This window comes from Lithobates pipiens, unplaced genomic scaffold (genome assembly GCF_037356315.1).
Source record: "Lithobates pipiens isolate NorthernLeopardFrog02 unplaced genomic scaffold, aLitPip1_a1.2 Scaffold_13, whole genome shotgun sequence".
Lineage (NCBI taxonomy): Eukaryota > Metazoa > Chordata > Amphibia > Anura > Ranidae > Lithobates > Lithobates pipiens.
Genome location: NW_027507718.1, coordinates 439,322,545 through 439,466,723, shown reverse-complemented (window position 1 = coordinate 439,466,723; position 144,179 = coordinate 439,322,545). Strand labels below are relative to the sequence as shown.

Here is a 144,179-nt window from a genome sequence, read left to right as displayed (position 1 = left end):
CGCGGCGAATTTCCGACATTCGCGGTCCGCACGTTCGAACGCCTTTTTTCCGTCGTTCGCCGCGGCGGACTTACGTGTTTAATGTATACAAGAACTTTAACCTTTGGTGACACGTTTATCATGTGATACAGGACAGCCAATTGAGACATGACAGCACATGGACACTTGGACATTCCCCCTAACCTATAAATACACCCGATCCGGTGGCCATTTTACATTCTTTCTTCTGTTACGATAGGGACAGGTTCCTGTGTGGAGTAGGGAGAGATAAACCACTAGCTATTTGGTACACAAAAGTTCTTTTCAGGACTGGTATAGGTGTTAGGTGTTGATAGGTTTGCTGTGCTGCTGATTCTTGCAGCAGCCTGAGTGTCTTTTGTTAGTTTAGAGAAAGGGAAAGGACGGTGTATGCTACAGGGACAGCCAGATTAGTCTTTCATCATCATCATCATCATCATCATCATTAGCTGTTACTATCAAGGTCCACAAAAGAGCTGTTCCAGTAACCACTAATCGTTCTCTTTTTTTGCCAATTTGTATAGGGACAGGAAGGAAGCAGTGTTGTCAGGCAGTGAGGGTAATTTTAAAGACTTGCTGTTATTATTAGTTCCACAAAGGTTCTTTTCAGGACTGGTATCAGTGGTACAGTAATAGGCTTGTACATGTATAATATTCTTTCTTCCAAATATAGAAAGGATATTATACTTGACTGCTGCCCTTCTGCTGCAGTCTGCTAAACATTCACAACTCACTTGTTCCACAAAAGTTCTTATAAGGACTGGTAACTTGGTATAGGGTGCTACGGTACATAGGCTTGAGTGCGGTACAGTCTGCTGTTCTGTAAGGACCGCTATCGGTCCACAATAGATAGGGTTGACGTGCACCACTGCTGACCGCTGCCCTATACTGCAGCAGTCCTTCAGCGGTATAGGGACTGACGTACAGTCTGCTAATCACTAACACACAACCTGCTTGTTCCACAAAAGTTCTTATAAGGACTGGTAACTTGGTATAGGGTGCTACGGTACATAGGCTTGAGTGCGGTACAGTCTGCTGTTCTGTAAGGACCGCTATCGGTCCACAATAGATAGGGTTGACGTGCACCACTGCTGACCGCTGCCCTATACTGCAGCAGTCCTTCAGCGGTATAGGGACTGACGTACAGTCTGCTAATCACTAACACACAACCTGCTTGTTCCACAAAAGTTCTTATAAGGACTGGTAACTTGGTATAGGGTGCTACGGTACATAGGCTTGAGTGCGGTACAGTCTGCTGTTCTGTAAGGACCGCTATCGGTCCACAATAGATAGGGTTGACGTGCACCACTGCTGACCGCTGCCCTATACTGCAGCAGTCCTTCAGCGGTATAGGGACTGACGTACAGTCTGCTAATCACTAACACACAACCTGCTTGTTCCACAAAAGTTCTTATAAGGACTGGTAACTTGGTATAGGGTGCTACGGTACATAGGCTTGAGTGCGGTACAGTCTGCTGTTCTGTAAGGACCGCTATCGGTCCACAATAGATAGGGTTGACGTGCACCACTGCTGACCGCTGCCCTATACTGCAGCAGTCCTTCAGCGGTATAGGGACTGACGTACAGTCTGCTAAACACTAATACACAACCTGCTTGGTCCACAAAAGTTCTTATAAGGACTGGTAACTTGGTATAGGGTGCTACGGTACATAGGCTTGAGTGCGGTACAGTCTGCTGTTCTGTAAGGACCGCTATCGGTCCACAATAGATAGGGTTGACGTGCACCACTGCTGACTGCTGCCCTATACTGCAGCAGTCCTTCATCGGTATAGGGACTAAGAGTTTTGTCACAGGGTCATTTAAAAAATGACAGGCAGAGGAAGAGGCAGGCCCTTCCGCAGGGGTGGTAGGGGTAGGGCAGGAGCAACAGGCTTGAGCCAAAGTGGGAAGTTGCAGAAGGTGCGTTCAATTACTTTAAAGGATGCACCAGACTTGGTTGAGTGGCTCGCTCAGCCTTACTCTTCTGCACCCTCCTCATCCTCTCGATCTGCACCCTCTTCTTCACTCTCTGCTATGTGCACCCCCAAAGACACTACCACCAACAACACGACCACCACCACCACCACCACATACCTTCCGCTTGAGTCACTGGAATTATTTTCCGATCCATATCAAGAGGACATTTCTGATTTGCAGCCACTCTTGGTATTGGATCAGGAAGAGGAGGTAGCAACAAGCGCTACTCAGCAGTCTGACGACAGTACCCAGATCAGCCCAAGGAGGAGGTTGGTCCCCGGTGTTGCTGCCTACTCCGAGATCTCTACTTATAGCGGTGGGGAAGGTGACGTTGATGATGACGTGTCTAGTGATGTCACGTGGGTGCCCACAAGAGAGGAAGAGGAGGGGAGTTCAGAGGGAGATATGGACCAGCAGATAGGGAGGAGAAGCAGGAATAACTTACATTGCACAGGAGGGACAAAGCAGACTGCAAATGTATCAGGAGCGAGTCATCGACCATGTACGGTCACATCTGGCGCTCCCAGGACACCGGCACATGGCTCCGCAGTGTGGGCTTTTTTTAACGTGTCCGCTGCTGACAATAGCGTTGCCATCTGCAATCTTTGCAGTCAACGCGTTAGTCGCGGTAAGCCCAATACTCACCTAGGGACGACCGCCTTAAGAAGGCACATGAGCAGCCATCACCGAGCCCAGTGGGAGCAACGGAACACACAAAGCCACACTGCAGGCTCTCACCGTCCAGCCTCGTCTTCTACTTCTCCTTCTCCTCTCTCCTCACAATTGTCCTCCACTCCACCTTCCATCACGCCAAGCTCACATTTTTCTGCAAAAAGGCAGGCTTCCGTGGGCCTAATGTTTGAGCGTAAAAAAATGATGACGCCGGATAACCCTCTTGCCCAACGGTTGGCGGCTGGCTTGTCAGAACTCATAGCCCGCCAACTACTGCCATATAAACTGGTGGACTCGGAGGCCTTTCGCAAATTTGTGGCCATTGGAACACCACAATGGAAGGTCCCAGGAAGGAAGTATTTCTCAGAGAAGGGCATCCCAGAGCTATATGGCCATGTTCAGCGGCAAGTGAATGTATCTCTGGCACACAGTGTCGGTGCCAAGATACATCTGACCACAGACACGTGGTCTAGCAAACACGGGCAGGGAAGGTATATCAGTTTTACTGCCCACTGGGTGAACCTTCTGACGGCCGTCAAGCATGTAACCCGTGGCACCCGTGTAGATTTGGTTTTACCGCCACGGATTGCATGCAGGCCTGACTCTTCTTCTCCTCCTCCTACTCCATCCTCCTCCCTCTCCTCCTCAGCTGCCTCCTCCTTTTCCGCTGCTAGCGTCTCTTCCGCTGCACCGCCCAAGCTCCCCAGAACCTATTCCACATGCCAGGTGAGACGTTGCCATGCCGTGCTGCGTCTGTTGTGCCTGGAAGCAAAGAGCCACACTGGCCCGGCACTCCTTTCAGCTTTGCGTTCACAGGCAGATGAGTGGCTAACACCGCTCAATTTGACAGTTGGTAAAGTGGTGTGTGACAACGGTGCCAATCTGCTTAGCGCATTGAAACAGGGCAAAATCACGCACGTGCCGTGCATGGCACACGTCTTAAACTTGGTCGTGCAGCGATTCCTTGTCAAATACCCTGGGGTCCAGGACATCTTGCGGCAGGCAAGGAAAATCTCGGCCCATTTCAGAAGATCTTACACGGCCATGGCTCGCCTTGCTGACATTCAGCGGCGACACCATCTGCCGGTCAGACGTCTTATTTGCGATTGCCCGACGCGATGGAACTCAACCTTCTATATGCTTGATAGGCTGCTCCAGCAGAAACGTGCAGTTAACGTCTACCTGTATGAACTCTGCGAAAGAAACGGTTCTGGGGAGCTGGGTTTTTTTTCACCGCGCCAGTGGCTGCTCATGCGCGACACATGCAGACTTCTGCGGCCATTTGAGGAGATCACCAAACTGGTCAGTCGCAGCCATGGCGCCATCAGTGACATGGTACCTTATGCCTTCTTTCTGGAGCGTGCATTGCGTCGTGTCATTGATCAGGCTGTGGAGGAGCAGGAGCGGGAAGATGAGGAAGTCGCAATGCTGGATGAATTCCCAGGGGGGGCTACTCTATCTGAGACAAGTCAACAACAGGAGTCTGATGAGGAGTCAGAGGAGGATGGTGCCGGGGCGGATGAGCAGGAGCAAGAAGAGCATGCTTTAAACCTTTCTGGGATCCCTGTTGTGCGAGGATGGGGAGAGGAGAATGAAGAGGACGACATTATCCTGGATGATGAGCAGGAGCCAGGCCACCACACCGCTTCCACTTTAGTGCAAATGGGGGCCTTCATGCTCCAGTGTTTTAATAGGGACCCCCGTATAAAAAGCATGAGGGTCAAGGACCAGTACTGGGTGGCAACGTACTTAGACCCCCGGTACAAACACAAAATGGCGGAAATGTTACCGCCGTCGCAGAGGGCTGTCAGAATGCAGCACTTCCAGGCCTTGCTTCGAGAAATGCTGCATTCTGCTTTTGCGTGCGCTGGCAGAGGAGCAATTCCCACTCCCAGAGAAGGATTTGCGGGTACCAATCCAACAGCGCCTGCAAGAAGAGGCCGGTTTGAAGATGTGTTGGTGACTTCGGATATGAGGTCATTCTTTCAGCCGACCCATCGACAGGTGTCATCCGGATCCAGCATCAGGGAACGCCTAGACCGTCAGGTGTCCGACTACATTGGGTTAACGGCCGATGTGGACGCTCTGAGGAGTGATGAACCCCTAGACTACTGGGTGGGCAGGCTTGACCTCTGGCCAGAGCTTGCCCAATTTGCAATCGAACTGTTGGCTTGCCCCTCATCCAGTGTCCTGTCCGAAAGGACGTTCAGCGCAGCAGGGGGGATTGTGACCGATAAGCGTACTCGCCTAGCTCACGACAGTGTTAACTACCTCACATTTCTAAAAATGAATGAGGCATGGATCTCGGAGGAATTCAACACATGTGACCAGTAGACCATGTATATGTCTATAAACTATTTTTTTAATCAAGCACACAGACCTTCTTAATTCATTTGGCTCACTTCCTTGACCCAAAAAAGCACACCGTACTATATGCCCCTACCCTCCTCTTTGAAGAGGTTGAGCGGTGTCATATTTCTACTGGGGCTGCTTATGATATCCCTGTGCTGTGCTGACTTCCTCCTGGGGGTTCTTATTATGAAGGGATCACACTATCCCTGTGCTGTGCTGACTTCCTCCTGGGGGTTCTTATTATGAGGGGATCACACCATCCCTGTGCTGTGCTGACTTCCTCCTGGGGCTGCTTACGGTGCTGCTGTCAGTGCTGTATGTCACGGTGCTGCTGTCAGCGCTGTATGTCACGGTGCTGCTGTCAGCGCTGTATGTCACGGTGCTGCTGTCAGCGCTGTATGTCACGGTGCTGCTGTCAGCGCTGTATGTCACGGTGCTGCTGTCAGCGCTGTATGTCACGGTGCTGCTGTCAGCGCTGTATGTCACGGTGCTGCTGTCAGCGCTGTATGTCACGGTGCTGCTGTCAGCGCTGTATGTCACGGTGCTGCTGTCAGTGCTCTGTATTACGGTGCTGCTGTCAGATGCCTCTATCACGGTGCATGTGTCATTCCGGTATGTCACGCTGCTGGTGATCATCTCCTGCACCCTCTTCTTTGCCTACCCTGGTCCCTGACCTTCCCTCTCCTCCATTGCCTTCATTAGCTCCATAGTCCTGAATTGTTAGAACAATTTCCCAAATAAAATAAAAATGCTTGTAGTTATCGATCCCAAATTCACCTCATACATGTATTATGTCATTGTCCAGATGGTGGGACTACGTTTTACCCCCTAATAATTACCACGTGGCCGCAAATTCGACATGAAGGTTTGCAAAGTTCGCCTCCCATTGAAGTCAATGGGGCCCGCGGCGAACGTTCGGTTTCGCGAACGTTTGGGTCCGTTCGCATTTCGCTTTCGCGAAACGTCCCGTCGGAAGTTCGTCCATCACTAGAGAAGAACCCATGAGACCTAGATAGGCTCTTATAGTTAGTCAGTAATATCACTTTTAGGTAATTGTTGAACATTATTTTGGTATTGTGCAACTGACAGTTTTGTTCACCACTCTCTCAGTGCATTTCAGGCAAGGCCTCTCACTGGCGGTTAAAGTGAATGAACACCAATCCTGTTTTAATTTACTGAGCAGTTGTATTATATCATTGCATTTAATATTGGTATTCTGTTAATCAATGTATCTCTTTTCAGGGCTTATTGCTAGTTCTAAAAAAGCCCAGCTAAAAGTTTAAATGATGTATTGGTGTTACCTGGATCCAGGTGAGGGTGAGCCATCACTGGTGTGGGACAGAAGACCTGTATATTACAGTGGCCCTTGCAGGGGTAGCGCTACACACATATATATATATATATATATATATATATATATATAGGCAGTCCCCGAGTTACGAACGACTCCTACTTATGAATGGACCTCAGTGCAAGCTGCTTGTGCTCCACGCTGGTCCTGGATACCTTTGAGAAGCTATCTTGCAGCACTGGACACATTCCACACTGCAGTACTACATTTACTGCATGGCCAGAAGAACCTCACATAACATAACTGCATGCCCAGTAGCGCTCGGAAAGACATAGAAGACATAGATACAAGTCACTGTATTGCTGGGGATTTACCAGTCATCATCTGTTAAGTCAAAACGTGTCATGAGACCATACTGAGACTGCTGTTACCTTTTATCTAAGCGCTTGTTTTTACCATTGAAAACGTGAGTGTATTTTCTCTGTTTTTACATTAAACCTTTTTCAAACAGAATTATATATGCCTTCCTTCTCCTTATGGTGGGGCTGATTGCCCAAATTAACTGACCCTACCCATATTCCATATTCGATTGGAAGTCACACCCGGATCGTGTATCTGATATGCCCTGGGTATATTATACCACAAAGTCTGATTGACTCACTAGGTGTACACCTACCTGAGTTCAATCTTTCCCGGAAGCATTTTGGTGTTTCTGGTGGTGGATCTACTATCAAATTTTATATTATTACACCTTATGCATATATATATGAAATTGAAGATTGTCATCATATTTTATACATACATATGAAGTTGAATATTATCATCACTTTTATATGTACACCAAGCTGAAGATTGTTTTGAACCTTCTTGGACGCTGCACTTTTTTGTCTTTTTTTGTTTTTTGTCTCCTTTTTTAGACATTCAGTATTATATTAGAGGTTTCTCCTGATTCACCATGTGCATTATGAAGTTTATACTTATCGTTTGTTTTAGCCTCATGATCACTTAGCGCTGCACATTCCATCTTTTTGTCTTTTGTGTACATAGAACAAGTCATAGATCTTTGAGTTCAACTCATGATATATATGTTGTAGTGTTGGCTGTTGGTTCCTTTAAAGTCACACTGTTTTCAAACCTTAGGCTACTCTATATATTAGATTATTTTTACCTCCACCTAGTCATATATGTAGACTAAGGAAATACAGTATATGTGTAGAAAGAGTCATATATGTGGATACATTAAAGTGTCCTCAGCAGACTCCACTAAACTGATTAATGTCAAGGGAAAAAATAATCCATTTGGTATGGATTTCCCCAAACAACAATTTATGAATTATCAAGCCAAGGCCTGAGAACAGAAAAACTTCAGCCCAGATCAGTTGTGCATTTTAATGAAAAAATGTCATAAGAGAGACGTTTCTGTGACCAGATATTCTGACTGCCATCATGAGGTCTATGTCTGGTTAGCACTGTCACATTAAACTATCTTGAACATCTGACAAATAAAACAAGACAATTGCTTAAAAAAACGTGTTAGGAAAGAAGACATTGATACATATTACATGAACAAGAAATTCCAGACTTTACAGCATATATTATGAAGAAGAATTCAGTGTTAAAGTTTAATGGGGCTGAAATGTTCCCCAGCAAGTTATTAGAAATGAATCAAAAGCATAGTTAACAATTAATACAATCAAGAATAATAAAGGCATGATCTAACAGACAAGTGATTTTATATGAATGAGAAATGTGTAACCTTTTTATCTGAAGGTTTCTATAATTCAGCAGATCTTAAAGAGAAACTATACATTTTATTATCAAAATTCATTTTAAAAATGTTCAATAAAATTACAGAGTTAAAGGTTTTGATTCGTAGCATACTTTGTTACTATATTTTACCAGTAGAATTTGTGCTGTGAGTACCCGGGTGCTGTGAGTACCTGTGTGCTATGAGTGCACATGTGCTGTGAGTACTTGAGTGCTCTGAGAGCACGTGTGCAGTGAGTACCCGAGTGCTGTGAGTGCACATATATTGGGGGTTATTTACGAAAGGCAAATCCACTTTGCACTACAAGTGCAAAGTGCACTTGAAATGCACTGAAAGTGCACTTGGAAGTGCAGTTGTTGTAGAGCCGAGGGGGGACATGCAAGGAAAATAAAAAAACAGCATTTTAGCTTGCACATGATTGGATGATAAAATCAGCAGAGCTTCCTCTTATTTCAGATCTACCCCCTTGATTTACAGCGACTGCACTTCCAAGTGCACTTTCAGTGCAATTTCAAGTGCACTTTGCACTTGTAGTTTGCACTTGTAGTGCAAAGTGGATTAGCCTTTCGTAAATAACCCCCATTGTATTGTTGTGTATCTGTGTATTGTTGAGTATTAGTGTCAGGAAGTTAGTTAGTTAATTTGGACAGAGTATAATTCCCAATCCCCATTAAATTAGTGGGTACGATGTCCAGCGGGTATGGAGATGCAACGCCGTGTACATCTTGCGGCATGTATGCGTTCCTTGATCATCCAATCAGGGGCGAATACTGCTGTGCAAAATGTAAGCACATTGATTTCCTGGAAGCCCAGGTTCTGAATCTATTGTCAACACTGAAAAGACTCTCCATATTTAAGGAGAGTTGGGATCGTACCCAGCAGGTGTCGGCAGGGGCCAACACAGAGGCGGGTGGAGACAAAGAGGGGCAGGCACCAGAGCTGAGTAGTTGGGTGACAGTCAGGAAGGGTAGAGGGGAAAGAGTCAGGGAGGCTGTTCCTGGGCTCGAGCATCCCAATAAGTACGTCCTGTTGCGAGACATTAGTGAGACCAGTCAGGGACCAGCATTGCTGGAGCAGAGTGATGCCCCTAGCTGCCAGTGGAATAACTCCTCCAGTGAGGGCAGGGGTAACTCCAAGGGAAAGGAAAGACAGATTCTGGTGTTAGGGGACTCAGTTCATAGAAGAACAGAGAAGGCAATCTGTCACAAAGACATGAAGCACTGAACTATATGTTGTCTACTGGGTGCTCAGGTTCTGCAAATCACGGATCTGGTGGAAAGACTACTGGGAGGAGCTGGGATAGACCCGGCTGTCATGGTGCACGTTGGCACCAATGACAAAGTCAGAGGAAGAGGGAGTATCCTAAAAATTATTTTAGGGACTTAGGAGGTAAATTGAGGAATAGGACCTTCAAAGTAGTATTCTCAGAAATACTACCAGTACCTTGAGCCACACCAGAGAGGCAGTGGGAGATTAGGGAAGTAAACAAGTGGCAGAGGAGCTAGTGTAGAAATTAGGTGTTTGGGTTCTTGTAAAACTGGTCCGACTTCTCAGTTGGTTACCAGTTCTTTAGCAGGGACAGACTGCACCTAAATGGGGAGGGTGCAGATCGGCTGGGAGAGAAGATAGCTGAAAAGTTAGATGGGCTTTTAAACTAGGTGACAGGGGGAGGGGCCAGAGGAAGAGATAGCCAGTGTGGAATATATTCCAGAGGTTAGTATTGGGGGCTTTAGTGGTAGGTCGACTAAAGCACCTAAACCCATGGTAAGTACAGTAACAAGTCCTATTTGCAACCACAGAACACAAAATAAGGAGATAGAATGTGTCCAGACTAAACTACGTGGCATGTTCACTAATGCCAGGAGTCAGGCGGACAAGATTTTGTGGGAATTTCAAAGACTTGGTTCAACAGCTCTCATGATTGGCTGGCAACCATTCAAAGGTATTCCCTATATTGCAGAGATAGGAAGGGTAAAAAGGGGGAGAGGTATGCCTGTATATCAAAAACTATGTACAAGTGAATGTGAGGGACGACATCACTAATGGAGCAAGGGAGGAGGTGAAATCCTTATGGGTAGAGCTACAAAGGAAGTAAAGCAAAGGGGAAAGTAATACTGGGAGTATGAAATAGGACCCCAACCAGAGGGAGGAGGGGAAGGTGGACCTCCTATAACTGTTTGGAATGGCAGCAGTGATGGGAGGTGTCATTATAGTGGGGGATTTTGATTATCCAGCGATAGACTGGGTGGAAGGAACCACCCATTCGTCTAAAGCTCGCCATTTCCTAAATGTCTTGCAGGACAATTTCTTGGGTCAGATGGTAAATGCACCAACAAGAAACAAAGCGTTACTAGACCTACTGATTAGCAACAATACAGACTTGATCACAGATGTGGAAATACGGGGCCATTTAGGAAGCAGTGACCATAGGTCAATTAGTTTCAGTATAAATCACACAAATAGGAAACATAAGGGGAATCCAAAGACACTGAATTTCAAAAGAGCCAACTTCCATAAACTACGTTCCTTGCTAGAAGATATGGAATGGGATAAAATCCTAGGCACAAAGAACACGGAGGAAAAATGGGTGTGCTTTAAGAGCATATTAAATAAGAGTATTAGCCAGTTGCATCCCAATGGGAAATACATTTAAAATAGCAAAAAAAAAGTCCTGGGTGGCTTAACTCCAACATAAAAATGCATATAAAAGCAAAGGAGAAGGCTTTAAAAAAATGTAAGGCTGAGGGTTCATCATCAGCATTCCCAGTTCACAAAGTATGCAATAGCAAATGTAAGAGTGCAATCAGGGCTAGATAGAACACAAAAGGCACATAGCGGAGAAGAGTAAAAAAAATAAATAAAAAAAAAAATTCTTTAAAGTAATTGTAAAGGATGTTTTTTTTTAATTTAACCACTTCCTGACAATGTACATATACGGCCGGGTGGGAGCTCTCTACTTCTGAGTGGACGTTCCTGAACGTCCTTCAGAAGGAGGGGGATCGTGCGCGCGCGTGCCCGTGCAGCGGCGCGATCCCGATGTGCTCGTGTCACCCGGACACGGCGCATCTCGGATCGGCAGGAGGGCCTTGTGATTGGCCCTCCTGATCACATGGCGGCCGTGTCCAATCACGGCCGTCATGTGATGTAAACAAACAGCCAGTTGCTAGGCAATCGGCTCCTCCTCTCCTCACACAGAAGTCATCGCTGAGGAGAGGAGAGCAGATCGCTGCAGCCGGCTGATGATCAGTGAGTATCAGTTGTTTTATACAGCTTTTTACTCACTGATCACCAGCCTAGTGTAAACACACAACACACCACACAGTATAAACAAAAAGTCCCCAAAACATACATGTCCCCAAATAATAAAAACACATGTCCCTAATAATAAAAACATGTCCCCCACATATGTCCCACTAAAATCACATGTCCCAATGATTATCTGTACACATATGTCCGTGATCACCTGCACACATATGTACATGATCATTTGCGTACATATGTGCGTGATCACACAAACCAATTATTATACACTTAACCAATTTTTTTTTACCAAAGACATGTAGCAAAATACATTTTGGCTTAAATTTATGACAAAATTAGATTTTATTGGATTTCTTTTAAAATAGAAAGAATAAAATATTGTTTTTTTTCCAAATTTCTGCTCTTTTTTCGCTTGTATCACAAAAAATAAAAAACTGAGTCGTTAATAAATAACACCAAAATAAAGCTCTATTTGTGCAAACAAAATGATAACAATTTTATTTGGGTACAGCGTAGCATGACCGCGCAATTGTCATTGAAATTGTGAGAACGATGAAAGCTAAAAATTGGGCTGGGAAGGAAGGGGGCAAAAGTGCCCAGTATTGTAGTGGTTAAATAAAAAACATGTCATACTTACCTCCAATGTGCAGCTTTTGCACAGAGTGGCCCCGAACATCCTCTTTTAGGGTCCCCGGCAACTCTCATGGCTCCTCCTCACATCAGATAACCCCCTAGGAGAAGCGCTCTCCCAAGGGGGTTACCTTGCGAGCACGCTCCCAAGGTCAGCATTTGCGTCAACAGATACAAATGCCAGGCTCGGCCCCGCCCCCTGGCACCCGCATCATTTGATTTGATTGACAGCTCGGAAGCCAATGGCTGCACTGCTATCAATCTATCCAATCAGGACACAAGTCGCCAGCTAGAGCTGGTGTGCTCGTCCCCAAGGAGAAAAAGACCGGAGTCAGGTAAATAAAACAGGGGCTCTGGGGGGCTGCTGCATGAGAGAAGGTGTTTCACCTTAATGCATAGAATGCATTAAGGTGAAAAACCATGAGGGTTTACAGCCCCTTTAAGTATATAAATAGTAAAAGAGGGAGGTCAGATCATATTGGCCTCATAAAGAATGATGAAGGGAATCTGGTTATAAAGGATGGAGAGATGGCAAAGGTATTGCATTTATTCTCCTCAGTCTTCACAATCGAAACGGAGGGCTTCAGTAACCAAAACTGCAAGGTTTATCCTCATGACAAACTTAACATTAATAAGTCACCGGGACCAGATGGCTTGCACCCAAGGGTCCTTAAGCAATTCAGTCAAGTAATTGCCAGACCACTGTTTCTATTATATTTTTTTTTGAACAGTCTACTGACTGGAATGGCACCAGCTGTTTGGAGAAAAGCTAATGTAGCACCAAGATTTAAAAAAGGACCAAGATATATCCCTGGGAACTACAGACCAGTTAGCCTAACGTCAATAGTATGCAAGCTCTTGGAAGGGATGATAAGGGACTATATACAAGATTTAATAATGAAAATAGTATCATTAGCAGTAATCAGCATGAATTCATGAAAAATTGTTCTTGCCAAACCAATCTGTTAACCTTTTATGAGGAGGTGAGTTGCCATCTAGATAAAGGAAGGCCTGTAGACGTGGTGTATCTGGATTTTGCAAAGGCATTTGATACAGTTCCCCATAAACAATTACTGTACAAACTAAGGTCTGTCGGCATGGACCAAAAGGTGAGTACATGGATTGAAAACTGGCTACAGGGGTGAGTTCAGAGGGTAGTGATAAATGGGGAGTACTCCAAATGGTCCGGTGTGGAAAGTAGGGTCCCCCAGGGTTCTGTCCTGGGACCAATCCTATTTAATTTATTCATAAACAACCTGGAGGATTGGATAAGCAGCTCAATCTCAGTATTTGCAGATGATACTAAGCTAAGCAGGGCAATCATTTCTCTGCAGGATGTGTAAACCTTGCAAGAAGATCTGAACAAATGAATGGGGTAGGCAAATAAATGGCAAATGGTTTAACCACTTGACAACTGGGCACTTAAACCCCCTTCCTAACCAGACCAATTTTCAGCTTTCAGTGCTCTCACACTTTGAATGACAATTACTCAGCCATGCAACACTGTACCCATATGAAATGTTTGTCCTTTTTTTCAGACAAATAGAGCTTTCTTTTGGTGGTATTTAATCACCACTGGGTTTTTTATTTTTTGCGCTATAAATCAACAACTGAAAATTTGTTTAAAAAAAAAAAAATATATATATATATATATATATATATATATATATATATATATATATTTCTTTCTGTTAAAATTTATTGCAGAGTATTGGCGAGTATTGGCAGAGTATTGGCAGGGTATTGGCAGAGTATTTCAGAGTATTGCTGCATTGCAGAGTATTGGCAGAGTATTGCACAGTGTTGCGGAGTATTGCACTGTATTGCACAGTGTTGCAGAGTATTGGCAGAGTATTGCAGAGTATGGGCAGAGTACTGTCACTGAGCAGCGCTGTGGGCACTACACATCCAGCCCACAGCGCTGCTGCCATCTCTCCCCCTCTCCCCTCTCACTGTACTGATCGGTACACAGAGGGGAGGGAGGAACTGGCATCATGACGTGATGCCGGTTTGTTTATAAGTGATCGCTCAGTCATTTGATGGAGCAATCACATGATAAACGCCCGCTACCAGCGGTCATATACCGCGATCCACCAGGTCTACCGGATGGATGTTTGTGGGAGCGCGCCCCAGTGGGTGCGCAAGAGAAAGATTCTGGGAGGACGTCCATGGACGTCGACCCAGAAAAACATGACCGCGCTGTAGCTGTCTTTCGGCTATGGCCTGGTCGGCAAGTGATTAATGTAGAAAAATGTAAAATAATGCATATGGGTGGAAAAAATATGAATGCAATCTACTCATTAGGGGAGAACCTCTGGGGGAATCTAGGATGGAAAAGGACCTGGGGGTCCTGGTATATGACAGGCTCAGCAATGGCATGCAATGCCAAGCTGTTGCAAGCAAAGCCAACAGAATATTGGCATGCATTAGAAAGGGGATTAACACCAGAGATAAAATGATAATTCTCCCACTCTACAAGACTCAGGAAGGATGTGCTGGTGTACAAATGGTACAAATACCATAAGTGGGGACCCCACAATAGGGATAAATCGTTTCCGCGAAAGGGAAATTAAAAAGACGCGGCCATTCACTAAAATTAAAAGAGAAGCGGTTTAAGCTTAGACTGCATAGAGGGTTCTTGACTGTAAGAGCGGTAAGAATGCCACAAGCAGTGGTTTCTGCAGGGAGCATAGATAATTTTACAAAACCTTTAGATAGGCACCTGAGCAACTATAACATACAGGAATATACAATGTAATACTGACATAAAAGCACACACATGGACTTGATGGTCTTTTTTCAACCTCACCAACTATGCAACTATATGTAACTTGGCTTGCATCCATCCAGAAATGAAGGAAAGAAAGGAGGGAGAAAGGAAAGAAGGAAAGTAGGAAGAGAGAGAAGGAGGGAGTGGCGGAGGGAGGGAGGAGGAAGAGAGTGAGGAAAGAAGGACAGCAGCAAGGAAGTTCAGAAGTAATAAGAGGGAGGAAGAAAGGAAGGGAGGGAAAGGAATGAAGAGTAGAAAAGAAAGGGAGCAAATCTAGGTTGCGGGTGGTGCGGCTCATGTTTGCATGGGCACAGCAGTCTATTCTTTCATATTCATCTGCTGTACCTGTGAAAAACACAGGGAAAAAGTCCCTGACCCCTTTTTGGAAATGCAGGCCACAGGCAATCACATGGAACCGCATAGTGCTTTGGCACCATGCAATTTCATGCAAGTGAAAAGACGCCACATTTTCCCATGTGTGGGGGTGCTATTATCAGAAAAAGAATCAGGATGAGAAATGTCTTCATAATGTGTGTAAGATTATCTAGCTACTCCATCTCCTGTTCAGGCATTTAGTTCTGGCATAACACATCTGAATTGTTAATATTTTGGTACAGGCTTGCATGAGAACTTTTTTTTTTTTATAATTGTAATTTTTATTAATTTTCAAAGCAAAAACAATACACTAGTGCATTGGAAAATTCAGTAAGTAGAGAAAAACATTAGTTACAACATACAGAGAAAAATGTCCACAAACGCAGGCACAAAGGTGAACTGCATAACCATATCTCGTACAATGAATAACAAACAGTTTATGTAAATCAGACAAACTTTTCCGTTCAACAAGAGGCCGGTGGGCAAAAGAAAAAGGCAAAACAACCGAACATTCACATGGTCAGCATAGTAAGTCCCCGGGAGGGGGGGGTCAAGTTACCCGGAGGATTGGGTAGGGAAAGGTGGGGATGGTAGCCATCAACAAAGTGCCCCGATCGGTAGCTGCAGTCAGATGGATGTACCGGTGGGGGGGCCCCATATGCCGACCGATCCCAGGGTTCCCACACTTTATCGAACTGGGGAACCAAATCATGTACCGAGGACGTCAGATACTCCATTCTCCTAATTTCAGACACCAGTTGGAGTAATCTAGGCCAGGGGGGAGTTGCTCCGGACAGCCAACACAGTGGGACAAGCCTCTTAGCAGCAAGTAAAATGTAGGAAACCAGTCGATTGGTGTTTTTAGGTATACCTGGTATAGGGAGACCCAGCAAACAATGTAGGGGATCGATCGGGAGGGACACCCCCATCACCTCCACCACCAACGACCCCACCGCTATCCAGAAAGGCCGTATCAAGGGGCATTTCCAGAAAATATGAAACAGTGACCCAACGTCAAGTCCACATCGCCAACAGCATGGCGAGACTGAGGAATCGTATTTGTGGATCACATCGGGGGTCTTATACCAAAACATAAGGATTTTTATTGCTGTTTCCCTTTGCGTGACACACTTAGAGGATTTAAAGGTAGAGGACCAAATCCTATCCCATGTCTGCAGGGAGATAGGTTTGTCCAACAACTGAGACCATCTACTCATATACAGATGTGTAAGTTCGTTTAAAGGAGTCGACTCATGGAGGATTCGGTGAATAGAGGAAATTAAATTAAGTTGATGGGGACCTTGAGCGCAGAGGTGCTCAAAAGCTGTGGGAGTGTCAAGGATTAAAGTCGGAGACTTAGAGCTAAAAAGTGTCTGACCTGTAGGTAGAAGTAAAACGAGTGTTTGGGGATGTCATATTTTTCTCGCAAGGTCTCAAAGGCATGAAGTCTTCCTGAAACAGGGTGTACCAGGTTTCTGAGTTGGAAAAGAGGGGGATCTAGCCACGGGGAAATCCTACCCATAGACAATCCATCAGGGATAGTAGGATTAAATAGGACATTCGTGAGGGGGGGGCAGGCCGAGGAGAGGGAGTACTTTTTGTTACACTTTTGCCACAAGTCCAAAGTGAAGGACATTGGGGCCGTACATTGACGTCTAAGGGTAGGGTGTAGTGGGGATGGGGCGCCCCAGATCACAGAGCATGGGTGAACCGGATACAGGACCCCCTTCTCAATAGCAGCCCACCGACTCGTGGCATTAAGAGAGGACCAGGTAGCAATAATTCGTAAATGGGTAGCATGATAATATTTCACAATATCCGGAGCTCCCAACCCCCCCCCCCCCCCCGCCCCCCGACCCGTAGGCGCAAACACCACTGAGCTGGCAAAGCGATGGGACCTGTCAGCCCATATAAATTTAAGGAAACGTCGTCGGAGAAGTTTAAGCTGTGGGGTTGGGATGGCAACTGGCAGTGTCTCAAAGTGGTAGAGCAGTCTTGGCAAGACTGACATTTTAAGGACGTTGATCCTGCCCAGCAGGGATAAAGGGTATTTAGACCAGGTCAGTAGTGAATTATTTATATCCTGAAACAGAGCTGGAAAATTCGCACGGAACAGGTGGGAGTAAGAAGGAGTCAGAAAAACCCCCAGGTATTTGAGTGAATCACTGCACCATCTATAGGGATAAGATTCTTTCAGTCTAGAGAGTTGTGTGGCAGGGATGTGTATGGGGAGGGCCTCAGTCTTGGAGGTGTTAACCTTGTACCCAGAAATACCCCCAAAGGATGTTAGTAGCTTGTGCAATGAGGGGAGGGAAATCTGTGGATTGGTAATAGTTAGCAAGATGTCGTCAGCAAAAAGTGATAATTTATACTCTCCCTGTCGCATCACCACCCCACGGATATCTGGATGAGAGCGTACGGCCTCGGCCAGGGGTTCCAGACATAAAATAAATATTAGCGGAGATAGAGGACACCCCTGCCGAGTACCATTCAATTGCATGAGAACTTTTAGGCTGCTTTCACACTGGGGCGGTATTCAGGCGTTACAGCGCTAAAAATAGCGCCTGTGTAGCGCCTGAAAAAAACCAGCCCCTCTCCCTCCAGTGTGAAAGCCGGAGGGCTTTCACACTGGAGCGATGCGCTGGCAGGACGGTGAAAAAAGTCCTGCTAGCCGCATCTTTGGAGCGGTGAAGGAGCGGTGTATTCACCGCTCCTATACCGCTCCTACCCATTGAAATCAATGGGACACCGCGGCAATACCGCCGGCAAAGCGCCGCTGCAGCGGCGCTTTGCGGGCGGGTTTAACCCTTTTTCGGCCACTAGCGGGGGTTAAAACCACCCCGCTAGCGCCCGCAGACCGCTGCTAAAACGACGGTAAAGCGCCGCTAAAAATAGCGGCACTTTACCGCCGACGCCGCTCCCGCCCCAGTGTGAAAGCAGCCTTAAAAATCTAGCTACTTGAAAGTGTGGTTGAACAGAAAAGTCTTCTGGTGTACCAACCCCAAACTAACACATTGGCTCTGCTTTGCAGTGCTACATAATGGTCATGTTTTAGGCTGCATTCACACCTCAGCGTAGCGTTTTTACCGGCGTTTTGTCACGCGTATTCGCGCGTTTGCATACAAGCTTTTCTGCTTCTGCTTTTCATCTGTCATTTCCTTATGTAAATTATGTAAATTATATTTTCTCCTGAGCAGATACAGCGACAAAACGCCCATAGAAACGCTCGTTGTCACTTGAATCGAGCGTTTCCATTAGTTTCTATGGGAATAAAAACGCCCAAATCAGCCCGATTCGCGCGTCCGCGGGTCCGGAACTTGTTTGAGCTTCAGGCGTAGGGCTTCAGGCGACTTGGAGTGGAGATGTGAACCATCTCCATTGAGAATAAAATGGATTTTTTCCCCTCCAGCGTTTTGTAGCTTCAGGCTTCAAGTGACAAAACGCTCAGGTGTGAATGGGGTCTTACTGCTCTCTCTCACTACACAAGTCCACGAGGTGGCTAGAATACAGTGCAATCCCTTATATCAATAGTTGTTAGGCAGTGAGGCTAAATGAGTCAAATACATATCTCCTAGTGGTTAAATTTAATAGCTTCCAAAACACATCAAAATGTATTTTAAACAGACCCTATCAAGTATTTTAAATGCCTACTTGCAGTGTTCTCTCTTTTCATAAATTATTTTTATTAACTTGTAATGTGCATTTGAACTTTTTATTCTAGGAAGAATCAATTCCCTAGTTGTGCACCCTCCCTCCTTGCATGTAATAGTCCTATGCTCTCTTGGGAGTGTCTATTTACTCTCTGTGCTTGCACAGCTCTTCTGCTTCTCCCTTAATTTCAGAACATTCATAACCTTTTATGAATCTGATGGGAGAGGAGCAATGGGGAATGCTATAGGGTGTCAATACAACGTTAAATACACATATATGGTTATAGGAACATTTTTATTGTATTAAATGATCTTAGGGTCTCTTTATGCTAATCAAAATTAAAAAATGTGTTTTTACTTTAAATACATTTATCTTTTCATTCAAGGTGTCCCATAATACGGGGACACAAAAAAGGTGGGTCCCCAATATAATCCAGTTTAAGTACATGAAAATGCTAGCTAGAAGAATCTGTAAAATGTAATTCTGGGCCTCAGTTTGCCACTCTATAGGGCACTCTATATACACCTATAGGGGCTGCTAACCTCTGCTCTAAAGTCTTTTGTTTTGTGTGGAATTCCTTTTTTTATAGCCATTAGTTATGTTTTCTAACAGATTTGCTATAAACTCTATTTTACAACAGTGGCTTTTAAAAAAGCCTTTTATATGATGGTAAAATAAAGTTTATGAACTCATGGGAGTTTTATGCATTCCTACAATAAATTGATCTAGATTTTCATTTAATTCCTAATAAAAGATACAGATGATCAGACAAACGATACAAGAAAAAAGACCTTTCATGCTGCTACTGAGCACATTTGCTAGAAAGAAACTATAAGTTCCTTTGTGAATGGCCCCACTATCTTTATTCATGCATGTCCATTAGAAACCAAAGGAATGTCACCAGTTAGTCTGTGGAAACGTCCCTAAAGCAGATCATATAGTGAACTTCATTCAACATAACGAGAGGAGGCAAAACAAACTAACTATATAATCGAACATAAAAGAAGCATTATTTGAAAATGTTAGATACTGATTGGAATATTAAACAACACACTATCCTGACCATTCTGTCTTTCACATCTATAAATGGCAAAATAATGTCACATTTTTTAGAGTTGCATTTCCTGAAAGACATATACAGTATCTCACAAAAGTGAGTACACCCCTCACATTTTTGTAAATATTTTATATCTTTTCATGTGACAACACTGAAGAAACGACACCTTGCTACAATGTAAAGTAGTAAGTGTGTACAGCTTGTATAACATTGTAAATTTGCTGTCCCCTCAAAATAATTCAATACACAGCCATTATAGTCTAAACCAGGGGCAACACAGGTGAGTACACCCCTAAGTGAAAATGTCCACATTGGGCCCAATTAACCATTTTTCCTCCCCGGTGTCATGTGACTCATTAGTGTTACAAGGTCTTAGATGTGAATGGGAAACAGGTGTGTTAGATTTGGTGTTATTGCTCTCACTCTTTCATACTGGTCACTGGAAGTTCCACATGGCACCTCATGGCAAAGAACTCTTTTAGGATCTGAAAAAAAAAAAGAATTGTTGCTCTACATAAAGATGGCTTAGCCTATAAGAAGATTGCCAAGTCCCTGAAACTGAGATTCAGCATGGTGGCCAAGACCATACAGCGGTTTAACAAGACGGGTTTTAATCAGAACAAGCCTCGCCATGGTCGACCAAAGAAGTTGAGTGGACATGCTCAGCGTCAAATCCAGAGGTTGTCTTTGGGAAAATAGACGTATGGGTGCTGCCAGCATTGCTGCAGAGGTTGAAGGGGTGGAGGGTCAGCCTGTCAGTGCTCAGGCTATACTCCGCACACTGCATCAAATTGGTCTGCATGGATGTCACCCAGAAGGAAGCCTCTTCTAAAGATGATGCACAAGAAAGCCCGCAAACAGTTTTCTGAAGACAAGCAGACTAAGGACATGGATTACTGGAACCATATCCTGTGGTTTGATGAGGCCAAGATAAACTTATTTGTTTCAGATGGTGTCAACCATGAAGAGTACAAAGACAAGTTTGTCTCGCCTACAATCAAACATGGTGGTGGGAGTGTCATGGTCTGGGGCTGCATGAGTGCTGCTGGCACTGGGGAGTTATAGTTCATTTAGGGAACCATGAATGCCAACATGTACTGTGACATACTGAAGCAGAGCATGATCCCCTCCCTTCGGAGACTGGGCCACAGGACAGTATTCCACCATGATAACAACCCCAAGCACATCTCCAAGATGAACACTGCCTTGCTAAAGAAGCTGAGGGTAAAGGTGATGAACTGGCCAAGCATGCTTCCAGACCTAAATCCTATTGAGCATCTGTGGGGCATTCTCAAATGGAAGTTCGAGGAGCGCAAGATCTCTAACATCTACCAACTCTGTGATGTCGTCATGGATGAGTGGAAGGGGACTCCAGTGGCAACCCGTGAAGCTCTGGTGCTGCTCCATGCCCAAGAGGGTTAAGGCAGTGCTGGAAAATAATTGTGACCCCCACAAAATATTGACACTTTGAGAGCATTTGTCAGAGAAGCAGCCAAGATGCCCATGGCAACTCTGGAGAAGCTGCAGAGATCAACAGCTCAGGTTGGAGAATCTGTCTACAGGACAACTAGTCGTGCACTGCACAAATCTGGCCTTTATGGAAGAGTGGCAAGAAGAAAGCCATTGTTGAGAGAAAGCCATAAGAAGTCAAGTTTGCAGTTTGCCAGAAGCCATGTGGGGGACACAGCAAACATGTGGAAGAAGGTGCTCTGCTCAGATGAGACCGAAATTGAACTTTTTGGCCTAACAGCAAAATGCTGGGTGTAGATCCTTTTAGTTATATTTTAACTTACCATTTACAAGTTAAATTCTAGACAACTGTTTATAATTGTCAAAAAATTACTTTCCGGGACGTGGTAATGCATGGAAGCGTGAACACACACGCTTACCACACATTTCTGTCTCTTCACGTAGCCTGGTAAGACAGGGAAGTGGTACCACAGAACTTTTGATACCACTGTCTTCATGGAACGGTTCCTGGTCCAAGTACAGCTGGCCCTATCCACTACAGACCAAGCCAAGATGACGCCAACATCTGCCACGAGGACAGAGCTCAGCCTGCCTGCAGCTAGAGGAGGGGGAGAGAGGTACGATTGTGGCAATGACATGCCTCCATTCTCACCATCCAGGAATCTTTCTCCAGCCCCGGGGAGGAGATCGGTGGCTCACCGCTTCATATAGTGGCTCCATTGTGCTCACAGACCTCCCAGTACCAGGTCTCCGCATCCGGCATGCCACTGAACTTAGCGAAGCACATGGGGGTTTCTGGGCTGGGGGACTCTATCAGAAACATTTCCTAGTTCTCCTTGGTTGGCCTCCTTAGGTCCCCTAGCTGTGGTCGACCTTTGGGGGGGGGGGGGGGTTCTGCAGTGTCTTGTGTACATGGTTGATTCACCAAGTAGGAGAGAGTGCAGTATTGACTTCCTTGTCCGCATTGAGGTTAACATCAAGTGGGCCTGAGCCTGGCTGGGACTTTCGAAAAAGGCCGGGACTGGAGCACCACCTAGGGTGTTACCTGGGGGGGGGGGCCTCTGCCCACTTGTGCATAGCAGGACATCCAGGTTTGACCTGCTAGGGGATAAGTAATAGAACACTTATGTTATGGCACTCTCACTGGACTTCATGACTACCTTGTGAGGTTGGGGGGGCTCCTTGGGAGTTGTCAGGAGCACATACCTTTGCTATTATATTTAGGCCATTATGAAGTGCTTCAGGTGCCCCTTGGCGCCAGTTCCCTGGGTCCCCCTTTCTCCGTTGTGTTTACGTACTTAAATGCTTATTTTGTTTTACAATATACTGTTTTGAGTGTCCATTCGGTGGTGTGTGTCCTGCTGCATCTGGTCTGATTTCATTCTTGGTCTGGGGTTTCCCGACCCAACCGTTGGGTGATCCCTTCCCCCTTCTTTTTTTTTTTCCCAAGGCACCATAGTAGTGAGCACAGTTGACTGGTGCAGCGGCGCACACACTCCCTGATTTGGTTCACCTGAGTTGCCGTGGATCATTTGGCAGTGGGGACATCATTCTCCAGGGGTGTCTCTTGTTGGGGTCTATGTGGTACTTAATTGCCTGGGTTTATACATGTAGCCGTATTAGGCAAGCATTCCTGTAGGGACAAGCAAGGGAGCCACAGCTCTGGGGAGCGAGCAGTCTTCCTATCTGACGATATCTGGCTCTGCTTAAAATGAGGATTTTGTATATTCCACCCTCTTTACCACTCCTTGCATTTTTTTAATTTTTTTATTTATTTTTTTCTCAAGATTAGTTTAATATTTTAGTGCTGCTATTATTTGGGCCACTTTTGGCCCAGGGCTGTCGGGAGATTTTCGCGGCCCGGGGGCTCAACCTCTGAAGTGCCTTACCTCTTCCCCCACAAGGCCTTGGCTGCCCTTTTTGGCAGTAGTCCTTCGTCTGGAGAAATAGTTCTTGCCCATTTCATCCACACTTTTCCTCCTGCCTTTTACTTCCTATAAATTTCCTTGCTCTCTTTTACAGTTCTTCTTTGTCCCCCTCTCTTCCTTTCCCATCCCTTAGCCTAACTTCTCCTCCCCCAGTCCCACTCTACCCATTGTTTTGGCGAAGGTCGACGGCCGCAACCCCCTTCCCCTACAATGACTTTGAAACTCCTGACCTGGAACGTAAAGGGCCTTAATACTCCTGAAAAGCTGAGCTATGGAGGAAACTACCTCAAGTTGTGTTCTCACAGGAGCTGATGAAATTCCAAAACTGTACAGTAAACATTTCCCAACAGCCTATCATAGCGTGTCACCCTCATCTAAATCAAAAGGGGCATGTATCGTGTAAGTACGTAGCTTTACAGTCTAGGACCAGTTGAGAGAACTTTCTTGCATCACTTTTAAGTTACATCCAACCTTTAAAGGGGTTGTAAACGCAGAAGCTTCTGTGTGCAGCAGCAGCAGCCGCCCCCCCCCCCCATGCTTACCTGGGGTCCATCAAGATCCAGCAATGTTGTAGGAGAGACTCAGCTGTCCGGGACTCCCCTCCTCATTGGCTGAGCCATTGGCTCCCCTGTTGTCAAAGTCAGTGAGCCAACGAGGAGATACATAGGGCAGGGCCAGGCTGTTGCTCTGTGTCTGAATGGACACAGGGAGCTGCGGCTCTGCTCAGGTACCCCCATAGCAAGCCACTTGCTGTGGGGGCACTTGGCGGGGGGGGGAGGAGCCAGAAGAGCCAAAGAGGGACACAAGAAGAGGAGGATCGGGGCTGCTCTGTGCAAAATCACTGCACAGGGAAGGTACGTCTACCATGTTTGTTATTTTTAACAAAAGAAAAAAAGACGACACTTTAGTATAACTTTAACCACTTGAAGACTGGCATGTTAAACCCCTGCCTGTCCAGGCCATTTTCCAGTTCTTAGCGTTGTAATACTTTGACAATTATTTAGTCATGCGACACTGTACCAACATGAATTTTGCATCATTTTTGAGACAGACAGAGCTTTCCTTTGGTGGTATTTAACCACTACTGTTCTTTACATTCAATACATAAAAGGAAAAACAACCAGTTTTGGAAAAAAAAAACTTTATTTTCTGCTATAAAACATTGAGGATAAATAATCATTCTTTATAAAAATGTTTTCACAAAAAAAATTCTTTATAAATGTAGGCCAAAATGTATTCTGCTACATTTAACTTTGGTAAAAAATAACCAAAATCAAGGCATATTATTTAGTATGTGTGAAAAGTGTACAAAATATGGTACATAATATGTATGTGAAATTCATTAACCCAGTTTTGACTGCCTATCTCATTTCTCAAGGTCCTAAAATGCTATCACAAACACCCTCAAAATGACCCTCCATTTTTTTGAAATTTGTAATTTTTTGCTACGATGTTTTGTAAACTAAAGAAAATAAATTTGATTTTGTACACAATGTTGTAATTTAACAAGTTTCTTCTCACACACAGCGTGGGCGTACTTACAATTGGACCCCAAAACACATTCTTCCACTGCTCCCTAATTTAGGGATACTACACTTTCGCTGCCTAGATGCATAGAGGGGCCCAAAATTCAAGGAGTAACTTCAGACTTTCAATGGACATAACAAACGCATCTGATTTCCTGACTACCTATCACATTTCTTGAGATCTTGAAAGTTCAGGCCAGGAAGAAACACCCACAAAATGACCAGATTATTTGCAAAGTAGGCCATTCAACAAATTTAATTAGAGGCGTTGTGAGTCTTTTGAATATCACATTTTCTGCCACAGGTTTTTGAAAAATCAAAAAAAAAAAAAAAATTAAATTGTATTTTTTATACAAACCTGTCAATTAATATGAAATTTCTCTCACACAGCATGGGCATACTTAGAATTACACCCCAAAACACATTCTGCTATTCCTCCTGAGTATGAGGATGCCACATATTTTGAGACTTTTTTCAGCCTAGCCACATAATGGGGACCAAAATCCAAGAAGCCCCTTAGAACTTTCAAGGGGCAGAAAGTAGACACACAAATTCCTGACTATCATGTTTGGAGGCCCTGGGGTGCCAGGACAGTAAAAAAAAAAGTTGAGGTAGATTGAACTAGTGGTGGACCAACATCTCAATAGTAGATGAAAAGAGCAAGGTTCCCCCTTGCAGGACTTTAAGCACCCTGGTAGTTGTATACCAACACCAAAGAATACAATTATATATATATATTATATATATATATGAAAAATATATATATACATGTAATTTATTCTGACAAATGGTTAAAAAAATTACATCAAACAAGCAAAAGAAGATCGTGGCTGTGCAAGTTACAAGTCAAAATCACAATAGTGACTGTACACTGCTGAAGGTCCTGGACCGCCGTGATGCAGAGACAGAGTCCTGGAACCACACCCAATGCATTTCAGGATCACTTCTTTCTTCGGGGGTGTATTAGTAGATAAAAGCATTCACACAACACAAACAAGTAAGATTTAGAAAATACAGTGTACATGATATAAACATATGAACACATTCAAACGTATTCTCTCTGGAGAAGACACGCTTGAGAGGGAATATTATTTCACTTTACAAATACCATACCGGTGACCCCATAATAGGGATAAAACTTTTCTGCGTAAGGGAGTTTAATAAGACACGTGGCCACCTCATTAAAATAAGCAGAAAAGAGGTTTAATCTTAAACTGCGTAGAATGTTCTTTACTGTATGAGCGGCAAGGATGTAGAATTCCCTTCCACGGGTTTCAACGGGGAGCATCGATAGTTTCAAAAAACTGTTAGATAAGCACCTGAACGACCACAACATACAGGGATATATTTATGTAATCCTGACATATAAATCACACACATAGGTTGGACTTGTGTCTTTTTTCAACCTCACCTACTATGTAACAGGAATCATTGCCTATTGTGGTAGTTATACCAAAACATGCAAGTCTGTTTTGTTACAACTACCACAATAGGCAATTGCTCCTGTTCATGTTTATATCATGTACACTGTATTTTCAAAATCTTACTTGTTTGTGTTGTAGTGTGAATGCTTTCATCTACGAATATAACCCTGAAGAAGGAAGCAATTCTGACAGATGTTGGGTGTGGTTCCAGGACTCCGTCTTTGCATCATGGTGGTCCAGGGCCTTCAGCAGTGTACAGTCACTATTGAGGTTGACTTGTAACTTGCACAGCCAAGTTCTTCTTTTGCTTGTTTGATGTCAATAGTTTTTTACTATTTGTTAGACTAAACAATATATATATATATAATATTATTGTACTCTGGTGTTGGTATACAACTACCAGGGCCCTTAAAGTTCCACAAGGGAGGACCTTGCTCTTTTCAGGACGGTAGAAACTCCCACAAAATACCCACATGTTGGAGAGCAATGTATTTTTAAAAGGCATAGTGAGTCTTTTGAATATTTTGTTATGCAACAAGATTTTGGAAAATGTGGAAAGTAAACGAAAATAAAAATTAACACAAAGTTGTAAATTGCTAAAATACTTCAACCACAGAGCATGGACTTTTTTCATTGTCTAGCTGACCAAAATCCAAGGAGTAGCTTAATGTTTGCAAGAGGCATAAATTATGCATCTCATTTTCTGGCCAGGACAGTAGAAACACGCACAAAATTATCACATTTTGGAAAGCAAGCACCCAAATGTATTTTTAAAAAGCATGGTAAATCTTTTGTCAATTTAATTTATTGCCACATTTTTGGAAAATTAGGAAAATATTTTTTTTTACACAAAGTTGTCAATTTATAAGATATTCTCAACATGGAGTATCGGCATACTTAGAATTAGAACTCAAAAAACATTCTGCTACTAATCCACAGTATGGAGATATCACATATATGAGACTTTTTTTGCAGTCTAGCCATAGCAGGGCCCAAAACTCAAAGAACACCTTCAGGCTTTCAAGGGCCATAAATTATGCATTTCCTGACTACCTATCAAATTTTTGGAGGCTCTGGAACACTACAACAGTAGAAACAACCACAAAATGATCACATTTTGGAGATAAAAACACCCAAAGGTATCTTAATTGGTATTGTGATTCTTTTGAAGATTTCATTTTTATTTGGCACAAGTTTTTGGAAAATGCGGAAAGAAAATTACTTTTTTTTTAGCACATAATTTTCAGCGTTTGGACTGTGTATCCAATATTGTATCTTGTGTTTCACAAAAATCAACCAATTCAATCAAAAACAGTGTAGCGTCACCTATAGTAGTCCTCATTCCTATAAGCAAGCCTAGCCTACTGGTACATGGCTGTCCCCAAAACTCTGAGAGGGAACACTGCACTGGCGTGGCATTGATCACGAACACTGTTTCTGGCTGTTCTGGTGACATTGCACTGATTTGGTGATCAGGGACACTATTGATGGCTGCACTGGCACTAATGTGGCTAGCAATCGGGAGCATTGCTGCCGGATACACTGGTCTTAAGACATTGTTATTGGTGTTGGTAATCACTAACACTGTTGATGGCTTACACTGGGGGTCTGGTGTGGCAGCGTTCAGGGACACTGTGACTGGTTGCTCTGGCATTGTGATATCAGAACAAGAGAAAAGGAAAAAAAGACTGCGCTATAACTAAAAAAAAAAAAAAAAAAAAAAAAGTACAGACCAAAAAGCTGCCTACAAACAAACTAACAAAGTCCTAAATCATATACAAACAAAAAATTGTGGCGCTAAAATCTTGTATAAGTTAAAGTAAAAGGATATGTGTCCCAAAGCACACAAGTGTATAAAAAGCAATAATAAACACTGCAACAGAAACATAATAAATGAATAGGAGGGGTAATTGCATCGGTGAGCAACTACTCCCAAGATAGAATAAAGTGTCCCATAAAGTGCCAAATGTTCAATGGATGTCTATAGGAGTCGCTATGTAGTCAAACGCTGACACTCGAACAGACTTGCAAGACGTAGACTTCACAGATGGTGTCACAGTAAGCAAATAATGAGGTACTCTTAACAAATCCGTTGGACACAGCCACCCTACAGTGGTGTGCCATACAGGCTTATATCGCTCAACCTCCTGCGCTAAGGTAAGGTGGACTCCAGAACTGAAACCAGACGTTAAAGGATGATGACAATCGGATCAACGGACATCAGGACTGGAGACTCCAAGTACCATCGGCAGAATTCAGTGTATGGGGAAAAGAGATGCAGAAAAAACCCGGAAGGACTCTGATAGTGCAGGTCAAACTTAAATTTTTTTTATTTATTCACATCAAAATGTGACAATAAAAAGAGATCTCAATGCATAAAAAGGCAATGTGAAAAGCAGAAGACAAGCTGGCCCAAAGCATTTCGACTCAATGGGTCTTCTACTGGGGCATATCCCTTTATTATATTTATTTTGTTTCTGTTGCAATGTTTATTATTGCTTTATATACACTTGTGCGTTTTGGCATGTATATGCCTTTACTTTAATTTATACAAGATTTTAGCGCCACAATTTTGTTTGTATATATCAGAGCAGCCAGGCCATTGTATCTGATCACTAGCAAAGATTAGCAGACGTGCTCCTTGCATTCTCAGCGGAAAAGGCAGGCAGAACTAGGTCACCAACCACACAGCAACTCTAAGTGGGAAACCTACCAAATTTAAAATGTGAACATTTATAAACATTACCTACCGCCCATAGTAGAGACTTGGTTATAATACAGGAGAACCTTGTATTACCTTATAGACGGCTGCAGGTTCCCCAGAAGGAACAAAACTTCATCCATCACAGTGGGCTTAGCCACAAAGGGTTCTTCATGGTTATTATAGATATGGAGCACAGCCCTGGTCCTGTATCTATACACTTGTTACACCAGTGTTTCTCAATTTTCAGGATTTCCCTCAAATTAAATGGCTGTGGTAATTACTAAGGCAGTGAAACTGATCAAATCACCTGTTCAAAATAATGGAAAACCTGAAAACATGCCCTGTTGGGGCGCCTTGAGGACTGGAGTTGAGAAACACTGCGTTACACCATGTGTCAAGGCGAGCCCAAACACAGGTTCCAGTACCCCGAGCAAACAGATTGGTCCCACTGCTGTGGGGTTCAGTTCTCAAGATGTACATTGGGGATAACCAAATATGGAAACTGCTAATGGGCACTTGATAAAAGTTTCATAGTGAAGAAAAATAAAGAAAAGCTTAGAAACCTCTGCATCCTTTCCATCTCCATCCAATCCTTTTTTTGAGTGGTTAACATTCACCAAAGAAAAAAAAAAGTATATAGTGCTCTCAATATATGTAATACTTTTATTTATAACTGATACTCAAACTGTGCACAACAGTATGAAGGCATATAAATATGTAAAACCTCCAACAAAATGGCTGACCATGCACAGATTTACTTCATGATGTCTCACACACACACCATAAATTCACAATTAAGACAGATACACTGGGAAGTCTGCATCTGCAGGAGACCTGCAATATGCTGGGCATGAGTGCAATGCTTTACAGGCTTCAAACATTTTTATCCACAATTTTTTTTTTTTTTTTAAAAGGTGAACTTTAACCACTTCAATACAAGGCAACCCCCTTCCTGCCCAGGCCAATTTTCAGCACTGTAACATTTTGAATAACAATTGAGTGGTCATGCAACATTGTACCCAAATGATTTTTTATTTTTTTTTCCCCCCACAAATAGAGCTTTCTTTTGGTGGTATTTGATCACCTCTGCAGATTAAATTTTTTGCGCTATAAACAAACAAAAAAAAAAAAGACAAGTTTAAAAAAAAAAAATATATATATATCACTTTTTGCTATAATCAATATCCCAAATTTAAATATTTTTTTTCCCTCAGTTTAGGCCGATATGTATTCTACATATTTTTGGTAAAAAAAAAAAAAACACAAAAAAAAAAAAACGCGATAAGCATATATTCATTGGTTTGCGTAAAAGTTATAGCACCTACAAAATAGGTCACTGATTTATGGCATTTTAATTTTTTTTTATTAGTAACGGTGGTGAGCTGCGATTTTTATCATAACTGACATTGCGGCGGACAGATCAGATACTTTTGACATGATTTTGGGACCAGCCATTTATACAGCAATCGGTGCTATAAATATGCACTGATTAATGTATGTCAGTCAGGGAAGGAGTTAACACTAGGGGCAATTAAGGGGTTAAATGTGTTACCTAGGGAGTGATTCTAACTGTAAGGGAAAGGACTGACTAGGGGAGGAGACCGATTGCTGTTCCTATATACTAGGAACACACAATTGGTCTCCTCTCCTCTGACAGAACATGGATCTGTGTGTTTACACAGATCCATGTTCCGGGGCGTGCATATCGGCTCCTCTGTGATGTAGCGGGTGTGCACACATGCCCCCTATACCACCAGGAAGCCGAGGACATCATACGATGCCCGGCCAGGATGGGAGATCCCATCCGTGGATGTCATATGACAATGGGCGGGTATTGAAGTGGTTAAGCACAATATTCTACAATAGTGATTGTGCTGAGGTTTATTTGATTCATGCTCCATAATGCAAACTTGTTCTAAAACATGAGGAAAGGCCCACCATTTCAGACTCGTCAAAAAGTATTCTACTTTGCTTGCAAGAATCTCTTAAAAAAATAAATATATAGCTCCCTGATGGGAGCACAGGGTGCAGCAAGGGGCCTACCACCTTGAATAAATTATTTTCAAAGAAATAGAGCCAAGAGCCCTTAAAAAATGATGGTTAAGGCTGATAGCACCCTAAAAGGGCAGCTAAGGGTTAGATTCTGAAGACTTGTTTGTAGGAAGGCCAGAATGCAAGGCACAGAGTAATCTCTGGTATTCACTTTGCTTGTACCTGGAAAAGTATAATTGCCAGCTACATTAGATCTTCCCGAGAGTGGTCTTTGTTACTTTACACCCCGCCATTAGGCCACGTTTTGCATTGAGTTACTTTTCTGACAATTACAGTCATGCAATGCTGTACCCAAATAAGGTTTGTCAATTTTTTTTTTACCCACAAATAGAGCTCTCCTTTGTGGTATTTTATCACCACTGCATTTATTTCTTGTACTATAAAACAAGAAAAGACCAATAATTTTTTACTTTCTGCTAAAAAAAATAAACATCAAATAAAAAGAACCTAAAAGGTCTTCATAATTTTAGGTCAATATGTATTCTGCTACATTTTTGGTTAAAAAAATCCCAATAAGGCCCGGTTCACACTTGTGCGATGCCAGGCATCGCATGTAATTCGCAGCACACTGCTGTTCACATTACATGTGATGTCTGTGCAGTGCGATATCAACCAGATAGGATGGATGATATCACACCGCATTCAGTCCAAACATGCACAGGACCCTTTTTTCTGTCCGGACCAGAATCGGATCGCATGTGTGTTCACACATATGCAATCCGATTCACGTCCGTACTGTCAGTTCGCAGTTTGATACGAAAGCTAAAATTGAGGGCGTCGTTGACATATGTGACACTCCTCAGCAGTTCGCATATGGCAGTGTAAACTGCCGTGCGTGTCGGATGTGATGCGGGAACCTGCAGTGGATTTGTAAGGTTCTCGCATCGCATATTTATGGTTTTATTTTTATACTAGCAATAGCAGAAAGCAGCGATTTATAGCAACGGTTAAACAATGACACTAATTTATAGCGATCAGCACTAAAATGATGCAGGGTTACATTACCGACAAAAAATAGCTGGGAAGGGGTTAAACTAGGGTGATCAAAGGGTTAACGGTTTGCCTAGCCAGCGTTTTTGTGTACCGTTTTAGGTGGTCACTAGGGGAAGTCAGTTTGTTATCCCTTCTTTGCAGAAACACAAAAACTATCCCCATTCCCCATCAGAACGGGGATCTGCCTTGTTTACATAGGCAGATCTCAGTTCTGTGCGTTTTACATGCGATCAACAGTAGCCAGTGGACATCTAGTTCCCAGCACCTGCAGGGGCCCCCCCAGTGCAGAATATAAATTACACACATATATATATATATATATATATTTTATACACACACACACATATACACATACACACACACACACACACACACACACACGATCCTGCACAGGAGAGCCACCCTGTAGCAGTAAATCTGCTATGGGGCAGGCGGTAAGTGGTAACGCAAGGTAGGAATCGCACTCTGAAATCCCCATATCCTTCAGGACTTGAGTTTCAATAGCCATGCCAGATGCAATGAAGCAGGGTGGAATAGAAGGCTTTGAGATAACAGACCTAACCTGCTGAGAAAAGTCCAGGGGTCATCTACTAGAAGCCTGAGTACGTCTGTGTACCAAGTCTGCCTATGCAAATAAAATCATAGTTTTCCCTCACACTGTTTTTTGAGAAGCAGGCAAGGCAGAATTCTCACAGTAGCAGAGGTGAGAGGGATTCATAGCCAATTAGAGCATCCAGGGTGAGAGCTAGAGGACCCCTAGTTCTGGCAACAAACAGGTAGGTAACGTGAGCTGAAGGCCAGAATGTCCGCATCCCATCTTTGGCATATCAGATTGAACAATTCTGGGATGAAGACCATTGCTCTTGGTCCTAGCAGCAGCCAACTTAAACCATCTACCAGTGTCTCTTAGGATGTGGACTGCAAAAAAAAGCCTAGGCTAGGTCTCAAAATTTCAAGTTCTAAGCCACTAGTCAGGCCTTAAGAGTTACTTGCCACCAGTTACCCCACCCTACCCCTAAACTCACCCTCATAAATTAGCTCACAAAATTATAGTTAATATTTATTATTGAAACCTAATTCTGCATAAAAATAACTTAATATTAACAAAGCATATCAGTGCAGCTTTAAGGTGCCCCATCAAATGCAGCCTCACTGTGCCCAGCCATCAATACACTCACCATTGCCTGGATGATGGATCACACACAGCGAGCATCTCCTGCTGTGTGTAAGGGAGCTGGGTTTGTGTTAAGGGGCACTTTAACAGGGTCCCACACCTCTAGATCAGCTTGTGTGATAGTAGATGGAACACTGATTGAATCAGTGTTCCACCTATCACACAAGACAGTTTAGGGGGGCGGGGCCTTGTTACAGCACCATGGAACAGAGTGGGAGATGCCCGCGTTGTGTGTGTGATACATAAGAGGAGGAAAGGGCTGCAGCCTCAGGCCAGTTCAGCCCTGGCGCTGTGTCCTCCAGTTGACAGTTTCCCGGCTGATCGCTTCTGACTTTTTTTTTTTTTTTACAGGACATCAGAACAGCCTGGGGGTTGGCAGGGAATACCCGCCCCCTTACGAGCCACTCTGATGGCTGCACCACTTCTGCCAGAAGCAATTAACAAGGAAACTGTTAGCCTGGTCTGCCCTCTGCGCCTCTCTGGCCCTGCACTAAATTCCACTCAAAAACACAAGTGGAAATTCTGAGGGCTGCCCTAGGCAATAAGGTGGATTTAATAAAGGCATATAGACTTATTACATTTTCCCCCAAAGCTGGTTAAATGTGGTAAAGATTAACTTTGTAAAAGAATAGTCAGCCAAGTGCAAGGGGGAAGAAAAAAAAAATTACTTACAGATGACGGAAATCAGCAGAGCTTCATCACATCTACTAAGCTCTGAGGAAAACGAGGGCAACTGCAATTGCTTTGGGCACTGGTCCAAATCATTTGGCGGAGGGGGGGGATATGGGGGGATATATGAGGGGGGGATATATCATTTGGCGTTAGGATATGGGGATTTTCAGAGGTTGCTTTTGGTCCTTTAGTTCCAGTAAAGGAGCCCTTAACAAGACATTTTGGACAATTTTAGGTTCCCAACTTTGCACAAAAAAGATCCATAAAAGACATGAACGAGTGAGTCTGGGGTGGAGGAACTTGACTGGCCTGCACCTCAACCCAACAGACCATCTTTGGGATTAGAGAAGACACTGCGAGCCAGGCACACTCATCCACATCAGTGCCTGATCTCACAAATGCGCTTTTGGAAGAATGGTCAAACATTTCTATAGATACACTCCTAAACCTCATGGGACAGCCTTCCCAGAAGAGTTGAATCTGGTAGAGCTGCAAAGGGTGGGCCAACTCACAATTGAACCCTACAATCTAAGGCGCTATTTAAGTTCATGTGCGTGTAAAAGCAGGTTACCCAATATGTTTGTTAACATAGTATATGTCCTTAAATGCTTGCCAGTGTGAAATCACCTGTAGGTACAAGCATATAACCCATGGTGTATGAATAAGTTGCCTGTGTTCTATACGATTCAGAGAACTGGTTTTACCACCTTTTTAGGCCAATTCTGTAATAACATATTGCTTTTTCTGTATTACAAATTCTACACCTTTACTTCCATCATATTGATACATTTTTAGCAAGTTTCCTTTTAACCAAGTCTAGGGTGATTGCAAAAGCATCCGGGGTATTTTTTGGCTATCATTTCCTTGACTAGCAACCTTCTGAACAAAAAGTAAAATCTTTATTTTGTAGGTTGCTATGAACAAAAACACAAGTATCCATAGCAAAATAACTGAACAAAGATTTATAATGAAGTGACTATTTGCAGTTCTTTAAGTCCAAAGGCCATTGTACATTGGAGTGGTAGTTATCCTCTGCATCACAGAATTGTACAGGGCCATCTGACATATGATTCAATTTGCTCACTGACCTGGAACTGACATTAGCCTAATTGGAATAGCCTCCTCTACTCAAAGAGGCATTGCCTAACATTACTGCGGTATTGTATGCCTAACACCTGAACTAAAAACCGCGATATGCAATGCACCTTCAGCCATAAGCACCTAAACTAATTCCATTCAGTCTTTCTGACCTCTCAATTCTGTAGAGGCTGAAAGGTCAACCCATCCATTGACCATATTGCCTGTTTATCAGCTGTACACAATTACATTGTACCAAATTCAATATGGTTGTATCTAGGGACATCATTAAGAAACTCATTTGCCATGCGCATTGTTGGAAAACCTAATACAGAGTCTTCATAAAGTCAGTGTCAGACACTTATTGCATTGGTCTTAAAGTGAACCTGTAATCCATTTTTATAATTTAGGCTCAAGAGGTCTACTATTAAGAAAGCAGCACATTATCCTGTGTGCCCCTGCCAGGCAAGATAGCTTGTCAGGAAGAGGCTTAACTGCTTGATATTAAATAAATCTGGCTAGCTATAAATTAAAATTGCCATTTAGTTTTGGCTTTAAAGAACTCTTTGAAGATGCAAATTTAGGAAAAAAGTTATGAGGAGTGAAACTGTTTTAAATGCGAGCCTACGTACCTGGAAAAATATAGTGAATCAACAGATAATATTCATGTTTGAATGCAAAATGTTTTCCATGAAAACCTGAACAGAAGGGATACTTGTACATAGCACTAGCTTGTGGAGACCCTTGAATTCTACACCCACCAACATGCCCCATGCCAGGGCCTCAAACTGTGACTCTATATGGAACTTTTTGTTTTAATGAATAGCACTTAGTATAAATAGACTTTATTGAAGCCAGTGCCTCCGCACTGAGGCCGATGGTTGGGTCTACAGATGCACAAGTTGTAACATTTCACAACTTCTAAAAAGGAATGTCAACAGTTACAATTCATGCAGAACAAGGTCCGATAACATTGGAGAAGCATTTTCAGACATGTCTAGAGAAATGCTTATAGCATTGGTATATATAGAACTACTTCCAATAAACTGCAAAACATTGATTAACGTTTCCAGTACGGGCTACAGTGTCAACACAAAAAGGAACCATAAATGTTTCATTTATGAAAGTGTGTCAGATTTATCATGAAAAAAAAAAAAAAAAAATTAAAAGCTTTCAAATAAAGGCCATCACTGAACCATCACATAAGATACAAATTTATCAGTCCATTGTCTCTCCAGAAGCTACGCTGGAGAATAGCTGATGTTCACTCATCCTCAGTATTGGGAGTACTCCTTGGTTTGAAGTTTGGCAATGATCCGTTCCAGCTGCCTCTTTGCTTCACACTGAGGGAAATTGCCCATATCATAGTACTGGACAGCAATTTTTACCAACCTGAAGAGTGGAAAAGAGAAAGTTAAAAGTGGGGTGGGGGGGGGGGGGGGATTCCTCTTTTAAAGTTATCTGCTTTGCATGGAAATGGCAGAGAATTACCTGAAACTTTATTCACTATGCCACAAATCTGAAAGAAGACCCTTTTATATGATATTTTTGACTGGGGACAACCTTGTCCCTAGATTAGACAAAGAATTACAAAGGCATACAAGCAGTAAAAATGCCACGATGCTTTGCTTCATGACTGTCTGGCAGATTTAAACTTGGCTTGCAGAGTGTGAAAGGCTGCTCCGCCTGTCAAACTCACTAGAGGTCAATGAGACTGCACTGCAATGGCGAGTCAAAACGCACACACACACCACACATTGTGGAGGTGCTATGATCGCATCCAGAATGCCTGTCACTGCTGTACTGTTCTCAAAAGGAGATTCACTATGGATGTTTAATCAAATGCCAACCCTCTAACTGGGAAAAATATGTAATTTGTTTGAGGTCAATTACTTTCTTTTCCCTCAGGCACCGGACTTGCTAATAAAAGTGATAACCCGCCTTTTGATCACTTATTGTCATCGCAAGGAATGTAAACATCCCTTTTGATAACAATACAGAATGTCAGGTCCTCTTTATGGAGAGATTGGGGGTCTAAAAGACCTAAAAGTGATCAGGGTGATCTAAAAGTGATCAGGGACAGCAATCTCTGTCAGGTCCCTAGCAGCCCCACTACTGTTAAAACACGCTGAGGGGACAAACTTAACCCCTTCCCTGCTGATCAATGTAATAATGTTACTGGTCCCCAAAAAGTAATTCGGGGGCAGATTTGTCCCCCGCAATGTTGTCCCGCCAAAAAAACAAAACAAAACCTGCTATATAGTGGCTAATTGTCGCCATTACCAGTATAAACAATACAAAAAAAATAAATAAAAAAAAAAGTACCTAAAAAGTATACCATAGTTTGTAGACACAGTGAGTGCGCAACTGTTAATTTAAGCGGTGCAGTGCCATATTGCAAAAAAAAATGGCATGGCCAGGAGGCGGGTAAATCCTTCCGGTCCTCAAATGGTTAAGAGAACGGATATAAAATTTCACTTGCAGCCTGTCCCCAAAAACCAGAATGATTTAATACAATTTTACACAAAGCTTAAAAGGGATTGTAAAGTGAATTTTTTTTTAAATAACAAACATGTTATACTTACCTCCACTGTGCAGCTCGTTTTGCACAGTGGCCCCGAACCTGGTCTTCTGGGGTCCCTCGGCAGCTGTCTCGGCTTCCTTCCGCAGGTGCTTCTCACATTCATGCGAGCTCCCTCACATGGCGAGAAGCATTTGCGGGCATGCTCCCGTGATACAGCCGGCGGCTATAGCCGCTCGCTGTATCACACAGCCCCGCCCCCGGCGCTCCGCGTCAGTGAATGTGATTGACAGCAGTGCGAGCCAATGGCTGCGCTGCTTTCCATCCATCCACTCCAGCCAATCAGCGGCCAGGCTGAATGGTGGAAAGGACATCGGGGGAAGAGCGCGGGACTTTCGAGGGGTGAGGTAAGTAAAACGGGGGGCTGGGTTGCGCAGACACTGTCAGATGTTTTTTTCAACTTAATGCATAGAATGCATTAAGGTGAAAAATCATTTACCTTTACAACCCCTTTAAGCATCCCTAGCACTCTGTAGGTTTGTTAAAGTGAACCTTCCCTCTCTAATGTTATGACATGACATGCAATGGTTTGGCACAACCACAGGGATGTCAACATGCTCCCTGTCCCCACTACACACTTACAGCAAAATAAAAGGTAATTAAATGTAGTATGGCTTAATTTCTATAGAACAGAGGCATTTAGGAGTTTGTACTTTAAGAGGAACTGCAGTCTTCTCACGTAATTTGTAATAAAAACATCTTTGCCATTTTGAAGCTTCTCTCCAACCACTCATATATCCATATTTTATGGATACTGATTCTGTACTTGCCAAATATGCTGCAGAAATCTCCCTCCACTGAGTCTGGCTGCATCCATTTTAACTGTGGGCAGCTGAAGCTGCTGCCTGTTCACTTCCTGGATTTACACAGAGGCACACCTCCAGCTCCACAGCTCTCATTGGCCGGCCCTTTTATGACTCATCCCCCCCTCCATCCCTGACAAACACTCAGGAGAGAGGGGGAGAGCGGCGACAGGGAGAGAACAGGGGGAGAGCGCGAGCGAGCAGAGCAGAGAGCGCGATGTGCATGTCATGAGCCTAGCCCTTTTTACAAGACAAGAAACAGGAAGTGGGCTGTATAAGGCATTTACTGGCAGAAAAAAAAAATATATGTTTTACTATCCAAAGTTAAAAAAAAGGGCAGAAGGTTTAATAGATGGGGAAAAAAAAAAAAAAAAAAGACTGAAGTTCCGCTTTAAGTTTGCCAAATTCTATGCAATGTTGACGTTATCTGAATGTGTCATCAAAAACCAAAAATTTTCTACAATACAAATCACATGTATAGCAGAGCTATAAGGCTTTAAACATACCATTCTGGCTTTATGTCTGTGCATGTGCGGATGTAGTTCTTTGTTGTAAGCACAAATTCGTTATACAAGACCCACTCAGGCTTGTGGTCCAGAACTGTTGAGGGATGTAACTGTACGACTTGGTTGTCTTTCACGGTCAGATAATGGCCAGTCCGTTCCAAATGCGCCACCTTATGAGAGAAGATAAACCCAACTGTTAGAATTAAAAGGATTATAATTCTTACAAAGCCGCTCAATAAAAAGGTACACACAGATAGTGAAGTTTATTTACACTTCATTGCTGAAGGGCACAGACAAATCTTTTCACAGTCAATCATAAGACTTGTACAGCTCACAGATGTCAACAGTATGTTGAAGCACAACACTGCCATCCCTGAAATGCAACTTAATAAAAAGGACACTGGTTTGTTTTTAAGATTACCAATATAAGCCAAATCCATGGACATATTTACTTGGGAGGTCTCTAAATAGGTTACTGGAAAGAGGCAATTACTGCTGAAATTAAACGCGTTGACACTAAGCCATTGCTCACAACAGTCATGGAACTGTACCCCAGGAGCTTTCATTATAGTGAGCACCACCAGACAGGGCCATCAGGGGGTACAGCCGTTACAACTGTAAGGAGCTCGCCTGGGCCAGAAGAAGGCAGGATGGGTGAAAGGGAGCTATGCATTACAGAATCAATCTTGGCTCATTCTGCTCTCTGTGGCATTGAGTTCAGTCATCAAGCTCTTTATTGCCACTGCTGGCTACTGTGTACATGTGCACCCCTCATGTACTGTGCTTCTCTGTGCCAGCAACATGTCAGCTTTGTGAAATGAGCTGGGACCAGGTAGGAACATCTTCTTTACAAGTAGGGGCTGTGAAGGAAATGGAGGGGGCCAGTGACTTGTGGGTTTACAGGTTTCTGTATATAATGTGAGGCTGACATATATAAAGCTGTGTAAGGGGCACAAAAATGTCGAATGGCTACCCTGCGCCACCAGCAGCGCTAAACAGCTTAAAGCGGAGCTCCACCCTAAAGTAATGTCCGCTCATTGGAACCCTCCCCCCTCCGGTGCCACAATTGGCACCTTTCAGGGGGGAGGGGGGTGCAGATACCTGTATAGTACAGGTATTTGCACCCACTTCCGGCATAGATATCCGCAGAATCTGCGGATATTTACGCCACTTCCTGCGGGTCCCCCGCTGTCTGCTGGGAAACACACGGATCCCAGAGACAGCGGGGGATCATCCTTATTGCGCAGCGCGACTCGCGCATGCGCAGTAGGGAACCGGGAAATGAAGCCGCAAGGCTCCGCTTCCTGATTCCCACACCCAAGATGGCGGCGGCAGCACCCGAGAGACGATCGAGAGATTGGCTTTGGGTGCCGACATCGCGGGCGCGCTGGGCAGGTAAGTGTCCTTATTTTAAAAGTCAGCAGCTGCAGTATTTGTAGCTGCTGACTTAAAAAAAAAAAAAAAAAAAAAAAACACAGCAGGAGAGTTATAAGCAATACAGGCAGTCCCCAAGTTACAAACATCCGAGTTGCAAATGACTACTTATGGTGACAGCGTGATGTCACTACCAGGCGGCTTGCGCTCCATTTTGGTCCCGGAAACTGTCGAGTAGCCATCTTGCAGAACGACTTACAAAGGACTTAAAAACAAACCTACAGTCCTCATCTTGATCGTAACCCAGGGACCGCCTGTAATTTAAACAAATTGTGATTGACAACTGGAAGGTGAAGTGTCAAGGTCCTCGCCCAAAGCTAGTGGTCACATAGTTCCAATGAAGGTGAGAAGGGTTCTCTCTCTCTACAGAGCGAACCTCTTTGCTCATATGATCCGAGAAGATTTTTTTGTAAATCAGCTAATCATTCCTCTTCGCAATAAAATGCCTTTGACAAAGCAAAAGGAGATGCCTCAAGTGCTGTCATTGTAAGGGGTAGGCTATGTAAATATCCCTGAAGGTAAAGTAATAATTCTTTAACCACTTCAGCACCAGAAGATTTTACTCCCTTTATGGCAAGGCTATTTTTTGCTATGTGGCACTGTGCTACTTTAACTGGCGATTGTGCTGTCACGCAACGTTGTACACAAATGAAATAGTATAAAAAAAATTCACACAAATAGAGCTTACTTTTGGTGTAATTTAATTACCACTGTGTTTTTATTATATAAATGAGGGAGGAAAAAAAAACATTTTTGAAAAGTAAAACTTTTTTTTACTTTCTGCCATAAAAAAAAAAAAAAAAAAAAAAAAAAAAAAAACTGTAAAAAAAAAAAATTAAAAAAGCAAAACAAAAAACACAAAACAAATCAAAACACGACATTTCTTCATAAAACTTGGCCAACGTGTATTGTGCTGCATGTCTGGTTAAAAAAAAAAAAAAATTCCAATAAATGTGTATTCATTGGTTTGTGTAAAAGTTATAGCTTCTACCGATGGGATATATTATTGGGTCACGTACATGATCCAGCGCAGCTGGGCGCTCTGCCACAATAAATCTGTGGTAAGCAACCAGCAAACGTTTAAACTCTTCCCAACCAGCCGCCCGTAGTTATACCGCGGCAGGATGGCTCCCCTACGTGAGCCGTCGTAGCTGTATGTTGGCTCTAACTTCTGTAGCAGGCACGCACCCGCAGTGTGTTCCCGGCGGGCTTATGACTGCAAATCCCGGTAAACACACAAATCCCGGTTCTGTCAGGGAAGAGAGAAAGAGGAACAATGATCTCTCTCCTCCTCTAGTCAGAAAAATTCCCCCCACAGTTGGAACACATCTAGGGAACACAATTAACCCCTTGATTGCCCCCTAGTGTTAACCCCTTCCCTGCTGGTGACATTAATACAGTAACGAGTAGCCATTTTTAGCTCTGATCACTGTATAAATGTCACTGATCCCAAAAAAGTGTCAAGAGTCCGTTGCAGTCCCCATAAAAATTGCAGATCACCATTACTAGTAAAAAAAAAAAAAAAAAAAAAAAAAAAATTAAATAAAAAAATAAATTTAAAAAGCTATAAATGTATCCCCTATTTTGTAGATGCTATAACTTTTGCACAAACCAATCAATATACGCTTATTGCAATTTTTTTTAACAAAAATATGTAGAATACATATCGGCCTAAACTCATGAAGACTTTTTATGGATATTTATTAAAGCAAAAAGTACAAAATAGTGTTTGTTTGGGGGGGGGGGGGGGGGGGAATAAAAAGAACAAATTTTGTTTGGGTACAAAGTGGCACGACCGCGCAATTGTTAAAGTGGCACAGTGCTGTATTGCAAGAAATGGCCTAGTCAGGGAAGGGGTAAATTCTTTCTTCCTGGGCTAAAGTGGTTACAGTTTAAAATGTAAACAAATATCAGCTGGAATGTCAAAAAAAACAAAAAAAACACTTGTATACCAGGTAGCTTTACCTGAATAACCATAAATGAGGGCACAAGTATTACAAATTATTCTGACCCTTTTATCTCGCCACATACAGCAAACACAGCTGTAAAGCAGAAAAGAATGATCTGCGGGGGGGGGGGGGGGGGGGGGTACAAATCCATTAGTGCATTGGGCTGCCATGTCTATCCCGTCTATTTGAAAATACTAGCTGCCCTGTCCAACACCTTGTCGGCAATAACAAACCGTCCTTTTACGCTATGTTTTGTAATTACAATTTTCAATAAAAATCTATTGAAAGTGAAAATACTAGCTGCCTGCCTGATTGCTGACCCCACATCCTTGGGTCAATAATCTAGAACAAATTTGCAAAACAGGAAATTCAAGAGCTCTACCTTCATTGACTTTAGATATCAACCATTTTCAATTACTCCTTTGCCACCGAATGTACACATCTGCAGCCTCAATGAAGTGGGAAGGGTTTAATAATGGTAAAAGCCACTGCAATGTAGATACACAGATGTTCCCAGCACTGTTGGTTTAGCTGCTTTAAAGTGACCACAATAATACCAGCTCAAATTATAGGCATTGGCCGAAAGGGTCTCTGAATATGTTTTTACAATTTCTTCTAGGAGGCTGGATTCACACCTATGCAGTTTTAGTGCTTTTTGCAGATTTGCACTACAGTCCATTTACCATGGTTTCCTATGGAACACGTTCTGTAGTGCAAACCTAAAAAATGCAAAAAGCACTAAAAATGCATAGGTGTGAAGCCTCAATGACCCTGGCGTAAGTAAAGATATGTGGGCTGAATATATAGGTTAGCAAGTTAATATTATTCGGACATGCTAATGTCAGTGATTCAGAAGAAAACGCATCTTGAGCAGGCTTTTATGAAAAATTCCCAGTGGACCATGGATACAATTCTGTGCATGAAGCACTCATCTAAATATGAGGTGACATACTTGACAGTGTGCCATATGCTAGGTAATTTCATCTAATTCAAGTGACTGAAAAAGAAAAACAAGAGCACGAGTCAACATGAACATCAGGAGTTAATTTCTTTATATCACACATCAGTAGGGAGGCCAAGATCCATTTATGTGGAGTTAATTGCTTGTACTCTCAAGTCCCTTCAGTTCTCACATACAAATTCCTAAAAGACCTTGTTATATGATTTTAGTCACTCTCATAATCGTTTATGCAATTTATTTCCCATCTGAGCTCAACCTCAAAGGCAGGAATTCAAAGTTCCTTCTACAGACGTTCAGACGTACCTGCATAAAATAGCCAGTAACCAAAGCTTTTCTAATATTAACGTAATAATCCCGGCTTGTGAAGTCTGTACTTCGGCGCGGCAAGTTAAATCTGTCCATGATTCGTGACAGCTGCTGCCGTACATTGTCTGCAGACATCAGGGACCTGTAGTTAATGAAGTTGTCATAACACCACTGAGACGACTCATGATCTGGGGAAAGAAGGTTTGGACACCTTGATCAGAAGGAGGGAAGAGAAAAATTCTGACATACTTGGCTAAATAAGACCTTTACAACTTTCATACTCTACAGGAAAATGTACTGACAGAAAAACAGCAAAGTATAACTTTAGATTAGGTTTAGACATCTGTACAATCAAAAATGGGCTTAAGTGACACACTAGGAGAAGTAGAGCCAAGTCATTTGGCTGTACGTCTGTGGATCACAGTTCATTCTGCATTCCTCTGACCCGTTTGCAACCAAACGGGCTGGGGAAAGATTGTGACCATATGGTCAGGATCCACCCAGAAGCCTAGGCGGGCACCTGGCTTGGTCTCTCAGCGACCCGCCAGGAGCCTGAGCCAGCCGCTCCGGCCTTGAGAGAGCACCAAGAACTGAGTGACCACTGATCAGTGGTCTTAGATTGCCCAGCGCACAGTATTTGAGCCAGCAGGGGACAGATGCATCCACCCAAGTATTTTTTATTTTTTTTTAACACAAACCCATACTTCTCTTAAAATCCTGCCTCTGCCCCTTCCCCCCCAAAAGCCTAACCTTGGAGTCTCACAGCTCCAGCTCTCAAGTTAAAATCCTTAAATCACACACTGGTAGAAAGAGCAGCATCGTGTGTGAATGCCTGGTGACTGCCCAGACCAGTTCATATCACTGGAGCTTGAAACAGAAATAGACGATTTTACCAGCTGGCATTTAACAAGAATTTAGTCTGTTGGTACACTGGCCAATCCTTTCCCTGCAAATATATAAAAATTAGTGTTGCCCATACAGGGCTAGAACTGTGTTCAAGGTTAAATTATATTATATTTCCAATAAACACAGAACCACAACAGGAAAAAACTATTAAAGGACACCCTATTAAATCTTTATTGTCATACTTTCCCTTTTCGGAAGTTCTCATGTACCTATTCACCCATAAAAAAAAACACACAGTTTTCTTTGTGTTCTTACACTGAGCATTTGCCAGTGTATGTTGCAATTGTATTCTGTATATATGTTTATACGACGTCTACCTTAATATAAAAAAATAAAATAAAAAAAATAAAAAACTTTGGTTTGCTCCATCATGGGCTCTGTTAATGTTGACACAAGTCCATCAGAAATTTGTTGAGCACTCTTGCCTCATGGCGCATTGGAGTCTCATGCAAAGCAACATTACTATACTCCACTTACACGAAGACTAGTACAAATGTATATCTTTGCTCAACTAACAGGGAAACTAGACTGTAAGCCATCTTAAGAACCGTGTGCCAAGTAACTTTTCAAATGCACAGCAAAAGGTAAATTCCATTTTGCCTAAAAGAAGACCACTTTCTAGACTTGTCTGTGAAAAATAAAAGTGGTCCTCAAGAAACTGCAATAAGATATTCTCCAAGTCTTGGCATGAAAGGACTAAGCCACCATTTCCCAGACTATATGACTTGGCTGGTTCACAAAATTATAAGCACTACCTCCTTGAGTGATGGCTGCAAGCACTAGGCACCAGAAGCAGCATGACTAAATGGTTTAGTTGAAGGCCTTGTATCTGTGGGCTTTAGTAGCATGGAGAAGACATCAATGGGACTGAATGTCTGATCTCAAAAGGATTTAGCACACATTTTCTTTAAAAAGGTTTTTTTATTCATACTTACCTAGATGGATGCAGCATCGGTCTGATGCTGCATCTGTACCCCGGCGCCTCCAACACAGAGTCGAGCGATCGAACATGGAAAATCGCTCAGTTCTCACAGCTCCCAACCAGTCACAGCGCTAGGCTGCGAAGGGGGCAGGGGAGCGGCCAGCTCAGGCTCTCAGTGGCTTGCTGAGAGGCTGAGCCGGGATGTCAGTCCAGGGATCTGGGCGGATCCCAACACCATGGTTGTGACGCCGTCGAGCCTGGACCTACTCTGATGTCAGTGCGGAATTCAGCCCACTTTCTGCTGAAAATGAACTGCACTGCTGTGAGCCATAGAAGTACAGCCAAACAAGCTTTGGCTGTACTTCTCCTTTAAGCTTTGAAAATAAATGGATATTTCCAGTAGCCACAAAGGAGGTAAGGGAAGAGAGTCTTGTGAGCTAGGCAACCGTATTTACAACCACAAAATTAGCAGTATTCGTAAGGTAGCATAAGTGGTAAAAATACAAGTTATATTCTGGGTTTTTATGATGGAACAAAACTTGAGAAATCCAGGTTTCCTGGCACTTTTAAAAAAAATTTGTTTGGACCAAATTCCCTGCATGCCAGAACAGACTGGCTGCTGCTGAGCTGTAATATACTGTAGTAGCTTGTGGTATGTACAGTAGGCAGTACTGTGTTCCAGCAGCAGTATGAGTGATCCCCTACACACCAGGATATAAAGATTCAGTTGGATCACAAGCAATTTAGGAGAAGCCTTGTATTTCTTCAATAGATGGCTTCCTCAGATTGGCTGAGATGGAGATCCTGACATCATCCAACCACCTCTCCAGCTTCTCCTAAATAGAGGAGATGCGATACACCCAACTGTATATTGAGTAGTAGCGAGGAAGATGCTTGTACTTATGCCGGAACATAGCAACACTTAATGTACGTACCACAAGCCATTAAACCCAGGATTATGTTTAATAAGGTCCAAAGAGCACAAAATGACAAGCAGCAACAGAACTTAAAAGTCATAAATAAATGAATATTGATTGGGAGTATGGGTACGAAACAAATTTGGCTGATAAAGTAAAAAAATGCAGACTTTCAACTTTCAGTCAAATTTTATCAATTTTACTGGGCCAGTTCACACAAACATATTTTAAAAAACATATCTTGTGGGTTATTGCAAAAATAAAAAGCAAACAAACGCCTATTAAGTGTACTTTCATGTGTTTTAGATGAACACATGATGAAAATGTCCATATGTGAACAGAACATTCAGCATTTTGCAATAAATAAAACAGGGAAATAAATTTAAGGAAAACTCACTTTGTTTGAAAGCGTGGTAGACATTCAGCAGTGTCAGATGATCACCATCTATGTGGGCAAACCTCATCTTGGCTTCATCTGCAGCTTTCTTGACTTCCGTGGGTCGAATAAAACACTGTGGGACTAAACAAGGTTGGTATGGGCCCAACACAAATGCCCATATCGATGAGTCACGCATTCACTGACAGAGGAACAAGGCCTAGCTAGGTCAGTTCACAGAGCATAGGGCAGGGCAGGATTGGCCTCCAACTGCATCTTGGGCTGCTTACTACATCAACAACTAACCACATCTGTAAGACAAGAGGGTTTCACAACTACAGAGAACCTGATTATAAGAGCTAATACTTATGTAGGTAACAACATGACAGCCATCATTGGAGCAATTGTATGCATTACAATCACAAGGTCTCAATGAAATGATCCAGAACGGCTGCCTCGTCAAAACTGACCCTATAAAAAACGGAGTTGCAGCATTGTGGCCACTAATGGCTATTCCTTAGACTTGGCTGAATAAAACCACAGCTGGTGCGGTGTGGAGGTGGTGGCACTAGTGGACTGTAGCAAAAACATTAAATGAGGTAAAACGTAAGTCAAATACCATTTCAGCGCACACCTTTTTCTTGCATGTGCTCACAAAGTACAATGTAAGCAATAGGGAAGAACAGAACAGTGTCCCTCTAAACCATTTTAAAGTATATACTATTTTATAAGGCAATGTTTATCGGATTATTGCTGGTGTGGGCTGCTTAATGGCAAGTAGCCCTTGTTATTACCCATACCTCCGATTGTTTACTAACCCATTAATGTTTTCCTTTAATAAACTACATGAAAAAAGACCAGTAGATTAGAAGACAAATTTTAGTCAAATTTCCTCCAGCTTTGAGGAAAAAAAGACCCAAGTACTACTTGAAAAGGTAAAGCTGAACAAAGAGTTAAAATAAAATTAACCACGCAGTTGGCATCCCCCCCTCCCCCCAGAATACAAGGGTTGAATGGTCATTCTGGCCTAGATGAAACAAATAGCTGTTTGGTGATTGTGTTATCCCTAGACCACGCCTCTAACAGCAAAGTAGGTCACTTACAATGCAGGATTACTGGACCTGCATTGTACATGATGACTTTAAAGTGCTTGCGAATTAAAGCGGTGAAGACGAGCAGATTCAGGGAATTGGACACATGGCTGATAAGACTTCAGGAGTGAGGAATAAAGAAAGTATAATAGCTCTTAATGTTCACATAACTGAGCATTTAAACTTTGGCAGTGTCAGGGTTTTATGCAGTTCAGCTTTGAATAAAACACTCACTGGCTTTGATTAATAAGTTAAAATATGCCATGGTCACCAGATATTTTCTATGGCCTCTCTGGAGCTTTCCATGTTTGCAAATCTCAAAAAACAAAAAAAACTCTGCTTGCATGACAGGATCAAAGTATTTCCCATTGACTGCCACACAAAGATGATGTACAGCGCAAAAGCACGGGGAGGAATAAGCATGCTGTGATTTCCAATTAAAATAAATTGCTGGTCTGAAAAGTTTGTGTGATCATCAGGCACACAAACAGATGAAAGCTAAGAACATTCTGAAGACAGACTTTACATTGATGAAATCCAAATAAAATGGTTTAAATGAAAATCTGTGCTGAAATGCAGGCTGCAACTCCAGAACCCTCCTTTGAAGAACAAGTATGCGTCACTCTGAGTTCACTGGGATGGGAACTAGAGACAGCCAGGCAGTTGGCACTTTCAAAAGAATCAGCAATTGCTACCTCCACAAGCTTCCGACATCCATCACTAAGTAATATGCTTGAGGACAAGGCTCAAGAAAACTGACCCGACTACAGGCCAGACTTGCACACCATAAATGCCTGTCCATCTGTTTTTTTTTTTTGATTAGAATCGAATCAACATATATAGTATCTACCTAGAATATTTTAAGAGCAAGAATATTTGCTCCACTTAGCATTTTAAGGGTGTCACTTAATGGTTTGACCAACACAAAGATCAAGTTTAAGGCTAGGTTCATACTGCTGCGATGCGGGAATGCTGCAAATCCACTGCGGGTTCCCGCATCGCATGTCTCCCGGCGGCAGTTCACACTGTCCTATGCGAACTGCTGGGAGTGTCAGTTAAAAGTTAATGACACCTCCAAATTAGTTCACATATCGCAGTGCGATCTGCAAACTCGGACATGAATCGGATCGCATGGTTTGGACACCCATGCGATCCGATTCTACTGCGGACCAAAAAAAGGGTCCTGTACGAATTTGGGCCGGATGCGATGCGAATTCAGCCACATTATCTGTATGGCTGAAATCGCATCGCACAGAGATCGCATGCGATGTGCATCACATCCGATCATGGACATCGCAGCAGTGTGAACCTAGCCTCAAGAGTAACTCCAGTTAGAAAAAACATTCCCTCTGGGTGATCTATGTACATTGTAGATATATTAACACACTTTGCAGCAGATTGCTACCTTTTGTTATTCTGAACAAATAGTTGTTTGTGTCCATGTGCTGAGTTTATCTGTATGGGGGCGATTTTATAATCAAACAGCAGCTGCAAGGTCTGCATCCCTTTAGATGTGATTTCCCTATGGGAACATCTCACCAAAAAAAATAAAAAAAAAATTTGTAAGCGATGCCAAAAATTTGACTTGCAACTTCGTGCAGACTTCTGGAAAAATCAGTAAGCCAATCACACAAGCAGGAAATTACATTTTCAGGGGGCACTGAAACCTGCCAGGGAGTGCAACATACACTATATTGTCAAAAGTATTGGGACACCTGCCTTTACACACACACAAACTTTAATGGCATCCCAGGCTTAGTCAGTAGGGTTCAATATTGAGTTGGCCCACCCTTTGCAGCTCTAACAGCTTTAACTCTTCTGGGGAGGCTGCCCACAAGGTTTAGGAGAGTGTCTATGGAAATGTTTGACCATTCTTCCAGAAGCGCATGTGAGGTCAGACACTGATGTTGGACAAGGCGGCCTGGCTCTGTCGCCGCTCTAATTCACCCCAGAGGTATGCTATCGGGTTGATGACAAGACTCTGTGCAGGTCAGTCAAGTTTCTCCACCCCAAACTCACTCATCCACAATATATTGCCAAGTACCAAGAAGATCAATCTACTCTTTTCCAGTTAAACAGGATTTTATTTTTAATTTTATTTTTTTTAACACTACACCCCTGAAGTGAGAATGGGATTGAGGGAATAAAAAATAAATAAAACAGACTGGTTAGGGATTAAAGCCAAACTGTAAAATAATGTAATTACAGTTAAATGCCCATGGCAATTTCAGGTCTGCTACAATGGACACAGACGGTATTAGAACTGTGTGAGGACACATTTTAAAAACCCTTTTGAGCAGTGTAAATCTTGCCTACACACACACTAGATTGCCACCACCTCCAGACAAACTTACCAAAATAACTCTGCCCTGCCCATCTGCTCTGAGTCTGAATAATCTGAAAACAGCTCTTAAAAAAAATGAAATAAAATAAAAATAAAAAAATTAAAAAAAGGAACGATAGGGATTTTGCAGCTAAAAATATTTACATACTGCGGCAAACAAAAAGAAAACATGTCATTTTTTTTTAAATAGTCTTTAGGCCAAATTTAGAAGAGTCATACTGTACTGATTGCCTGCTAAAACTTTCTCCGCCATCTGGCAAAAAGCTGTGCATTCTTTTTGATTCTGCAAGATACGGAGTAACTGCTATGACATTCACAATTACATATGAAAGGTTTACTGCAATAAGCCAAGGCTTTTAGAAGGAAGTGTCACTTAGTAACCATAAAAAAATTACTGAAACATGATTGATCCATTTCATTCACACATAAAATCTATAACGTATAGCTGTAGTATTTGATAAGGAGAATACTGTATACGTGTACTTTGCAAAGGGAAAAAAAAAAAAAAGTTCTTTACATGTAGTTGTGAATGTGTCAATTAGCACTTTTACTAGACACTACCTAACTTGTAATATTTTACTTGGTAAACCATTTAGGAAAGTCATAATGATGCTCTGCACAGTTGGACTCGGGCAGTTTGTGTGTCCCACAACAGCCAAACAGCTTTTTCTTCATACTCTGCAGTAATGATTGACTGATGTGGACAATACAAACAACAACGAGATAATTCTTCCCTCAGACACCAATATAAATTCGCAGGCCGCTAATAGTGCATATCTGCAGATCACCAGACTGAAAAACAGCTGTTACTCTGAAATGTAAACGTGCCACACCAATCCTGTCACTTGTGATTCTGTGACAAGAAAACATGTACTGTTAGTGGTCTGTGAGCTTGTTAGGAACAATAGGCAACCGATGAAGCACACCGCTGTTGCATTCCAACACATGAAAAAACTGAAGCTAGAGCCCCTACAGTGGGCCTATTTTCAGTCTCGAGACTAAGGTGTGTTGAGGAAAACAGGCATCACCTTTACAAGTACCCTGCTATTACCTGACAACATAGCAGTTATGGATAGGATCTCATTAGAACAGTTGTATTCACAACTGGCAATAACCATCTTGGCAAGCTGAGGGTCCAGGGGAAACTCTGCCATCATAGATCCCAGTTCAGTCAGGTCACCATCGTCGTTTAAGGCAGCCAGGTAATTCAGCAGCTCCAGAGCTCGCATTAAAGTTTCAGGGGCTAGGGCAGAAAAAAAAAAAAAAAAAAAAAAAATCATCATTAGTAACCAGAGAAATATTACACCAACCTTTAATTGCAATAGTAATCTTTGTTTCTGGAGAAGCTAAAAACTCATTCCTATTCTACATGACAGTTCAGCAAGGACTTTGTATCTTAAATCCTCAGTGATCCTTTTACTGGAACAGATGTTTGTGACTCAGCAGCCAATCCGTTCCTGATGATGGCTGGATTCAGAGCTTAAACAGAACTTTAATGGATGCATTGGGAAATCATGGTTAGCGCCAAACAATTTAATTGCAAACAAAAGGAACGATTTGCTGAAATCACAAGGCAGGTGAAAGAATTACCTATTTACTATTGTGTACGACAGTCACTTTATTACATAAATATGAATGTGATCATTTATAATGGACTTAATATGTTCAGTCATCAGCCCAACGTGGTTTTCTCCACTACTATGCAACAAACTTAGAGGATTCTTGCTAACTGTATCTTGACCTGTTCCCACCAACACATATGAGGTCTTATGGAAGCGGGCTTTTCCCATGGGGCCACATAAGCGTATTTTTGTGCTCCCCCAAAGTCTGAGGTCTTGTACTAATGATCAGGACCCAGGACTAGAGGTCGACCGATATGGGTTTTTCTCTGGCCGATGCCGATATTTAGAAATCATGGCGGCCGATAGCCGATTATATGATGCCGATTTTTTTGGGCCGATATGTTAGGCCGATTTTATTTTATTTATTTATTTTTAATCCCCCTTGATCTAACACACCTTTCCCACTGGGGCGTTTTTTAAGGCGCTTTTGGGCTAAAAATAGCGCCTGTAAAATGGCTCCCCTGCAGTCTGTGTGAAAGACAGAGTGCATTCACACTGAGGCGATGCACTGGCAGGATCTTTTTTTTAAAGTCCTGCAAGCAGCACGTTTGGAGTGGTGTATACCGCTCCTCCACCACTCCTGCCCATTGATATGAAGGGGCACACTGCCGAAGCGCATGCAATGCGATTTGGCAGCGGTGCTTCATGGGCGCATTTAACCTCTTCCTTGGCCGCTAGCTGGGTTATATGTGCCCCACTAGCAGCCAAAATGATGGTAAAGAGCCGCTAAAACTTGCGTTTTACCATCAACGTCTGCCCGCTCCAGTGTGAAAGCAGCCTTCATAAGTGATACAGAAAATTTCTTACACTTAAAGCGGAGGTCCACCCTAAAATGGACCTTCCGCTCATCGGATTCCTCCGGGGGGAGGGGGGTGCAGTTACCTGGATAATCCAGGTAACTGCACCCACTTCCGGGCTAGCTCTCTGCGGAAAGGGGCGTACATTACGCCCCTTTTCGCAAGTGCCCTCCCCCTTCCGCAAGTGCCCCGCTGCCTGCTGGGAAACGCACAGATCCCAGAGGCAGCGGGGACCGTCCTCATTGCGCAGCGCAGCTCGCGCATGCGCAGTAGGGAACCGGGAAATGAAGCCGAAAGGCTCCATTTCCTGATTCCCATACCCAAGATGGCGGCGGCAGCACTAGAGTGTCGATCTAGAGATCGGCTTCGGGTGCCGACATCGCGGGCGCGCTGGACAGGTAAGTGTCACTATTTTAAAAGTCAGCAGCTGCAGTATTTGTAGCTGCTGGCTTTAAAAAAAAAAAAAAAAAAAAAAAACGCGGAGTCCCGGCGGACTCCCGCTTTAAACATTTATTAAACAAAACAAACCTCCAATCAGTTTACTTGTATGTATGATCTAGATTAAAGCGGAGGTCCACCCTAAAGTGGACCTTCCGCTCATCGGAACCCTCCCCCCCTCCGGTGCCACAATCGGCACCTTTCAGGGGGGAGGGGGGTGCAGTTACCTGGATAATCCAGGTAACTGCACCCACTTCCGGGACAGCTCTCTGCGGAAAGGGGCGTAACTTACGCCCCTTTCCGCAAGTGCCCGCCCCTTCCCGCAAGTGCCCCGCTGCCTGCTGTGAAACACACAGCTCCCAGAGGCAGCGGGGAGCGTCCTTATTGTGCAGCGCAATTCGCGCATGCGCAGTAGGGAACCGGGAAATGAAGCCGAAAGGCTCCATTTCCTGATTCCCATACCCAAGATGGCGGCGGCAGGACCCGACAGACGACCTAGCGATCGGCTTCGGGTGCCGACATCGCGGGCGCGCTGGACAGGTAAGTGTCACTATTTTAAAAGTCAGCAGCTGCAGTATTTGTAGCTGCTGGCTTTAAAAAAATAAATAAATAAAATAAAAATAAAAACGCGGAGTCCCGGTGGACTCCCGCTTTAAAAAAAAAAAAAAAAAAATATTAAATAAAAACGGGTAGTCAAAACTTTTGGACAAAAAAAAAAAAAAAAAAAAAAAAAAATGGGCTAACTTTACTGTTTTTATTTTATTTTTTTAAATGGTGTATTTTTTTCCCAAAAAAATGCATTTGAAAGACCTCTGTGCAAATGCCGTGTGACATAAAATATTGCAACAACCGCTATTTTATTCCCTAGGATCTCTGCTAAAAAAATATATATAATTTTTGGGGGGTCTAAGTGATTTTCTGGCAGAAAATACAGGATTTTTACTTGTAAGCAACAAGTGCCAGAAAAGATTTAGTCTTTAAATGGTTAAACTGAGAACTTCTACACACCGAGATGACTTCATTCATTCAGTGTAAACATTGTATCATTTAGTTCTTTTCTTGGCAGTCTGCCCAGAGAGGAGGAAAGGGTTGCTATGACGACTCAGGCAACTCACACTGACTTCTTACAGAAGTCATTTCAAAGTCCCGCTGAATCGGCTTTTTATCAACACAATCGGCCGATGCCGATTATTTAAAAAACGGCAAATATCGGCCGATATATCGGCCAGCCGATATATCGGTCGACCTCTACCCAGGACGGTCGGTTCCTGATCACCTGTTCGCTTGCTCTTCTGAAGAGAAAGATAAGTTTCTCCCTGTTCTTGCAGGAGGGGAAATATAAATAAACCAGAGTGTAAAAAACAAAACAAACACACAGGAGCAGGGTTTGTCAGGGTTAGCGTTGGGGGTCAAAAGATCACGGTCAGCATAATGCAGAAGTCGCGGAACAAATGCAAACTCGCAGGCCAGCCCCAGTCCAGTGGGGTTGTTTTATTATACATTTAACACTTGTAAAATTATTGTTTACAACCCTAATCTCATACAGCAATTGTATTTAGAACTTGACCACTGGGCACTTAAACACCCTTAATAACCAGACCAATTTTCAGCTTTTGGTGCTCTCATATTTTGAATGACAATTACTCATACAACACTGTACCCATTTGAAATTTTTGTCCTTTGTTTCACACAAATAGAGCTTTCTTTTGGTGGTATTTAATCACTGCTTGGTTTTTTTATTTTTTGCGCTATAAAAGAAACGAGACCGAAAAATTCTGTAAAAAATAATTTTTTCTTCGTTTGTTATAAAATTTTGCAAATTATTAATTTTTCTTCATATATATTTTGGACAAAATTTATACCACTACATATCTTTGGTCAAAATAACCCAAATCGGTGTATATTATTTGGTTTTTGTGAAAGTTATAGTGTCCACGAACTATGGTGCCAATCTCTGAAAATTGATCGCATCTGAAGTACTGAAGCCAGGAAAGTACAAATACCCACTAAATTAGGAAAGAAGACATTCCAAGGTATTTAGTAAGAGGCATGGTGAGTTTTTTGAAGTTGTAATTTTTTCCCACAATTCTTTGCGAAATCAAAGTTTTTTTTTTTTTTTTACAAAATTGTTATATTAGCAGGTTATTTCTCACACACAGCATATGCATACCACAAATTACACCCCAAAACACATTCTACTGCTACTCCCGAGTATGGTGATACCACATGTGACACTTTTACATAGCGTGGCCACATACAGAGGCCCAACATGCAGGGAGCGCCACCAGGCGTTCTTGGAGCATAAATTAGACATAAAATTTCTTGACTACCTCTTACAATTTTGAAAGCCCTGGAGAACCAGGACAATGGAAAAGCCCCAAAAATGACCACATTTTGGAAAGAAAACAACCCAATGTATAATCTATGAGGCATATCGAGTCTTTTGAACATGTTTTTTTCTACAAGTTTTTGGAAAATGTGTAAAGAAAACGAAAACGCATTTTTTTTTTTTTTAAAAACACAATTTCTAACAAAGCATGTACATGGCAAAAATGACACCCCAAAATAGATTCTCCTACTTTTGAGTATGGCGATACCACGTGAGACTTTTCCACAGCGTGGTCACATACAGAGGACCAACATGCAGGGAGCACCATCAGTTTTCTAGGGACATAAGTTTCAAATCTAATTTGACTATCTATTACACTTTTGTGAGGCACTGTAGTGGCATGGCTGAGCGCAAATGGGGATTGCTGAGCATGGCTGTGTGGCTATGCCGAGTATGAATGGGTAAGCATGCATGGATGGATGGCTGGCTGGGTATGCCGAATATGAATGGGTAAGCATGCATGGATGGATGGCTGGCTGGGTATGCAGAGTATGGCTGGCTGGGTATCGATGGATCTGTCACTGACCAGCGCTGTGGGCACTACACATGCAGCCCACAGCGCTGCTGCCACTGATCTCTCCCCTCTCCGCTCACACTGGACTGAGAGGGGAGGGAGGAACCGGAAATCATGCCGGTTTTACATGTGATCGCTCCATCATTTGACGGAGCTATCACGTGGTAAACGTCCACAAACAGAGGACCCGGCGGTCACGGAAGTTCTCGGGTGCGTGCCCCAGGGAGCATGCGAGAGCAGAATTCTGGAAGGACATCATAGTACACCCTCCCAGAGTTAAGCAACCACCCTGTAGCCCGTCATTCGGCTATGGGCCGATTGCTAAGTGGTTAATAGCAAAGGATCGGCTTTATGCCAAGTAATGCAGCACAGGAATTATTCATTACCATTACTCTCTCAGTGCTGGGACAATGGAGGTCTCCCCAATGGCCAGACTTTTATAGATGTATTAGGCATGGCAGTCTTTCCTTATGACAAATGGCCACCAGGAGAGAGAAACTTTTGTATATGATGGTCTCTTATACAACAATAAGCAAATGAGAAAATCATATGAAAGATTACTTTAGGTTAACTTTACAGTAATACCTTAAACTGTCCACTCATTACAAAATATGTAAATCCTCTTTAAAAAAATCTGCTAAACTATCCATTAGTCATATTTTGCAGACCTGGGAAAATGTTAAGAGTGTGAACAAGTTTTGCATGAGATTTCTATAACACTATGCCACTTTAAGCTTACAAAAAATAGGATTTTTAAAACAGCTTACCTGTAAAATCCTTTTCTTGGAGTACATCATTAGGACACAGAGTCTCAAGTAATTACTTGGTGGGTTATAGGCCTACCTTCAGGTGTTGACACTGGTATAACCAATACAGGAAGTTGACTCCCCTATATAACCCCTCCTCCTTCCAGGAGAACTCAGTTGTTGTAGCCAAGCAATATAAGTAATATACTCTCACCCCATAAGACAGAGGGGTGGGAGCTCTTTGTCCTATGATGTACTCCAAGAAAAGGATTTTACAGTTAAGCAGTTTTAAAAATCCTATTTTCTTTATCGTACATTATAGGACACAGAGTCTCAAATAATTACTTGGTGGGATGTCCCATAGCGATGCTACTTGAGGGGAGGGAGACACCCCATAGGGTAACCTGCAGACCTGAGGACTTATACTGCTGCCTGCAGCACACTGCGCCCGAAGGCGATATCCTCATTCCATCTTATATGCACTTGATAAAATTTTGCAAATGTATGTACTGAAGTCGCAGCCTTGCAGATTTGAGACCTGGAGGCCCGGTGACGCACTGCCCAAAAAGCACAAACCGCTCTGGTAGAGTGCGCCTTAACTTGAAAAGGGGGAATCTTTCCCTTTAAATCATAAGTTTGAATTATAACTTGCCAAATGCACTTAGCGACAGTGGATATTGACGCTGCCTGTCCCTTCTTAGGACCCTCTGGCAGAAAAAAATAAGACAGTCTTACGAATCGGAGCAGTTTTTTTAAATACATTTTCACTGTTCTCACTACAGCAAGACAATGTAGTGACCTTTCTTCCCTGGAACAAGGTCTTGGGGAAAAAACCCTGGCAGGACAATATCTTCATTCAGATGAAAGCCTGAAACCACTTTTGGCAAAAAACCTGGACAAGGTTTTTGAGGTGTCCTCATGAATAATCAAATATGACTCCTTACAAGAAAGAGCAGCCAATTCTGAAATCCTCCTTGCTGAGGATATAGCAAACGAAAATATCAGCTTCCTAGTCAGAAGGACTAAGGGAACATACTGCAACGTTTCGAATAGCTGTTTTTGTAACACTGACAAAACTAAATTTAAGTCCCAAGGGCTTAAGAGTGATTTAACTGGCGGATTAATCCGCAGCACTCCTTGCATGAAATCCTGCACTAAAGAATGCATAGCAAGCAGTCTTTGAAATAAAAATTGATAAGCCTGAGATTGGCCCTTAATAGTACTCAGGGCCAACTTCATCTCTACGCTTAATTGTAGAAAGGTAAGAATTCTGCCTATGATATATCTGCGAGGGTACCAACCCTTGGACTCACACCAGGAAACATAAGCTTTCCAGGCTCTATAATATATAGCTCTAGAAGCTGGCTTCCTAGCATTAAAGTAGAGATAATTGACCTGGAATGCCCACGTTTATTCAGAATGTGGGTCTCAATAGCCAAGCCGTTAAATTTAGCGTTCGTAAAGTAGGATGAATGAGTGACTTGTATAGCGCTATGCTAACTGAATCGCTTCAGGGCGCTTTCTTGCCACCAGAGTCCATCTGCTGCTTTGCGTGGTCCTTTACCCCATAAGGTCCTGACACGCTTACAAACACATACACATACATTAAGGCCAATTTTTTTTAGATAAAGTCTAATTAACCTACCAGCATGTCTTTGGAGTGTGGGAGGAAACTCGAGTACCCAGAGGAAACCCACGCAGGCACAGGGAGAACATGCAAACTCCAAGCAGATGGTGTCGTGGTCAGGATTTGAACCAGCGACCCTATTGCTGCTAGGTGAAAGTGCTAACCACTACACCACTGTGCTGCCCAGGATGTAATATCGGCCCCTGAGATAGCAGGTCTGGCCTTAGTGGGAAGAGCCCTGGACCCTCCACTGCCATCCTTACGATCTCTGCGTACCATGACCTTATGGGCCATGCTGGTGCTACCAGTATTACTGATTTTCTTTCTAACTTAATCCTGCAGAGAACTTGAGCTAGCAACTGAATCGGGGAAAAGTGCATAGATCAGTAAAAACTGATCCCACGGGGTCACCAACGCATCTGTTCCGTATGCCAGTGGGTCCCCTATCCTGGATGCAACGTTGACTAGCTTAGTGTTGAATCTGGATGCTAGAAGGTCTACGTCCGGAGTCCCCCATCTTTGGCAAACAGCCTGAAACACCTTGGGTTGAAGAGACCATTCTCCTGGGAATAACTGCCGGCGACTTAGATAGTCCACCTGCCAATTCTCCACTCCCGGAATGAAAACTGCCGATAGGCATGGGACATTCTCTTCTGTCCAAGTTAGAATCTGGTTCACCTCTCTCTGAGCTGAGAGACTCTTGGTGACCCCTTGTGATTGATATATGCCACAGCCGTGGCATTGTCGGACTGGATCCTGGCAGGACAATTCTTTAACCTGAAGGTCCAGATTTCTAGAGCCAGATACACTGCCGGAATCTCTAGGATGTCGATGGGCAAGGCTCCTACTCCCCAGCCTGAAAAGGCTGGCATCTGTCGTTACTACCTTCCAGATAGTTGATCTGAAGGACTTTCCCTTCAGCAGGTTCCAAGATAGTAACCACCAACTGAGGCTTTGGTACACATGAGGACGGCCACATCGGCAAGTCCAAAGCTTGAATAGTTTTGCTTCTGTTCTACTTTGAACCGCAGAAACCTCTGGTGAGGATGAAATATATGGACAAGCAGCTATGCATCTCTGATGTCGATGGACGCCAGAAGTTTTTCTCCTTGCAGGATGGAAACGACTGACTTGATTGACTCCATGCAAATGGAGCGGATATTCAGGAGCCGATTTAGATTACGTAGATCTAGACTTGGTCTGATATCCCCATTTGGCTTTGGCACCGTAATTAGTTTTGAGTAAAACCTCAAACCTTGCTCTTGTTTGGGAATCTGTCTGATCACCCCTTGAGCCAATAATCGGTCTAATGCTTGCAACAGGGATTGCCTTTTCCCTGGATCCTTGGGAATGTTTGATCTCAGAAAACGAGATGGTGGAAACTCTCAAAGCTCTAGCTTGTATCCTAGAGACACTGTGGAGAGAGTCCATTTGTCCTGAATCTCCCTTTTCCAGACTTCCGAGTACATCAGAAGTCTCTGATGACAGAGGCCGAACAGTTTAAATGAAAGACGCTTAAATTTTCTTTTGACTGGCAAAAGAGTACTGGAAATTGTTTGAATGTATTTATCCAAACTATCGTCAAATAATCGTTCTGCCTTAAAGGGGAAACTAGTTAGAAGGTTCTTACAAGGCGTCTCAGCTGAGCAACCCTTTAACCAAAGGGTCCTTCGCATATGTACAAGTACAAACGCAAGGCGTGATGCCTGGTGAATAGAATCCTTCATAGTGTCTACAGCAAAGCATGATGCTTTAGGTAGCTCGGCCAGTTCCTGTGCTTGTTGTGCAGGGAGCTCATCTGAGAGCATCTGTGAACTGGTCCTTTAAGGACTGACAGATGCCTATAGCTGCAATTGCAGGCTGAGCAACAGCTAAGAAAAAAAGGATTTTAACAGACCTTCCAACTTCTTATCTGTTGAATCTTTAAGCATAAGCGCATTATCCACTGGGTAAAAAAAAAATAATAAAAAAAAAAAAAAAAAGCGTCAACTGCTGGAACTTTCCATCTTTTAGTGAATCTTTCTTCCATAGGATAGAGCTTTGCGAGTCTCTTTGGAAGGGAAAAAATGCTTATTCGGATGATCCCATTCGGTATAAATAAGCTTTTTTTAGTAATGCGTGGACAGGAAATGCATGCAAAGGCTGTAAAGGCTTCAAAGAACCCAAGGAAGAGACCGGCCCTTCAGATAACTCTGTTAGGGGTAGCATGCAAGTAGAGCGAACCATCTTTGCAAGCCTCTGTACTTCAGATTGTGAAGTAGGGATCCTTGGAAAGTATCGTTTCCTAGGCAGAGAAATAATCGCATGTCTATCCTCCCGATCATCTGAGGGCAATACCCCATCCTGTCCCCATAATTCTCTTGGACCTTCCACTGACTGTAAAGAGTCCAAGGTGGGGGAGGGGGATCTAGGACGCTTCCTATACACTGGATGGAGGATGCGATTAAAGCTGCTAATCTTCCTTCTAAGCCTTGCAAGGCAGAGGAAAATGCATCTTCTGTTACCTCTACAGGGGCTGAAGTGTGTGAAGCAGTTGCACCACTGCTAGCTTCCAATGACTCACCCTGGCTTGCCATGTCTGATCTTTCCGAAGAGGAAGACAGTATGGAGGCATAACTGGGATTCCCAGCGCCTGGGGGGAGTGACACCTTAGGTACCTTTACGGTAGGTCTGGAAGACATAGTGCAAAGCACAAGCAGAGGTACACACAAAATAACAGTTCTTTTGCTACTAAGTAACAATAGTTTTTCCTGTCTGGAAATGCCTGTTTACACCCTTACGTGCCCAGCGCTCTTTGTCTCTTAGTTTAACAGACTGCCTCTCTTCAGTAAAAAAAAAAAAAAAGTCTTTCTGAAATGAGTGTCAGTGATATAAAGCCTCAGGTAGAACCTGATTGGCATCCTCAGCGCTTCCCCTCAGCTATGCGGCGAGCGCTGTGTGTGAGGACGTTACATCCATACACAGCACCACGTAACCTTGCGAACATGCCCCTTTGCATTCTCAGGCCCTGCTAGGGACCTGAATGGCCAACACAAAGTAAGGTGAACGTACTATACACCTCTACAAGGGGGAAGGGGAAGAGGGATTCTGTCATCAGATTTATAGTTTTTTTTTTTAAAACCACAGAAACAGAGCATTTCCCAATGTTACTAGGTGGAAGTGCTGGGTTGTAATTAAACCATGCAGCTAAAGCAGCTGCGTCAACCAATCAGCCACCGCCCATATAGAAGTTTATACACATCTCTGTATTAGCAACTGCTGTATTTTTTACCAAATCCCACAAGATCTATAGTAAGAACCCCCTCTGCCGCTGGGACCACACATGTTCTGAGACAGAGCTGCACTAAGACACATCATAGGTAGTGCAAGTTACTCCTTATAGAGGAGACATTTATAAGGCATGTAAAAGGTATATTGAAGGAAAAAGCAAAGCTTCTTCCCTTACCTTGTCCTTGCTGCAGGATACTGCCGATTTAACAGACAGATCCAACTTTCACCCATCATGACGGGCTGTGTTTAAACACGCCCAAAGACTGGGCCCTTTTAAAAAAGGGGTTCCGCTCCTTTGGGCCTTGTATAGCACCCCTCAAGACAACTTTAGGAAATGTAGCAAGACCAAAAAGCGTCCTGGTTCCTAGGGTCCAGCACTCAAAGGGAAGCATTACAGGCAAAACCTCGTTCTTGCATCGAGGTCCAGGTACCATCCTATGGCCTCGGTGGCGAGGATGGATCCGATTGTGGCGGTTTCTTTAAATTCAGCATGGATCCCTTCTGGAGCTCCGCAGAGCACATTTTCACTCGTGACCAACACCTTAGACACTGGCGAAAAAACTGAGTGCTCCTGGGAGGAGGGGTTATATAGGGGAGTCAACTTCCTGTATTGGTTATACCAGTGTCAACACCTGAAGGTAGGCCTATAATGTACGATAAAGAAATCTAGTATTAACCACTTGCCGACCGCCAATGTACGTCCCTACTTTGGGGACGGATATCGTTATGGCAGCAGCTAGCGGGCAGTCACAATGTGACTGCCTGCCCCGCCTCTCATGCCTCCTGATGTCAGTGGGAATGCTCAGTCCCACCCACTGACTGTAGCTATCAGATCAGAACAGAGATGGGCCAGGCAGTCACATGAGTGGCGTGGACACTGAGAAATGATGTAGCTACATATTTTTTTTTAAAAGCACATACAGTGGGGCACTTAATGGATTAACACAAGATTTATTAAGTTATTTTAACAGCTATATGCTCTGAGCACTCTCCCAGAAGGAGCAGGGGAAGTCGGGATGAAATACGAATCGCGATGCATCGATGCTGCGATTTCAGCACTCCTATTTGGGTGTGTTTAAGGTCTTGCCCCCATCCCAGCACACCTTTACTCACCCTAATACAAATCCTCTTCCCCCCAATACCCCACTTGGACTAAACCCTCTTGGAATAAATCCTCTTCCACCATAGCCCTCCCATTCCAGTAGAACCACCCCCCCCCCCCCATAAAAAAAAAAAAAAAAACACAACTTAGTATAAACTCTCTCCCCTACTCCCACTCTCCCAGCGTCCCATGAATCCAGGCTGAGTCCTGGAGCCCAGTGCTGGAACAAGTTCTAACGCTTGGCTCCACTAAGTTGCCTAGCAAGAGTGGGCTAGAGTGGGCATCAAGGGCAAATGTCCTCCATCTCTTGGGGGTCCCAGATCATCCCCTCTGACAGCCTGGATCTTTGTTTTTGTTTTGTTTTTTGGGGGGGGGGGGGGGTTGTAAGATGATATGTACTAGGGCAGTGATGGCAAACCTTGGCACCCCAGATGTTTTGGAACTACATTTCCCATGATGCTTAGCTACACTGCAGAGTGCTTGAGCATCATGGGAAATGTAGTTCCAAAACATCTGGAGTGCCAAGGTTCACCGTCACTGTACTAGGGGGTTCTTTGGAAGAGCAGAGTAATTGTGCTAGCAAGGGAAGGGGGGGGGGTGTAAGAGGTTGGCTATGTGCTGGGGGTGCTTTGGGAGGGATGCAAGATGATATGTACTAGGGGGTTCTTTGGAAGAGCAGAGTAATTGTGCTAGCAGGGGGGGGGGGGTGTGTAAGAGGTTGGCTATGTGCTGGGGGCCCCTTTGGGAGGGAAAGGGCTACTGCTAGCAGATGTCACATTTCAGATTTCAAATTCACCCCACACTTTTGGCATATGTTCACTCTCATATCAAAGCGCACCCCCCCATTACGCTACCAATTGTACATCTTTAAGGTTTCCTCCTCCCCAGCCACTCTCCCCCTCCTGTCTGTCTATAAAGCATAGAAAACTTTCTACAGACCTGAGATCAGCATGTGTCCCTGCCCCCCTCCTCCTCCTGTGTGTGTAAACAAGAGCGCAGGAAAGGGAGGAGTAGCGCTGCCACATTTAAGAACATACTTTCTATCAGCCCAGCTCCAGCATTTGACTGGGGCTGGACTGGAAGAGGGTGGCTGTCCAAATCATAAATTGATGATTAATAAGGCATATCATAGAACTCTAGTTGAAGTTCTGGAGGCTAATTCATTCGCTTGTAAATGCCCCACCAATACCTTGGCGAGGAAAGTATGGCAGATAGCTAAGCAACTCTTGGCCTATGGGGGGGGTAACTGAGTATACCCCCCTATGGAACAACGGAGAACTGGCTGAACTAAACTGTATAGCCCGGTCCCAGGAGTGGGAGAGGAGGGGGATTAGAAGACTGCTGCATCTCTACCAGGGGAACACTATGAAATCTTTCGAAGACCTCCGCCAGGAATACGACATCTCCAATAAAACATTTTATATATATTTGCAAGTGAGGCATGGGATACATTCACAGTTTGGCACACTTACTATCGAGAGGACAAAGAACCCCTTGTTACAGAGATTTCTTGAGCAAGGACAAACAAAGGGCCAGATCTCTAGCTTGTATACAAAACTTAGGGATAAAGTTTTGAATGGAGAAGGACCGGACAAGAGCAGGAGGGGATGGGAGGAAGATCTGGGACCAATTGAGCAGGAACAATGGGACGAGATCCTAGCACAGGGGAATTTGGTGTCTATCTCCCCATCGCAGCGTATGTCCCATAAGCTTTTTTTATATAGGGCATACTATACCCCCAAAAAAATGCAGAGGATAAGCAATAGGTCCAACGGGGAGTGCCCTAGATGTAGAGCATCAGGAGACCTGCTCCATATGGTATGGAAGTGCCCAAAACTGTATCGGTACTGGATAGAAATTGTGCACAGAATAAATAGAATTTTTAATACCACCTTAGAACCTGAAGCTAGGACTTGTCTATTAGGGATTATGGAAAGGGGTGGCATCTCTGCTGCAACAAAAACATCTATATTAAGATGCCTGTACCAGGCCAGACGCTTAATCGCGATGAATTGGCAGGCAAAGAATCCTCCAGCACTCCAAGCATGGATAAATACCATCAATTCCATAATTTGGTGCGAACGGGCAATGTATATTAGACAAAATAACCTTAAAAAATTCAAGCTGCTATGGAATCCATGGTTGAGGGACATTGGCTTCCCCCTAGATGAGATAGTGGAGGATGGGACCTAGAGTGCACCTATCGGTCTCAGGCCCGGGGCGGCCTGGGAGTCTACTGGAAGCTCCTTATTTCGGTCCCTGAATGGATTCGCCACTTCGTTATCGGCTATCCAGATAAGCTTGTTTGGATTTAGCAGCGTGTGTTCGAAGAACAGGGGTATGGGGGGGGGGAGGAGGGGTTAGCCCTACAGGGGCGTTAGCGATAATTAGAGGGATAGATATGACTACGTCATTGGTGTTAAGTAGTTTCTTTGGAAGAAAAACTCGGTATTTTTGGCTGACATGTATACCCCCTCTATGTATGCAAAACCATGCTTTATTTATGCATGTATAAGTGAAATTTTTTTTTCAATAAAAAAACAATTAAATTAAAAACAAGAGCGCAGGAGGAGGAGGGGGAGGAGGCAGCCAGCTTTGTTCTGCTGTGTGAGTGAGACGGGCTGCCGGGACAGTGGGGAGGAGAGACAAACAGATGGACGAGCAGACATATCATTCCCCGTGCAGTCTGATCTGAATGATGTGTCTGGGTCGGAGGCAGATAGAAACTCGAACACATCATTCAACAACCAGACTGTCTGGGAGAAACCCATACAGGTGGCAACCCTACACACATGCCCTGTGGTTAGGCTTTTACATACATTGCACAGCAAAATAATCCCCTTACCTGGAGGATCCATAAAGTCAAAATGGACCAAGTCATCAATACCAAGCTTTTTCAACTGCAACACCACTGAACCCAGATTAGACCTCAAAATTTCAGGGTATGTGTTGTCCTATAAAAAAAAGAGATCTACGTTTAATAGGTGATGCTACATAATCCTTTAAATTTTAGAGAGGTTACCGTCAGCCTCTAAAAAGTTAAAGTTGACCATCCGGATTCTATTTTTAATTTCTATAAAGCTTGTGGACAAATACAAAAATAAACCATTAAAGATTTCAGCAAGGATTAAAAGTGTTACTAAACCCACAACCGTAAAATCAGTCTGTATATGCAGTAAAGTGTGCTTGTTATACTCAATGTGGAACCTAAAGTGTTAATACTCTGCATGTGTATAAAGGCTATTTGATCCAGGTCTTCTCTGATATTACCTCCCTTTCCCCAACCCATCTCCTGATAGTACACAGCCCTGAGGGAAGCTGCTCAGGCTCAGTTTGTTGTGTATTGCTACAGAGTTTTGTTTTCTTGGGAGGGTGGATTTGATAAGCACAGGGCCAATCAGCACTGTCCAGACAGAGGGTTAGGGGTCATGCAGCCTCAGAACAGTGAGGAAAATTAAAATTCCTCCTACAAGCTTTAACCAGTACATTAGAACTTCTCCATGCCAGTGATTTCATGTCACAGGATCCTCTGTAAACAAATGCGCCATGTAACTCCCCCCACACCCAAAAAATAAAAGTAGAATAGGAACTAAGTGGGTAAGCTTTTAAACATTTCAGGTACATATCTTACGAACAGCAAAGAATGTGTGTTAATGTAGGTTAATAAAAGTTATACCTGCATTTCAGTTTTGTAAGCTTTTTCTGTGTAAAGTCTAAAGCACTTTCCTGGCCTAGTACGACCAGCACGGCCTGCCCTTTGCTGTGCTGAAGCCTTGCTGATAGCAGTCACCAGAAGGGACTCTACTCGAATGCGAGGGTTGTACACCTAGAATAAATCAAAACAGAAAATTACTAACAATGCTACAATTTGAACATTTTGTACACCATCGTGAAAAATACAATTGCATTGACACTGCATGCCCTTAAAAAATGTATTTTGAGGACCAGCTGTTTAAGGCAAAAGGTATGCATAGATATAGACAAAATTATGTGAATGTGCAAATTACCAAGTATAACTGTAGAAAAAAAAAAAAACATCAGAGGGAAGCAGGTGTGAAAACCTACTAGTGAAGGCTCACAAAATTTTGGAAAAAATAAAAAATCTAGCAAGCGAACACCAATCACATTTCCACTATAATGACCTTTGAAATTACCCTACCTGCTCTTTTTGGTGCCTTATTGACAGCATGTACAGGGCAGCCTCATCAGCCAACAGGAGCCAAAGGCAAGATACATTTTAGCCAGATTTGAAAAGAATTCTACACACAGGGTTCTTAGTCATCTCCCTAGAAACTAGCTACAAACCTCACATGTGCAATACTAATCAGACTTTTCCATGGCTCAAATTCTAAAGACTAGGACTAGCATACCTTTTGCTTAGCAAACCCAGGATCGATCACAAATACAACGCCATCAATAGTCAACGAGGTCTCAGCAATATTGGTGGAAACGACAACCTGAAATAGAAGGCATTGAAAACAACTTAAGACCGTAAGGCACCATGACATCTTTGCATATCAATGATAATAGGAGCAGCACTGAAAAATTCTCATGATCTTTTAGCATTTGAAACCTTCATTGGTGTAGGAATTTTTTTTTTTTGTAAAAAGATTTACTAAAACTGAGCACTCAAAATCTGATGCAGCTGTGCATTGCAGCCAAACAGCTAACTTCAGCTTGTTCAAATAAGCTTTGACAATAAAACCTGGAAGCCAATTGCCTTTTATGCACCAGATTTTGCATGCTCCAGTTTTAGTAAATCGCCATGTTTTTGGCTTCCTAGGACACCAAAATTTCAGGATTCCTGTTTAGGGAGCCATGCTTTTCTTTTGCATCTAAGACAGACATACACCCAGATGTGTACTCTTGCCCCAGTTAATGAGAAGTATACTGCAGTGAGTTTTATCTATCGCAATAATACTGTACATGTGTCTATAGTGGCTCAGTATCGATAGAACAGGAGCAAGCCTATGTAACAAAGTGAACTAAAATCTTTACCGTATATAAACAACTGATCTGAATGGGACAATATTTCCGGGAGAAAAAAAAAAAATTGGAAGTTACACACAGTAAGATCTGTAGGAATCAGGAGCTCTGGTGTGTTTGTGTTTGGTACAACCAATGCATAACAGATAACTGAAGCACAGGCGAAAAAAAAAGCCCCAAATGATTCATGGCAGGAGGAGTTTTTCTGATCCCGATTCAGCCCAGCTTAGATACGACATACGAAAGAGAAGTAGTAACATACAAGTCCTCAGTGTATACATGTTTCTCCACAGGTGAACAATTACAGACATGTGTAAACCGTAACCAGTGTTTCCATTTGCAAATTTTGAGGGGTCGTCACCGAATACTCTGCTGTTACTTTAAATATATTCAAGCATATAAATTTAAAACCAGAACACTTTCACATCTTCCAAGGCTGTATGCATGCCTCATCAGCAAACCTACATTTGCTATGTGTTGCAAATGTCATCTGTGAACAGCGAGATTATGTGAACGTAGCAGAAAGGAATACCTGGGTATCTAAAGAGACTTAAAATTAATTTACAGCCATAGCCAATTGTTAACATGATTTCTTAATTGGTGTAGAGTAACAGCACCTGGTACATGCAAGTGCAGCAATAAACAAAATTTTATGGATGACTAAATTCAGCATCTCCTTTTCATTAATTCCAGGCACATAGATGTGCCCTTGATACATTGTTTTACAATTCAAGACACATGAAAGGGAAGAGAGGTTTCAGCACAGACATGTGAAAGACTAAACTGCTTTTAATATGCAGGGTTTACTAATAGGAAATGGAAAGTGACAAGACCCGTTTATATATAAAAAGGCATAACAGGTAAGTGCCCAAATAGAAATTTTGAAACGACTAGTCCCGATATTACTGCCTCTAAACCATACCTAGTTTTCTCCTTGAAGAATTGTGCCTCAACACCACAATTCTGTCTACCCATCAAACATGCTAGCTCCAGGGCTGTAATAGTTCAGAGAACAACTCACTGCTTTTACCATTACAGTTTTGGATATATTGTTCAGCACTCAGTTCTGCCTTCAAAGAGGCATACCACACATGCCTCACAGTGCGTAAGGTATTTCAACTAATGAAAATCAGAAGAGCATTCTATTCTAGCTAAATTTATACTTACTTTCCTTCCTATTGCACCACTTGCTTTCTTGGGTGGAGGGGGCTCAAATATTCTCTGCTGCTGTTGGGGTGGGAGGGTTGAATATAATGGGATGATCTTTATGTCGCCAACTTCAGGACCTAAGTCATCGATCTCACGTTTAATCCTTTTGCAAGCTTCATCAATCTCCTACAAAACAAAAGCAAGAGACAAACACACATCTGTAAATCTGCAAACAATGCAACAGAAAACAGAATAAAAGCTGCCAGTGTATGATTTACTCTGTAAATAACCCTTGCAGTGGGAGAAAAAACAAGTGGTCATTACTAAACTCCTTCACAAAATGCTAGATAGGCCCAGCTGTTATGCCAATTATAAGCAAGCAACTCAAACCACTGAAGAAAGATCAGCAATGGCAGTCTTCCCATTAGCACTGCCCCCCTAAATGCATGTACAATAAGGTCCCCTTCACAAAAGGGTGATTTTCCCTGTGCCCCCTTCTTGCCAGTGTCCCATTTTAGACTATTGGGACATGCAGCTGCACAGAAAAAGCTGATGTGTCCCTACATGACATGCGAGTGAATGTCCCCCAACTCACCGTGTGCATTCGGGGACCCGCATCTCATATAGGCCAGTAAAAGACAGCCCTGCATGGGGCACAAAGAAACCTGCCTCGTGTGAATGTGGCCCAATTATCCCACCCAGCTCCTTCACCACCCTGTCAGTGTGGGGCATCCAGATGTGAACACACAAGATCTTCCCTAAGTGACTGCTTGGGACTGAACAGCCAATAGCCATGCATGAAAGATTTCAAGCACAAGGACGTCGCCCTGATCTACGCTCCAAAAAATGGCAACACTGGAACTTAGATGTGATTCCTGCAGCAGGAAGAAGCATGAGGCAGGCTGCAAAGTATAGACCCCTGTAGGTGCGAGCAAGGTAGACAATGAATGGACAAAGTCAGACTTCAAGTTTTCTTCATATTTTATATTGGTTAGCACTGTCACTCTACAAACTGTACAAACGATCCTGTGCTACAACCTTCACCCAATTCAAAACAGCTGGCTAAAAAAAACAAAAAAAAAAAAAACACACACACACACACACACACACACTCAAAAAAATGTTTATTTGTAAGTGCAGCATATTCTGCAAATATACAAAAGAGATGTGTGCCTACACACCAATTCTGTGCAATCCCAAAAAAGTTAGAACGTTGTGTAAAAGTAAAATCTACAATGTTTTCAAATGGAAAAGCATCATGTCAATTAAAATATTCTTATATAAGAAAGCCATACGCAAGTGTAAAGTGCCTAGCAAGCGATTGCCAAGATCAACTAAAACAGAGCAATCAGTTTTGGGTCAACATTCCCTTCAAAACTGTCAGGATGTTATAGAGAGGAAGAAAGGCTAACATGTTGGATAAAGATCTCTGAGCAATGTACCTGACATATGCAAGAAAGAAAGCAAGAAAGAAAGAAAGCAAGAAAGAAAGAAAGAAAGCAAGAAAGAAAGCAAGAAAGAAAGAAAGAAAGCAAGAAAGAAAGCAAGAAAGCAAGAAAGCAAGAAAGCAAGAAAGCAAGAAAGAAGAAAAAAAATTAAAAAAAAATAAACACACAACACAGTAAAAAAATAGAAAAAAAAAGTCATGCCAGTCAGGCCTGGCATGGTACAAACCTCTTGGCCTGTGAGAAACAGAAGTAGATCTCCTTCTTCCTCTTCACACATGTGAATCTGGATTACTGTGCGGATAGCAGCTTCCAGGTAGTCTCTCTCTGGCTCTGGAGTATAGAAGATTTCTACAGGATGTGTGCGGCCAGGAATAGTCAGGAGAGGGCAGCTATCAAAATACACTTGGAATTTGCCTGCATCAAGTGTGGCACTCATGACTATAACCTAAATCAAACATGAAAGGAAAGGTCATTTTCACTGTGAGATCTTTTGCCTGTAGCACTACAAATGCAGGGTTACCAAGCTTAAAAAATACATTAAAACATTTTTGATGCAAGTAAAATGCAAAATTAACAAAAAGATGCAATACGTCTGAAGCAGCACAGCACTGTAAACCAACTCCTGGGAGTATCTGCATCTCTTGAGCAGACTGTCTACTTTCTAATGGAAGTTATTCAGGCAGATCAATTACACACATGATGGAAGTTACGCAGACCCCGCCATGTATCCTGGGCTCCACTGCCCCTCCTGGGCACCTGGGATGGTCGTGTTGGGTGTCTGCAGGGAGAGCAGAGGATGATCAGTGAACAACTGTGCACTGATCATCCCTGCACTCAAAGAAGTCAGAAGCAAGCAGCATTTTCTCACTTGTTTCTGGCTGCTGTGGCCCGGAGAACAATCTGATCAAATGGAGATCTACAAAATAACTGTAGGTGGGCAGCAGAAAGAACTGAAGTTTCACGTTGCAAGCAAACATAGCAGCAGAGACATGTTTCCCCAATACTGTATGATGGGAAGGCTGACTTGAGCAAAAACACCACCGGGTGAGATTACCGCACTGCACCCACGATATTAACCTTTCAGCATAGAAACTGTTGGGAACGGGGAATTTAAAAAAGGTTGACTATGCAAAGGCGGCAACTCCTGATGCTCGGCTTGACCAGCCTACTCATTACATGAGTACTCAAAGACATGGGCAAGCACTGAGGCAATAAGAGCTCTAGACATTGAAGCCAACTTTTACCAAAACATTCATATTTCTCATGGGAAAGGCTGCTGCATTAGGCTCTAGGATTTAAATAAGTACACAAATGCAACTTGGGGAATGTTCAGAGTGGGCAGTCACAGCTGACCAATTGGTAAGTGATCTTATAGACTTTGTAGGCATCATGCTCCAAATTCTATTGAATATTTATTTTTTTTTTTTTAACAAAATGGACAGACTTACCTTTAAATCATTCCTCTGCCGTACAACCTCTTTTAACACTCCCATTAAAATATCAGTGGCCAACGTCCTCTCGTGAGCTTCGTCCAGAATAACTACACCATATCTTTCCAACAATGGGTCATTCATAGCCTCTCGAAGTAACATACCATCAGTCATGTACCTGGCAAAAAAGAAAGCCACATGAGACAACAGGTATGCACAGACGGTAGGTAGCCCTGCTGCTTTACAGTTCTAATGCCTCAATTAAAATTCTCACCCCTAGAGGCGATTCAGTTCGCATTGTGCGCTATATAAGTATTTCATTCATTCATTCACCCCTAAAACTTTGTATATTTTGTACACTGTTCGCATGTGCACAGGCTTCCTTCTACAGAGAAAAACCTGCTGCCATCTTAGCAAGTTAACACAACAGCATGAGATGGGCCATTTACAAAAGTTTCATATCACATGATTATCCAAATAAAATAGGTTTAAATCCTTTTCTTTGGAGTCCATTGAAGAACATAGGAATCATATTGTCAGGATTAGGGCAACTAACAATTTCCATAATCGATTCGTTGGCCGATTGTTTTGATTAATCTGTTAATAACCTTAAAAAAAAGTGTGGTATATAAAATGTAGTTAATATGCAAAGTTTAAAAAAAAAAAAAAACGCAATTTATTCTTAAATATCTCTATACAGTGGTAAATATAAATGACCAACTATATGGTTAAGGAGCAAAATATCTAATCCACTGAGAATAACAGAAGAGATACTGCATATACTATTAGAAGAGATATACTGTATATACTATTAAAGGATGAATCTGGTAAAAATCATCAGAATCAGGAGATAAATAAAAAAATGTAACAGTCTTCCCTCAAAAAATAAAATGTAATTTTAACAACGTTCGTTCGATATTCTAATCAGTGGGGTCAAATCAATATTCATTTTCAACCAGTGACGGGAAAACTTAGAAGTGGAAAACTTCCCGGTCAAAGGAATTTTCAGACAGATTTTTCATTCAGAAAAGACATTTTAAAAACAGAATGTTGAAAACAAGTGAAAATTTCAAACATTCTTTCATTCAGCGAATGTACAAAGATTTTTCGTCTGAATATTCAAGTCTGAAAATTTATCGGTGTGGCCACCAAAAGGCTCAGTACACACCTATGCGGTTTGCTTTTGATCTGTTTCTGCAGTGCGTTTTGATTTTTGCGCACGTGATTTTACAGCGATTTGTTTTTGCATTTCTTTTGGCCAATTTGTTGTTGGGCAGATTAAAAAACACAAATTGCAGCAAAAACCCATTACATGCTTTTCTGCAGCTTCTCCATTGACGTATATTAAAGGTTTTTTTAGCGCAAGAAAGTCCCTGACCCTTTCCAAATATGCAGAGGCTGAAAAAAAAAAGCATAGATGTGGGCCACGAGGAGATGCCTAACTGGTGATTGGCATGGATGGTGGGCTATTCCACACAGACGAGGGATCATGCCCACCCAGTCTGTGGTGTCATTTGATGCCATATTGCAAGGTAGTACTATTCCACCTGACGCCGGAGACTGGATGGGTGTGATTCCTTTCCTTTGCCTCCCAGTCTCTCCATCAGAGCCTGAGGGTGGGTCCTTGCCAACGTCATATTTGGGGTATATATGCAGACGGAGTTCACTGGTGGGCCATTCCACACACAACCAGCACCAGACAGGCATCTCCTCACTGCCCACTTAATCTCACCACACATGCAAGTCCCCATGGAGATAATCCCCAACTCCATTGCCCATTTTTCTTTTTCATGCAATTCACATTATCTTTTTTTGTTTTCATCAAAACATTTATGTGGTTGCCACATGCTCACAATCCGCACAGCACACAGACTGTCGTGGTGCATACCTGGCTGCTTTTCCCCAAATGGGGCTGGGTCCTGCCTCAGCCCTGGACTATTTTGTCTGGGGCCCTCGTGCTTCCCATTTAACCACTTCCGGACTGGCTCACGCCGATATACATCAGCACTTTGAAGGGGGAGAACGCTCTTATGGCAGCAGCTAGCTACCATTATAACCCTGGTATCCTCTTCAGTGAGCGGTCCGGTTTCCGATAAAAGTAGTCTTTGTGGCAGATTTGCTGCAAGATCACTTTTATCGGTGGCAGTAGTCTTTCTGACCCCACATCTCATATTTAAGAGGTCCTGTCATACTTTCTTTCCAATTACAATGTTTAAATTTCTTGTAATAGGAATAAAAAGACACTTTTTTTTTTTTTTTTAAAAGAACAGTGAAAAAATAAATATATATTTTTAACGCACCCCGTTCTGCTGAGCTTACATGCACAAGCGAATGCATACATGAGCAGCGCCCACATATGAAAATGGTGTTCAAACCACACGTGAGGTATCGCTGCGATCGCTGGCGAGAGCAATAATTCTAGCCCTAGAACTCCTCTAACTCGAAATATGCAACCTGTAGAATTTTTTTAAACGTTGCTTATGGAGATTAAGGGTAAAAGTTTGTTGCCATTCCACGAGCGGGCACAATTTTGAAGTGTGACATGTTGGGTATCAATTTACGCGGCATAACATTCTTTCACGAAAATAAAAAAACTGGGCTAACTTTACTGTTGTCTTATTTTTTATTAAAAAAAAAAAAAAAAAAAAAAAATTAAAAAAAAAAAAAAGGTTTTAAGTTAAATCTCAGAAAGAGGTTCAGTCCTTAAGTGGTTAGCAGGCTGGGTACAGCTTTGGAGCCCGTGTGCAAGTACTATCATTTGCTCCTTATTGGTTCCTCTCTTTAGGGCAGGGGTGCCCAACCTTTTGAAGAGTGAGGGCCACTTAAGTGACTTGGTAACCAGTCGTGGGTCGCAATGAATGGAGCGGGCAGATGACAGGTTCGTGTCCACTCCGCATATGCAGAGCGGACACAGCCCGCTCTACTCTATGGGCCCTCTTATCTGATCTGCCCAGATGGAAGGGCACGGTTGCCCTTCTGTTTTTTTGGGGGGGATCGGATTTAGGTGGGTGTAAACAGACACAAGTCCATTTACATCTGCTTCTCCATAGAGGTGAATGGAGGGTCTGATTGGATCGGACTGATCGTGTGAAAGGGGCCCGAGGCTGCTTTCACACTGATGCGCTAAGGTTCACCCACACTGCAGGTGCAGCGCAGTGCACCTGTGGCTTTCCTGCAGATAAGTTGCACTTTGCCATAGACTTCTATTATATCCGGAAGGTGTGGTGCACTTTCTGAAAGTGCACCAAACTCGCAGGTAATAACAGAAGTCTATGACTGTGCTGGTAACAGCGCTGGATCAGTTTGAAAGCAGCTCAGTAACCATTGCAGAACAGATATTCCCATATATACAATGTGATTTTAGTAACGTACCTTCAATAAACAGTCTTCCATTTAAGAATTGTCGGCTGTTCCTGTCCCAGGCAGAGTGCATTTGGTATCACTTTGCCTGTGACGGAAGCATCGGCTTATGTGACTCAGATCTCTCCACAGCCATGCTTCCTCTACTGCCCAGCTTAATTCAAATAACTGATGCCCTGGAATGGCGGGTTGGCACGATCTAGGCTTGCCATCCCAGAACAGGTCGTCGCGGGCCACTGGTTGGGCACCCCTGCTTTAGGGTATGATTCAATAAGACATTTTTGATATTCATGTATAGCCTACCTTTGCATCCAACTCCTGATAAATGGTTGTGAGACATGAAACACGTAGAGTTTATAGGGCGCACAGACCAGTTTGATTAATCTTTACATTCAATGGATCATGTGTACAATTTATGTATTATCCATATTATGCCATTTTTGAATAGGTGTATCTGTAATTTTGTCAGTCTATTTGCATATGGTTGTCTTACCCATTCAGAACATATATATTATGCATTTTAGATAATTTTATGTGAATATGTGATTGAATAAAAAACATTAATGCATGGTTTATAGCATGGACATCCCTTATTTAACCACATTCTGACCGCTGCATGCCGATATACATTGGCACAATGACAGCGGTAGGCAAATGGGCGTACCTGTGCGATCCCTTTAATTTGCGGGGCTAGCGGGCACGCTCCCGCCATGTACAGCATGACCACGGAACTCGCTGCCTGGCGGTGTCCCGCGATCATGTCACAGAGACGCAGAATGGGGAGATGCCTATGTAAACAAGGCATTTCCCAGTTCGGCCTAGTAACATGACAGGGTTCTCCTGTTCCCTGTCATCGGGAGCAGTGATCGCTATCATTTCAGTGGTAGCCCACCCCCCCCCCCCTCCCCCCAGTTAGAATCACTCCCTGGGACACACTTAACCCCTTGATCACCCCCTAGTGTTAAACCCCTTCCATGCCAGTGTCATTTATACAGTAATCAATGGCTATTTATCTATTGATCGCTGTAATGACAATGGTCCCAAAAAATATCAAAAGTGCCCAACGTGTCTGCCATAATGTCGCAGTCACGATAAAAAAAAAAAAAAAAAAAAAAAAAGAAGAAGAAGGAATTGCAGATCTCCATTACCGATAAAAAATAAAAATAAAAATGCCATAAAACTACCCTCTATTTTGTAAACGCTATAAATTTGTGAAAACCAATCAATATACGCTTATTGCGATATAAAAAAAATATTTTACCAAAAATATGTAGAACACATAGCGGCCTAAACTGATTAAAAAAAAAATAAAGTTTTTTGATTTCTATATTTTTGGGGGATAATTATTATAGCAAAAAATATTGCTTTTTTTGTTTATATATAGTGTAAAAAAAAAAAAAAATAAAAAAAAAAATAAAACACGGAGGTGACCAAATACTACCAAAAGAAAGCTCTATTTGTGGGAAGGAAAAAAAAAAGGAAGTCAATTTTGTTTTGGTGTAGCATCGCACGGCCGCACAATTGTCAGTTAAAGCGGCGCAGTGCCGAATCAAAAAAAGTGCTCTGGTCAGAAAGGGGGTAAAATCTTTTGGGGCTGAAGCAGTTAAAAGTCCCACTCTTTTTAAAAATAAAAGGATTTAAGAAGGGATTGCAAATGCTGGTCAATCCATAAAAGTATCCTCTCTACTGGTCTAGTAGCTTTCCTGTTAATGTGGGTAACTGGCAGACACTGTATACAAACCACTAGTTTCAAAGTGTAACTGTTCCAACACACCTCAGGTGAGGTCCAAGTCCCTGTAGGGGTTTCCAGTGTGCATAGAGGAATACCTCGAATAGTAGGTGTAGTAAAAAGGTATTTGCAGCTGCAGAAGCTCAAGGCTGGAAACAGCAAATGCAAAGTGGTGTGCAAGTCATCAATCACTGCATCAGAACTTGCACGACCTCTTAAATCTGAGATGACAGGAGACTTTAGTGTATCAACACAGTTTTATCAAAGGCTTTGAAGACTCGAGAGCCAATGAGGGTTATAGTGACCGGTCTGTTCTAAGGCATCAGGAAGATAAATTGTATCTGTAGGCCAGTCTTGTATGACTGCAGTAGATGTCCCTGACAAAAAGAAAAGAGGACTTTGCCTCACCCAACAGAGGTAATAGATTTAAATGAGATAGAAACTATACATCACAGGGTCAATGGATTCCAGCATTAGTGCCATCAGAGAATAGAGTTAATGTTCCCAAAACTATTGGGAGTGAGCCAAGGTCAATTAACCTGGGCTGGCCTACAGTACGTTTGTCCTTGTCCAATCCTCCTGTCTGTGGCAGTATAACCTGACAGCACGATTCTATGTCCCACAAAAATGTGTATGCTATGGTTATTTAAACTGGCAGCCATCTGTGATGGTACTGTTGGAAAAAGATTCCTGGTGGTCCTTGATTACAGATATGTAATCCCCCTACAATCTGTATATTAACATTCTCAGGCACAGTTACCCATGTTAAAGAGGGTTTCCACCTACAAAAAAAAAAAAATATTAAAAGCCAGCAGCTATAAATACTACAGCTGCTGACTTTTAATAAATGGACACTCACCTGTCCCGGGGTCCAGCGATGCCGGCAGCCGAGACCGATCGATCGCTCGGCTGCTGCTGCCACCATTCTCAGTGAGGGAATCAGGAAGTGAAGCGTTGCAATGGGAATGGTCCGCGCTGTCTCTGGGACCCGTGTGTGTCCCAGCCCGACAGCACGGCGAGACAGGAAGAGGAATAGACTCCCATGGGAGTCTATGCCCGGAAGTGGGTGCAAATACCTGTCTTGGGTATCTGCACCCCCTCCCCTCTGAAAAGGTGTCAACTGTGACACCAAAGGGGGGGGGGGGGGGTTACGATGAGCGGAAGTTACACTTTAGGGTGAACTTTATGAGAACATTAAAGATTTAGCCAAGAACCAGGAGTGCACAGCCGACAGCTGCACCTCAGACTAACAATCAGAAAAACTATCGATCAGAACATGACAGCCAATCAAAGAAGCTTGTGGACAAACTTTGCTGGTTGCAGATGGCATTATACCCCTACCCCTGTGCACAGATAAATCTATATTGCGTTAAAAAGCATGCCACAAAGATAAAACGTTTAAAAGTTTGATTGAAAACCTGTGTGTGTAAAAATAAAATTTTTGGTAGTAGCCTTAGAGTTTTGTTCAGTCAGCATTATATAATGTAATTTTACATGTTTACAACTATAGTGAGAAGGGAGAGACCAATGCAGCTCAAAAGAGGTTTACTTACTTCAGGATAGTTTTTGCACTACTGCAATCTTCAAATCGAATAGAATAACCTACTTCCTGGCCCAGCATGACATCCATTTCATCAGCGACTCTCTGCGCCACACTCATTGCGGCTACTCTTCTAGGCTGGGTACATGCAACACCTCTCTTGGGCCCAGGCAAAGATCGCATGTAATCAACACACCACTGGGGAATCTATAATGCACAAAGTGATTTCACCTTTTTAAAATTCAGCCATTCTTAAGTACCCATTGTCACACATTTTTGTAATCCCTTTAATTTAAGTTTTCAAAAAAACGATTAGCAAGGTGTGGCTGTCAATCGTCAAATTGACCAGCATGCTGGTGAATCACCACAAAAACAACCTAATCTGGGCAAAGGAAATACCCACACTCTAGTGCTCAAGCTGCCACCATTAAAGTTACAGGGTTGTGGGAACCTTGCTCCTGATATGTCTGGTCAGGCATTTCCCTGCTCTTCAGTTTGGATGGAACATGCGCCGATAATACAACCCCCACAGATGAGACCCCTTAGATAGGACAATGATTTCCCTGCAGATCTCATATACCATTGAGATCAAAGTTGAATTACCACCCACTAAGCCTATCCAATGAGATAGAGGTTTATTGGTGTTAGTGAATAAACTCTCCCATGTTCTATAATTAAAGTATAACTAAAGACAAAACACATTTATTATATATTTTTTAGTTTTGGATAGAGTGGAGAACAACTGTCCTTTTATTGCCATCTGTGCCCCAGTTAGACTGCTGGCAAACTGAAAGCCAACCTTAGCGCTAAAGCGCAGCTGGTTTTAACTGCGCTTTTTGGCTGCTAGCAGGGCGCTTTAACCCCCCCCCCCCCGGGTTAAAAACTCCAGTTTTGCAGCACTTTCCAGGCATTTTGTAAGCCCTGCCCATTCATTTCAATGGTGGGGTATTTTGGGAGCGCTAAATACAGCGCTCCAACCCACCCTGAAGATGCTGCTGTATGCATGACTTTTCGGAACGTCCCGCAACTGCACCGTCCCAGTGTGAAAAGTCACACTGGAATGAATGGAAGGCGATTTTCCGGAGCTTAAAGGCCATTTCCAGCGCTAAAGCGCCGGAAAACCATCCCAGTGTGATAGGGGTTTTAGGGAGATTCACCCTCTGTCTTGTTTACAACTATCAAAAATTTAATAAAATCCCACATTTTTGGTTGTCACCAGAACAGTAATAAAAAGGGAAAATCTTTCAATGGGGACACTAGATCTGGTGACCAAATTGAACCTTATTTTGCAGTTATTTCCTCACTTCCTGTTTTGGTTATAAGACAGGACAAGAAGTGGAGAAATCTCCCCAAGACACAAATGGTAAAAAGAAAAAAAAAAAAAATACAGGGGTTATACCATCCCTTACAGTATCCAAAATAAAGTATTGCCTATAGTTCTACTATAAAGTTGGCATGTGTGGGGTCTACCATCTTCTTCCTGTGTAATCAGGCTTTTGCAGAAAGTTTATATTTGTGCAATATACAGTATGAAAGTTATTTGATTATTCAGAATGGTCAAGCATCTCAGAGACCAAGATGAAACATTACACTTGGAAAGTGCAATTTGGATGACTAGACTGGTAAACCGTGAGAACACACTCAGATACTAGAACCCTGCTGTCAAAATATAAATCAGAGACAGGCCTCCTTTCGATACTGTAGTGATAAAGTATATTGAAAATTACCTCAGTTCTTAAAAGTCTAGGACCGACCTGTGCTGTGACCCTAAAAAGATTTATGAAAAATATACAGGCCATCCAGTGGATTACAGCTAAGATGGGCCTATGGTCTACTGAGCTAAATGTCCTTAGCCGTAAAGAAAGCAAAACGCAGTCACCTCAGCTAAAGAATTGTTCCAGGTTTTAGATATACTTTAAGCGTCAGCATTTCTCCACAAAGCAGTATATACCTGTGTAGTTTTCCCAGAACCAGTCTCTCCAACTAAAACAAAGCTCTGGTTTCTGGTAAGAATATCTGTAAAACGCTCCTTGTACTCCCAGACTGGCAACTGAAGACGTTTTTTTAAGATCTCATAGTACCGCGGTGTGTGGGGCAGGTTGGTGAATGGATTGATGCCTTGAGGAAGCGCCGCTGGCTTTACAGTTGGGACACCACCGGCTATAAATGGGGTATTTATTGCGCTACGTGAATCCTTATCCTTGTCCCTATCCCTTTCACGATCTCTATCCCTGTCCCGATCTCGATCCTTTGATCTGTCATCTCTCTCCCGATCTCTGTCCTTCCTAAAATAAGAGGAGAAAAAAAAATATTTATTGAAAAGAAAAGATCAAGTGACCAACATATGCCATAGCAGGCAGAGTAAAGATGAGATTCCAGAGCATCAACACAACAGCGAGTTATAGCGTTTTTTTTTTTTTTTATTAAAAGCTGGTGCCTCCATAGAGAAAGGTAAGCAAAGAGTTAAACCACCTCTTACAAATACAATCTGACAACTTCAACCAGTTTGCAAGCAACAGCTCTTTTGTCATCAGTTTGTCCATCGGTCAATGGATGGTTGAAAAAAAAAACGGACAAACTTCATCCATTTTTTTTTTCCTTTGAAAAAAAACGTGACTGAACCGATGAACGAATGGTCCACGTGTGTGAGAGGGACCAACCCAGTGTTAGGCCACTTTCAGGCGGGGTGAAGGCCATCAAGCAGATCCTCCTGCTCAGCAGGGATCTCTCCGTGATCCTGGCCATGCAGAGCGGACACAGCCCACTGTTCTCTATGAGGCAGTCGGATGGAAACGGACTGCCTGTCCATTTACATCTGACTGTTAGCCAATGGGGAATGTATTCCCATCCATTTGTTTTTAGTGGACCAGAGTGGATGCTGGAAGGTGTCAGCAGACATGTGTCCGCTGCTCCATAGAGATTAGGTGGTCCGATCTGGTCCGCCTAAAATACAAAAAGGCAGACCCGTTCGGTCTGGTGGTGTGAAAGGAGCATGACTGACAAATATGCCAATTCATCAGCAATATTCTAGGAAACTAATAAATTATGGGGATTTCTTTACTCTAGGGATGGACAGGCATTGAAGCCATTCCATGGAGTTTAGTCTTCAGCCGGCAAGCAACCGGTGAGAAACACATGCTTCCACAGAGAGAAAAAAAATACGAGTTACTAGCAGCTGTAAATCTTTTGGGCATGATGCCAACTTTGTCTGCATCTCTATTTTGTGTGCATCTAAAGTAATCCAACATTATCTCAACTTGTGCAGATTGCAATTTTACAAAGAAAACCTATTACCGATTTTTGCCAAAGGACTATAAAAGGTCCCTCTTCGGCACTCCTGGTCCTTCCCTCCTGTTGAGTGCCCCCACAGCAAGCAGCATGTTATGGGAGCACCCGAGCCGAGCCACAGCTCCCTGTGTCCCTCTTTTCTCTCCTCATTGGCTGGCTGACTGATTGACAGCAGCGGGAGCTAAACAGCACTGCGCTGATCTCTCAGCCAATAAGGAGGGAAAGTCCCGAGCAGCCAGGACACTCCTGTAACATAGCAGGATTGAGATGTTCTCAGTTAAGTATTAGGGGGGCTGATGCATACAAGGCTTTTTATCTTAAAGTGGTTGTAAACCCTTACAACCAACTTTGACCTACAGGTAAGCCTAGATTAAGGCTTACCTGTAGGTCCAAGAAATATCTCCTAAACCTATACGGTTTAGGAGATATTTACCTGAAGGCAGCCACCGCTGTCTACAGCGCATCCGCTGTAGACAGTGACGCACAGGCGCACTGGGGCAGTCCGCAGATCGCGGCGATATGCCATGCGTGTCGGCTCCCATGCGCATGAGTGATGTCATTGCGGCTCTGGCGAATCACAGCGCCGGAGCCGCGAGACCTGGAAGTCGCTCCGGGATCCGTGGCAGCGACGAAGAGGAAGACAGAGGACCGCTTTGGGGGCTTCGTTCTCAGGTAAGTTATTCATAATGAGCTAGTATGCTATGCATAATAGCTCATTATGCCTTTGCCTTACAGGGTATGCTTTTAAAAAAAATATATATATATTTTGCATTTACTTCCTCTTTAATGCATCAAAATAAAAATACCTGTCTTGACAACCTTTCATTTTGGTTAAATTTTGCAAATCTTTCTTCCCAAGTTTAGGTTAAAATGTATTCCACTACATTTCTTTGATGAAAATAATCCAAATTAGTCTATAGGAAAGGTATAGAGGCCAAAAACTATGAAATAATGTAAAAATTTTATACAATGAAAAAAATACACACACTCCTTTATTATTTTTTTTAACATACTGTCACCAGTACAGTACAGTGTCATCATAACTGGTGTGGCAGCGATCAGGGATACGGACAAGTGACAGCATAAAAAAAGAAAAAAAAAGAAAAGTGATTTTTTTTTTTTACATGCACTTCTGCCCCGGAAGGATTTACCCCCTTAAAGACCAGGCCAATTTCTGTGATACGGCACTACGTTACTAGCGCGGTCATGCAACGTTGTACCAAAACAAAATGTATTTATGTGGAGGGAAGAATCGCAATAAGCATATATTGATTGGTTTGCACAAAAGTTATAGCATCTACAAAATGGGGATAGATTTTTGGCATGTTTATTATTTATTTTGTTAACAGTAATGGAGCTGATCAGCTATTTATAGGGAGGCTGCCACATTGCGGTGGACAGATTGGACATTTTTCTGGGACCAGTGAAATTATTACAGTGATCAGCGCTATAGCAATGCACTGATTACTGCAGGGATCTCAAACTGGCGGCCCTCCAGCTGTTGCAAAACTACAAGTCTCATCATGCCTCTGCCAGTGGGAGTCATGCTTGTAACTGTCAGCCTTGCAATGCCTCATGGGACTTGTAGTTTTGCAACAGCTGGAGGGCTACAGATATAGGCTGTGATTAACCCTTTCTATACCATGTGTTCTCCCTGGAGGTATTGCAAGTTCAATACCACAGGCTTCAATTTAATGAATTAGCTGTAAAATGCAGTCCATTTACAATCCTCATGCTGTCATCCAAATCAAGATTGTGAAGAACGGAGGAAAAAACCTGGTGGTTTTCCAGAATTTTGGGTTCAACAAGGTTAGTAACTCATTCTTCGCCCTCATGCACTTGGACACACTTAAGAAAACACCCATGCGAGGGCCACGTTTGTCCACACAGGAATGCACAAGCGTTCTGCACATCCCCATACAGATATTCCTATTCATGGTGACAGACGCAGCAGCTGCAAGGACAAATCTGCTGCTCCCAGTTTGACATCTGTGCGGGTCCCCAAACAAACCCCCATGGCTGTGTACATGCAGCTGCTGTATCTCAACAGTCATAAATAGGAATGCATGGAACACCCGAGCATCCCATGCAGGTATACGTGGCCCTTGCATAGGTCTAAGCCCACCCTCAACGAGGTCTTTCCGTGACAAATTTTTTCAGCTATTAAACATTCCAACCTTTGTGCAAAGAAGTGAATGGGTGGTGCCGACACTCTGGCAAAGCATTTTTATGGGAGGGGGTGCCTCATCGGAAGACAAAAATACTCAACATGCCTCTATTCCCAGGTATGCCAGGTAATCTGTTATGTGTCACAGTATAATTACCAAACCCCATGAGGGAGTCGATCACCAGAGAAAGGCACAAACACTGCAATTCGCCTCTAGGAAATCCCAGGAGCCAAGTTATGGCTTTTAGAACACACCGCCATCAACCGATGTTTCTTGGCTAATCTGCTGACTTGGCCCTCATCCAGATATTGGTTTTAAAATATTAAATCCAAAATCAAAAACGTCATATTACAGCTTACCAATTCTTAGATGCGATGGCTGCATTTTTTTTTATTGTCACCTGTCGATCTTGCAAGCAAGTTTGTTATTTTTCTACTTTAACCAGTCGCCACCCTGCCATTAGGGGTGCAACGGATCAAAAAAAAAAAAAAACTCACGGATCGGATCGTTCCTCGGATCAGAGTCACGGATCGGATCACAGGTCTAAGCCCACCCTCAACGAGGCCTTTCCGTGTCAATTTTTTTGGATCAAATAATTGAATTTGCAAAAACCTGTGAAAATTCCACCACCATAATATCCACAATCTCCCCCACTGTAGTATTGGCTGGGTTACGGCAGAGTATTGAGGGATGGCTGTCACAGAGCAGCGCTGTGGGCACTACAGATCCAGCCCACAGCTCAGCTTCCATCTGATCTCTCCCCTCCACTGTACAGATCAGTACAGAGAGGGGAGAGAGCAACCGGCATCATGACATGTTGCCGGTTTGTTTACAAGTGATCGCTCTGTCATTTGACAGAGCGATCACATTGTAACCGGCCTGGGTGTAGAAAGATGGCCGCCACTTTGGAGCCAGGCCGAAGCCGCGGCCTTTCCCAAGGCAGAGACCACGGATCGCGGCATGTGCCGGTCTAAGCGGAGTGACCCGTTCGGATCATGGATGACCTGTTGCACCCCTACCTGCCATAGTATATTTACTGCACCAAGGCAGCAGCTACAGACAGCAATATATGCTGGTACATCGGTTAGCACATGCAACAAGGGAAAAAAAATAGGAAAGACCTATACGTAGTCCAAAACGTGTGAAGAGAGAATAGGGCAGCCAGAAGTTTCTACTTGAAAAAATAAAGACAAATTGTAATCACATGTAATAGGCAATATAAAAAAATAAATAAATAAATCAACAACATTGTCATATCTAAAAGACATGCCCGGGTGTACAGCCACATCCAAAGTCAAGCACACTGGAATACCACATAAATCTAGGGTAACGAATATACCAGTTATAGAATGAAAAGCAGGGTGTGTGGGGTCTGAAGGTAACGGCCGTGGTGTCAGCCCTTACAACCCACAGTGGACATCTGAGCTCCTTAATTCCCCAAATGGACTGGATCAGCTGGGCAGGGAACTGTATGTCACAGCATACACCGATGTTCCTGCAATTGCTGATAATGAATGGAAAGCATGGGTAGAAGCAACAAGATCTCACGGCTATAAACCAATATAGCAAGTCATCGATGTAGGTATCGACAGTCCTGTGCATTGTAGGTGAGAGTTTATAGGTCTGGCTTATGGCAGACTATATTTGTGCATTTAGACGCATGCCAATCCAGGTGGATTGAGGCTAAACTAGTGCAGTGCCGTTAATGGGGGGTGGGGGGGAAGACACTGCCTCCAGGTGCAGCAGGTACCCTGATTGGGTTCACATTGGTCATAGCGACCATATGATTAGAATGTCAACAAAACAGTCATGAATGGCTTCCATTCATGACTGTTTTGCTTACCATTGTGATTGGCCCAGGTACCATGTGCTAGGTATGGGCCAATCACAGCACCCAGTAGCATGTGATTAGCTGTATCCAATCTCAGATAACAAGCAGTCCTTGATCTTCTCTAAAAAGGGAGAAAGATCTCTCTATTGAGGGATGTCCTGTAACCCAAAAATACTGCACTTCTTGGAACTTGTCCAGGTTGATCAGCCAACTGAGGGACCGCAGGAAATTCTGTGCTTCCTGCAAGTCCTTCTCCAGTTCCGACAGGATTGGGTGACAAAACAGCAGATCGTCCAAGTAGGGGGATCACAGTAATGGCCTTGGTGCACAGCGGGGCTAAAGCCTCTGCCAGGACATATAGTTAAGTAGTGGGTAAGGATGAAAAAAAAAAAAAAGACAAATAGTCCATCCAGTTCAACCTGTGTAGGAGTATCAAAGTCTATAATGATTTCTCATATCCCTGTATGTTGTGTCCTTTAAGATGTACATCCAAGTCTTTTAAAAAAAAGGTACTCACTGCAGCCACCACCAATTGTGGTAGTTCCACATTCTTATAGCCCTAACAGTGAGGAACCCCCTACAAAGTTTAAAAAGGTAAAAACGCTTCTTCAGACTCATTTTTGTGCCGTGTCCTTTTACACTCCCTGGACTTTGTAAAAATCCTCGGAGAGGATGCTAGTCCGAATGGCAGTGCCTGGAAATGAAAATAAAGAAATTCCAAATTCACTCTGACCGCCAGTCTGAGAAATTTCTCAAAATCTTGATGTATCAGGATATGCAGGTATGCATCCCTGAAATTGATCGTTGCCATATAGCAATCTGGAAAACATTAGATTTGTTATTGTGAAAATGGACTCCATACTGAAGAGTTTGTACTTCAGACATATGTTTAGAGGATGAAGATTGAGGATTAGCCTGAACTTGCCTTATGGCTTTTTGACCACGAATACGTGGCAATAAACTTCCTGGCAGCTTCCCCCCTGGGGCACCTGCATGAGGACTTGCTGATCCACTAGCTCCCATAAGAGCAGACTCCGAGCCCTTGCTTTTTGCTGATCTCTGGGTAAGGGGGGCGACAAGAAAACTGGAAGGGGAATTGAATGGAATTCCAACTTGTAGCCATTCTTTATTACCTCTAACATGAACAGGCTTGAAGTTCCCACGCTCCATTGTGGAAGGAAGTCCCCCAGTCATGCAGGAGTCATTGGGGCTTTGTGATGGTCTTATGATTGAATAAGAATCCTTCTCTTACTCGCCCCCTGTGACCTGTCCAGTGTTTTTTGGGGTAGCCCATCTTTCCTGTTGGGCCTGCTGCCTGTGGCCTCAAAAAAAAAAAATGTTTCCCCTTCTGCTTTCTTGCTCTTTTCTGGAATTGCCTTCTTGTCCTTGGTCCGCTCCAGTGCCTCCTGCAGACCCAGTCCAAAGAGATGATCACCTGAAAAAGGTAACCCACTCCGTTTCAGATTGGATACTGCATCCCCCTTTCAAGTCTTCAACCACACAGCCCTTCTTGCTGTGTTCACCAGTGCTGCTGACCTGACTGCCAGCTTTGCCGATGTTGCTGAGGCATCCACTAAGAAGCCAACTGCTTTAAACAGTAATGGGAATGACAGGCAGCTGTTGCCTGGACCAGCGCTCCAAGTTCTTGGCAATGCAAGTGTCTGCTAGGATTTGCTTTAGCCCAATGGAAGAGGTGTCCCAAGCTCTTCTTAGCAGTACATCCCCCCTTTTATCCATGGGGTCCTTAAGTGACCCTAGGTCATCAAAAGCCAAATCGGTCCTTTTAGAGACCTTGGCCAGCAATGCATCCAACTTTGGGATCTTGTTCCAGGGATGGGCCGTGTCCTTGTCAAAAGGGAACCTGCGTTTAAGACTGCCTGAGACGAATGGTCTCCTTTCAGGGTGTTCCCACTCCAGCAAGATTGACTACACTAGAGATTTGTGCACGGGAATACCCCGACCTTCTGTGCATTGGACCCTTGGTACATGAGGTCATGCTTAGAAAGTTGTACCAACTCCTCTCTAGTTTCCAAAGTGTCAAATAGCTTTGAGCAAATCCCCAACATGCTCCAGCGACAACCTGTATCTGGACCCCCTCGAGGAATCTTCTCCCTCTAAAACAGACCGAGTCTCTATCCCCATTATGATCCTAACAGAGACGGCATACGGGTAGCCCTGGATAGGGCCATTGGGGAACCCTGCATCGTATCCATGATACTTTTAAAGGATTGGAAAGTGGATGCATCTCATCCTTAACGGATGACATGCTGTCACTGAGTCATTTCTGACTAAAATACTAATGCACTCAGGGCAAAGAGGCTTTTCCAAACTCTGCTGTGCATGCGGCACATCTTCTAGGAGGCTGCATCTGGGCCTCGTCTTGGGCTTAAACTTAAAAGCCAAACACCTATGAGAGCCTGCCCCTGACCCTCACCACCACTGTGCTTGGGGTCAAAGTGCCCAGCCCATTACCTGTGGTTCCACACCAAGGGAGGGACTCTTGGTCAGGACCCCACCTCCCCAGTGTAGCCATGGCCATCCCTCACCATGCTTATCTGGGAGGTGTCTGTGCCTGAGGAACCAAAGTCTACTGCCTGGGATGCTGCAGCGCCCTCCATTTTTCCTTGGTGTACGCCACAGCCTCTGCTGGGTCTTCCACTGGACTTGAATGCCTGTCCAACCAGACGATGTGCCAGGAGACCAGAAACCTCGTCTCCCGAGCAGAAGCCCCGCCTGAGTTGCACACACATCCTCTCTGCTCCATACCCAGTACTACCGGGTGAACAGGCGCCCTCTCACAGCACCAGCCTAGGAACACACAGATGGGCACCACCCTCTGGACCGAGGGCCATGGACGAGAGGGGTAATGGAGGCACCGTCTCCCCTCTGACCAGGTAACTACCACAGCCTGGGGAAAAACCATCCCAAAATGTGCAGCGTGAAGGCACCGGGGGGCCGCCACATCCTACTCTGAGCTTACAGCAGCGGTGGGACCAGCAGCCCTACTCTTCCTTAACGGCACAGAGGAGCATTTGCAGGCAGAGAAGGCAATGCCAGAGGCTCGCTTAGGACAGCCCTGAGACATGGAGCTCCCCAAGGTTCCTAACGTGCTCCCTTCCCATTTGCCGGGAACCAAAAAAAATTAAGGTGGAGGCCTAGATGACAGCCTTTAATTGTGTGGCTGAACGTGTTTCCTGTCCCAGAGGGAGGAGCCCTATGTCTCACAGGCTGTCCTGGAAGAGAAAAAAAAAAGTTAAAAATAAATCAAAAATATTATTTTACATACCATCACCAGTGCTCCTGATCACTGCCACGCGTGTCATACAGATGCTGTACTATACTGATGACAGCATGTCAAAAATTGTGAAAACACTTTCAATTTCCTAATTTTCCAAAAAAATTGTGACAAAAAAAAATTACAACTTCAAAAAGCTCACCATGCCTCTTACTCAATACTTTGGACAGTTTACTTTCCAAAAAGGGAAAATGTTCACTTTCAGGGCTTAAAGAAATTAGATAAAGCCTGGTGTACTGGCGGCCTATCAATTTCCAAATATAACAGTTTGTGGACTCTATAACTTTCCTACAGACCAATTAAAGTGGAACTTTTTTTGACTAAAGTCCTGCTAGACAACTTCAGGCTGGCCCCTTTTGCAGGTGTAGCTATGTAAACATTAAGACCCCTTTCACGCTTTTCATTTGTTTTAGCGCCAAAAGTAGCACCCGTAAAGCACCTCTCAAGCCTCCCCAGTGTGAAAGCCCATGTGCTTTCACACTGGGGTGATGCGCTTGCAGGATGGGGAAAAAAAATAAAAATCCTATAAGCAGCATCTTTGAGGTAGTGCGGAAGCAGTATGCACACCACTCCTAAACCACCCCTACCATTGAAATCAATGGGCAGCGTTCCCGAAGTGCCTGCAAAGAGCAGCTGCACTTTTAACCCCTTATTTGGGGTGCAAAGCGCCCCTAAAAATCAGTGTTGCTTTACCGCTAACGATCGGGTGACCCGAGTGCGAAAGTAAATCCAGTAGATACGCTGGATTGTCCCGCTCTGCTCATGCTCCGTTGCTCTCAGGCACTGACGAAGTTGTAGAGGCCGAGTAGAGCTGCACAATTAATCGTCAAGTATCGATACTGTGATCTTGACTAAAGGGTTTCACAATTTTTTTAAGCAAAGAATTCTCTCTGCTCTTCTGAAGCCACAGTCCTCAAAAGAAAGAAGAGAAAAACTGGGCAGTCTGCCCAAAACATTCTAAACAAAAAACACACATTCAAAACAAAACATCAAAACATTCTTTATCAGTTGAACATAAGTATAAACATGGTAACAAGTTGTCAATGGAATAGACTATGTGTAAGTGAAAAAAGTTTAACCACTAAACCTTTTTCTGACATTTGTTGGTTTCAAGTTAAAGTGGTGTTACTACCAAAAAATAAAAAAGTGATTAAAAATCTTTAAAAAAAAAAAAAAAAAAAAATTTGAAAAAAATTTTTTTTTTTTTTACTCACCTCTAAATACCTGTTGCTAGGGGGTCCCTTGTAGTCTGTCTTCTTCCTTGCCCGTGCTGGTGACATCACTTCCCCTTCCCCAGATGACTGTGTGGCGTATCACGGCGCCCTACACCGCTCACGCATGCGCAGTGGGTGCCCGGCTGTGAAGCCGCAGCCGGGTGCCCACAGTATGAATGACGGCGCCGCGAGCGGAGCGGGGAATAAGGGGGGGCTTTGTTCTCCTGCATCGCTGGACCCTGGGACAGGTAAGTGTCCGATTATTAAAAGTCAGCAGCTGCAGTATTTGTAGCTGCTGACTTTTCATTATTTATTTTTTAGGGGCACCCCACTTTAAAATCATTTTTTCGGCTAGAAAATTACTTGGAACACCCAAATTATATATATATATATATATATATATATATTTTTTTTTGTAGATACCCTAGAGAATAAACTGGTGGTTGTTGCAATATTTTATGTCGCACTGTATTTGCGCAGCGGTCTTTCAAATGCAATTTTTTTTTTATTACTTTAAATTACCAATTTTTTTTTAAATTACTTTAAATAAAAAAAAAAAAAAAAAAAAAAAAAACACAACTGTAAAGTTAGCCCATTTTTTTGTACAATGTGAAAGATTTTACATTGTGAGAATCTTTTTATTCCAAGCAAAAAAAATAAAAAATCACGAGTCTCATTTTGGCCGGAATTGTGCAGCTCTAGCTAACAGCCATAAAGTAGAATTAAACCCTCTTATCCTTTACAGCCAAGAAAGCTTGATCTGCAACTGCCATAGTGCTGCACATGTCATCAGTTAGGACACCAGCCATTTAATGGTTTGACAGTTTGGTTGAGGACACAAGCAAATGTGACAGTTGGCAAACCCAGCATTCCAGGAATTTAACTTTTTTGAAATCATTTAAATTGAAGGGTTTAGCTCCGCTTTAGGATTTACAGCTGTTCAGGGGCTCTAGGCTTCAGCAAAACTGCCAGTGCCCGAAAAACGCTGCTTTATCAGCATTTTTTCAAGCGCTATTGGGGTGCTTTTCAGGCACTAAAGTGCTAAAAAATAGCGCATGAAAAGCGCCCTGAAACAGCCGCTGCTGTGTCTCCAGTGTGAAAGCCCTGAGGGCTCTCACAATGCAACGGTGTGCTTGCAGGGTGGTAAAAAAAAAAGTCCTGTAAGCTGAATCTTTGAGCGCTGTAGGAGGGGTGTATTTACCGCTCCTAAAGCACCCCTTCCCATTGAAAACAATGGGGCAGCGCTGCAAACCAGCCTGCAAAGTGCCCGCCTGCAGTGGCGCTTTGCGGGCAGTTTTAACCCTTTTTCGGATGCTAGCGGGGGTTAAAACTGCCTGCCTAGCATCCGCTAAAACAGTAAAGCACCGCTAAATATAGCGCTGCTTTACCGCCAGTAAGACCCCGGTGTGAAAGTAGTCTTAAGGTTAAAAGCGCCCACAAAGCGTCGCTGCCAAAAGCGCTTCCCATTGATTTCAATGGGAAGGGGTGCTTTAGGAGCAGTGTATTCACCACTCCAAAAGACGACTTTTTTTGATGCCCTGCCAACGCAGCGCCTCAGCATGAAAACACTCGGGCTTTCACATTGGGATTGCAGATGAGGCTTCTTTCAGACGCTTTTTTTTTTAAGGCTAAAGCACCTGAAAAACACCCCAGTGTGAATGGGGTCTTATTGGGGGTGGGGGTCGGGGTGTTAGATGTACTAACAGATTTAGATACACCAACAAATTGAAGAAGCCAAACTTCAGCTGACACTTTATAAATAGTAAGGCCCTGTTCACATCTGGCGTTCTGCGATCTTGGGCAGAATTGCTGTGATTCTCTCCATGATCCCAATTCCCAATTGGGTGGCAGTGCAGGACTCTGTTGTCAGTTTAGAAACAGTCCCAGCGACTTGAGCAATCAGATAGTGTGCGAAAGCCCACACCGTCGGATCTATGTGAGTTACGGACCTTGCAGCTAAAGGAGTAAATAAACAAAAGCTGATCATTGTAAGCCCCCCTCATTAGTAGTAAATGGTTTGTCTCATCCCTGTACACTGAAGCATACTAGACAGCTTATTAGAAAAGCAGATTTCCTGGCTGGATCACCAGGTGAAAAAGGAAATAACGCTTAAAAACGGACCACCACCTATTTAAAAGTCAACAGCTACAAAGAGTGTAGCTGTTGACTTTTAATAAACAGACACTCACCTGTTCCACAGTCACAAAAAATGTGACATGTCAGGGTGGTCACGAGTATTTAAAGCGAAAGTTCCATTTTTGGGTAGAACTCTGCTTTAAAAAAGGAAAAACAAATGCAGACACCACTACTAGGCATCAGTAAGCTGCAATATAATATAGGTCCGCTTTACCAACAAAATATTACAAAGAAAAGAAAAAACGTGTTTTGGATAGAATGAAGGGAGAATAAACATCGGTCAGGTTTGTATTGCTGTCTGTGGCACCCGTAGGGAGAGTCACCCTATTAGTTCTAGTGACTTATCAGCAAATGTCAAGATGTGGGGGTTGTCTCCAGAAAGGGGTTGTCACCTCATCCCTTTAATCATGAACACGTATTACACAGGTTCTGTGGCCGATTAAGGTGGTAATTAAACTCACTTTGTGCCTTATCTGCATTCAATTAGCCTCAGAACCTGTGTAATTCATGTGTGTTAGGGTTTAAAGGGATGAAGTGGCAACTCTACATCAGAACGGGAATAGAGAGGATCTCTTCCAATGGGGACACTAGTTCTGGTGACAACCTAGAATCCCCTCACTTCCTGTTTGGGTTATGGGACAGGAAGTGAAGGGGAATGGCTCCAATGGGACACACTATACGACAGACAAGCAATGTTCCTCCTGCAGTGTGTATAGAGGGAGGGGGCTCGTGGTCTGAGGGGACACTCACGAATCGCCCTCTCCTATGTACGCACACCAGATAAGAGGCCTGGTCCCCCTCAGTCACCATCGTGCTCCTAGGCCGCAGCCGGCACATTCAGGCCTCCGCCATACTCCAGCGCGGACAAAGAAAGCTCGCTTCTCCCTCCACCGCCCGCACTCACCCTTCTCTCTTCTTGCTCGAGGCATAGTCGTCGCCGAGATCTAACCGGTGGCGCTTCGACATGGCCGCTCCTTCTGCCGTCGCGGAGGTCACGTGTCCGTGCTGGGGCCGTACGGAGGAAGAAAGCGCGCCGGGGCACAGGGGGAGCGCGAGGAGGAAGGAAAGCGCATGCGCTGTTTCGCCCAAGGGAAAGGCGGGGCGGCGCAAACAGCGTTGGGTAAGAGAAGAAACGTGATTGGACGATACGTGACAAACTAGAAACCTTAGAATGGGAACAACGTTTGTCCTATCAGATGGAGGGCACGTAAGATGTCATCACGTCTGGGACGTTGCTTTATGTGTTTTGTGCTGTACCAGAGACGAGGAAGGGGGCGGTGCAAAGAAGAAGGGAAAGGCGTGGCAGGGAGGATAGGGGGCGAATCTATCAGTTATTGTAGAAGTGAGGCAGAGTGGTACTACACTAAGCAGGTGGTGGGTGTGGCTTCCAAACCCCCCCCCCACTTTGAATTAAGGGAGGGCTATTTTTTGCCATATGTGTCCTGTCTGGAAGATTTACTTTCACTTCCTGTCCCAAAACAAAACAGGAAGTGAGAAAATCCCGCTTAAAGAGGAAGTAAACCCCACCAAAAAAATGCTATTTTTAAAATATTTCTATGTTTATTAACATATCCAAGCAAAAGATATATTAATAACTCCAAAACGAGCGATGGAAGTACCTTCTTTAGTAGTTTTATTTTTTTTGTATCTTCCGGGTATCGTCCGCGCCATTCTTTGTGGGGTTTTCAGAAGCCGATGCGGACGTCACTTCCGCCCTTAGTTCGTATCCCTGCCGAAATCTCGCGCATGCATCGTAACCAAGCCTCGTTCTCAATTGCCGTTACTACAGCAACAGAGCATTGTTCAGTCACAAGGGGGAATATCAGGAAGACCAGAATAATTACAGCATCATGAGACTTCTCCTCTGTGTCATTCAGAGGAGAATCTCACGCACAGTAAATTCTAGGCAAGCAGGAAAGAAACAAATGGCATTATATAAATGCCGCCGTTGAAAGTGCATACTGCGCAATCGCGCATGATGTCATGAACATTAAAAAGATGATATAAATCATAACTACACAAGTAAGTGCACTTTCACAGGCAGCAATCAGCTGCCTGTGTTATGTAGTATCTGATAAGCTTAACTTGTATCTGAGGGTTTACAACCACTTTAACCACTTCCCGCCCGCGCTATAGCAGAAAGACAACTACAGTGCAGACTCACATTGCCGGGAGGGCATATATGGACGTCCTGTAATCCCGCACCCCTGCCGTGTGCATCTGCACAGGTCCATGATTGATGTGTCCTTCGGACACAGCTGATCACAGGTCAGGGTAAAGAGCCAATTAAAAAGTCAGCGGCGGCAAAAATAAAAATAAAATCAGTGGCGGCTGGTGCTCTAAATTTGGGGGGGGGGGCGCAAATGAACTGAAAAATACTGAAACAAAAACATCAATTGCAGCCACTGTGCCCCACAAATGAAGCCAACTGGGCTTAATCAATTGCAGCCTTTGTGTCCATGATATGCAGCCACTGTGCCCCCTGCCCGCCTGGCACTTACCCCATCATGGTGAGGGGTCAGGTGGCGAGCTGTGGGACATGTAGCGCGGCCGTCCGTGTCTTCTTCCTGTTCTGCACGACGGCCAATGCGATCGCCTCTACCTTCAGCCAATCAGGAACCGGGCCTCCTGAGTGGCTGAGAGACGCTTCTATGTTAGCAACACAAATATTCATTTGCATTGCTAACACACCTGGGTGCACTGCAATGGCTTTCGCTATAAGTCTGTATTGACCCCCAGACTGAAAAGCTGGGTGGTGTTGTGATCTGGTGAGTGGGGACACATGTGGGTAGTGTCTTGGTACGCCTAAAGTTTTTTTCTGCAATAGTTTGCACACCAGATGTGAAGCATTCTCTCAGTTTTTTATAGACTTCATTTTTTGTTGTATCCACTCATGATTGGTCTAGGTTTGTGAGCGCTGTATTTATGTATTTTTACTATTCCTGTTCTGATGTCAAACAAAAAAAACCTGACAGATTCTCTAATATCTCTCCACTGTACAAAACAAAAAAAATAAAAAATGCTTTTAGTTATACTTCCATGTGTCCGTATATTTTGTACTTTTTTTGGGAGGCACAGAGTTTCCCATTGCTCTGAAAAATCCCAAGCTCCTGGCTGCCTTGCTAACCATTTTTCTTTAGTACTTTGAGGCTATGATCAGTATGTAGTAAAGCCTAACTGTACCCAATGTTTTTTTTTCTTAATTTTGTTCAGTGTGGGGAGGTTTAAATTTTGATCTGTGTGCTCACTAGAGCGAGTTTCCCTCATTTCCTGTCCTTTTGACACCCATACAAGAAATGAAGGGGGTATGTAGTAAGTAAGACAGGAAAAAAACATTTCCCCACTGACCTAAAATGTTATCCGAGTCCCTGTTGTAGGGATTCCATACCTCTTTCTGTCCTATCAGAAAGTATAGTGACATTTCTCCAATGTTATGTACAACAATAAACCTGACAGATGACCTAACCCAGGGGTACCCAATTTACAGCCTATCGCTTGCCTTTATCCAGTCCTTGGCTTACTATTCCTCCCACTGGCACCAATGATGGAGCTCTATTCCTTCCAGTGACACTAATGATGGTGCACTATATTCCTCCCACTTAGACCAGTGATGGGGCAATATATTCCTTCCACTGTGACCAGCAATAGGGCTTTTATTCCTCCCACTGACACCAATGATGGGGCATTATTCCTTCCATTGACACCAATAATTGGACACTATATTATTCCCAATGATAGAGCACTATTCCTCCAACTGAAATCAATGACGGGGCACTATTCCTTCCAGTGACACCAATGATGGTGCAATACAGTGCCTTGCAAAAGTATTCGGCCCCCTTGAACTTTTCAACCTTTTGCCACATTTCAGGCTTCAAACATAAAAGATATAACATTTTTATTTTTTGTAAAGAATCACCAACAAGTGGGACACAATTGTGAAGTGGAAGAAATCTATTGAATTTTTTTAACTTTTTTAACTAATAAAAAAATGAAAAGTGGGGCGTTCAAAATTATTCGGCCCCCTTGCGTTAATACTTTGTAGAGCCACCTTTTGCTGCGATTACAGCTGCAAGTCACTTGGGGTATGTCTCTATCAGTTTTGCACATCGAGAGACTGAAATTCTTGCCCATTCTTCCTTGCAAAACAGCTCGAGCTCAGTGAGGTTGGATAGAGAACGTTTGTGAACCGCAGTTTTCAGCGCTTTCCACAGATTCTCGATTGGATTCAGGTCTGGACTTTGACTTGGCCATCTAACACCTTGATATGTTTATTTGTGAACCATTCCTTTGCAGATTTTGCTGTATGTTTGGGATCATTGTCTTGTTGGAAGATAAATCTCCGTCCCAGTTTCAGGTCTTTTGCAGAACAGGTTTTCATCAAGAATGGTCCTGTATTTGGCTGCATCCATCTTCCCCTCAATATTAACCATCTTCCCTGTCCCTGCTGAAGAAAAGCAGGCCCAAGCCATGATGCTGCCACCACCATGTTTGACAGTGGGGATGGTGTGTTGAAGGTGATGAGCTGTGTTGCTTTTACGCCAAACATATCGTTTTGCATTGTGGGCAAAAAGTTCGATTTTGGTTTCATCTTCATTCTTCCACATGTTTGGTGTGTCTCCCAGGTGGCTTGTGGCAAACTTTAGACGAGACTTTTTATGGATATCTTTGAGAAATGTCTTTCTTCTTGCCACTCTTCCATAAAGGCCAGATTTGTGCAGTTTACGACTGATTGTTGTCCTATGGACAGACTCTCCCACCTCAGCTGTAGTTCTCTGCAGTTCATCCAGAGTGATCATGGGCCTCTTGGCTGCATCTCTGATCAGTCTTCTCCTTGTCTGAGCTGAAAGTTTAGAGGGACGGCCAGGTCTTGGTAGATTTGCAGTGGTCTGATACTCCTTCCATTTCAAAATGATCGCTTGCACAGTGCTCCTTGGAATGTTTAAAGCTTGGAAAATCTTTTTGTATCCAAATCCGGCTTTAAACTTCTCCACAACAGCATTAGGGACCTGCCTGGTGGTTCCTTGGTCTTCATGATGCTCTCTGCGCTTTCAACAGAACCCTGAGACTATCACAGAGCAGGTTCATTTATACAGAGACTTGATTACACACAGGTGGATTCTATTTATCACCATCAGTCATTTAGGACAACATTGGATCATTCAGAGATCCTCGCTGAACTTCTGGAGTGAGTTTGCTGCACTGAAAGTAAAGGGGCCGAATAATTTTGCATGTACCACTTTTCAGTTTTTTTATTTGCTAAAAAAGTTAAAATATCCAATAGATTTCATTCCACTTCACAATTGTGTCCCACTTGTTGGTGATTCTTCACAAAAAATAAAAATTTTATATCTTTATGTTTGAAGCCTGAAATGTGGCAAAAGGTTGAAAAGTTCAAGGGGGCCGAATACTTTCATAAGGCACTGTATATTCCTCCCACTGATGCCAATAATTGGACACTACATTTCTCCTAGTGACGCAAGATAGCCACTACTTGCACTGAGCAGCCTTGGCTTCGTAAACCTCCACCTCTCAACTTCCATGCTATCAAATGTAGGTCTCTAGGACTGGATTGGCAAAAAAAGGCCTAGAGAAAAAAGATCTGGCATCATTGGAGAAGCAGTGGTGACTTAATGTTCAACTTCTTTCCCAAAATGGTATAATTGCAAATATCGATACTGGAATCTGCTTGAGTCCAGGTAAGAATCTGGATATCATAGGTGTTGGAGGTCCGACAATTTTCCATCCGAGTGGGACTGTAAACAGACAGTGAACAACTATAAGGTCACACAGGAGTAAAAAAAATATAAAGTTAAATTGATTAAAGTTAAAAGAAGTGGTCACATGTACAATACATAGAATATGCTGGATGCAGATACAAAGATGCGCAATTATACAACAGTTGACAACCACCATTAATCTGTTGAAAAAGTGATGAGGAATTCATCTGACCTACCTCCCGAAATTACTACCGTATTTGCCGGTGTATAAGGCGACCCGGCATATAAGACGACCCCCTAATCTTACAGGACAAAAATGCTTTTAAAACTGTACTTACCGTATAAGACGACCCGGCTTTCGAGGCTTCATATTTCTTCCTTCTTCCTGCATTTGCTGGAGCCAATCACAGCGAGCGATGTATTCTATTAATGAATACAAAGCCTGCTTGGATTGGCAGAGGCTGTAACATCATCAGCCCACGCCGCTCTGACTCTCCAAGCCAATCAGAGCAGGCTACAGAGTAGCCTGCTCGGATTGGCAGAGGTCGTTACTCCAATCCGAGCAGGCTTTGTATTCATTTGAATACATCGCTCACCAGGATTGGCTCAGCGGTATATACTGTATGTAGCCGAAGCTACATACAGTATTACCGAACACCCAGCCGGCACTTTTTTTCAAGTGCTACCAGTTCCGGTCGCTTCCCATATTCTACGACTCCATCAACGGAAATTGTTAAAATTTATCTGGGGTTCTACCTGACCCCGGATCAACAAGTGAATACGCTCGACAAATCAATGGAGGTTTTTCAGTCCCAAATCTTCAGGCCTATTACTCAGCAGCGAATATAGCTCCCTTAGCCCACCTTCATGACACATACCAAATGCCCCTATGGGCCACTATGGATCTAATTGATTCTCACCCTATCCCCTCAGTACCATGGTTACCCCCCCTGAATCGCCCACATGGGTTTGGCCCATGTATGGCTCATTCCCTCCGTGTATGGGACTCTGTAATATTCAGCAGGACTACTGTCCCCCCACCTGCCATTATTGTGCCTCACTCATTGCCCCCTATTCCCCCCCAGCTGTGAGAATCCTAGACAATTCTCTTGGTGGGCAGATAATGGATTTACATATGTCCATTCTCTGTTCACCCCTATGAGAATACTTACATTTGAGGCCCTTAGATCCTCCCACGATATTCCCCTTAGGGAACATTATAGTTACCTCCAAATCCTACAATGACTCACCAAGGCCCAACCTACTCCGTACATGTTGCCCCCCTTTAAAAACATTTGCAGGACCCAACCCCACTCTTCAGGACTAATATCCTTAATCTACTCTATCATTTCCTTTAGGAAACCCCCAGTGAGAAAATATTACATTCAATGGGAGACAGATCTGGGTAAAAAAAAAAAAAAAAATTGGATCCAGAGGACTGGCAGACCATGACAGTATCCCTTATAAAGAGCTCCAAAAATGTCCTCATCTTGGAGAATGCATATAAAGTCTTTTACAGATGGTATTATACACCAACCAGGATAGCTTGCTTTATTCCTTCCTACCCACCTAAATTGTTACCGAGGTTGTGCAATGGAAGGCACAAAGGCCCATATCTGGTGGACATGTCCTAAGGTTTGCAGACTATGGGTCAGGGTCTATACTCTTCTACGTAACATGCTCCACTCCAGCCTTAAAAAGGACACTTACGAAGCCCTCCCATGTAAACCCATCCCCGAACTTCTCCGCCCGGAACGCCAACTAGCCCAGCACCTCTTTAATGCCACTAAGTTAACCATTGCGAGGGCATGGAAAACCCCTGTACTTAGTTTCGAGGCAGTTAAAAACCGTATGAACGACATAATGATTAATGAGAAACTGACATCCTTCACTTCTGACACCCATGATTCCTCAGGGTATGGCAACCTTGGATAACAAACAACCAACCCTCCAGGTTCAAACACCCAACTTCTCTCAATTTAACGGCACCTGGATGCAGCCCTCGGGGACCCTCCCCCCTCTTCTGCCCTCCACTCTTTTCTTTATTTTCTTCCTGTAGGTCCTCCCACCTACAGTCTACCTATTCTCTCACTTTTTCTGCATACCTTTCTCTGAGACTCCCGTTTCCATGGAGTCGACTTAATGACGATGGTTATAGTAAAAGCAAGACATTCAAAATAAGGAGGACACAATAGGGGGAAAACATAAATTATCTTTTTTTTTTGTTCTACGCGATCAATTGGAAGCTAAATCCTGAATGTATGTACACCCGTATTAATATTGCTAGCAGCCTTTGAGATTTGTTGCCCTTCACATAGCATCCTCCGGATCATAAATATACTTTTAAATGTGATGTACTGTTAATATTAAGTCTGTACTTCTCTCATTGTTTTGACAAGTACTACACCATGTATGCAATGTCCCACTATCGGGATTTCCCTTTTCAATATATGTCTGATGTATCCATCGCACAATTGTATTAACATGTTATGACTACTTTTCAATAAAACATTTGTAAAAGAAAAATGATGAGGACAACAGAGATACAAAACGCGTTTCAAGCCGGTGATATTGATGTTCTTCTTCAGGGGTAGGAGGTTACACCAGGACGTGAATACGTCTACAATTGGTAGAAGAAAAAGTGTAAAGATATATATGCAATGCAACATCGTGATAAACAAGCCTAGAATCAAAAATGATTACATTTCACAATTGTATGTGCACTAACCATGCAGATTGCATAAACATTCAAAATATCTTGCATCCAATTAAAATATGCTAGGAACAAACTGCAGCTAGAAGCCCACCCATTCCATTTCAGAGAGAAAAGGCTCCAGGTCAAGGCATATCAAAGCCCAACAAAAGAGTAACTCACAAAAGGGCATCCTGGAAAGACCCTCTATTGTTCCCCTCGTGTATTGGAGCGACAATTATCGCTGTGTAACCTCCAACCCTTGAATAAGAGAACCAATATCACACACTTGAAAAGCGTTGGGTATCTGTTGTCCTAATTTTTTCAACAGATTAATGGTGGTTGTCAACTGTTTTAGAATTGCGCATCTTTGCATCTGCATCCGGCATATTCCATGTGCATAGTGCAGCTTTTGCTTTGTGACAATTAGCACCATTCAAAATTAGGCTTGTGCAATTCGTTTCGTAACGAATCGAAATTCGGCCGAATTTTGCATCTTTCAGACATTCGGATGCATCCGAATGTCCGAATAAAAAAATAACAAAATTACAACGAATACGAAAGAAATATAACGAATGAATTCGACATGATTCGAAATTATTTCAACCGCATTCAAAAATATTTTGTGACCCGACTTTAGCACCATGTGACCCCGAGATACATGGCCCTAGACACTTCAAATTTGGTTATGTTGTATTGCTAGTATTATTGTGTTTACATACCAAATTTGGAGTTTCTAGCACCAAGTGACCCCGAGATACATGGCCCTAAAGTCGGGTCACAAAATATTTTCGAATGTGGTTGAAATAATGTCGAATCATGTTGATATCATTTCGAATTCGGTAGAAATATTTTCGAATTTTGGTTGAAATATTTTCGAATGTGGCCGATTTTTCGAATGTGGCCGATTTTTCGAATTCGGTAGAAAACTAAACAAAATCCGAAAAGTTAACGAATATAACTAAACGAAATTAATGAATTAACGAATTAAAACGAAACTAAACGAATTTTTTCCTTTTACACATGTCTATTCAAAATAATTCTCTTGGAGGATAGATATGTCTCAACTGGAAGTTCTGCTGACAATCTAAGAAGTCTATTCTTCACTGATGGATATGGTGCTCTAAGAATCTGCCGTATTTTGTTTTCCGGGGAGTAGTCGCTGCTATCAATTCAAGAGCATTTAATACCATGCCTTGTGAGCCGAACAACCTTGAGCAGCCTGCTCATTGAAATGCATCCTGGCTGGAATCTGATGTGATAATGCTCCATTTGGAAACAATTGGCCCATTAAGAATACCCATGGATACTGTTCTCCCGAAAGAGACTTTGCTTCCAAAGCACCTTTGGCTTACACTAACAGGGGACAGATGCTTCCCCATGGAAGTTCTACTTAATTTTTCTGTGTATCCAAAAATGCCCCCCCAAGAACATCATTCCTTGTGTTCGGATGAGGAAGCTCTTTTAAATTGATTAGCTACCCAAAATTTTGTGATTGTGTAGCAGAGCATCCCGATGCTGGGGCTAAGCATCTCCCAATCGCTGGCTAGAAGAAGGATGCCATCCAAATAGTGGTTTATTCTCATTCCCCTTTTGGGTCCTGGGGAAGGTGGACAGACTGTAGTGAAAGCACTGAAACTGGTAGTGAGACTGAAATGCAGGTCGGATTGGGATGGATGTGTAAGTAGATCCATCCCAATCGATCTGATAAATCAACAGATATTATCAATAAATCTGGGAGATTGGATGCTAGGATTGATTGGCAATTCTCCAACTCAAACGACTCCAACTTTATGTGCTTGTTGAGTTTTTTTCTACTAGGAACAGAGGTGGGCATAATCCTCTTCTCCTCTGGGCACTTGGCACCTTCACTAATGGCTCATTTTTTTAATTATTTGACCATAAACTGGACCAGAATTTTTTGCTTTACTTTTGAAAGCGGTAGCCTGGCTGGAAGTGATCAGAAGGTGGACTTCTACCAATATCACACCAATATAGACATTATGGTCCACTGATCCTGAATATTTTCCATCCAGGTATGTGTGCAGCGCTTTAGGCTGGGTTCACACCAATGCAAATTGAATGTGGGTCTCCCTGCAGCCAATTCGCATAGCAGAAGATTTTGACCAGGTCTCTGAAACCGGTTCACACATCTCCGCAGCGGCTCCGGTGCGAATTGCAGTCCTGTGCATCTCCTGGTCTGTTTCAGGTCTGAATTCAACCCAAAACCTGAAATGGTGAATGGAGACACACTGGACTCCTGCTGTGAGCGGATGCAATCTAAAGTGTGAACCCAGCCTCTGTCTGGTTCCCACAGATACCCCCTGAGCGAGTGCACCTTTAAAGGGGACTTTTTGTTGTTCTCCCAGCACAGGTGCTTTAGATTTTTAAGGCTTCAACAATGAAGATACATATTTACCCGTGACTTGCCACCTGTATGCTGGATCTTTCTGATTCTTCAGTTTTTTTGTAAGAAGGTATCTGCCCTGACCTGCCAATGGTCATCCTATAGATGGCTGGATCCAGCCTACTTCCAAAATAGATTGGAGCAGTGGTGGCCCATGCACTGTGGGGGCACGAGCGCCACCCCACATCCATGCACCCAGCCCCTTTCAGGACGCCAGACGAATGGATTCCTATGATGGGGGTGGTATTTTTTGAAGCACCCAATTAGGGCCAGAGGCTCTAAAAGCACACTCTCTGCGCCCTGATCCTACCCAATTGTGTGTCAAATGTGATTTTCACTACTTTTACACTAACCTTCCTCCCTGCCAATTACGATACAGGGCAGCAGACCCGTTTCCTGATTAGCCAAAGTACCAGGCCACCTTATTGGATGCCTGGTGCCTAGGAAGAGGAGATACACTGGAGGAGCCGCTGCGATAAGTAAGCAGGGTGGGGGGGTGTTCAGTGCTGCCAGAGCTGCGTGCAGGTGGTGTGTATGTGCTGCCAGAGCCGTGGGGGGGGGGGGGGGGGTTGGGGGGTTGGGGGTTCTACCACAGCTGCGGTGGGCACAGTGGCTCTATATGATGGGCACAGGTGGCTGCATTTAGAGCTGCATTTGATGGACACAAGTGGCTGCATTTGACAGGCACAGTGAGGCTGCAAGTGATAGGGGGGGTTCCAGTTTTTTCACGCCCCCCGCCCAACATTTTTTTGAGCACCAGCCGCCACTGGATTGGAGTAATCATCTTGTATCAGTTTGATTTCGAGGCGTGATGTGCCAACTATGTGAAAGGAAAAATACTAATGCGCAAAACCTAGGCTCACTCAAATTAAATAAGAATAAGAGAAGCTGCCAACATATAAAAGTGTTCCCACACAAAAAATAAAATGAGTAAAGAAGTACGTGGTGCAAACTAAAAATAAACAAAAATAAAAAAAGTGTGAAACACACTTAACACTTCCAGGACTGTGCTAATGGTGATGTGCTAAATAAATCAAGTGCTAATAAATCTTCAATATAATAGAACAATAATAAACATTCATGATAATAAACACAAACAATGAATACTTCCAAAAACGTGTTAAAACAGATGTACTGAATAGTCAAGTGCAATAAATCTTCAGCACGATATATAATATTAAACGTTCATAACAGGTATTTCTAATAAAGTGCAAATGAAGCAATAAAGTGCAAAAGTGTTTCTTAAAGTGCTGGTAGTGTAATCAAAGTCCAAAAAAAGACAGGTCTCCAAGTGACAGCAAATAGAAAAAACAAACAAAGTGCATGAGCGAACAAAATCCACTTCATCCAATAGATATCACCATCCGTAGTGCGCCACCCATTTCCCCCATCCTCTCACCTCATATAAAGACCCCTACAGGTCAAGTCAGGCCTTGGAATGAATATATCCAGTACTCTCAGCGATCGATCGATCTCTGCAGATGATCACAGCAATACCAATGCGAAGATAGACTTTAAGCTCATCCAAAGTTGTAGTGTCATGCAATAAAGAGGGGGGGGGGGCTCCATAGAGTCCTTGAACATAAGGCTCCATGTACACTGGCTTAAAATTCGCTGCTTGTACAGGAGTTTTGTTTCCTGTCTATAGAAAACACTAGAGGTCGACCGATATATCGGCCGGCCGATATTTGCCGTTTTTTAAATAATCGGCATGGGCCGATTTGTGCTGATAAAAAGCCGATTTAGAACTACAGCGGGACTTTGAAATGACTTCTGTATAGAAGTCAGTCTAAGTTGACTGAGTCGTCATAGCAACCCTTTCCTCCTCTCTGGGCAGGCTGCCAAGAAAAGAACTAAATGATACAATGTTTACACTTGAATGAATTAAGTCATCTGGGTGTGTAGAAGTTCTCAGTTTAACCATTTAAAGACTAAATCTTTTCTGACACTTGTTGCTTACAAGTAAAAATCCTGTATTTTCTGCCAGAAAATCACTTAGACCCCCCCAAAAATGATATATATTTTTTAGCAGAGATCCTAGGGAATAAAATAGCGGTTGTTGCAATATTTTATGTCACACGGCATTTGCACAGAGGTCTTTCAAATGCATTTTTTTGGGAAAAAAATATACCATTTAAAAAATAAAAATAAAATAAAAACAGTAAAGTTAGCCCATTTTTTTTTTTTGTCCAAAAGTTTTGACTACCTGTTTTTATTTAATATATATATATATATATATATATATATATATATATATATATATATATATATATATATATATATATATATATATATATATATATATATATATATATATATAATTTTTTTTTTTTTTTTATCTAAATCATACATACAAGTAAACTGATTGGAGGTTTGTTTTGTTTAATAAATGTTTAACTGTAAGAAATTTTCTGTATCACGTATGAAGGCCGCTTTCACACTGGAGCAGGCAGGCGTTGATGGTAAAACGCAAGTTTTAGCGGCTCTTTACCATCATTTTAGCGGTGCTATTTGGCTGCTAGTGGGGCACATATAACCCAGCTAGCGGCCAAGGAAGAGGTTAAATGCGCCCATGAAGCACTGCTGCCAAATCGCATTGCATGCGCTTCGGCAGTGGTGCCCATTCATATCAATGGGCAGGAGTGGTGGAGGAGTGGTATACACCACTCCAAACGTGCTGCTTGCAGGACTTTTTTTTAAGATACTGCCAGCGCATCGCCTCAGTGTGAAAGCACTCTGTCTTTCACACAGACTGCAGGGGAGCCATTTTACAGGCACTTTACAGGCGCTATTTTTAGCCCAAAAGCGCCTTAAAACGCCACAGTGGGAAAGGTGTGTTAGATCAAGGGGGATTAAAAATAAATAAATAAAATAAAATTGGCCTAACAAAATCGGCATCATATATCGGCAATCGGCCACCATGATTTCTAAATATCGGCATCGGCATCGGCCAGAGAAAAACCCATATCGGTCGACCTCTAGAAAACACTGCAGTCAGTTTCTTTAAACAGCGGTCACTTCCACCATGGCCTCAGTTGATCATAGAGTACCTCCAGCCATGCTGAAATTAGATAAGCATAACATAGCAATAACACATTTTATGCCGCGTACACACGTAGCCCACTATCCGGCAGACTTAGTCCGGCGGACTTCCCGTCGGACTTTCCGAATGGGCTACTTGCCCACACACGGCACTTTTTCAGCGGACTAATACGGCGTACTAAGTCCGCCATACTATTCGCCGTACTTTTTAAATGAATGGACTCGCCCACACACGCGGAGGAAAGTCCGCTCATTTTGAGTGCGTCTTCAGGTAGGCGGGGCCCGCGAAGGAGTCATCGCTGGCCCCGCCACCTGGTATGAACGTAAAGGGGAACCCCAACACTGAAAAAAAATTAAATAAAAAAAAAAAAAAAAAAAAAAATCGGCGTGGGGGCCCCCCCCAGGTCCACATCAGACCCTTGTGCGAGCACGCTACCCGGCCGGCCAGGAAAGGGGGGGGGGACGAGTGAGCGCCCCCCCCTCCTGAGCCGTACCAGGTCGCGTGCCCTCAACAAGGGGGGGCCGCGCGGCCCCCCCACCCCAAAGCACCTTGTCCCCATGAACCAACGGCCAGGGTTGTCGGGGTCTGCGGGCGGGGAGCTTATCGCAATCCGGGCCTCCCATCCTATGTGAATGAGTATGGGGTACAATGTACCCCTACCCATTCACCTGTGAAAAAAAGTAAAAAAAATAAAAAAAACAAAAACAACAACAGGGTTAAAATAGTTTATTGCACAGCTCCGGGGGTCTTCCGTCTTCGGGGGTCTTCTCCCTGGACTCCTCCGTTATCTTCTGCTAGCTGTTTTGCTAGCGGAGGAGCCCGGCTTTCTTCCTCACCGCCGGCCTCTTCTTCCGACTTCGGGGGTCTTGTCCCCCTCTTCGGTTCTTCTTGCCGGGCCACCGCGCTTCTTCTAGCTCTTTTACAGGCGGTGGCCCGGTCTTCTGTCGTCATCGCCGTCTTCTCTTCAGATGTTGCCTCGTCGCTCCCTCCACTCACAATGACGGGGACTGGGCGCGCGGCGACTTATATAGGGACATCACCGGATGATGTCCCCGCCCAGTATGATGTCACAGTCCCAGAATCCTCTGGGACTGTGACATCATAATAGGCGGGGACATCATCTGGTGATGTCCCTATATAAAAGTCGTCGCGCATCGGAGCCATTGTGAGCGGAGGATGCGACGAGGCAACATCTGAAGAAGAAGAAGAACAGAAGAAGAACAGAAGGCGGAGACGACAGAAGACCGAAGAGGGGGACAAGACCCCTGAAGTCGGAAGAAGAGGGCGGCGCCGAGGAAGAAAGCCGGGCTCCTCCGCTAGTAAAAGAGCTAGAAGATAGCGGGAAGAGTCCGGCGAGAAGACCCCCGAAGGCGGAAGACCCCCAGAGCTGTGCAATAAACGATTTTAACCCTTGTGTGTTGTGTTTTTTTGTACTTTATTTTACAGGTGAATGGGTAGGGGTACATTGTACCCCATACTCATTCACATAGGGTGGGGGGGGCCGATTTTCAGAGTTGGGGTTCCCCTTTAAGTCCATACCAGGTGGCGGGGCCAGCGACACATCCTTTGTGGGCCCCCCGCCTACCTGATGTGCTCAAAATGAGCGGACTTTTCTCCAGGCGGGAAAAGTCCGTTCATTTCAAAAGTACAGCGGACTGGCATACGCACGGCCGGATTGTCCGCCGAAATGCAAGTCCGGTGGGAAGATTGGAGTGCAAAACTACTTTCTAAGTCCGCCGTACTTTCGGGTAAAAAAAGTACGCCGGAGGCTACACACTGGGGGATTGTCCGGTGGACTTGAGTTTGCCGGACTTTTCCACCCGATTGTTTGATCTTGTGTACGCGGCATCAAACACACAATTAGGGAGGGTCATCGCTGCTGTCCTGAAAAAAGTTGGAAGAACTATTTCTTGCGACCTATGAAACACCGAAGAAACCTTTGGTAGAAAACTTGGGTCAGTTCTTAGCACTAACCGGTCTGGAAAGAGAGATAAAAAACGGTTAAAAGATAGACAGGGCTTGCAATTCGCTAACCCTCATAGCTGACGTAACCGCCACTAATAATGCTAATTTCAGCCACAAAAATTTGATTGTAGCCTCTTTCAGGGGTTTAAAGGTTTTTTTTTTGTCAAACCCTGTAATACCACCCATAAATCCCACTTGGGAAAAACCTTAAATGGTACTGGCCTAGCTCTGGCCAATGCCTTAAATCTAGTGATCAGCAGATCCTGAAAAAAATAAATAAACTGATAAAGCAGCCACTTGGACCTTTAATGTACTAGCCGCCAACCACTTCTCCATTCCGTCATGGAGGAATTCAAGAACAGAAATAACCTCCTGTGGCAAACACACTTTAGGACGTACACCAGGAGTTGAAATGTTTTCAAGTTTTAAAATAAATGGCCATAGTGACCTTTTTCCTGCTATTTAGTAGGGTTGAACTAGTTTGTTGGACAAACCCTTTCCCTTTAGGTCTGTTCCTCAGTAACCAGACTGCTAACCCGAGATGCTCCACATTGGGATGCTGAATGGGCCCCTAAGTTAGAAGGTCTTCTTATGACAAAAAGGAACCAGTAGGGTTCTACTGCCATCTTCTGCAGGGTTGAAAAACCATGCCCTCTTTTTCAGTTTCTTGAGCATCAACAGGATCATCTGAAAGGGGGGGGGGGGTGCATAGCACAGATGGAAGGTCCATGGCTGGGCTAGCATGTCCAGACCTGGGGGCCCTAGTAGATGATAGGCTCAGCAACGACATGCAGTGCCAAGCTGCTGCTAACAAAGCAAATTCAATATTGGCATACATTAAAAAGGGGATCAACTCCAGAGATAAAACGATAATTCTCCCACTCTACAAGACTCTGGTTCAATAGGGATAAAACTTTTTTGCGGAAAGGGAGTTTAACAAGACACATGGCCACTCATTAAAATTAGAAGAAAAGGAGGTTTAACCTTAAACTACGTAGAGAGGATTCTTTGCTGTAAGAGTGGCAAGGATGTGGAATTCCCTTCCCTAGGCGCTGGTCTCAGCAGGGAGCATCAATAGTTTCAAAAAACTATTATATAAAGCACCTGAATGACCGCAACATACATGATATACAATGTAATACTCCCATATAATCACACACATAGGTTGAACTTGGTGGACCTGTCTTTTTTTAACCTCACCTACTATGTAATGCTATGTAGACCATTCGCTTGACCCTGTCTGTTCAGGGAGAAATAAACTGCCACCTTTATTCACCCGTGATGCGACTAGGTTGATCTGGCGAGTTCCCCATCTTCCCATTAGCATCTGGAATACTTCTGTTTTCATGCTCCACTGTGATTCTAGCACTCTTTCCCTGCTTAAGAAGTCTGCTACTAGATTCAGGTCACCCTTCAGGTGTACCGCTGTCAGGGATGCCAAGTTGCCTTCTGCCCAAGACAGAATCTGAAGAGCCGAGGACAGCAATACTCGGCTTCTTGTTCCTCCCCGTTTTGTTATGTAGGCCACTGCCGTGGCATTGTTAGACAGCACTTAAATGTGGTGGTCCTTGACTCGATCCCCAAAAGCCCACAGTACCAAGAGAATGGCCTTTAGTCCCCTCCAATTGGAGGATCTCTTGGCTTCTCCATTTGTCCAAGCACCTTGGGCCATCTCCCCTTCCAGGTGGGTGCCCCAACCCCAAGAGCTTGTGTCTGTTGTCAAGAGCAGGCCTCTGTCCAAGTTTGTCTGTCTCCTCCACCACCATAACTTCCTCTAAACCTGAGAGGGAATCCTGAATAACTTCTCCAATGACCCCCTGTAGGACCATTTCCTCAGAATTGCCTGCTGGGATTGATGCTGTGAGGAGGCCTAGCACTGACATGGTTGCCCTGATTGAGATGGGCAGATTTGTTTGGATCTTTTTTATTGAACTTTCTCTATCTTTTCCTGTGGGGGAAAACGATTCTTTCCTGTACAGAGTCGATAGCATACCCCAAGAACTTTATTGTTTGAGACAGATTCATGCTTGATTTTTCTCTGTTATCCAACCCGAGACTCTCCAAGTGTCTCACTGTCTCCTTTAGGTCTTTCCCCAAAAGATCCCCTGACTTGGAAAATAACAGGAGGTCATCCAGGTATGAAACAATCAATATTCTCCTCAATCTGAGGGGTGCCAAGGCTTCTGCCATCATTTTTGTAAATATCCTTGGCGAGGAAGACAGCCTGAAAGGAAGAGCTCTGAACTGTAGGTGCGAGACTACCCCTTTCATCTTGATCGCTAACCGCAGATATTTTTGCGATGGTGGTGCTATGGCAACATGAAGGTAAACATTACTGAGGTCTATGGATGCTAGGAAGCAGCCTGGTGTTAGAAAACGCTTCACTGAGAAGATTGTGTCCAATCGGAACCTCTTGTATCAAATTAATATCTTCAGGTTCAGAATTAGCCAAAATTTTCTTGATGGAACAGGTGCGAATAGCACCTTAGTCCTTCCTCTTCCCGGGGAACTGGAATGATCACTTTCTGCTGAACCAGTTCTTGCAGGAGAGAGGACATTGCTAGGGACTTTTCCTGATCTCGGGGAGCTTGAGTTATAGAAAAAGGACTTGGTGGTCACTGAGAATTACAGTCTGTAGCCCTCTGATATTGGTATAAGGTGCTATTTCAAGGTCTTTCCGTTCCCTCTTCGCGGTTTCCAACAGGAACTTATTTACTGGAAACACAGTTTAACTTCCACCAAGCCCTGAAACATTTTATCATGTAAAGATAATTAGGTTTTGTACTCTTTAAATGTTCAAAGTCATATGGATGGTCTTTAATAGATCCTCCACCTCTTCTAGAGACAGCCTATAGCATGAAGAAGAGGCTTTTTTCCTCATCTTCCTCAGAACCTGGAGAATCACTTCCCCCTTCGTCCGCCAAAATAGATGGACGAGAACAGGATGGTGAACTACCCCTGCTCCTGGGGTGTGCACCCGGATGTTTGTCCAGAAAAGATCGGAACGCTTAAAAAAGTGTCCGATAGTTCTTTGCGGAAGGAGCTGGACAACTGCTCAGGCTGGGAAGCGGGTGTCTCTGAGGATGATTCCTCTTTGACTAACTCCGCTATACAGGTCCTACACAACACCTTGGTCCTGGAATCCTTAAGTGTATTTTTGGAGGACTGGCATTTCCTCTTGGGGGGGGGGGAACAGGAATTACATTTTTTTGGGATCCTAGTGCTGCTAAGCAGAAGAAGCTAACCCTTTAACCCTTTAGCTAGTGTGCTGCCACCACAGCTCTAATACATCAAAATAGTGACCCACAAAACCAACTAAATCACGATGAAGTCACTATCCTAACAAATCACTCTCCTTAGTGTTGTAACCCGAGGAGAGTAATGCAGGCTCTCCCACCCAGGGGAGTAAGCGAGGAAAACAAACTCATGCCCCACATAGGATAAACGACAGGGGCCTCTGCCCCTGCTTACCTGGGTCTGGCTGGTGTTAGTTGCTCCTGCCACCGCCGTCTGGTCCTCTGGATCCATCTTGCAGAGTCTCCAGCGGCGTCCGGCTGCTTTTTATATTTGATTTCTCTTTCATTCATTGATGGACACAGCTCCTTTAATTCCTACCTTAGGGTTATCGCGCCACCTTCAGGAGAGGACTAGGCAGAACATGTAAAAATAAGCAAGACTGCACAGCACCGCCCAGGGGGTGGTCCCTCTGGCTATAACCCCTCACCCTGCTTCCTGCAGCTCAGTTTTTTTCTGCCTAGTGTAGGAGAAGGACCTGGCTCCCTGAGGGAACCATTGGTGCTGGGAATTTTTTCTGCAATTTTGATCCAGTGATCTACAATCAACAGCCGGGCTGGGTGACAGGCTGGATAATATAGATCCTTGTAGTCTCCCCAGCCTGGCCATCGAGCATGATGCAGACCCTAGCTACGAGCTGGGTCGGCCATGACAAGCCCCTTCTGCTCCAGGAGCGACCAGTGAGCTATATGCTCCGGGGCACACATATGACCGGGCTACTGCTGTCTGTGTCACAGTGTGTCATGGCCAACAGCTACGCCGTACTGCTTGGGTGATGGGTCTGTGGTGGAATGCGTCCAGCAATCCCGACAGGAGGGGTAAGTATGGCTCTCCCTGCCTCGGCAGGATAGAGCAGCTGGGCATTCCCTTGGAGGTTGACTAGGGGGTCTCTCGATCTCTCTTTCCTCTCTCCCTATCCCTCATTCCCTCCTCCCCCTGCTGGGGCCGCTGTGTGACTGGGCATGAGGTGCAGTGTTTTCTTCTTTACTGCCCTTTTCCCCCCCTTCACTGTGAGGTTCTTGGGCTATTTTACATGAGGAGAGGCCGCCGCGTGGGCCGCGGCCATTTACCTGTAGTGGGGAGGGTGGGACGTGTGTGCCTTTCCTTAAGTCCCCAAGTTGTGGCAGGCGAGTGAGGGTCAGCATGGTGTCAGAAGCTGCCACTTCTTCCACAGACATCCCTGCTTTTGCAACCGGCTCACCTGCTAAAAATGTGGTGCCTATGGATGCTTTTACCGCATGAAAGTTTGCCCCCACCCAACTCTCAGATGGGGGGGGGGGGGGCTCGCCTTCGGGAGTTTTCAGCTCGGTGGACCTCCCTACTGTCCGAACAATGGATCTGCAAACTGGTTTCACCTGGATACAAAATAGAGTTTCTTTCTTGTCCACCAAACAGATTTTTCCCCTCCAACCTACCTCTACTTCTGGCTCATCGGGAAGCCCTGTTCGGAGCAGTACAGGACCTGCTTCTGCACGGGGTGATAGTACCTGTACCGATGCTGGAAAGGTTTCAGGGATTCTACTCGAATCTGTTTGTAGTCCCCAAAAAGGAAGGGGTATGTCCAATCCTGGACTTGAAGGCCCTCAACAGCTTTGTGAAAGTGCAAAGGTTCAGGATGGAATCAGTTCGCTCCGTGGTCGCTGCACTCCATCAGGGGGACTTCCTGGCGTCCTTGGATATCAAGGACGCATACTTACATGTATTGCATATGCCTCAGGCATCAGAGGTTTCTGCGATTTGCAGTCAGGGAAGAGTGCTACCAGTTTGTGGCTCTCCCTTTTGGACTGGCATCAGCACCACGCGTCTTTACTAAAGTGTTAGCTCCAATTCTGGTGCCATTAAGGCAACGTGTGATCGCAATCGTGTGTTACCTAGACGATCTCCTTCTGAGAGCAGCTTCCACCTCAGAATTAAGGGAGGATGTAGCGATCACCATGCAGACTCTCCGGGAGTTTGGTTGGGTGCTGAACCTAAAGAAGTCGGTGTTAGTGCCGACTCAACACCTGGGAGTACCTGGGATTACTGTTGGACTCCTCAGAAGCTAGTTTTTCTCCCTTCAGACAAGCTGCAGACTCTTCAAGCTGTGGTGAAGTTGTTGGTGGGCCTCATGGTAGACACTTTCGAAACCATACCATACGCTCAATTTCACACTAGAGTCCTGCAAAAGGAGATTTTGTCAAAATGGAACAAATCTCCATTATCCCTGAATTGTTAAATTCGGGTGAGCTAGTTAGGGATTCCCTTCTCTGGTGGCTGAGGTCTCCCGCCCTTTGGTCCGGGAGATCGTTCCTTCCTCTCCATTGGATGGTGATCACAACGGATGCCAGCCTGACCGGTTGGGGGGGGGGGGGGGGGGGAGAGAGTTTTTGGCGTACAGTCAGCCCAGGGCCTTTGGTCGTGGGAAGAATCCCAACTGCCGATCAATGGTACTCGAGCTTCGGGCGATCAGACCGTGCCCTTCCACATTGTCCAGGATGCTACAGGGTCATCCGGTCAGGATCCAGTCAGACAACGCCATGGCGGTGGCATATATGTCAACCATCAAGGAGGAACAAGGAGCTTGGCCACAGCACGGGAGGTCGCTCACATCCTGCAGTGGGCAGAGTGATACGTGCTGGCCCTGACAGCCATATACATTCCGGCATAGAAACCTGGCAGGTGGACTACCCAAGTCGTCAGATGCTGGACCCAGGGGAATGTTCATTGCATCCGGATGTATTCCGGCTCCTTTGCCTAAAGGTGGGGCACACCAGATGTGGACCTCCTGGGCTCTATCAGAAGGTGCAGAGGTTTGTGTCCAGGACAAGAGACCCCTCTGCAGATGCATCAGACGCGTTGGTGGCTCCATGGGCGCATTATCGGCTGATTTATGCCTTCCCCTCAAACTTCTGCCACATCTACCACGCAGAGTGGAGGTCGAGGGGATTGCGGTGATTCTGATTGCCGCAGATTGGCCTCGACATCCTTGGTAGGCTGACCTAGCACAACTGGTGGCAGATGTTCCTTGGCAGGTGACGATGCGAGAGAACCTTCTATAGCAGGGTCCGATACTTCATCTTGCTTTACCGTGGCTGGTTTTAACGGCAGGGCTGTTGAAAAACTAAGGGACCAAGGTCTGTCAGACTCAGTAATTTACACCATGCTGAGAGCACGGAAGTCGTCTTCTCTAAAGATTTGCCATCGTAGGTAGAAGGCTTATCTCTCCATGTGTGAGGAGATGGGGTGGCGTCCACGCACATATTCAGTTTCCAGGATCCTGCTGTTTTTGCAGCGAGGAGTGGATCAGAAACTTGCCTTAAGCACCATCAATGGGCAGATATCAGCCTTGGCTGTCTTTTTCCAATGTCCCTTGGCAACTCACTCATTGGTGGGTACTTTTGTGCAAGGGGTTTGACATGTAGTCCCTCCGGTTTGACCACCACTACCTCCGTGGGATCTGAATCTGGTGCCATCGGCCAGGATGACTCATGGACTTTGGGAGATTCCCTTGTTAGACTACTTTCTGAGAGAGTTTTTTAGCGGCTATTACATCTGCCAGGAGGGTTTCTCAGTTGGCGGCCTTGTCATGCAAGTCTTTCTACCTGGCAGTCCACAGGGATAAGGCGGTGCTACGTCCACAGCCCTCTTTCCTTCCAAAGGTGTTTTCGGCATTTCATCTAAATGAGGACATGTTACCATCCCTATGTTTTAAGCCGACACACCCGAAATAAGTTGCCTTGCATTCCCTGGACCTGGTCTGGGCTCTACTGGTGTATCTGTCTGCTACGGCTCCCTTCCGGAAGTCAGACTCTCTGTTTGTCTCGTGGCTGGTCCGAAAAATGGTTTGGCGGTCTCGCCAAGCAGTTTTAAATTACTTTTTTCCATTAAATGTCATTTTGTGCAGGGACTGTTCTAAACACGGGAAACATGTGCCACTTCACAAGCATACTATAGACAACCCCCAGGCACAATATTTAAAGGAATATTTCACTTTTTTTTTTTCACTTTAAGCATCATTAAAATCAGTGCTCCCGAAAAAACGGCCGTTTAAAAAAAAAAAAAAAAAAATTGGCATTGATCCATGTCCCCTGGGGCAGGAGCCGGGTCCCCAAACCCTTTTAGGACAATAACTTGCATATTACCCATTAGAATTAGCACTTGATTTTGAACGTTCTAGTCTCATAGTCTTTAATAGGGTTCTAAAGTTCGTACAAATTTTCGGTCCGTTCGAAGGTTCTGGTGCGAACCGAACCGGGGGTGTTCGGCTCATCCCTATTCTCAACCGTATGGCAAACATCAAATTATCAGAAAGAATACACCACACATTATATGACACAATGCATATATACCAAAAAAAACAACAAAAACATATGGACTTTGTGGGAAACTACCACTACTGGTGTAATGTTCACTACTGTTAATCTACTTAAGCACATCTACGGATTCGTTCCTGCAAATGCTATATAGATTTATAATCTAATATATCCATTTTCTCATATGATATGTCTTTACTCAGATATAATGTGTAATCTAAATGACTCTCACTTGTACATCTTCTACCACTGTTAACATCTTGTACTATGACCTTATCCATAATGAAAACCGTTTGTAAACAAAAAAATAATAAAAACCCAAATGTCCTGCGTTTTTGCAAAAAGCATGAAAAAAAATGCATTGGTGTGAATGGAGCCTTAGGCAAAAGTCAAAGCATTTGGTCTCTTTAACCACTTAAGGACCACCTCACGCCGATGTACGTCGGCAGAATGGCATGGCTGGGCACAAGCACATACCTGTATGTTGCTCTTTAAGTGCCCAGCCGTGGGTCGGAGCGCACCGCCGGCAGCACGCTCCCGACCCGGTCCTGAGCTCCGTGACTGTGGCCGCAGGACCAGTGGACCTTATCGCAGCTGGTGTCCCGCGATCGGGTCACAGAACTGAAGAACAAGGAGAGGTCTGTGTAAACAAACCTCTCCCCGTGCTTCCTACTGTGGCTGTCACCGATCGTCTGTTCCCTGATATAGGGAAAGACGATCAGTGATGTCACATGCCAGGCCACGCCCCCTACAATAAAAAAAAAAAACACACAATGTTATACATAAACCCTCCTCGCCCCCTAGTGGTTAACTCCTTCACTGCCAGTGTCATTTACACAGGAATCAGTACACTTAAATAGCACCGATTGCTGTATAAATGACAATGGTCCCAAAAATGTGTCACAAATTTCCGATGTGTCCGCCGTAAAAAAAAAAAAAAAACACGACAATCGCTGCCATTACTAGTAAAAAAAAAAAAATATTAATAAAACTGCTATAAAACTATTCCCCATTTTGTAAACGCTATAACTTTTGCGCAAACCAACCAATAATCGCTAATTGCGATTTTTTTTTTACCAAAAATATGTAGAAGAATACGTATCGGCCTAAACTGAGGAAAAAAAACATGTTTTTTTTTTTTTTTTAATATATTTTTTGGGGGGATATTTATTATAGCAAAAATTGTCGCTCTATTTTTGTTTATAGCGCAAAAAATAAAAACCGCAAAGGTGATCAAATACCACTAAAAGAAAGCTCTATTTGTGGGGAAAAAAAATAAAAAAAGGACGCCGATTTTTTTTGGGAGCCACGTCGCACGACTGCGCAATTGTCAGTTAAAGCAACGCAGTGACGAAACACAAAAAGGGGCTTGGTCCTTTGGCTGCAAATTGGTCCGGGGCTTAAATGGTTAAAAGGGGTTGTAAACCCTTGTGTTGTTTTGCCATAATGCATCCTATGCATTAAGGTGAAAAAACACCTGGCAGTGACTGACCCTCAGCACCCCCATTTTACTTACCTGAGCCCTGGAATTTCACCCGGCGGGGATGCGCTGTCCCTCTGCCCGGGGTTCTCGGTTCTTGATTTGATAGATTGGTAGCAGCGCGGCCATTGGCTCTCGCTGCTGTCAATCAAATCCAATGACGCAGGCGCCAAGGGCAGGGGCGAGTCATATATTCAGTGGCTATGGACGCCGAATGATGGACTCGGGAGAGCACCCGCAAGGTAACCCCCCGGGAGAGCGCTTCCCCTAGGGGGTTAACTGATGCGGGCAGGAGCCGCCGAGGGACCCCAGAAGACGGTGTTGGGGCCACGCTGTGCAAAACGAGCTGCACAGTGGAGGTTAGTATGACAGGTTTGTTGTAAAAAACAAAACAAAAAAAAAAAAACACTTTTAATGTCTTCATCCTCCAACAAGCTCTCCAATTCGGGTGCCACCTGCAGGCTCTGGTTGGAAGTGCTAGGCAATTCAGCCACTGTCTAAGAAAAAGAGGATTCATGCATCAACAACTCTTTGGCCAACCTTTAATCAAAGTCGCTACTTACTGAAATCTACTTAAAATGTTTGTAGACCAGGAGCAATGAGAGGCAAAATGATGACCTTGATCAACATTGCCTGCTCCTAGATGGCTACTTGTCTTGAGGTCCTTGCAGGGCTGTAGATTTTACAACAGCATTGGGACCAGATGCTCTCTTTTTCTCAATATCTTCACCACTTACCTAATCTCTTTATCATGGTCTGACCAGACAGCATTCCCTGTAGAGACAGGGTAAAGCAGCAGATGGAAATGAAAAACAGTATGATGACACAGTGATCCCAGAGAAAACTTTGAGAAGGAGATAAGAAGAGCCTAGGTGAGTACCATAAAGAGAGGAAAAATATAACTGCAGGCAATGATCACATAAGCATCCAGCATGCACCGTGTGTTGCACAAACATACCTTAAATGCATTTAAAACCAGCTCCCCTGGCTATCAGTGATAATATCAGTGTCCAAGCATTCTCAGATTGCAACCTTGTCTCCCAGCACCATTTAAAAAAAGGACAACTGCCCACAGTGGCCGCATCACTTCCTGCTGTCCATGCAGTGCACTTGCACTGCAGCCATCTTGGAAATGGCAAATGCCCACAAATAAACAGGTGCAGGAAACACGCTGACAAACAGAGACAAGAAGGGAAAACGCTACTCCAAAGCTTGTTTAAAACTTTCTTTGACAGGACTGCACCACCAGAATGGGGTTCCAACCATAAAGCACATTTAGAGGCTGTTCACGAAGCACTTCCACCCAGGAGAGGTTGAAGCATGCCCCCCAGACCATCAGAATGGGGGTGTACAGGAAGGACTTCCAGGTTGCGCAGCAGGAGATAAGCTGCGACCACGGTCCAGACAGGGCCAACGCAGACCATAGTCTCACGCCCCTCTCCTCCTGTGTCTTCCCTGCCCACACACTCCAGGGATGTGTGAGCGGGAAGTTTGAAGCCAGCAGCCGCCAGCAAGAGAAGAAAATGTGCTGACAGCCAATGCCTGAGCCTCCATCCTGGGGTGAGAAAGCTCGCTCTCTATCCCCTGTCTGTGACTGAAGTCTCCCCCCTCCCCTCTCTCCTGCCTCCCAGTGTATACACTAATGTAAGGAGTGCCCTGTGCACGCTAATGTAAAGGGGGGGCTTTGTTGAGCAGAAACCCCCTTACCACAGAGTTCTCCTCAAATCAGGGTTCCTAGAACACCCCTTACATCAGAGTTCCCCTTTACATTACTGTAAGTGTAAATTCTGCGGACTCTGTAAGGGGGTCTGTGCGGACTCTGATGTAAGGGGGCTGTACGAACTCTTATGTAAGGGTGCTGTGCGAAGTCTGATGCAAGGGGCGCTGTGCAGACTCTGATGCAAGGGGGGCTGTGCGGACTCTGATGCAAGAGGGGCTGTGCGGACTCTGATGCAAGGGGGGCTGTGCGGACTCTGATGCAAGGGGGGCTGTGCGGACTCTGATGCAAGGGGGGCTGTGCGGACTCTGGTGCAAGGGGGGCTGTGCGGACTCTGGTGCAAGGGGGGCTGTGCGGGCTCTGATGCAAGGGGGGCTGTGCGGACTCTGGTGCAAGGGGGGCTGTGCGGACTCTGATGCAAGGGGGGCTGTGCGGACTCTGATGTAAGGGGGGCTGTGCGGACTCTGTTGTAAGGCAGTGCTAATGTACTCTGATGCAGGGGGGGGGGGGGCTGTGTGCGCTCTGATGCAAGGGTTGTCAAGGGTTCACTCCAAGTGTAGCGCTTTAAGGACACCACCACTCGCTTTTATCCATTTTAGGGCTGGTTTTGCCCACTTTTATTTAAAAGAAAGTTCAAAACAAACACAGAAGATTCCCTCGCAGGGGTATTCAGTATTTCAGTGCTGCTACCAAAGTAAACGATTTTCAGCCCTCCTGGCTTGTAAACGCAGCTCTCCAGCTCAGGCCTTATGCCCCATACACACGATCGCAAATTCCGCCAGCAAAAGTCCGATGAGAGCTTTTGGTCAGAAAATGGGATCGTGTGTATGCTCCATTGGACTAAAAAGATTGAGAGCATGTTCTCAATTTTTTGGCCAGAAAAAGTTCTAATCGAAAGTTCCGATCGTCTGTACAAGTTCTGACTCGCAAAATTCCTACGCATGCTCGGAAGCATTTTTTCAGCTCGTCGTAGTGTTGTACGTCACCGCGTTCTTGACAGTCGAAAGTCCAGAGAACTTTTGTGTGACCGTTTGTAAGCAAGACAGCTTGAGCGGAATCCCGTCGGAAAAACCATCAGAGTTTTTTCCGACCAAAATTCCAATCGTGTGTATGCGGCATTACACTTTAGGGCCTTTGTCTGTCTCCCACAGACCGGACACTCAGTACCTCTGTGTGTACAGCAAGTAGCCTCGTGCTACACTGGCTCCCACCTCTCTCTCCTAGGTGAAGCCCTACAGATTTCCTGTCTGCAGGGTGGAGTTGCCCCCAACTCAGAGCCTAGAGCCTTGGTCTGGTGATTACTTAAAGCCCAGAACACAGCTGACTCAGTGAACTGGCTGTTTATTAGACCTGGATCCTGGCAAGGTATTGCCTTGCTACAGGGGGCTGTGCAAACTCTATTGTAAGGGGGGCTGTGCGGACGTTGTTGTAAGGCAGGTCTAATGTATTCTGATGTAAGTGGGTCTGTGCGAACTCTGATGTAAGGGGGCTGTGCAAACTCTGGGGGCTGTGCGAACTCTGTTGTAAGGGGGGCTGTGCGAACTCTGTTGTAAGGGGGGCTGTGCGGACTCTGTTGTAAAGAAGGGCTAATGTACTCTGATTCAGGGGGGTCTGTGCGAACTCTGATGCAAGGGGGCTGTGCTGACTCTGTTGTAAGGCAGGTCTAATGTACGCTGATGTAAGTGGGTCTGTGCGAACTCTGATGTAAGGGGGGCTGTGCGAACTCTGTTGTAAGGGGGGCTGTGCGAACTCTGTTGTAAAGAAGGGCTAATGTACTCTGATTCAGGGGGGTCTGTGTGAACTCTGATGCAAGGGGAGCTGTGCTGACTCTGATGTAAGGGGGGTCGCTGTTGACTCTGATGTAAGGGGGCTGTGCAAACTTAGATGTAAAGGGGCTCTGTGGACTCTGATGTAAGTAGAGCTCTGCGGACTTTGATGTAAGGAGGGCTCTGCGTACTTTGTTTTAAGGGGCACTGTGCAGACTTTGATGTAAGGGAGCAGGGAGTGAGAGGAACTGAAGATCTGCACAGGGAGAAGGAGTTAATATGATCCAGATCTGCAGCTCCTCCCGTCCCCTGCCCTGCTGACAGGCTGAATCTTGCCCCTGCCTTGTCAAAGGTAGGACTATGCAGGGGAGGCAGAAGGTAAAAGGGGGCGCTATGATTAGAGAGAAAAGGGGGGGTGACTGCAAGGGGCACTGTAATGTAACGGGACACTGTGATATAAAGGGGACTGTACTGTAAAGTAGCCCTGTAATGATTACAGCGCCTCATTACATTACAGTGTGGAGGAATGACTCCATGAATATCCCGCCACTGACCACCGCCCCTGTGAATGCCCAACACCCCCCGGTCCTCAGTCGAGATCAGGTGAGGACAAAAAGGAGAATTCTGCAGGCCGAGTCTGTCTTTGATTAATTTTAAATTTAAATTTAACTAACCAGTCCTGTGTTGTGGGGGTTCGGAGCCACAACCCATTGTCGGCTACCATGGAGATGCGACAATAAAGTGATCTGCCTGAGAACTTTTGGTTTTGCATTGGCTACCTGAAGGAGGGATGGAAGTGTGCATTAGCTTGTGTAAACAGAGCATCCCTCCTAACTATGCTTGCATTGCTTTGTGCCCCTTATTTTTAAAGTTGTTTTAGCACCTGTTCACATTGGGCCAATTTGACATGCGATTTGACATGTCAAATCACATGCCAAATCGGAGCCGTCAGCCCAATCCAATTTCAATAGGGTTCATGCGCAGATGTCTCTCAAATCATCCCCAAAGTTGGACTGAAATGCCGGTTTAAAATTGTGTGAGTTTAGCTGAGCGGCTGACCAGCTTACTTCTAGACATGGCACAAAGGCCAGGGCTTTACCATAGTTCAGCATGACTCATTCAGATGTCGATCAGTGGTGAAGACTTTTAAGGGTTAAAATAACTGCAGAGGGGACAACATATCTCTTACCAGCCATATCTTAGCCCCCCTCTGAAAAGGTATCCACCATGTACTGCTTTTCAGAGAAACGCCAAGGTCTGCTGCTAAGGTAACAGGTCCTTTATGCAAATGTCATAGTAGTTCCAATACATTTTTTTATACTTTTCCATAAGAAACCATTCACTGATATCAGGAAACAATTGCTGAGGCAAATCAAGGGACTATCATTGGTGACAAATTATGTCTCTCAGGGAGAAAAAATAAAAATACTGCTCCAGATATGGCGATTGGTTAACGCCCTGGATTCCGCATATACAGTGCTACAGAATATGTGAAAAAGCCACAGAGGGGGCGGAAATTACAAAAGTATAGAAACACTTGGAAACTGGATGGCAAATCCCGACATGTTTCGCCATTTAGGCTTCTTCAGGGGATATTTTGTCCTCATAACGTTCTATCAAATAAACATAAGGTGTAAACATAAATATAATATTTTTCTTATGTCATGTCTCTTCTTTATTTTTTATTTAGATGGGACAACAGGATTTTTGTTGAATTATGCCAAAAAGGGTGAGAAAAACACATATATAAAACATACATTTTATTTACAAAGATTAAAAATGTAATCAATAGAAAGATTTTACACATGCCACTTCATTGGTCAGAAATTTCCATTGTACAGGTGGTCATGAAGTGATGTCTGATCCCAACATGTTTCACCAAGATTGGCTTCTTCAGGGGATTTTGCTGGTCCTTTGACTAGTGGTGATCTGAAAAATTCCCTGAAGAAACCAGGGATGAGGTGACAGATGTAATATTGTCACCTAGCCACAATCCTATACAAAAAATTTTTTATTTCGTTTTCATGTCCTATAAAAATTCACCTTGTTCGTGTTCTATTTAGATGCTAATAATACATGCATTCAGACAGCTGGAGGGTGTACTGTACTGCCTAACTGTTTGTGTGTATTGTATGTATATATAGAGTGCATTCATAAAGTTTTCAAACCCCCTTGACTTTTTTAATGCTATGTTGCAGCCTAATACTACAATTTGTTTAAATTCATTTTTTTTTCTTATTAATTTACAGTCGGGAAGCCATAATGACAAAGCAAATGTATGCAAAATAAAAAACTGAAATTTCACCCTGGCATAAATATTCAGACCCTTTGCAACAGCATTGGAAATGTAGCTCAGGTGCCTCCCATTTCTGTTGATTGTTGCTGAGATGTTTCTACACCTTGATTGGAGTCCATCTGGGGTAAATTAAATTGATTGGACATGATTTGGAAAGGCACACACCTCTCTATAAAAGGCCTCACAGTTGATGATGCATACTGTATCAGAGCAAAGCCATGAGGTCAAAGGAACCGCCTGCAGGGCTCAGAGACAGTATTATTGCAAAGCACAGATCTGGGGAAGGCTACAACAAATTTCAGCTGCACTGAAGGTTTCCAAGAGCACAGTGGCCTCAATAATTCTCAAATGGAAGAAGTTTGGCACAACCAGGACTCTTCCAAGAGATAGTCACCTGACAAAACTGTCCAATCAAGGGAGAAGGACCTTAGTAAGAGAGGTGGCCAAGAGCTCAATGACTGAGCTCCGGAGATCCTGTGTGGAGATGGAAAAAGCTCCAGAAGAACAACCATATCTATAGCCCTCCATTGATCTATGCTTTATGGCAGAGTGGGTAGGCGGAAGCCTCTCTTCAATGCAAAACACATGAACGCCCTCTTGGAGTTTGCAAAAAAGCACCTGAAGGACTCTCAGACTGTGAGGAACAAGATTCTCTGATCTGATTGAATTGTTTGGCCTCAAATCTAAATGTTACATCTGGAGGAAACCAGACACCGCTTATCACCTGCCCAATACCATCCCAACATTGAAGCATGGTGGTGGCAGCATCATGCTGTGGGGGTGTTTTTCAGTAGCAAGGGCCGGGAGACTGGTCAGGGTTTAGGTAAAGCTGAATAAAGCAAAGTACAAAGATATCCTCAATAAAAACCTGTTCCACAGCACTCAGGACCTCAGTCTGGGCCAATGGTTTACCTTTTAACATGACAACAATCCTAAGCACACAGCCAGCACAACACAGAAGTGGCTTAGGAACAACTCTGTGAATGTCCTAGAGTGGCCCAGCCAGAGCCCTGCCATGAACCCTATTCAACATCTCTGGAAACGGTCCCCATCCAACCTGACTGAGCTTGAGAGGATTTGCAAAGAAGAATGGCAGAAAACCACCCAGTCCAGGTGTTGGGTCATACCCAAAAAGGCTTGAGGCTGTATATGTTGCCAAAGGTGCTTCAACAAAGTACTGAGTAAAGGTTTTGAATACTTAAGTGCATGTGATATTTCAGTTTTTCCTTTTTAATAAATTCCCCAGCCACTTTATTAGGTACACCTGTTCAATTGCTTGATAACACAAATTGCTAATCAGCCAATCACATGGCATCAGCTCAATGAATTTAGAATCTAGATGTGGTGAAGGCGACTTGCTGAAGTTCAAACTGAGCTTTGAACGGGGAAGAAAGGGAGTTTAAGTGACTCTGAATGTGGCATGGTTGTTGGTGCCAGATGGGCTGGTCTTAGTATTTTATAAACTGCTGATCTACTGAGATTTTCATGTACAACCATTGCTAGGGTTTACAGAGAATGGTCTGAAAAAGAGGAAATATCCTGTGAGCAGCATTTGTGTGGACGGAAATTGCTGATGTCAGAAGAGAATGGGCAGACTGGTTTAAGATGGTAGAAAGGCAATAGTACCTCAAATAACCACTCGTTACAACCAAGGTATGCAGAAAAGTGCAATCTCTGAAAGCACAACACATCGAACTTTGAAGCAGATGGGCTACAGCAGCAGAAGACCGCCACTCCTGTCGGCTAAGAACAGGAAACTGAGGATACAATTCCTACAAGCTTACCAAAATTTGACAAGAGAAGATTGGAAAAAATGTTCCCTGGTCAGATGAGTCGCAATTTCAGCTGCCACATTCAGATGGTATGGTCAGAATTTGGTATAAACAACATGAACGCATGGAATCTCTCCCTACTCTGCATCTGACCAGCCTAGGCCTGTATAATTGACCCCACTCATCTCCCAGCCTGGGGGACCTTTCTCTTTCTGCCACTCTTTCTCCTCCTCTTCCATCGTCTTCCTTTGAGCTATCTCTTCTTCCCTTGTTCCTTGGACCCCTCCCCCCCCCTCATTTTTTTCCCACCTATCTTTATTAAATATCCAGTCGAAGATTTTCTTTTTTCATACATTTTTATGGTTTGCTTCACACCTCAGCCCCTGTGCCCTTAGTCCGAGGCACCTTGTGTTGACCTCCAACTTTGGTCGGAGTGTTCCTGTTGATTTACAGTATATCCTTTAAAACACATTTCATATGTGTACTTGTTCATGCTGTTTTGCTTTAAGCCTACTCTTGGTATCCCCTGTGTGGGAATGTTGCATTTGTATTTTTTTTTATTTCAATAAAAATATTGTACCAGAAAGCATGGATACATCCTGCCTTGTATCAATGGTTCAGGCTGGTGGTGGTGATGTACTGGTGTGGGGTATATTTTCTTGGCACACTTTGGGCCCCATGGTACCAATTGAGCATCTTTTAAATGCCACAACCTGCCTGGGTATTGTTTTCTACCATGTCCATCCCTTTATGACTACAGTGTAACCATCTTCTGATGGCTACTTCCACCATGTCCCAAAGCTTGAACATGATAATGAGGTCACTGTACTCCAATGGCCTCCACAGTCACCAGATCTCAATCCAATAGAGCACCTTTGGGATGTGGTGGAATGGAAGATTTGCATCATGGATGTGCAGCCAAATCTGCAGCAACTTTGTGATGCTATCATGTCAATATGGTCCAAAATCTCTAAGGAATGTTTCCAACACCTTGTTGAATCTATGCCACAAAGAATTAACCACTTCGCATCCAGGCCAATGCTGACATTTCTCTCCTACATGTAAAATTCCTAATTTTTTTGCTAGAAAATTACATAGAACCCCCAAACATTATATATGTTTTTTTTAGCAAAGACCCTAGAGAATACAATGGCGCTTGTTGCAAGTTTTTATCTCGCACGGTATTTGCGCAGCAATTTTTTCGAACACGTTTTTTTCAGAAAAAAAACTGTTTCATACTTAAAAAAAAAAAAAAAACAGTAAAGTTAGCCCAATTTTTTTGCATAATGTGAAAGAGGAGGATACACTGAGTAAATAGATACCCAACATGTCACGCTTCAAAATTGCACACGCTCGTGGAATGGCGCCAAACTTTGGTATTTAAAAATCCCCATAGGTGACGCTTTAAAGCGGGGTTCCACTCTAAAGTGGAACTTCCGCTGATCGGAGCCCCCCCCCTCCGGTGTCACAATTGGCACCTTTCAGGGGGGAGGGGGGTGGAGATACCTGTCAAAGACAGCTATTTACACCCACTTCCGGGCATAGACTCCCGTGGGAGTCTATGCCTCTTCCTGTCCTGCCGCGCTGTCTGCTGGGACACACACGGGTCCCAGAGACAGCGCGCACCATTCCTATTGCACTGTGCGACTCGCGCATGCACAGTAGGGAACCGGGAAGTGAAGCCGATTCGCTTCACTTCCTGATTCCCTCACCTAGAATGGTGGCGGCAGCAGCCGAGAGCCGATCGATTGATCGGCCTCGGCTGCCGGCATCGCTGGACCCTGGGACAGGTTAGTGTCCATTTATTAAAAGTCAGCAGCTGTAGTATTTATAGCTGCTGGCTTTTAATATTTTTTTTTTTTCCCCAGTACAGTCCCGCTTTAAATTTTTTTTACTGGTTACATATTTTGGGTTACAGAGGAGGTCTAGGGCTAGAATTATTGCTCTCGCTCTAACGTTTGCGTGGCGATACCTCACATGTGTGGTTTGAACACCGTTTTCACATGTGGGCAGGACTTGCGTTCGCTTATGTGTGCGAGCTCACGGGGACAGGGGCGCTTTTACATTTTTTTTTTTTATTTTTTTATTTTTTTTAGTTTTACACTTAAAAAAAAAAAAATGATGACTTTTATTCCTAATACAAGTAAACATCCCTTGTAATAGGAATATGGCACGATCGGACATGTTTACAGTGAGATATGGGGTCAATAAGACCCCATATCTCACCTCTAGGCTGGGAATAATAATAAAAAAAAAAAAAAAAAAAAAAAGATCCTGGCTTCCTAGCCAGATCGGCGCCGTTAATTTGAATACAGAGGCCGGGCGTGACGTCATAACATCGCGCCTGGCCTCCGAAGGACCATAGAGACTCCGGGGACGATCTGGTCTGCCGGAAATCTCTATGGTAACTTGCTGGGGCCGGCGGATCCTGTGACCGACTTACCGATGGAAACGGTGAGTCGGTACAAGCACCGGTGGGCTGCGGGAGGGGGGCATCCCCTCCCGCCACCCGTAAGAACGATCAAGCGGCGGAACAGCCGCTATGATCATTCTAATGGTGCAGGGAATCGCCGGCTGAAAACGGCAATATCTGAATGATGTCTGTGGCCTCAGGCATCATTTAGATACAGTGGTGTGAAAAAGTGTTTGCCCCCTTCCTCATTTCCTGTTCCTTTGCATGTTTGTCACACTTAAGTGTTTCGGAACATCAAACCAATTTAAACAATAGTCAAGGACAACACAAGTAAACACAAAATGCAATTTGTAAATGAAGGTGTTTATTATTAAAGGTGAAAAAAGATCCAAACCATCATGGCCCTGTGTTAAAAAAGTGATTGCCCCCCTAAACCTAATAACTGGTTGGGCCACCCTTAGCAGCAACAACTGCAACCAAGCGTTTGCGATAACGTGCAATGAGGCTTTTACAGCGTCCTGGAGGAATTTTGGCCCACTCATCTTTGCAGAATTGTCCTAATTCAGTTACATTAGAGGGTTTTCGAGCATGAACGGCCTTTTTAAGGTCATACCACAACATCTCAATAGGATTCAGGTCAGGACTTTGGCTAGGCCACTCCAAAGTCTTCATTTTGTTTTTCTTCAGCCATTCGGTGGTGGACTTGCTGGTGTGTTTAGGATCATTGTCCTGCTGCAGAACCCAAGTTTGTTTCAGCTTGAGTACACGAACAGATGGTCGGACATTCTCCTTCAGGATCTCTTGGTAGACAGCAGAATTCATAGTTCCTTTTATCACGGCAAGTCTTCCAGGTCCTGAAGCAGCAAAACAGCCCCAGACCATCACACTACCACCACCATATTTTACTGTTGGTATAATGTTCTTTTTATGAAATGCAGTGTTGCTTCTACGCCAGATATACTTGGACACACACCTTCCAAAGAGTTCCACTTTTGTCTCATCGGTCCACAGAATGTTGTCCCAAAAGTCTTGGGGATCATCAAGATGTGTTGTGGAGAAATTGAGACGAGCTTTGATGTTCTTTTTGCTCAGCAGTGGTTTTCTCCTTGGAACTCTGCCATGCAGGCCATTTTTGCCCAGTCTTTTCCTGATGGTGGGGGCATGAACGCTGACCTTAACTGAGGCAAGTGAGGCCTGCAGTTCCTTGGACGTTGTTGTGGGGTCTTTTGTGACCTCTTGGATGAGTCGTCGCTGCGCTCTTGGGGTAATTTTGGGTGGCCGGCCACTCCTGGGAAGGTTCACCACTGTTCCATGTCTTCGCCATTTGTGGATAATGGCTCTCACTGTGGTTCGCTGGATTCCCAAAGCTTTGGAAATGGCTTTATAACCCTTTCCAGACTGATAGATCTCAATTACTTTCTTTCTCAATTGTTCCTGAATTTCTTTGGGTCTCGGCATGATGTGTAGCTTTTAAGGATCTTCTGGTGGACCTTACTGTGTCAAGCAGCTCCTATTTAAGTGATGCCTTGATTGTGAACAGGTGTGGCAATAATCAGGCCTGGGTGTGGCTAGAGAAATTGAACTCAGGTGTGGCCAACCACAGTTATAGTATGTTTTAACAAGGGGGGCAATCACTTTTTCACACAGGGCCATGATGGTTTGGATTTTTTTTACCTTTAATAATAAACACCTTCATTTACAAATTGCATTTTGTGTTTACTTGTGTTGTCCTTGACTATTGTTTAAATTGGTTTGATGTTCCGAAACACTTAAGTGTGACAAACATGCAAAGGAACAGGAAATGAGGAAGGGGGCAAACACTTTTTCACACCACTGTATAACCACCGAAACCCCATGACGTCAATAGACGTAGTGTGGGCGCCAAGTGGTTAAGGCAGTTCTGAAAGCAAAAGGGTGTCCAACTCGGTACTAGAAACGTGTACGTAATAAAGTGCCATGTGAGTATATAAACGTCATAAAAGTATACACCTTCTTCCTTGCTTTATGATCATATGCAATCAAGCAGGACACCAGCAAAGAGTATGCTGCTTGATTCGTATGTCTAGTCAAAGACTATACAAAATATGTACTCATGCATACATATACATACAGTATATAAATACACGTTGACATTGACATCTCAATGTCAGTGCCACTTGTGCTGGACAGCCTGATCCATTTTGCATTTTGTGAGCATTTACTTGTAGGCATACCTACCTACATTGTAGGCTTGCTGCCAAAACGCGTTAGCCGTTACTTTTAACATGGTCCTGTTATAATAAAGACTTGAGATGGAATCTTCAGAGTTGCCAGCCACCCTGTTTGTGTGTTTGAACTATATAGTAGGCATACCCAAGTAGACCCAAATAGTGGAGGTTTCAGCAGTGTGGCTGATTGGATCCCACACTTACAGTATGCCACGTAGTTTGCACCATAGGCACCTGCTATACAAGATCTTTAATACATAACTTCTGTGGGCAGCAAATCCAAAGTGATGTTTTTAGGAGAAGTTGAAAAAAAACAGACTTACTAGCCAATACACCAGGTGAAAAAAAGGACCTATAAAAAATAAAAAAAATAAAAAACTATTTTAGTCAGTGCATGCAAGGATTGGCAAGCAAAATATTACGTTTTTGTTTTGGGTTTACTACTACTTTAAGGCAGATCTTCCATGGCAAGCAGAAAGTTGGCTTTTTTGCCAGCCTCCTGCCCCCGAGCACAAATGCTTTAAAAAAGCCAATTGTAAACAAACTGTGTGCTGCCCATCCAAAAAAAATGCCCTGGCCTCCAGGAGGTATTGTCGAAGTTACCAGCATTGCTAAAAGCTGAAGAAAGTACCGTACTTTTATTTTGTTCAAAGTGGCAAATGGTTTGTTTTTATAATAATATTATTATAATTTTTTTTAGGGTATTTATGTCTGGCTCGGAGGCAGGTTGCTGGCTATAAAGCACACTTTCTATTTGCCATAATTCCATCAGAATCTCCAGCATTGGACATCTCCTGAATTCCTGTATCTTCTACTTCCACTGTGTAGTTCCATCAGCCGGTCATTACAGGACACACTCAGGAGCGTGTCAGATGTGAAGGGCCTTCCAAAGGCTTTAACACTTGAAGACAGCTGAGTTCGAATTTACCACCCCTAGAGTGACGCTTTTTTTTTTTTTCTTGATTTTTTTTTTTTTTTTTTTTTTTCTCGAAGAGTCAGTAACTTTACCAATTCAGTGACTGATTTTACCTATTACCCAGAACTGCTCTTTGAACTTTCATATTTTTAAAAGTTGACAGATATATGTTTAGTTAGCAGCACGACTATCATACATAAAAGTTATTATACAATACATCCTTTCTGAAATGATATTCTGCTAAATATTACATATTTTCAGCTCTCTGCCTCATAATAAATGAGGCAGTAAGTTCTTATTTTGCTCACAGCAGTCCTCATTCTCAGGGGCTTCCATCCCAGGATAACACACTAATGATTATCTCTCCCTACTGGGGAACACTGCCTTTTTTTACAACCTGACAGCGCTGTCATGGGAATTTATGTCTAGAATGAAGAGACTGAATATTTGATTTGCTTTCTTGAAAGCTGTGTATAGCCATCAAGTATATATTCAATCCAAGTATATCTAAGCCATGATGGAACCAACATAATTCATATCAAATACTGCCCCTTAGTGTGCCCATATGCAGTCCGTACGATGATAGATTTGACAGATATGATCAAACTGTAAAGAAATTTTGAGAAGATGTGTATTCTTCTGATGCCTTTTAAATTTTGCCCAAAATTATAACAGTAGGACATGGCGGAATTTTTTTTAAATTTTTTTATTAGCTTCTGTTTAAATCAAATGTATCACGCCTAACATTTTTGTTTTTCTGTTTTGTTACGTAGGGATCTGCTGCCCTCTTCTGTCTATAAGTGGCTCTGCTGCTTAATGTTTACAGAGATTATTTTTGTACATTGCTTCCTGTCTCTGTGTGTATGGATTAGAAACCCCGGGAGAAGGGAGTGGAAAGGGAGACGGAGAACTGAGCCACATGGCCAGAAGCAGAGACTAGTAGGCATGTTTTCTATATAGGTTCTAATATTTAAAGTGTTGCTAAACCCACAATAGTAAAATCAGTCTGTATATGCAGCATAGCATGCTTGTTATGCTCACTGTGGAACTTAAGGGATTAATCCTCTGCATTGTATAAAAAGGCTTTTTTTAGCCTGTATGCACAGATCCTTCACTCCTGCACTGTCTATCTGGGGAAGGCCAGCTAACACAGGCAGGGTAGCCAACCTGCACATGCTCAGTTGTGACTTTTATGCTGGAGTGGAGAGAACATTCACTTGTTCTTATAGATAGCCAGATCACATGATATTGACATCACAGATGTGGGTATGTATACAGGCTGCAGTGGAAATCTCCTCCTACCTGAACTCTCAGCACTGGAGAAACTGTTCAGTTTATCATGTTACTGGGGTATACAGATCAGCCAAAAAGGTATATAGTGGCAATATTTTAATGTAAAAAGAAGATTTATAATCTGTGGGCACTGTGGGGGGCAGGAGATGGATTAACTATTTTCATATTACTGGGTTTAGTAACACTTTAACTTCAGCTGCTCATAGCTTCTTGAATGTACATCTAAATCCTTGTGACAGACTTACCTCTGTCTCTATTGTTGTTCCCTTATATTCACATTACCAGACTAGGTCTGTGCTACTGTATGTGTGCCAAACCACAGGTTCTGCATGTGGGAAGCTGCATTTTAGAATGGTTAGACAATGCTTGGAAGGTCTCCTCATCACCCCAGATCTTGTCTTCAGGTCTTGGACACCAAGACAAACACTGCATTGTGATCATCCTCAGCCCCTGCAACTGGGCTTTGCTGCAACATTCATCTGGATGTACCTCTATTAATAACTACCTGTTCCCAGGTATATGTGCACAATTCAACCAGGACTCCTATTGGTCCCTTTGCAGATAATATTTGTACATTGGATTTATGTATTCCCCCGCGTTGAGAAAGTCCAGCCTACGGACGTAACGCATACATGGGTCAGGTGTCATGTAGGACGTCACCCGCGTCCATCTTGTTGGTTTGACAAACACCTTCTATGCCTATACGCTGGCACTCTGATCTGAGTGCAGTTTAATGTAAGTGCACATTCGTTATATATCTTTTATTAATAAACATTTAAACGGAGAGCATTAGATCGGTCTGTTCTCTCTTATACATGTCATTGAATTGCCGATTGACTTTGATCTGAGGACAGTATTGGGAATGAGGATCTGTGTGTCCAGCGAAAAAGGGGGGTGGGGGGAAGCTGCAGCACAGAAGGTTTTTCACATTAATGCAAAGGGTGCATTAAGATGAAAAATCTTAAGACTTTGGAAGCACTTTAATATCTCCTATTTTTCATCAGTTTACCGCAGAAAGGGGTAAGGCTAAAGAACTGAGCGATGATGCACTTAGTTTACCTGTTTGTTCCTTTCATTTAGCATGAGTTTACAACTTTCCCTCACTGATTCTTATCTCCTCCAACCCTGATTGCTGACCCTAACTTCAGAGGCCATAAGTGTTCCTCCACACCTTTCTTTGTTGAATCATTATCTGATCTGCCTGCAGCTTTAGCAAGATCTGAACTTTCTGCTGCAGAGGCTCTGTTTAATGAAAAGTCTCAGAAATCCATAATGGATGTGTCATGGTTATGCAGTGATCTTCCTCTGTTTTCTTACCTCCCCTCATGTGTTCAGACTAAGAGGCCAGCCACTTCCACCTGGTGGTTTTTATAGCCTCTCCTCTAAGTGTGGCTCCACCCAAGGCCCTATCAGGGAACCCTATATTAACCTGTGCACCGCAAGCCAGCGGTGCTGATCAACCATTGTGTATCATTGTGTATTTGGCTTCCTGTTTGCTGTGTGCTCTATGTTTGACTCTGTTACCGACCTTGGCGTGTTCTAAATGATTCCTGTCTGTGACCTTGACCTTTTACATGTTCCCGACCATCCCTGTCTGCCTGTGACCCTGAACCTTTGGCGTGTACTCTGTTGTTCCTGTCTGATAGTTGCCCTGACCTCTGCTGTATCCCCTTACTATCCTTGTTGTTCCAGCCTGCTGCTTCCTTCTCCTGTAGTCTACTGTGAGCGTGAGCTGTGAGACCCTAGGGGCCGCGACCTGGAGCCAGACTGCAGCGAAGTCCATCCTCACCACTGGAGGCTCTGGCGAACACCCACTGGCTCTTAGACTCCACGCCCTGGGGAATCTATGCTCCAGCTCCCATTGGGATCTGTGTTAGTGATCCTGTAGACCTGTGTCCTGCATCTCCTTGTTTACAATCCGCAGCAGTCAGTCCTACGGAGTGCATCTGTCACCTGGTCTCAGGTGACCTGACAGGATGATATTATTTTAGGATTTTAGGCAGGCCTCATTACTCCAACACTTCAAAATCCAATTTTGGGTCTTATTGATGCTGTACATACCACTTTGAAATTGAAAGGGCTTCTACCAGTACTTCTACCTGTCTATGAGCCCTAAAATTGTCAAGATTTTTCCAATACACCACCTAGGAGTCTTTACTAAGAAGTGGGACATTCTTGCTGTGGACCTGGTAGTATGCCATATGAATAAAGCTCTAATGATCCCTGTGGAGAATGTGCTTGTCTTTAAGGATCCAATCAATAATAGTTTGAAGATAATTTCCAAACCTTGTTTTCTCTGGCTGTCCCTGCATTACAACCAACCTTGACCATGATGCTAGTGTATCAAACTTTACAAGAACAGACTACAGCACACACAGCCACCTCATCCCTTTAAAACTGAACACATATTAATTGCACAGGTTTTGATGCTAACCGAATGCAGATAAGGCAACAAGTGAGTTTAGTTGCCACCCTAATCAGCCACGGGCCCTTTGTAATTGATATGTGTTGAGTTTTAAAGGGAAGAGGTGGCAACCCTAAGTATGGACTATAAGAAGAGATCCCGTTTCCTTTCAAACTGGTTTCCTGTTTGCAGACTGTTTTGAGTTCCTGGCAGCAGCCCTAAGCTATTGCTATGATAGGTTAGTAGATAACACTTGTCTTATTTCCAATGTAAATATCTTGTCCATGAATATGCAGAGGATTCTTTGCTTGAAATGGTGGGCTGAAGAATAGGCATGCAAAAAATGTTTGCTTTACATGATCTTTGAGGGATATGTCTTTATGAAGCTGATTTGAACACCCTCATCAAGGATATACTCATCTGCCACAGCAGGACAAGCCTAGGCATGAAACACTTGCCCTCCTGAGGACAGGAAGCATTAATTTCATTACTCCCAGGCCTCAACCTTCAAAGCCAGACCCAAGCTAAGTACCCTGTTTACATTGTGATTCCAAATCCTCCAAACCTGCTGACAAATCCTTTTCAGAATGATAGAGAGCTGTCACTTTTTAAAGTGGGGAGGGGAGGTTTCTCTTGGTCTTTATGGTCAGAGAACTTCTCAGGTGCCTGGGTATGGGAGTTGGATTCCAGGGAGTACAGGCTAAATTTCTGCTCTCTGCCACCTCCCCACTTCATGTCTTCCATCATGCCAGCATCTCCGCACTGGTTAGAAGATCTCCTTGCAGCCTTTGTAGATCTTCTGGATCAAGGAGATATCAACCCAGTTCCTATGGCATAAAAACTTCAGGGGTTTTACTCCAACCTTTTCACAACCAGTCAAACCAAAATGGAGCATCAGTGCAATCTAGGTGCCCTAAATATGTTCATATGGACCCATAAATTCCCATGGGATCTAACAAGTCTGTCATAGCTTTCCTCAGGGAATCTTTCTGGTCTCTGTTGGCATCATATAGTTACATAGTTAGGTTGAAAAAAGACATCTAGTTCAACCAATAAAAACAAAACAAAAAAACACACACACACACACTCCATATATACCCACAGTTGAACCAGAGGAGTGCAAAACAAAAAACCCAATAAAGCATGATCCAATTTGCTCCAGTGGTGGAAAAATATTCCTTTCTGATCCCCCAAGAGGCAATCAGATATTCCCCAGGTCAACTGCTCCTATTGTCTTTACCTGTAAATAATAACGTCCAGTTATATTTTGTGCATTTAGAAATACATCCAGCTCTTTTTCAAAACAATCTACTGAGCTGGCCAGAACGAGTTCTTGAGTAAATTCCACAGTTTCACAGTACTGTGAAGAAACCTTTCCATATGTGAACATTAAATCCCTACAGATGTACAGAGTGCCCCCTTGTCCTCTGAAATGATTGTAAAGTGAAAATCTTTACACTAAAGCCTGGAACATACTAAGCCCACGTACACACGGTCGGAGATTTCCGCAACCAAATCCGTCGGATTTTGCCCGTCGGATTTTGTCCGTCGGATCTTGTCCGAAACTGTTGCATACACACGGTCGGGCCAAGTTGGCGAAAAATCTGATCTTTCAGAACGTGATGACATAATTTCGTTACAATGGGACTACGTTCAGGCTAGTAGCCAATAGCTTTGATGTAGGAATTTAATCTGAGCATGCGTGGCACTTGGTCCGATCAAAATTCTCTACACATGATCGGAATATGTCCGACCGGCTCAGTTGGTCGGGAAATATTTCCAACATGTTGGAAAATTGGGTGCGACGGAGATTCGGACGGAATCAATCCGATGCATACCACACACAGTTGGATTATCTGACGACACGGTCCGATAAGACGCATTCCGACGGATTCTCCGACCGTGTGTACGCGGTATAACAGTTTTTTATTTTGCAACTAGGTGGGTTGCACAAAAAAAAACCTGGCAGCTCCAGTCGGAGCCGCTGTACTAACCATCCAACATTCGTACAGAGAACTCCCCTGCTGAGCTGTTGTGTTCTAAGAGAGGGGCGCCCCCCCCCCACCAGAACATTCCAATCGGCGATCTCAACCAGAGAGCACTGGTCGGGAGTTGGCTGGCTGCTGGTTTTCCAGCATGCACATCCGACAGTAGCCAGACATATGGGCAAAATGTCAGTTTTTTTTTTGAACCGGGCAAATGCCTCTTGACATTTGGCCCATGTGTACCCAGCTTAAGTTTACTATATGGACCACACATATATATATATATATATATATATATATATATATATATATATATATATATACACAGTATCTCACAAAGGTGAGTACACCCCTAAAATTTTTGTAAATATTTTATTATATCTTTTCATGTGACAACACTGAAGAAATTATACTTTGCTACAAAGTAAAGTACTGACTGTACAGCTGGTATAACAGTGTACATTTTCTGTCCCCTCAACATAACTCAATACATATCCATTAATGTCTAAACCGTAGGCAACAAAAGTGAGTACACCCCTAAGTGAAAATGTCCAAATTGGGCCCAATTAGCCATTTTCCCTCTCCGGTGTTATGTGACTCATTAGTGTTACAAGGTCTCAGGTGTGAATGGGGAGCAGGTGTGTTAAAGTTGGTGTTATCGCTCTCACTTTCTCATACCGATCACTGGTTCAACATGGCACCTCATGGCATAGAACTCTCTGAGGATCTAAAAAAAAAGAATTGTTGCTCTACATAAAGACGGCCTAGGCTATAAGAATATTGTCAAGACCCTGAAACTGAGCAACAGATCGGTGGCCAAGACCGTACAGCGGTATAACAGGACAGGTTCCACTCATAACAGGCCTCGCCATGGTCGACCAAAGAAGTTGAGTGCATGTGCTCAGCATCATATCCAGAGATTGTCTTTGGGAAATAGACGTATGAGTGCTGCCAGCATTGCTGCAGAGGTTGAAGGGGTGGGGGGTCAGCCTGTCAGTGCTCAGACCATACGCAGCATCAAATTGGTCTGCATAGCTGTCATCCCAGGAAGCCTCTTCTAAAGATGATGCACGAGAAAGCCCACAAACAGTTTGCTGAAGACAAGCAGACTAAGGACATGGATTACTGGAACCATGTCCTGTGGTCTGATGAGACCAAGATAAACTTATTTGGGTCACATGGTGTCAAGCGTGTGTGGCGGAAGCCAGGTGAGAGATACAAGCCAAGTGTGTCTTGCCTACAGTCAAGCATGGTGCTGGGAACGTCATGGTCTAGGGCTGCATGAGTGCTGCTGGCACTGAGGGAACCATGAATGCCAACATGTACTGTAACATAATGAAACAGAGCATGATCCCCTTCTTTCAGAGACTGGGCCACAGGGAAGTACAAACATAACGACCCCAAACACACTTTCAAGATCACTACTGTCTTGCCAAAGAAGCTGAGGGGTAAAGGTGATGGACTGACAAAGCATGTCTACAGACCTAAACCCTATTGAGCATCTGTAGGGAATCCTTTCACAGCCGATCACTAAATGTAAACAAACCACGGTAACGAGGTGTTACCTGGTCCTTTCTCCTCACACACCGATCGGGTGTGAGAAAGAGATTGCGGTAACATCTCGTTACCGCTTACAGTACCCACGAATCACACTGATTGCCCCCCCCCACTAAAGAGGACCTGTCACCACCCATCATAGTACCTGTCACTCACAGTCCATCAGAGTACCTGTCACAGTCCATCAGAGTACCTGTGTACCTGTCCCAGTCCATATGAGTACCCGCGTACCTGTCACAGTCCATCAGAGTACCCGCGTACCTGTCACAGTTCATCTGAGTACCTGAGCACATGTCAGTCCATCTGAGTACCTGTCACAATCCATATGAGTACCTGTCACAGTCCATATGAGTAGCTGAGTACCTATCACCGCCCTTTAGAGTACCGAATACCAGTCACCAGGCCATCAGAGTTCCTGTCACTAGGCCCTCAGAGTACCTGAGTACCTGTCACAGTCCATCAGAGTACCTGAATACCTGTCACCAGCTCATCAGAGTACCCGAATACCTGTCACCAGCCCATCAGAGTACCCGAGTACCTGTCACCAGCCCTTCAGAGTACCCGAGTACCTGTCACCAGCCCATCAGAGTACCCGAGTACCTGTCACCAGCCCATCAGAGTACCCGAGTACCTGTCACCAGCCCTTCAGAGTACCCGAGTACCTGTCACCAGCCCTTCAGAGTACCCGAGTACCTGTCACCAGCCCTTCAGAGTACCCGAGTACCTGTCACCAGCCCATCAGAGTACCCGAGTACCTGTCACCAGCCCATCAGAGTACCTGAATACCTATCTGCAGCCCATCAGAGTACCCAAGTACCTATTTGCAGCCCATGCCTCATAGAATATACGTTGGGGTGTTTGCTTTCCAAAATGGGGTAATTTTGTGGGTAATTCCATTGTCCTGGTGCTCAAGGACCTTCAAAACCACTAAAAGAAAGCTCTATTTGTGTGGAAAAAAGGATGCAAGTTTCATATGGGTACAATGTTAAATGACTGAGTAATTGTCATTCAAACGGTAAGAGCGCTGAAAGCTGAAAATTGGCCTGGACAGGAAGGGGGTGTAAGTGCACTGTATTGAGGTGGTTAATACAAGAAAACATTTTGCTAGCTTTAAGCCCCATACACACTATCCATTTTTCTGCTGAGTTTTTTTCCTTTAGGTTTACCAAAACCATGTAGCGCAAGGGCCTGCCTGATTGCATACAGATTGAAATGCCTAAGGTTTGACCTCGCATTATGGTTTTGGTAAATCTGAAGGAAAAACTCTGCAGAAAAACTGATAGTGTGTATGGGGCTTCAGAAGCTGCAGTTTGGCAATGCATGATATTACTAAAGGAAAAGTATAGCCAAAGCTATTTTGACTATACTTCTCCTGGCGATCACAAGAGTGCAGTTCATTCTGCACACCTATGACCTGTTTTCAGCCAACAGTGGGCTAAAGCCAGTCCAGACTCTGGATCACCCAGGAACCTGGAGAAGCAGCGAGCTGCTGGGAGAGTGAGATAGCCACCCCCTGCACAGTTCAGCACTCCAGTGAGCTCTGGAGGGGCAGAGCAGAGAGCCAGTGGCTGACAGTCACAGGCTCTCTGCTCACTAAAGACTGAGAACTGAGCTATCAGCAATCTTTGATCATTCAGTTCTCAGTCTTGGAAGCTACAGAGGACAGATGCAACATCGGACCGATGCTGCGTCCACCTTGGTGAGTATACATGTTTTTTTTTTTTTTTTTTTTAAACCCATACTCTTCTTTTAAGTCTATGGTCTACCAGAATACCCAGATCCTTCTCCACCATTGACACCCCAGCTGTTCTCCTCCTAGTATGTAAGATGTATGCATGTTTTTAGCCCCTAAGTGCATAACTTTACATTTATCAACATTAAACTTAATTTGCCACATACTTTCCCAAATAAACAGTGCATTGAGGTTGGCTTGTAAATTTGAGACACATTACATAGCTTCATCTACAAACACTGAAATTGTACTTTGAAGCCCAGACCCTATATCATTTATAGATATGTTAAAAAGTAAGGGTCCCAACACAGAATCTTGGGGTACATCACTAATAATCTTAGACCATTCATAGTATAAATTACTAATTACTACTCTTTGAATACAGTCTTTTAGACCATTTTCTATCTATTTACAATCTGAATTTTCTAAGCCTGTAGACTTTAATTTACACATTAGCTGCACGTGGGGAAAAATTGTCATAAGCTTTAGCAAAATCCATGTATATTATATCCATAGCCACTTCTTTGTCTAAGTTTTTGCTTACCTCCTCATAAAAAGTATTCAGGTTTGTTTGAAAACTTTGGTCTTTTGTAAATCCATGCTGACTATTGCTTACATCATTATTGTCTAGCAAAAAATCTTTTCTATATGGTTCTTATATTAAATGCTCAAGTATCTTCCTGAGTATAGAAGTTGACCTAACCGATCTGTAGTTACTTGGTAAAGACTTTAATCTCTTTTTAAAAATAGGCACCACATTGAACTTGTGTCAATCCAGTGCTAACATGTCAGTCATTTAAGAGTCTCTAAAATTTGAAAACAATATCTTAGATATAGCAGAGCTCAGGGCTTTGAGGACCCTTGGGTGTAAGGCACCAGGTCCAGGTGCTTTATTCACCTTTAATTTGTTTAAATGTTATGTGGACCATGTCAATTTTAAGCCATTGTGAATCGGTTGGTCCAATGCCAATACCATCTCCATTGGGGAGTTCCATATTTTCCTTTGTATACACAGAGCTTAAGCAGACATTTAATAAATTTGCCTTCTCTATGTCTCCAGAAACAAACTCAAAATGATCTAGTAAAGGGCCTACATGTGAAGACCTGACCATTTTACTGTTAATGAATTGGAAGAATTATTTGGGGTTTGTCATCTCTTTTACAATCTGTCATTTGTTTTCAGTTTTTGCAACCTTGATTTCCCTTTTACATATTCTGTTATATTCTTAGTAACTTTTAAATGATAGTGTTCCTTAATTTTTAAATTTTTTAAATGCACTTATTATTTATAGCTATTTTAACTTTGGACGTGAGCCACATACATAGGTTTTATTTTCAGATTTTAATACTAATATACAGTGCCAGTATGGGAACAGGAGAAGATTTATATTTTGCACCACATCCCAAAATTAGAATACAAAAAATGTGTGAAACATGCCTTTTAGAGTGCTCAATCAAAACACAGCGTTAAAGAGGAGCTGCACCTAAACAAAAAATATTAAAAGCCAGCAGCTACTAATATTGCAGCTGCTGACTTTTAATAATATCACACTTACCTGTCCCAGGTTCCAGCGATGTCGGTGGCAGATGACGAGCGATCGCTCGTCTCGCTGCAGCCACCGCCGCCATCCTCTTTCAGGGAATCGGGAAGTGAAGCATGAGGGCTTCACTGCCCGGTTCCCTACTGCGCATGCGTGAGTCGCGCTGCGCTTCTCTTATGGTCCCCCGCTGTGTCTCTGGGAACTGTGTGTTTCCCAGAACACAACGGGGGGGGGGGCGGAGCGATGCGGGGGTCTGCGGCGGTCTGGCCGGAAGTGGGTGCAGTTACCTGGCTTATTCAGGTAACTGCACCCCCCTCCCCCCTGAAAGGTGCCGATTGTGGCACCGGAGGGGGGAGGGATAATACTAGCGGAACTTCCCCTTTAGGGTGAAGAACCGCTTTAAAAATCAACAACAACACATAGTCAAATGGATACATGCTGCAACAGTATGTTACATTCTCAACATATTTTGACAAATTCTTGGCTTGTTTGGGAGTTATTGTAGCAAGGTAACACTGTATACAAAACAAAATAAACAATAAGAATTCATACATCATAACAAGGCATGAATCTTCAATTTTCACTTGGTTTAAGATTTGCAGTAGACACATGATAGTCAATTAAATCAACCCTGGATTATATCATGAATAAGGATGAGCCGAACACCCCCCTGCTTGGTTCGCACCAGAACCTGCGAACAGACCTAAACTTTGTGTGAACTTTAGAACCCTATTAAAGTCTATGGGACTCAAACGTTCAAAATCTAAAGTGCTAATTTTAAAGGCTAATATGCTGTCCTAAAAAGTGTTTGGGGACCTGGGTCCTGCCCCAGGGGACATGGATCAATGCAAAAAAAGTTTTAAAAACGGCCGTTTTTTCAGGAGCAGTGATTTTAATAATGATTAAAGTGAAACAATAAAAGTGTAATATTCCTTTAAATTTCGTACCTGGGGGGGTGTCTATAGTATGCATGTGAAGGGTGCATGTTTCCCGTGCTTAGAACTGTCCCTGCACAAAGTGTCATTTCGCAAGGAAAAAAAGTATTTTAAAATAACTTTGAATTGTCGGCTCCCGTAATATAGAGAACACTCAATGAGTGTTCTCTGTATTACGGGGAGCCGACAATTCATTCATTGATTAAAAAAAAAAAAGCGTGGGGTTCCCCTAAATTTAATTACCAGGCCCTTCAGGTCTGGTATGGATATTAAGGGGAACCCCGCGTCAAATAAAAAAAAAATTGACACGGGGTTCCCCCTAAAAATCCATACTAGACCCTTTATCCGAGCACGCAACCTGGCAGGCTGCAGGAAAAGAGGGGGGGACGAGAGAGCACCCCCCCTCCTGACCTGTACCAGGCCACATGCCCTCAACATTGGGAGGATGCTTTGGGGTCTGTGACTCCTCAAAGCACCGTATCCCCATGTTGATGGGGACAAGGGCCTCATCCCCACAACCCTGGTCGGTGGTTGTGGGGGTCTGCGGGCAGGGGGCTTATCAGAATCTGGAAGCCCCCTTCAACAAGGGGACCCCCAGATCCTGCCCCCCCCTGTTTGAAATGGTAAGGGGGTATAAAAGTACCCCTACCATTTCAAAGAAAGTGTAAAAAATGGTTAAACAAGACAAACACACTTTTGAAAAATTCCTTTATTAAAAATAAAAAAAATAAAAAAAAGATTCCAGCTGTGCTAATCCACTCTTGCTATCCAGCGATGGATGATCATCTCTCCGGGGTCCAGCGATGGCTGATCTGATCCAGCGATGGGTGATTTTCAGTCCAGCGCAGTCCATCCATGCATCCGTCTTGAGAAGACACTGCGGGGATCCCAGCGCTGGCGTTTCTTATATTAGGAGGGTGGGGCCACCCGTCACCTGACCCTGCCCCCTCTGACGCTGGCAAAGGAAGCCAGGGGTTCCCCAATGATGTATGGGTGACCCCAACCCCCTCTGATGTAACTCTGGGTCACTTACATAGAAACCATGTGTATATTGTACCACTGGAGGGCACCAACACCGATTGCCTCTGTTGGTTGATATTGTTACTAAACCAAAAACAACAGAGTGTCTCCACTAGAGACGGGCTGAACACCCCTCTGTTCAGTTTGCAGCAAAACTCCAGAAAAGGGGAAAAGTTCTGCCCCAAAGGCAAATTCCATTGAAGTCTATGGGAGCCAAACATGAGAAATCAAAAGTGCCCATTTTGAAGGTTTATATGCAAGTAATTGGCCATAAAACTGGTATGGGGATCAGGGTACTGCCCTGGGGGACATGTATCAATGCAAAATATTTTTTTTTAAAACAATCATTTTTAAAGGAGCAGTGATTTTAATGATGCTTAACCACTTGCCGACCGCCGCACGACGATATACGTCGGCAGAATGGCACGGGCAGGCATATGGGCGTATATATAAGTCCCTGCCTGCCCGCGGGTGGGGGGCCCGATCGGGCCCCCCCCCGGTGCCTGCGGCGGTCGGCATTCCTTCGAGAGCGATCCGGGATGAGGGGGCGGCCATTCATTCATGGCCACCCCCTCGCGATCGCTCTCGACGAATGGAAATCCTCCGTGACATCACTTCCTCTCCTGTAATGTAAACACAGGAGAGGAAGTGATGTATTCTCTCCTCCGTGTCGGTATTTTTCGTTCCGGCACCGAGGAGAGAGGTTCGGTGAGTTGCACCAACACACCACACATACAGTAGAACATGCCAGGCACACTCACACCCCCCCTTTACCCCCCGATCACCCCCCCAATTACCCCTGCCCCCCCAGTCACAGTGACACCAATTGCTTTTTTTTTTTTTTTTGCATTGGTGTCATTTGTGACTGTAATAACTGTTAGGGCAGTTAGGGTTAGCCCCCTTTAGTTCTAATGTACCCCCCTAACCCCCCCAATAAAGGTTTAACCCCGTGATCACCCCCCGTCGCCAGTGTCACTAAGGCTGGGTTCACATTGCAGCGGTTTGAGAACGGATGTGATTCGCACCGCACTGCAGTGCAAATCACATCCGATCTCTGTGCGATTCGAGTTCAGCCATACAGATAGTATGGCTGAATTCGTGTCGCACCCGCCGCACCCGCCGCAAACTCGCACGGGACCCTTTTTTTGGTCCGCAGCAGAATCGGATCGCATGGGTGTTCACACCATGCGATCCGAGTTTGCAGATCGCACTGCGATATGCGAACTGATCTGGGGGTGTCATTATTTCACTGACACTCCCAGCAGTTCGCATAGGGCAGTGTGAACTGCCGCCGGGAGGCATGCGATGCGGGAACCCGCCGCGGATTCGTGGCGTTCCCGCATCGCTCCAGTGTGAACCCAGCCTAATAAGCGATCATTTTTCTGATCGCTGTATTAGTTTCACAGGTGACGCTAGTTAGGCAGGTAGGTATTTAGGTTCGCCGCAACTTTTTATAGCGCCAGGGACCCCCATATACTACCGCATAAAGCCCCCTGATTGCCCCCTAGTTAACCCTTTCACCAGTGATCACCATATAACTGTTACAGGTGACGCTGGTTGGTTAGTTATTTTTTTATAGTTTCAGGGCACCCGCCATTTATTACCTAATAAAGGTTTAACCCCCTGATCACCCGGCGGGTGTCATTTGTGACTGTAATAACTGTTAGGGCAGTTAGGGTTAGCCTCCTTTAGTTCTAAGGTACCCCTCTAACCCCCCC

General features: G+C 43.8%; 1 protein-coding gene across 1 annotated transcript; it reads right to left on the bottom strand.

Moving 5' to 3' along the window:
* Positions 1-35,671: 35,671 nt before the first annotated feature.
* On the bottom strand, positions 35,672-93,099 carry DHX15 (DEAH-box helicase 15). The gene is made up of 14 exons (XM_077477700.1): positions 92,922-93,099; positions 80,037-80,370; positions 78,099-78,292; positions 71,475-71,634; positions 70,253-70,471; positions 68,597-68,764; positions 66,814-66,900; positions 66,120-66,269; positions 65,289-65,397; positions 50,990-51,181; positions 46,525-46,647; positions 43,380-43,570; positions 38,733-38,902; positions 35,672-36,234 (listed from the first exon to the last, which is right to left on the bottom strand). Exons 1-14 carry the CDS (start codon positions 92,981-92,983, stop codon positions 36,117-36,119), a joined length of 2,277 nt encoding a protein of 758 aa, XP_077333826.1. The 5' UTR covers positions 92,984-93,099; the 3' UTR covers positions 35,672-36,116.
* Between the last annotated feature and the right edge of the window lie 51,080 nt (positions 93,100-144,179).

What these genes read in the sequence shown, in the direction of transcription:
- DHX15 (XM_077477700.1), bottom strand. Translation starts at nt 92,983, where the DNA reads ATGTCGAAGCGCCACCGGTTAGATCTCGGCGACGACTATGCCTCGAGC. An exon ending in AGTGCAAAAACTATCCTGAA is followed by an intron (nt 71,635 to 78,098) that starts GTAAGTAAACCT and finishes CTTTTTTGCCAG; the next exon opens with GTACATGACTGATGGTATGT. An exon ending in CATAACTGCTATGTTGTCAG is followed by an intron (nt 46,648 to 50,989) that starts GTAATAGCAGGG and finishes AACCTTGTTTAG; the next exon opens with TCCCACAGTGTTTTATTCGA.